This window comes from Danio aesculapii, chromosome 21 (assembly GCF_903798145.1).
Source record: "Danio aesculapii chromosome 21, fDanAes4.1, whole genome shotgun sequence".
NCBI lineage: Eukaryota > Metazoa > Chordata > Actinopteri > Cypriniformes > Danionidae > Danio > Danio aesculapii.
Window position 1 is genome coordinate 24,071,676 of NC_079455.1, and position 144,179 is coordinate 24,215,854.

Here is a 144,179-nt window from a genome sequence, read left to right on the forward strand (position 1 = left end):
GGTCGATACTCTCAATCTCTTTATGAGTGTGGTGATGTATGTATGTGCAGCTAGTGGGATTTTAATTATGAAGAATGTTTGTCTTCTTATTCTCATTTCTGCAACATATCTCTATCAGGTCTCAACTTTAAATCTGGCATTAATGTCACTGGAGAGATACGTGGCCATCTGTTTTCCTCTCAGACATGCAGAAATCACCAGTTTTGAAAGAACTCGCATGGCAATGGGTGTTGTTTGTATCTTAGGTATGATTCAGCCTCTTTCTGAGACTATTATTTTTTATTGCATTGATACTACAAACATTGCAATGAATTTGTTCTGTTCAAGAACTACTCTTTTTAGGCTGCAGATCTACAATAAACTCGATATAGCTTTCACATGTATTTTATTTGTGTTAGTATCTGTGGTTATTATCTTTACTTATGCTTCTATAGCAGCTGTGGCTAAAACAGCTGCTTGTGATAAACTGTCAGCCAAAAAAGCCAATAAGACTGTTCTTCTGCATCTAATACAGCTGGGTCTTGGTGCAATATCCATTTTATTTGGAGTTGTCCAAGAAGTCATTTATGTTAATGCTGACTTTGTGACTGCAATGAATGTAATGTATGTAGGCTTTATAGTGTTTTTGATTTTCCCCAAATGTCTAAGTCCTCTTATATATGGAATGAGAGACCAGACTTTCAGCTGTTTATTTGTATATTACTTTACATTTGGTAAAGGTGGTACAGTTAAACCAGCTATCACAGAGCAACATGCTTAGTAGCAATCATTTAAAAATGAACACTTAGTATGGCACTCAGTTTAAATATATTTGATGTTCTTATATTGGAGATAAAACTTTATGCAATCTGTCGTAAAGATTTTCTGAATTTTGATTCAGACTAAAACAACTAACCTGTTGCATATGGTTATGTGGCAAAAATTATGTAATTGCTAAATTTGGTTTATTACCTGTTTCTGGCATTGAGACATGGCCTTCTGACATTATTATTATTATTATTATTATTATTATTATTGTTATCTACAATTAATATGGTTTTCATTTAGACTGTAATAATTTTGTGCACTTTGTGTTGAAGAATAATTTTTCGCTTCATAGTGCAGTGCTCACTTGGAAGACAACAGAGTAAATTGTTTCGTAAAATTAAGTGTTTATTTACTGTGGTCAAAAAATGAAAGCATCTACTCAGCATGATACTTATACATTGACTTTCGAAAGGGCTTTTTCAGTAGATTGTGTAATACATATGCTTGCCTTAGTAATCCAAATTTATACATTTAATTCAATTGCATCTCATTTGTTAATAATAAACTTCAGTTTTCAGCATTTTTTTAAGGATAATGATTGGATTTTGACCTACAGTGTGATGGATTATTTCAACAGACATGCAGTTCTGAATTTGAATAATAACAATTTGTTTTTCCAAACAGTAACAAGTTTGCATCCTTGCAATGATAAATAGAGGATCATAAAAGATTGTGCGTCCTATTTTACTGTTTAACTTCCATGTGTTAGCATAGGCGTCTATTAAAATACACACAAATAGAAACACCTGTTTAACAAAAAGCAACCTTCTGAATGATTACAATGTTTCGGTAACAGGGATTAATTTAACTATTTGAGCAATATCAGCCATCAGGCCCAAAAGTCTTAATATGCACCCTTTCTTGTTTTTCTCCTGAGTCTTTCTAGATTTGGCTTGTTTTCATTAATCCCAAAAGCAAATTCACATATCACAGCAGAGCTCACCATACTATAAATAAATACTTTCAAAAACTGCATTCCATATTGCGCCCCTTAGTTTCAAGCATCAAAGTTTGTGTGAGGGGCATCACCAAATGTATTGTCTTTCTGGAGACAATAATAAGATAAAATAGCAATATTTTAGTTATGGATAGTCTGTTAGACAAGGTCAAATTTTGATTGGTGTTTAATCGTCTTCCCCCACCACACTGCAAAGGAATGGGTGTGATTTAAATTTTCTATTTAATTATTGTATTTTAATAGTTAGTCACTGTTGTCAGGTGTAGGGTTAAGCAGTTAGAATTAAGTTAACTTGTAGAGTTAAGCAGGTAGTGTTAAGCTAACTTCAGTATAATATCAGTCAGTATAATAGGGAAGCTTCTCAGAGAACCGGAGTAACTCAATGTTCTCTTTCAAGCAACGCTCGCTATCTCACTAGGGGAATGATATAGACCACTACTTTATCTTCCAAAGCCACAGAACAGACTTGAAAGAAAGATAACCTTTCAACTTTCCAAAGGGCACACAATAAAAACCACATGAGCCAATAAAAGCATGAGTGAGGCATAATAAAAATCATGCAACTCCAAAGCAGAACAGTTTTAAGAGGAATCATTAACCTTGGGAACGAAAGCCAGGTTTGTCAGCAGTGTAACCTCACCCAGACAACATATACCACAATCCTTTGCACTTCACAATTGATGTTCATGAACTTGATTCTGATTACACAGACACATGCAACCAATTTACAACCTCATAAAAGCAGCTCAGTCACCCTTAATCTTGTTACTGTCACATACATTTCTGATCATTTTCTATGTCCCTTGCCTTGCCTGATTTTGATTTTGGACTGCAACACTTTTAATGATTGTTTGCTGACTGCCTCAACCTATTGCCTGTACTTTAAATTTTCACTTTTGGATTACCCCTGATGCTTGTGTTTGTATCTGTTTGACTCCAAGAGTGGCCAGCGCAACCTACAGAAGCCAGAGTCATCAGCGACGTCTGACCTGCCAGATCCACCATGGTTGTCTGACCTGGTGCCTGGAGCTTTCTTAACAACCAAGGTTGTCTGACCTGCCGGTGTCTCGTGATCCACTGGCGTCATCTGATTTGCTGTGCCTCTTGATCCAGGCTCTCCTCAGTTCAACGCTCCAAGCCCACGTCCTCTCCCAAGTTCCACCTTCCTTCTATACTTTAGTTTGGATGGCCTGAAAGCTGCATCTTGTGGGGTGGGCTATGTCATGGCCCCCAGCTTTAAAATTTCCGAAATAGTATAACCATCTGATGCACTAATATTTATAAGCCTGTTATTGTGAGTTTTCTAAAATGTTTTTAAATGTTTTATTGGTATAAGTTAAGATTGTTCAGAGCTCTGTCATTTGTAAGTTGCATACTAGATACAATTTATGTTACTGTAACAAAAATATTTTTATTTTATAGCATAAGAAAAGTTAAGGTACATGCCATATTTTTAGCTGGAAGTACTACATGCATTCATGTGATCTCCCCGTCATGAACCTGGTTTGATCATTGTTAATTCTTTCCCCTCTGTGTCCTGCTCTTAGCTGTTAGTTAGCTCTTGCAATCAGAGTGAGCGCTGATCACCAGTCACCTGTTCTCGCTTTACCCTTATTAGCATTCCTATATCTTTCTCTTTTTCATTCCCTCTGTTGTCAGTTTGTGACTTCATTACCCTAAGTGTGTTACCCTAAGTGCATCTTGCACATACTGTAACTAAACTGTGTCTTTCTATCCAGCCCTGTCTTGTCTTGTTTTGCTGTTCTTTTCGTTGAGTGTATAAATTGGCTGATCTCTATTGAACCCTACTGAAAAAAACAGCTTAAACCAGCCTAGGCTGGTTGGCTGGTTTTAGCTGGTCAACCAGCCTGGTTTTAGAGGGGTTTTGGCCATTTCCAGGCTGGTTTCTAGCCATTTCCAGCCTGGTCTTAGCTGGTCAGGCTGGGTGATGACCAGCTAAAACCAGCTTGACCAGCCTAGCCAGGCTGGGAGCCCAGCCAAAACCAGCTCTGTCCAGCTTAAACCAGGCTGGTCAGGCTGGTTTTAGCTGGATTTAGCTGGTCATTTTCCAGCCTGACCAGCTAAGACCAGGCTGGAAATGGCTGGAAACCAGCCTGAAAATGGCCAAAACCTCTCAAAAACCAGGCTTGTCCACCAGCTAAAAAACCAGCCAACCAGCCTAGGCTGGTTTAAGCTGGATTTTTCAGCAGAGAAGTGAAGAGTTAACTAGAAATCATTAGAATCAACTGTCTGTGAGTAAATGGTGGTGAAATGTATTTTTGGGGGGAAACTAAGTCCACCCTTTTGCTAGGTTAGATCTGCCAGTTTCAGATCAACAAAAAAATTCCTGCATCCCTTATTGAGTGTGATCATGCATTGACAATGATATGAACCATTATATGCTCAAATTTATACCTTTATTAACTTATTATTATTATTATTATTATTATTATTATTATTATTATTATTATTATTATTATTATTATTATTATTGCTATCTGCTTTAACTATGATCTGTGTATCTGTATAGTACAGAATGTATAAAAGAAGTAAAATAATATAAACAAATGAATTTTAAGGTGTAAAACACCATAAATATCTATTTAGATATGTTTGCTAATATTGTTTTATTTTGCATGAGTCATAAGTGTCTCTTTTCAGGTCAAACTGTTTGTTTTTTAAACCAATTAATAATTTTGTTAAATGATCTTGTATTACAAAATATATAATGATGCAATATATGACATTATTACACCATCAAACAGCATAAACATGTTTTCCTTCTGTGAGATTTTAGAAAAGGAAGTCTTTTGTGACTTTGAATCCCTTGAGTATCGTGACAAACAACTCCACTGAAACTCTCCTCTGCTTTAAAGTTAATGATCACATTAATTATTTATGTTCACTTTACAGGCTGATAAATATGTTTGTCCTTTTACAGTTGTTTTGTAACAGTATTTCCATAACTCCAACAAACATGCCTGTTCCAAATTTAGATTGTAGTCCCTCAGAAAGGCCGATCACACCTGTGACAGGAATTCCCTGTGCTGTACTACTCAAGCATTCAATTTGAAATTAACTGAAAATATTTTTTATGCGGCTTCCATATCATGGGGTCATGAATTAAAATGAAATGTTAATTAATCTATTGATATAAGGCTATTGTAAATATCTTGTAAATTAAAGAGTATCCTAATTAGACCAAATAGTTTTTATTGAACTAAGCTTACCCTGTACATTGAACTAAGATACACAATTTACTTGTTTTACATTTGTCTCAGCATTAAACATTAGTGTGCTGAATGACAGGCTAGATTTTATAGCTTCTTTAGGCCTACCAGTTGGTTCGTGCATAGTATGAAGCAAATAAGCCAATGGACTAAATTGATAAAAATACAAACACAAGACTACCCTCAACCATAAAAATCATAGATCTGTTATTGAAAATTTGTTTCTACGACATTGCAGCTGAACAACAGCATAAATTACAACCCCAAATCAGAAGAAGTTAGGGCAGTATGTAAAATGCAAATGAAAAAAGAAAGCAGTAATTTCCAAATTTACTGTGACTTGTATTTCATTGCAGACAATATGAACTCAAAATATTTCATGTTTTGTCTGGTCAACTTCATTTCATGTGTAAATTTACATTTTTTCCTGTCATTCAGACCTGCAACGCATTCCAAAAAAGTTAGTACCAATTTAAGGCTAATTAATCAGGTAAATTGGTTAAATAATGATGTGGTTTGAAACGGTTGATGTCAACAGGTGATTGTAATAATGACTTGGTACAAAAGCAGCATTCAAGAAAGGTCTAGTCCTTTAGGAGCAAAGATGGGCCGAGTATCACCATTTTGCCGACAAATACGTGAGAACAGACTACAAATCTGCTATTATGGACTACAAGATCCAGTCATGCACCACACACACAGACTGGTTCCTGATCCTGACTGATTGAATACACACAGCTTGAGGATTGTCAAAGTTTGAATACATAGACCATTTATACAGCGCACACACACATATCAGTGCTGAGTCTTGTTATTTGTTTCTGTGACATTACAATCTGTTTTCCTTGCCTTGTCTTGATGGTTTGACCTTCGCTTTGTTTAGTTTTTTTGTTTAGTTTTTTTGTGCATCCCTGTCTGCTGCTTGCCTTCTGAACACTCGCCTGTCATTTTGACTATGAATCTGGATTTGCCTGTATACATCTGTTACGTGGAGGACTTTATCCAGGTAGCCCACTTCACCACTATGAGTGACTTATGCCTGGTGATATTTTTTTGTGGCGGTTTATCTGAGCCCCTTTATTCCAACATGCCAGTGCACAACCCACACTGGACTTTAAAATATAAATCATGCACTGCAATTGAGTGGGTCCCCCTTTTGTTTTTTGTTTTTTTGGGGGGGGGTGTAGGGCAGGGGCTTTCTGCTCACTCCACAGCTATGCTGGCATCACCTGTATTCCTGTCTCCAGTTCATCAGTAAACCACAGTCATGGCACAAAATTGCTGCCTCCAGTCCTCCAGCTCACAAAATGGCTGTCTCCAGTCCTCCAGCTCACAAAATGGCTGTCTCCAGTCCGCCAACTCACAAGATGGTTAGTGCCAGTCTGCCACCAGCTCATAGGATGGCTTCTTACCTCTTGGCTTGTCTTTTCCTGCCATAGTTCTTGTCGTCGTTCTTGTTCTTGAAATGCCACCTGAGCCACCAGATGGTGGGCGCCAGATACCTCTGAATCCCTCGAATGGCGGGCGCCAGATACCTCTGAATCCCTCGAACAGTGGGTGACTGAATCCTCTGAATACCTTGAATGCCAGGCTCCAGATACCTCTGAATCTCTTGAATGGCAGGCTCCAGAATCCTCTGAATCCCTCGAATGGCCATGGACGCCAGATCCCCCCACGCTCCAGGCCACCCACAGCTCCACGCTCCTGATCCTCCACAGCTTCACGCCCCAGGCCCTCCGCAGCTCCACGCCCCAGGCCCTCCGCAGCTCCACACCCCAGGCCCTCCGCAGCTCCACACTCCAAACCCTCCGCAGTTCCACGTTTACGGCCCTCTGCAGCTCCACGCTCTAGGTCCTTCACAGCTCCACACTCCAGGTACACCTCCGCTGCATGGTCCTAGCCCTCTGTCTCTCCCCCTGTTCCGCCTTCGCTCCACCTCCCTCCTGAACTGTAGTTGGAGTGTCTGGAATCCACTCCATGAGGGGGGTTCTGTTGTTATTATCAATGATCTAGCGGTTGCAGATCGCTAACAGACTACAAATCCGCTATTATGGACTACAAGATCCAGTCATGCACCACACACACTCAGATCGGTTCCTGATCCTGACTGATTGCATACACACAGCCGGAGGATTGTCAAAGACTGATTACATGGACTATTTTTTTACAGCGGGCACACACACATCAGTGCTAAGTCTTGTTATCTGTTTATGTGACATTACACCACTCGCCTGTTATTTTGACTACGAATCTGGATTTGCCTGTATACATCTGTTTGCTCTTGTGTTGACCGTTGCTTGCCTGACCATTCTCAATAAACCTGCATTTGGATCCACACTTCCCAGTCAGCGTCTCTGTCCACATTACAGATTGAAAGACATTTGGATATTTCACCTTCAACAGCAGCACTGTATCAAGAGTTGTCATTCATCTATGAGTGATATCCCCACATGGGTTCACGATTACTTTGGCAAACCTTTGTCAAGTAACACAATAAGTAGTGACATCCACAAATGCCAGTTAAAACTGTACTGTACCAAAAGAAAGCCCTATGTTAACAGTGTCTAGAAGAGCCATTGATTTCTCTGGACTTGGAGGCTTCAGGGATGGACCATCACACAGTGTAAATGTGTACTGTGGTCAGATGAATTAGTATTTCAGGTATTTTTGTGAGAAATGGACACATAGAGATTTTGGAGCACAATATGCTGAAATATATACATATTTTCCAGGGATGCCCATGCATATTTCAACAAGACAATGCAAAAACATATTCTGCACACATTACAAAGTCCTGGCTGCAGAGGAAGAGGATACAGGTACTTGACTGGCCTGCCTGCAGTCCTGACCTGTGTCCAATAGAAAATGTGTGGTGCATTTTGAAGAGCAAACTGCGACAATGAAGACTGAAACACTTCATAATTTCAGTAATGAACAGTCTACATAGTAGAGACAGGAAGAGCTGGGGCTGAGACAACTTTGAAAAAGTCTCTAGGCTAAGATGACTGAGCGAGGAATAACCTCAGAGATAAGGAGATAGAGGAAAAGCTTCTGAGGCCTTGCCAGGAAAAAAGGCCATACAGTGTAGAAAGAAGGCCTCTGTAGCCAAGACGAGGGAATCAGAAATGGCTTCTATGGGAGAGGCCTCATTGACCATGACCCGATAGAGACCTCTGTGATTGTTAGAGAGGGAGCGAGGAATGGACTACATGTCGCTATTTGAGAAGCCCCCACTAGATTATGTACTGAGGACTGAGGAGCTTCAGGACACTGGAACGTAGACAGTAAAAACCAGCATAGTGGCTACTGAAAAACCATCACTGTGATTAAATCACATTTTAAAATATATTAAAATGACTATGATTCGGAAGTTGTATTTCACAGCCATTATGCATCTTCTTAAGTGGTACAGAGTCTCCAAATCCAAAAACAATTGTTGAAGGAGCACATAAAAGTGATAGAAACAATGTTTGTTAAAGGGGTGGTCAATCAAAAAATCTGCTTTTTTGTGTTTGGATGCACGGATATGTGTTCGTATTTTTTTACACATATTTTACCGTTATTCTACACCTCTGACTTTAGATTTTCTGTATTTTTAATGAAACTTCATTCAGATGTTAATATAATAAATGCATAAATCTTGGAAAAAAGTAAAAAGTACAAAAATGTGCCTCATGAAAAAGTTTGGTAAATAACAAAATGCACATCAAGACTACAACTTGCTATTGTGGATTGTATTTGATGCACACAGACATAAACCACCCACTGGGATTCAGTCTGATAGTATTTAAAATGTGATGCTCTGGTATCTATCTTCAGAAGCACCCAGCACCTGCAGCACATACTGTAGATTTGCAGGTTCAAAGGTTTGCAGGCTCTTCTCTATTTGGTGGTCTAAAACAGCATCTGTGATTAATATGGTCTTCATGTTTTACACTTCTGAAAATGTCTAATTTGAATGGATCTACATCTAACAACACTCAGAGTCTGATGGATCAATATGCACCAATGAAGGCATTTTTGCTTGTGACACCATGTGTTATTTTCCTTTATGTCAATGGAGTCATGATCTTCACTTTGAGGAAAAAGACTGTTTTCCAGCAGACATCTCGCTATATTCTGTTCGGTCAGATGCTTTGGGTCGATACTCTAAACCTTTTTATGAGTGTGTTGTTGTATTTATGTGCTGTCAGTAGGATTTTAATTATGAAGAATGTCTGTCTTCTTCTTCTCATTGCTGCAACATCTCTCTATCAGGTCTCTACTTTAAATCTGTCATTAATGTCACTGGAGAGATATGTGGCCATCTGTTTTCCTCTCAGACATGTGGAAATCACCAGTTTTGAAAGAACTCATATAGCTATGGGTGTTATTTGTATCATAGGTATGCTTCAATCTCTATCTGAGACTATTATTTTTTATTGCATTGATACTACAAACATTGCAATGAATTTGTTCTGTTCAAGAACTACTCTTTTAAGGCTGCAGATCTACAATAAACTCGATATAGCTTTCACAAGCATGTATTTTGCTTTATCATGCTTTGTTATAATCTTTACCTATGCCTCTATAGCAGCTGTGGCTAAAACAGCTGCCTGTGATAAACTGTCAGCCAAAAAAGCTAATAAGACTGTTCTTCTGCATCTAATACAGCTGGGTCTTGGTGCATCATCCATCTTAGCTGGAGTTATCCAAGAAGTCATTTTTGTTAATACTGACTTAATGACAGCGATAAATGTGATGTATTTTTGCTTTTTAGTGTTTATAATGTTCCCCAAATGTCTAAGTCCTCTTATATATGGTATGAGAGACCAGGCTTTTAGTTGTATATTCTTATATTACTTTACATTTGGTAAAGGTGGCACAGTTAATCCAGTTATCAAAAAGCAACACGCATAGTAGCAATGACAAAAAAATAGCGTTTTCCAAGTGTAAGTATGGGTATCTTTTAAATGACACACTAAGTCTAATTTGACTTCATTTTTTGGCTGCATGTAAATACAAACACTTGTTTGAAAAGAAAAGGTGTCTTCTGAACAAGTATCAGTTCACTGACCAAATATTGTCTTGCATCCTTGCTGGGCGTGACTGACAGTGGTATAAAGCAGAGGTCTCAAACTCAAATCCTGGAGGGCCGCAGCTCTACATAGTTTGGCTCCAACTACCTCCGACTCACACTTGCTTAATAGTCTCTAGTAAACTTAAACATTATTGGATTATATGGTTATTTGGATCAGCTGTGTTTGATTAGGGTTGAAGCTAAACTGCAGCGCTACAGCGGCCCTCCAGGAACCAAATTTGAGACCTATGGTATGAAGCATTATGGTGGGATCAAATTTATATTCATATTAACTAAATATGTATTATTATTATTATTATTATTAAATAAGATACAGACAAATGCTAATTATTTTCCATTATTCATTTTTGGCTATGGTTTTTATATGCTATCAGTTATATTGCACCAAGATTTTAATTAATTCTTTACTTTTGACCCACATTTGTGGCCAATTTTTTTCTGATCATGCTTAAACCGTGCATGAACATTCATCGTTCATAGAATACTTGTATGTATGTATGTGTATATATATATATATATATATATATATATATATATATATATATATATATATATATATATATATATATATATATATATATATATATATATATATATAATAAACAAAGCAGAATATTAAGTAAAACATGCATTTATGTTCATGTTTGCCAGAATTGTTTTAATTTCATGAGTCATGATACATGTCTGTTTCAAGTCAACAGTTTTAATACATATAATAAATATTTAATAAAAACAGTTTGACTACATAATCTTGTATATCAAAAAGAAAATCAAACAAAAAGAGTCTCAAAAACAATAGGTTACTGTTCGCAACCCCAGTTCTCTGAAAAGTGTGGTGAGATCCACTGGCATCCATGCCTGACCTCTGCAGGAGCATCCAATTGCACCAAGTCTGACTTAACAGACAGAAACACGTGCCTAATGACAGGTAAGGAAATGCCTCTTTACCTCTGTGCATAAACCTTCTGCATGGACTGCTATTCCTCAGTGAGCATATTTGCTTCTCATGCAGCAATTGGGGCAAACTTGGTGGATCTCTCCTCTCAGTGCTTCAGAGAACTGTGGTTACGAACAGTAACTTATTGTTCTCTTTCATCATCTCTTGTGATAGATCCACCTATGGGAGAAATGGATAGCTCAGTTGCCAAGCACACTCATAGCAAGGCCCAGCAAACCAGAGGATGGTCTCCCGGAAGGGGGTGTTTTTACACATCAAAAAGAATGTGGTAACATGCATATGAGGGCCCCTGAACACACACAATACCCTGCAGCCTAGAGTATATACAAATATATAGTACATGTATTGGTATATATAAAATGTACATTTTTTGGTGAGAGTACAAAAGTCTAGGACCAACTACAGTCAAAAAGGTGTAAAAAGCATAAAGCACAGGGCTACTAAGAGTCTACACCTAAGACAGAGTGAAGTTTTATAAACTAATTTTGAGAGAAACAGAAGCAGATCCTTGACGAGACCATTTTATCATTGACAATCATAAAATTAGTCAATTAGAATTAAAACAAGCCCATATAAAAAATCAGGTGTGTCTTACCGTGTTATCCCTCTCAATGTGAGAAACCAGTTTAATCTCTCTCTTAAAGACAACAAATTTTCAAGCCTGGCTCCTCTTGCCTCTCTTGCCAGCGCTCCAAACACCAATGCCCTGCAGAGCTCTGCAGTTGAGCCCACAGTCGCTCCTCAAGGCCACTGCTCCTCCTGCCGAGGCTTGCCTTCCCCATCTCTGTCTGAGTTCCATCAATAGCTTGAAAACAGACATTAGAACAGGCATTCCCTGCCTTTTAAATAAATCGAAACTGCAAACACTTTACTTTTCTTTGCAACCAGGAACTGCATCTTCAACTCTGCCATCCAGAGTGGTCAACAAATTGAGTCAGTGTCAAAGCCTGACATATCCACAACCGGTTCCAAGCCCCTCTTCATGCAGGACATGCAGGGCAAGCAGCAAAAGACACACTCCAGATCCAATGACAGCCAATCCAGTTCCACTGTGATTCCAGTTCCATAGTTCCAATGATCCTTTTCACTTTCCTCTACCTACCATCATCCTCTCACCTCCGGTGCCGTATCGAGCGGGAGCATGCCACCACATATGGCCCCGGAATCTTTTCTTCCATCTCTTTCACAATCACGCACTTATACTGCTCACCAACATTTCTTCCCATCCCACCAAACACATGTGCTCTGAACCCCCACCAGTATCCAACAGCCTACAAAACCAAATTTGACCTCCACAACACTGATCTCCACAACAACGTCTTCCTTGTTTGCTGCAATATGTCCTGTGCGGTCTGTCAAAACCCATTTATTCCTCCCATCCCAGAATCATCACAGCCCAAATCTACAAGCTTTGTCCCATAACCCCCAAATACTTCCAATGTCTCCACCCTCCTCAACCTTCCCGATCAGCGCTCCTCTGCCATCCTAGTCTGCTCCAATTTTAACATCAGTGGGTTTAAAAGACAGTGCTGAAAATTCATGCATATTTGTAATTTTTGTGGTGGTTCGCATACCTGCTGTGTATGTCATGTGCGTAAAACAGCCAATAAAAATGCTAAACCATATCTATGAACAGTTTACGGCCATGTCTCTCACTTGGTTTTCACCCTGGCGTTATTAATCTCCTATCTCAAAATCTCATATGCGCCATATGCAGTCCGCTCTTTTTCCACAATTTTTTGAATTTTTTTTAATTAGCTCTATTGGAATAGCCACCAGAAACTTCTCAGGTTAAAAACGGCTCATAATCAATTTCTTGTCCCTGCACAATTCTCTGTTTTAAAGTATCAACAGTCTAATTCTGCCAAAAGAATTAACCTTAAACTACCACAACACTGACCAAGCAATTTTCTTGATCAAAATTGCAGTTGCTTGGATGGCTAAACTTGGCATTACTTCCGCCTTCCATTGGCATTACTAAGGCCCATCCACCCTGAATTTTGGCACATATTTGGCATTTGATTAAACGAAAAAGACCATTCTTCTCTATGGCTCATTTTTGGCTGCAGAAGTAGCCCAACTAATTTTGACATGCTTTCAGAAGCCATCTGCTTGATCCTCTCTAATTATTACAATATACCTCACGTAATCCATCTACTACATTCACTAGACAATTTTATGATTATCTTACCTCCCAAAAGCCATCCCAGCTGAACACCTTTTGACATATCAAAAGGTTTTTGCCAAACTCAGAATCCCTCTTGCACAAAACAAAACACCAGGTCCAAGCACGTCCACTGAATTTTTGGGTGTCAATCTATATTCGCAAAAATTCCAAGCATCTCTACCCAAAGAGAAAATCATCAGAATGGTTCTCGTGGCCTCTTTTCTCTTTGAAAATACAAACTGCTTTAAAAGGGAGCTCCTGCCATCCTCGGCCATTTGAACTTTGCAGTTTGCATTATTCCTCAAGGCTGCCCCTTGATCTCCCTGTTAAGATGTTTGATTTGGATCTCAGCTATTGATCCATTTATCTTAACCACAAAGCATATCCCTGGTTCAAAAACCAAACCGCTCACACTCTTTCTTGTCTTTCTATCCAGAAATTCAGGCAGTTGCCTCCAGAGGTGGAGCAGCACCCAACCTCAATACCTCACCTTTTAAAGCTGATATTCCACAGATCATCATCTGAATCTTCCTCTAGAAACATCCCTTGATTTTATTCAGTCCCCTAAAACCTTACAGTCTTATTTTACAGCACCTTTTATAACTTATCTTTCCCAGATGTTTCTCTACTTGACATTACTTCTTTAATCTTAACATCTTTAATTTAAGCTTACCACAAAAAAAAAAATCATGTTAGCACAATCAAAAGCTATCATTTTCTATCAAAATCAAAAACTCATTTATGGTTCCCCCACACCACAATTAACAAACTCTCAAACAGCCCTCCTCATCAAAGAAACACAAAGAACTCACTCTACACGTCAAGGTACCTGACAACCCAAAGCCCTCAAAGTCCTTACCAAGTGTATCTCTACCCTACGTGAAAGAATACCATTCAATCCACACAGATCACTCACTTGATGCCATGTTCATTTTAGCCTTCTTTGGTTTGATGAGATGCTCTGAGCTCACATTTACCTCTCGATTCAACCCAAACATCCATCCCAACATCTCAGACCTAGTAGCACTAGATTGTGAGATGATTTTCTTCTTAAAGTAAAACAGACCATAGAAAGAAAGGCCACTTTGTCTACATTTTCAATCTCTAGTCTGCAATGTTAGCCTTCCAAAAACTCCTAGCCTGCATACACCTCAAAAAAGCTCAGTCCATATTCCCATCTTATCCCCTGTTCACAGATGATTCCAGACATTCCTAAAATCTGTTGCCCTCCACAGGCTTTAAAAAGCTACTTTTGATCAACTTTTTTGGAAGGCTTGATTTGTGTTTGGGTTTTTTATACGTTTACATTTAGATTTGGCCTACAGCTATCTAGGAATTGTTGGCTTTCTGTTTTTAATTAAACTCACCATCAGGTGTTGATATAACAAACAAGAGAAGCAAGAAAATATCCCTTAAACTGTGATGAATTACCAATTCTGCTATCAGAATTAATTCACAATCAATAATTAACAATCAGTTCTGCTATGTTTGCTATTATGGCATGCTTTTTCATGTACACACATAAACCACCCACTGGGATTCAGTCTGACAGTATTTATAATGTGACGCTCTGGTATCTATCTTCAGAAGCACCCAGCATCTGCAGCACATACTGTAGATTTGCAAATTCGAAGGCTCCTATGGTTAATTTGACCTTCATGTTTTTTTAAATGTCTAATTTGAATGGATCTACATCTAACAACACTCAGAGTCTGATGGATCAATATGCACCAATGAAGGCATTTTTTCTTGTGACACCATGTGTTATTTTCCTCTATGTCAATGGGGTCATGATCTTCACTTTGAGGAAAAAGACTGTTTTCCAGCAGACATCTCGCTATATTCTGTTCGGTCAGATGCTTTGGGTCGATACTCTCAGTCTCCTTATGAGTGTGGTGTTGTATTTATGTGCTGTCAGTAAGATTTTAATTATGAAAAATGTCTGTCTTCTTCTTCTCATTGCTGCAACATATCTCTATCACATCTCTATTTTAAATCTGTCATTAATGTCACTGGAGAGATATGTGGCCATCTGTTTTCCTCTCAGACATGCAGAAATCACCAGTTCTGAAAGAACTCAAATAGCTATCGGTGTTATTTGTATCTTAGGTATGATTAAGTCTCTATCTGAGACTATTATTTTTTATTGCATTGATACTACAAACATAGCAATGAATTTGTTCTGTTCAAGAACTACTCTTTTTAGGCTGCAGATCTACAATAAACTCGATATAGCTTTCACAAGCATGTTTTTTACTTTAGTATGTTTTGTTATAATCTTTACCTATGCCTCTATAGCAGCTGTGGCTAAAACAGCTGCCTGTGATAAACTGTCAGCTAAAAAAGCTAACAAGACTGTTCTTCTGCATCTAATACAGCTGGGTCTTTGTGCATCATCCATCTTAGCTGGAGTTATCCAAGAAGCTATTTATGTTAATACTGACTTAATGACTGCAATACATGCTTTATATGTTTGCTTTTTAGTGTTTATAATGTTCCCCAAATGTCTAAGTCCTCTTATATATGGAATGAGAGACCAGACTTTCAGTTGTATATTTATACATTACTTTACATTTGGTAAAGGTGGTGCAGTTAATCCAGCTATTAAAGAGCAACATGCTTAGTAATAATAATTGAAAAAATAGCAATAAGTATGGCACTCAATTAAAATATATTGTATATGTTCTTGTACATGAGGATAATCTGAGATAAAATTGTGTAATTTGTTGTTAAGAATTTCTGAATCATGCTAAAACAACCAACCTGTTGCACATGGTCATATGACAAAACTTATGTAAATGCTAAATTACTATGTTTTCACGCTGTTTTTGAACATGAGACATTAAAATGTTTTTGTTTAGACAGTTTTTTTGTACTCTTTGTGATTTGGACAGCAGACTTGCTTCATATTGATCTGCTGCAGTGAAGAAAATAGAATGAATTGTTTTGTAAAATGAAGTGTTTATTCGCTGTGTTCCAAAATAGCTGATCTGTAGCTGAAAATAATGTTACTTGTGTGATCTGTAAATCTATAAATATATCTAATTCATTCTCACAAACAAAATGTTTGTTATTATTTTCATATGGCATCATTTATATTCCAGTCATATTAAATGAAATATGCGGCGACATAGTGGCTCAGTGGTTGGCACTGTAGCCGCACAACAAGAAGGTCGCTGGATCGAGTCCCGGTTGGGTCAGTTGACATTTCTGTGTGGAGTTTGTATGTTCTCCCTGTGTTCGCGTGGGTTTCCTCTGGGTGCTCCGGTTTCCCCCACAGTCCAAAGACATGCGCTATAGGTGAATTGAATAAACTAAATTGGCCGTAGTGTATGTGTGTGATTGTGATAGAGTATGGGTGTTTCCTAGTATTGGGTTGCAGCTGGAAGGGCATCTGCATGTGCAAAATATATGATGGATACATTGGCGGTTTATTCCGCTGTGGCGACCCCTAATGAATTTAGGGACTAAACCGAAGTAAATTGAATGAATAAATGAATTAAATGAAATATGTACTTCCACCTCACATTTGTGGCCTGATCATACCTTAACAATACATGAACATTCAGTTCATTAATCACTTGAGCAAAATGTATAATAAATGATTTAAGTAGAATTTTGATGAGCACAACCCTATGCATTTATCTATTCATAAATGTTTGCCAAAGTCATATGTGTCTGTTTCATTTTATTATTTTTTTAACTAATGAATAATTTTGTTTAAGGTTCCAGTATTACAAACTAATGATGGCATGTACAAGGTGTCATTGCACGATCAAACAACATCATTATATTTTGCTTCTGTGAGATTTAAAAAATGTTTTTGTAACTCCGAAACCCTTAAGTATCATTACAAACAACCCCACTGAAATTCCCCTCTGCTTCAAAGGTAATGATCACATTATATATTTATGTTAAATTTACAGGCGGATAAATATGTTTGTCCTTTTACAGTTGTTTTGTAATAGTAAAAACACATGCCTGTTCCAAATTGAGACTGTAATCCTTCAGAAATGCCTGTCCAACCTGTGACAGGAACTCACTGTGCTGTACTACTCAAGCACACAATTTGCAATTATCTGAAGATATTTTACATGCAGCTTTTATTTCATGGGGTCAAGAATTGAAGTCAAATATTCCTTTTGACAATATGAGGCTATTGTGAAATGGCCTTCCTCTTTAGTTCAATTGCTTTTTATTACCTCATTTTGACATATCATTGTACCGAAAGACACACTAGATCACCTTATTATACTTAATTGCCTCATCAGGCCTACCAGCTGGTTTGTGCTTATATAAAGCTAAGTAAATTCTAAGGTGTTATTCAGTCTAAACTATGGAAAAATCATGATCATTGCATTGCCTTATTTGTGATCTTTACACCATGTATGCATTTTGCATTTACATTTAGTCATTTAGCAGACGTTTTCTTTCAAAGTGATAACAAATAAGGAAGGCATTGAATGACTCAGCATAAAGAGGCACTAAAAAGCGCTACAAATGTTTTTTTTTTCTTTTTTATTGTGTATTTAAGTGTTTATGGACTAAAGGAGCCAGTAAAGGTTGTCGAAAGTGTTTGTCAAGTTTAAAAGGTGTGTTTGTGCGTGATACATGCGCGTTAGATGCCTGGATGTGTGTGAGAGACCGGGCAAAAGAGCGCTCGCTTCACTGCTCTGTCAATTCTGCTTCAATACAATACAATGTCTTTAATTTGATCAAATTAGCTCTTAACCGTGTGAAACACAGATAATGATATCACTTTCCCTCACTATTAAGATGTGAAGCACTGAAAGGTGTCTGTGTTCTCTCTGAGAGTCAGGGGAAGTGTCATCTTGGTTTCAAGTATTGAAATGTACATTATATATTGTTTATCTAATAGAAAGAAAAAAAAGATTTTACTTGATATTATTTATTGTTATTTCTACACATAATCTATCCTTAACAGGATTGTTAAACAATACTATAAAATTTGCTTTGTTCCTAAAAGTATATATATATATATAATTTGTGTTAGCAAGCAATGAATCATTAAAACAGAATGCTTTCAATGAGATACTGGAAAGAATTGTTGTTTAAAAACAGTTTTTCCCTTTTTTACCTTTTGAAATGACAAATGCTATAATAGGTCATTACTGCTTCAAATGTATGTATGTGGATGATATACAAAATATATAAAAGGTGGTAGAACACACAGACCATGTGCATGACAGACAATACATGATTGTACATTAATCATACGTTAATGTGTTTGTCAAGACACCTACTTTTCCATACATTTCACTAATTTCAGTTTTCATATTATATCAGATTAAGCTACCAAAGTTACAGTGGAGCTGCATATTTTTGTAAAACTGGCCATTTTATTCCTAAATGTGGAAGTTAATTAACAGATTTACCTAATAGTAATAGAATTTTTTGTTCTGTCCTTTCAGTGTAATATGTGCAATGCAATAATTTGAATCACTATGTCTATCTCCTAAACTCAACTATTAAAGAGAATTTACTGAACGTTTACATTTGTAAAACATTAATTTATATGTTTATTGTGAAATTTGAATTGCAGGCATCTGTATGTCTCACAATACAGTGTTAAGTACAGAAACCTGAATGATATGAGGAATGTGGTTCCACATAATGTTCAACAATCCAGTGAGCATGCACACACAAAACACCCAGTGGGATTAATTTGAAAGATATTTAATGGGTGATACTCTGACAGCACTCTAATCATTCTCTTTTCATCATGTGATGGCAAAGATTAGCAGGGAATTACAAGGAACTGTTCAGTGTTAACAGCATCTGTGTTTATATTGATATTTTTTCTAAAAATGTCTAATTTAAATGAATCTGCATCTAACCTCACTCAGAGACTGATGGATCAAGATGCACCAACTAAGGCATTTTTGTTTGTGACACCATGTGTTATTTTCCTCTATGTCAACGGGGTCATGCTCTTTACTTTGAGGAAAAAGACTGTTTTTCAGGAGACGTCCCGCTATATTCTGTTTGGTCACATGCTTTGGGTCGATACTCTCAATCTCTTTATGAGTGTGGTATTGTATATATGTGCTGTCAGTAGGATTTTAATTATGAAGAATGTCTGTCTTCTTCTTCTCATTGCTGCAACAGCTCTCTTTCAGGTCTCAACTTTAAATCTGGCATTAATGTCACTGGAGAGATATGTGGCCATCTGTTTTCCTCTCAGACATGCAGAAATCACCAGTTTTAAAAGAACTCACACAGCTATCTGTGTTGTTTGGGTCTTGGGTTTGATTCAGTGTTTGTCTGAGATGATTATCTTTTATTCTTTTGATACTACAAACATATCAATGAATTTGTTTTGCTCAAGGACTACTCTGTTCAGATTGCAGATATATAAGAAATTTGATTTAGCTTTCACATGTATATTTTTTGTGTTAGTATGTTTTGTTATAATCTTTACCTATGCTTCTATAGCAGCTGTGGCTAAAACAGCTGCCTGTGATAAACTGTCAGCCAAAAAAGCTAATAAGACTGTTCTTCTGCATCTAATACAGCTGGGTCTTGGTGCATCGTCCATCTTAGTTGGAGTTGTCCAAGAAGCTATTTATGTTTATACTGACTTCTTGACTGCACTAAATGTAATGTATTTTTGCTTCCTAGTGTTTATTATTTTCCCCAAGTGTCTAAGTCCTCTTATATATGGTATGAGAGATCAGGCCTTTTGCTGTCTGTTTAAATACTACTTTACATTTGGTAAAGGTAAAGTCAAACCAGTTGCCATAGAGTTACATGTTTAAAAGATTGTACTCCATATGTTGTAATGATATATCAAACTGCAACAAGAATACAAGCATACAGACTTATATACTTTGTTTCAAAGAGATATGATAAATGTTTCATAATTGCTGAGTTTGTAAAGATTTTTGTAAACTGTTGTTGTCACTGTAGTAATTTTATATTGTTTTGTATCGACTTTTTAAATGAAATTTGAATTGGTCAATTTATCGTCCCTCAAAAAGTGACAAAGAAAATAAACTGGTTGAGATGTCTCTCCTCTATCACTATCCTTATCCAGACTGGTTTATGCTAGTTAAGTCTGCTAAAGTGTTGATGTTCTAATACAAATATATATAAAGAGCAATATATTGTAGCTTTAAGCACTCTAATGCTAATTTCTCATGTGTATATGGCAGTGTTACCGTGTAATTTCAACAAATGATGAAAATTCAATGTAAAAAAAAAAAGACAATTCAGAGGAGCATTAATGACCATAATGATAACTTCATATACACTTAAACTTTATGTACCATTTTTAGATATGAAAAAGTAATGCTAAAAATGTATAATATAAAGATTCTGATCATGTCTTTGAAGTGTGCACCCTCTAGTAAGACATCATTGTTTTATTTAATCTGTGGGCATGTCTGTTAGTTCGTTGCAGTTGTGCGGTGTCCTCTTTTCTCTCTCTCTCTCTCTCTCTCTCTCTCTCTCTCTCTCTCTCTCTCTCTCTCTCTCTCTCTCTCTCTCTGTAATTCTTCTTGTTTACTTTCTGTGTCACTATCACTGGTCAGATAACACTTGTAGAGTAAATCTACTTTATTTCACTTACTACAACTACGCCTCGTGTTACTTTTACCTGCTTTCTTTAGATTGGGACCATATAAAACTGAGCAGAGAAAACCAACCTTCAACTTTCATAAAATAATATATTAAAATTTGTTGAGTTTTTTTCTCAATTTAACAATGAACACACTATATATGATTTATAACAGATAAATGTGAGGGTTGTTTTGGTTTTGCGGAGATTATAGAAATAAACATAACATAACATACAATGCATCTGGAAAGTAATCACAGCATTTCAATTTTTTCATATTGTGTTATGTTATTAACAGTCTTATTCCAGAATGGATTAAATTCATTACCCTCACATTTTTAAGAACAGTACCCCATAATGACAAAGTTAAATTTATATTTTTAAATCTTTACAAGTTTATTTTTAAAAATCACATGGACACAAGTATTTACAGCCTTGGCTGAATACAGGTCTTGAAGCACCTTTTGCATCTTGGGCTACAATCTTACACCAAGGAACACCTATTTTGGGGCACTTTGATTCTTTGGTCTTTTCAAGCTCCATCAGATTGGTTGGGGAGCATCAGTAGGGTTGACAAAAGTATCGAGATCTGTATTCAGTTAGTACTGAAATTAATACATTTAGAAATCCCAACTTTTTTTTTGTGCGTTTTTTTTTTATGTGCGTCCATACTGTCCCAATTTTTTTCTGATTTGGGGTTGTACAATTACATAATCGAGCTATTTTAATGACTTTCCTGTTTAATCTGTGTTATAGACATTCAGATCATATTGGGTTGTTACTACTATGTATTATTTTAAAGATGTGTCGGTGGCCATATCAATGTCGCCTGAAAAATGCTATTTTTAATGTTATCGTTATTGGGCTGATATCAAAATTAGGCCACTATCTTTAAGCCGATAAATTACGTAATTGTACAGAACTGCCAGCCTTGTATGAATGAGAGAATCTTACGTAATAAAAGTGTCAAGTGACTAACAAGTGTACATTACTGAAACCCTTTAATTCAAGAAGATTTGAGCTGGTTTCAGTTCTTAGTTCTTTCATTTTCACTTTCATTTTATTTAAAAAATATTTATTTCACTTGTTTGTTAATTAAATATAGTTTTGATATTAACCTTTTGTTTTTATGCAACAGTCAAGTTGCATGTTAATTTGCTCTGCGAACAAAAAGAAATCCTTTATTTATAGCATGCTGATTTATGTGAAATTGTGAATGGGTCTACATAATCACCTTGCAATTTTGAAATTATTGCTTTTTTATTTGAGTAGGCTTTTCTAAAATCAGTTCACATTTTATGAAGTTTTTAAAATAAAATCAGTTGTTCACTGTACAAAAATATATATATATTTTTTATATTTATATTTATTGGCTAATATATCGGTTATCTGCCTCCGAATCTGAAGATCTATTGGTTATAGGTGTCAGCCCCAAAATCCATATCGGTGCATCCCTACATTATTTTATACAAAGCTTACTATACATCAGAAAGCAATACAATATTTGTGCATTGCATTCACTAATGGATTTCATTGACCATGCAGAAATTAGGTTAACACATGTTACTGAAAACCCTTGCTTAATAAATTCTAAATAAAAACAACAGAAATTGTTTAAATTGAGTTAAAAAGATTCATTTGGTGAAATGCAAATCACATTCTTCAATAATTACAAAATAGAAATAATTTAATAACTTATGTCCTAATTAGATTACAAAATATATAACATTGGTATAACTTTTTCTGTTTTGAAGTCTTGCTTCATATTGATTTATTTCATTTTGAAGATGTTTGCATAAATGAACTGTTCTTTCATCATGGCCATATTATTTCTCATACACACACACACACACACACACACACACACACACACACACACACACACACACACACACACACAAAACTCACAGTGGGATTCAGGTTGAAGTTATTTAAAGAGTGATAATTCGACAGCATTGTACTCATTCTTTCTCTCTCTCTCTCTCTCTCTCTCTCTCTCTCTCTCTCTCTCTCTCTCTCTCTCTCTCTCTCTCTCTCTCTCTCTCTCTCTCTCTCTCTCTCTCTCTCTCTCTCTCTCTTTGTGACTATACCATGTGAGGAAGGATCATACTGTAGATTAGCAGTAATAAGGAATTTGTAGATTTCACTGTTACTCTGATCAATGTTAATATAATCTGTGTTAACAGATATTTCAGAAAATGTCTAATTTTAATGAATCTGCATCTAACCTCACTCAGAGACTGACTGATCAAAATGCACCAACGAAGGCATTTTTGATTGTGACACCAAGTATTGTTTTCCTTTATGTCAACGGGGTCATGATCTTCACTTTGAGGAAAAAGACTGTTTTTCAGGAAATGTCTCGCTATATTCTGTTTGGTCACATGCTTTGGATCGATACATTGAATATTTTTATGAGTGTAGTTTTGTTTATATGTGCTATCAGTAGGATTTTAATAATCAGAAACATCTGTCTTGCTCTTGTCATTTCTGCAAAAGCTCTCTTTCATGTCTCTATCTTAAATCTGTCATTAATGTCACTGGAGAGATATGTGGCCATCTGTTTTCCTCTCAGACATGCAGAATTTACCAGTTTTAAAATTACTCACACAGCTATTGGTGTTGTTTGGGTCTTGGGATTGATTCAGTGTTTGTCTGAAATCATTATCTTTTATTCCTTTGATCCTGCAAACACCGTTCTGAATTCATTTTGCTCAAGAATTGCTCTTTTCAAACTGCAGATCTATAAGAGCATTGATATAGCTTTCACGTGTATATTTTTTGTGTTGGTGTCTTTTGTTATAATCTTTACATATGCCTCTATAGCAGCTGTGGCTAAAACAGCTGCCTGTGATAAACTGTCAGCCAAAAAAGCTAATAAGACTGTTCTTCTGCATTTAATACAGCTGGGTCTTGGTGCAATGTCTATCTTAGTTGGAGTTGTCCAAGAAGCTATTTATATATCTATTGACTATATTACTGCAGTAAATGTGATGTATATTTGCTTTGTAGTTTTTGTAATTCTTCCTAAGTGTCTAAGTCCTCTTATATATGGCATGAGAGATCAAGTGTTTTTCTGTCTGTTCAAATATTACTTCACATTTGGTAAAGGTAAAGTCAAACCAGTTATAATAGAGCTACATGTTTAATATCAAGGGTTTAAATATTTACACTTGATTTGGTTTAATATGTTGTGATGATACATTAAAGTTGAAACAGATAGATTCAACTAACTGATGCAGATTATACAAGCTTTTAATTGTGTTAAACCTTTTTCACAATGTTTCATTTTCAAAGCACATCGTACCTTTAGAAATGGCAACTTGTTTTTAATTTTTGTAAATAAAACTTTTTTTTGCACTGATTACGTGACATGAAAATTATTACAGTTGTAAGTCTGTACACTACCTGACAAAAGTCTTGTCGCCTATCCAGGTTTTAGGAACAACAAATAATAACTTGACTTCTAGTTGATCATTTGGTATCAGAAGTGACTTATATGAAAAGCAAAAGCCTCTAGATTACACTTATTTTACCAAAATAGAATATGATGATGCCTTGTTTTTTAATTATTTAGGACTGTAAGGTCTGACTTTGCTTAGACAAAAGTCATGTCACTTAACAGAAATAATGTCCAGTATAGAATATAAAGTCAAGGTGCAGTGGAAAAAGAATCGATATTGTGTATGACTCACACACTCTCAGAAAAAATGGTACAATGTTGTACCAAAGAAGGTACAAACCCTTGTCACTGGGGTAGTACCTTTTTATGGAACAGAACTGTACCTTAAGAAAAAGAAACAAATTTGTACCATTGCAGCTTGTACCTTTAAGGACATGATTTGTACCATGGAAAACCAAAATGTACCTTTGGTTTTTAAAATCTGCAGATACAATATTGTACCTTCATCAAAGGTACAAATCTGATCCATGAAGGTACCACTACAGTGGCAAGACATTTTGTACATTAACAGTGTCAAATGTGTTTCTTTAAGAACTATTTAAAGGCATTTTGCTACTGTATATCCAAAATGTGTCAATTTATTTTCAGTAAATATAAAACATCAAATATATTTATTCAACAATGGCTTTTTTTAAGTTTCTTTTTGTGTAAATGCACTTTTTCCATTTGCAATAAAGAATAAAAATACTTTATCATAAATCAAAAGATTTATTTTTTTGCTAAATATTTCACGACACTTTTCACAAAAACGTTCCAGAAACACATTCTCCCATGTACAAAATAAAACTTTTTTTTCTCCCCAATTTTCACACAAAACCTTTGTAATCACTTAATTTAATTTACTTAATTTTAAACAGAAATAGAATCATGCAAAACTATTATAATGAGATATGCACAATGTTTGATCAGTTTTACAACACTAAAATGTCTGCATGAACACTTTGCATATGCAGGACTTATGCAAACATGCGTAGTGGAAAGCAAACGCCAAAAGGTGCAGATATCAATAATGAAAATGTATTAATCAGAAAATGCTTACTAAATGTTTATTAAAAATGGCTTAAATGTTTAGTTTGCAATACATATAGTTTTGTTTTGTATTATAGAACTTAATTATTAATGTTTATGAGTTTCTCTAATAAAGAAAGAGTTGTCCAACACTTATGTACCTTTTTTATGAGAACAATTGTGTACCTTAATTTCAGTTGTCCAATAAAAGGTACAGAACAGTAAGGAACATTATTTGTACCACCGTGTACCTTTTTTTTCTGAGAGCTTGGACGACTGCATCCATGCATCTCTGCATCTCTGCACTCTCAGAAATAAACGTACAAGAGCTGTCACCAGGGTGGTACCATTTCAAAAGAAATACAAAAATGTCCATATTAATACCTCAATGATATATATTAGTAACTAAAATGTACAAAATTGTACCTCTTAAATGTTAAAGGTACTAATATATACTTTTGTGGAACCAATATAGACCGTTTAAGTACAAATGTGTATCTTTTGAAAAGGTATCACCCCGGTGACAGCTCTCGTACCTTTATTTCTGAGAGTGTGCAATGACTCAAATAACTTCTTAATAAAGTCATCTGGAATGGCAAAGAAAACGTTCTTGCAGGACTCCCAGAGTTCATCATGATTCTATGGATTCATCTTCAATGCCTCCTTCTTAATCTTACCCCAGACATGCTCAATAATGTTCACATCTGGTGACTGGGCTGGCGAATACTGGAGCACCTTGACCTCCTTTGCTTTCAGGAACTTTAATGTGGAGGCTGAAGTATGAGAAGGAGCGATATCCTGCTGAAGAATTTGCCCTCTCCTGTGATGTGTAATGCAATGGGCAACACAAATGTCTTAATACCTCAGGCTGTTGATGTTGCCATCCACTCTGAATATCTCTTGCATGCCCCAATATTGAATGAAAACCCAAACCATGATTTTTCCTTCCCCAAACTTGACTGATTTCTGTGAGAATCTTGGGTCCATGTGGGTTCCAGTGAGTCTTCTGCAGTGTTTGTGGTGATTGGGATGCAGTTCAACAGATGATTCATCTGAAAAATCTACCTTCTGCCACTTTTTTCAAATAATCAACTAGAAGTCAAGTCATTATTTGTTGCTCTTACAACTAGAATCGATGACAAGACTTTTGTCAGGTAGTGTAGATCTAAATGAAATCTGAAGTTTGTAACTGTGCTTATTCACCAAAAAAACATTATGAGATACTTTTTATTTTATGAATGTCTTTTTGTTATTTTCAGTTCTTTGATTCTAAATTGCTGACAGATTGTCTAACACAAATTCGATTTTAGCAGCTTTTTAGCATTTATGGGGTCAAACATTAATATATTCTCTACACCTAAAACTACATTTGCATTAGGAAGTATTTTTGTGTAACTAAAGATCAGAAGAATGTGGATCCACATTGCAGATTTGATTTTAACCAGATCAGGAACAGGCAGCTTATGATCATAACACCTGCTACCTTCCAAAGTATTTAATGTAAATATCTTATTTGTCTAAAATACTGTTTAAATACTTATGTTACTTTACAATTAATAATATTAATGTATAATATTTTATGTGATGATAGTATGGGTGCAAGGGCATATTTCTAACAAATATTAGCCCTAAAGGGATTAAAAAAAAAAAAAACACAGTAGGTCTGTTACACAACTAACCTACACTTGAAGCCCTGGCTGATGGGAAATTTTGCAACATTTTGCTTCTTTTTCTTTTTAAAATGCTTTCTCTTTATCCTCCTGTGTTTGTTATTAATTGTAAAGTTACATGAGTATTTAAACAGTATTTTAGACAAATAGGATATTTACATTAAATACTTTAGAGGGTAGCAGGTGTTATAATCATCAGTGATGTAGTCTTTGCGGATCGCTGGAGAACATTCCCTGTCATTCTAACAAGCTACATTTCCCATCTTGCACCGCAGTAGCACAGCAGTTTCTGGTCATCTCTTGATTACTTACACATAGCTAAAGCTTGTCAGGACTGATTACTTGGACTATACATCACACACACACACACACACAAACATCTAGTGCTGGTCTTACAAACATTACAAAGTGTTTTCCTGTTTTGCTGTGTTTTTGATTTGTTGTTTGTTTACTGTTTTGCGTAGTTTTGCTGCCTCTCTCAACCTCTTTGCCTGTGACTATAACTACTTTTTGGATTCCCCCTATGCTTCCTTTTGCTCCTGTGATTACCTTGCCTGCCTGACAACTCTTTAAATAAATCTGCATTTGGATCCTCACCTTTGTTGTCAACCTATCATTACAGCAGGGGACTGGAGCTATAGTGCAAACAGGAATATGTTAGTAACATAAATGTAATATGATTTTAAAAAGAAAAACAGATCTCATAGTAATTAATGATGGTATGTCTGCCGGGGAGACCTGGGCTTCTCCAGTGCGCTCCCACGTCAGCTGAACTGCACCGAGGTGGAACCTCCATTATGTAAGCTTCTGTGGGAGCCATCGGCTGTACAGAAGAGCTCGCTCAGGATGTGAAAGGCACGCATCAATTTCAACCATGTGTGACAGATGGAGAGTATGCTTAGAAATGTGGCGGGAGTGCATACCATCCACATGGTTGATATACGCTACCGAAGCAACGTTGTCCTAACCAGCATGTGTTCAGCACAAAACCGACGGAGAGCAAGAAACACTACCAACAGCTCCAGGCAATTGATATATCAATACAACTGGGGTCTGGGTCTGATACTTGTTCTAAGGGCACCATGGCTCATAGAAAGGCTATGTCCATCCAGGGACTGAAGATGCAGCAACATAGCGGGCTGATGGCCACCTGGTGCATCCCTGTGAGCTATGCCCATCTGGTGGTGGAGCACCAGATCCCTGTGCATAGTCAGCTGATTCCAAGACTGTGCAAAAATAAGCCAATTTTTGCTAGGGCACCTTCCACGAGCTTTGTGAAAACCTGCAGGGACAGGTACAGCCTGAAGGGGAGGACCCTGTACTGCAGTGTCCAGCCCCCAAATGCACACAGAAGAAATGATTTGTGGAGAGGGAGACTCGAGACACAGTAGTGAGCGTCCTTCAGGTCTATACCTGCAACCAATCCCAGGGACTGACGCATTGGTAGATGCGTTTCTGAATGAGCATTTTGAATGGCATCCTGTTCAGATACGGTTTAGAATGAGCATAAAGGATTTGTTATAACCTAATGGTCTTGTGTACGATGAAGTATGGGCTGTAAAACCCACTCTTCATTTCAGATGGAGGGACTAGCTAGATTGCATTCTTCGCCAAGATGACAGCAATCTCCTCACAAAAGACATGGGCACCTGCGGCGTTGACCATTAGGAGCTCATGCATCAAGCCTGGGGAAGACCTGCTCTTGTGCAACCTGGCCAGCACTTGCACTGGTACCTTGGTGCAGGGGGAAGCGTTATGGCTCACGGCGATGTGGTCTCTGGCCATGACAGACACAGATAACCCACACACCTTAAACAGGGATCTCGGCTTTGCCCTCCAGCTGGTGGTGCCTACCACCTAGGGAATCACCTCATACCCACCCCCTGCCGTCGAGGAGGTGAGGGCGAAAACGAATGAAGATCTGGTGGAGAAAAGTGGCCCCCATACCTGCATAAGCTCACTGTGTACCCCCAGGAAGAAAGGGAAGGAGGGCTGGAAGGATTTCACCTCTCATATTAGCCGCTGTGTCACACCCTCTAGTCATTCCGGTGGCTGGAATGGGGTGATAACACCTCCGGACCCACTGCCAAAGCAGCTCGAGAAGGATAGCCATCATGTCTGACTCAAGATCCATGACCGCTCTTTGCACCTCGGAGGGTGGTAGTGGTCCCCGTCTGTCATTTGAACATGACAGACTGCCCTCCGATGCCCTAATGGGCATCTGATATTCAGTGTTATCAAGCAAAATCGTGGTTTAGTTTCAATTCAATTCATCTTTATTCCTATAGCGCTTTTACAATGTAGATTGTGTCAAAGCAGCTTAACATAGAAGTTCTAGTAAATTGAAACTGTGTCAGTCCAGTGTGGTCATCCTGGATGAACAGGGGATGAACTGCCACAAACACTGTAAGCTTGGGTGTGCTGAGGAGGAGTGAGGGGTCAGCAGGCCCAGAGGCCACGGATAAGCCCCACTGTAATCCTCAGATATGGCCGAGTGCGGGGAACAACAGTAGTGGCTCGCATTTTTGCAGGTGTAAGCCACGATCTCAGCTACGCAACAGACATGCCCTCACAGTGAGGGCATGAGCTGTTAGCGAGCTTCGCATCAACATGCTGGACCCCGATGCAGTACCTGTGCCCCTCACCCGGAGATAGAAACCACTGCATCCTGAAATGCATGGTAGAAAAATGTCTTTAAAAAATTTGGCCCCTTTTTCAAGAGTCTATGACACAACTACAGGACTAGTTATGCATGGATGATTTGTTCAGAAAAAAAAAGAAGAAGAAGAAGAAAACGTACTCTATGGAGCATAACAAAAGGGATTTTTACCTAAAGTCAAGAACGTTAATTAACTGAGCACAAAAAAAGCATATTACGAAAATTTCTGAGTGAACATATAATACTGAAGTTTAGAGTAATCATGTTGATAATTCAGATGTGGCATGACTATAATAAGTACAAGAAGATAAACATTTTAGATTGCAGTATTGCACAATATTACAGTTTTTACTAAATTTATGAACAAGTCAATTCTGTCAAATTAGCTTGTCTTCCACCATGGCCATATAATTTGTCGTACACTCATACACACACAATGTACACAAACAAAACACCCAGTGGGATTCAGGTTTAAGATATTTAAAGAGTGACACTTCGAAACCACTGGAATCATTCTTTCTCACTCTCTCTCTCTCTCTCTCTCTCTCTCTGTGGCTTTAACATCACCTCTGAGGAGCTTAATCTAGATTAGCACTAGCAAGAAATGTGTAGATTTCACTGTTGATCTGTTCAGCTTTAACAGCATCTATGTTAACTGTATGTTGATATCTAATATTTCTGAAAATGTCTAATTTTAATGAATCTGCATCTAACCTCACACAGGGACTAATTGATCAAAATTCTCCAATGAAGGCATCTTTGATTGTGACACCAAGTATTGTTTTCCTCTATGTCAACGGGGTCATGATCTTTACTTTGAGGAAAAAGGCTGTTTTTCAGGAAATGTCGCGCTATATTTTGTTTGGTCACATGCTTTGGGTCGATACATTGAGTCTCATTTTTAGTCTTACAGTGTATATATGTGCTGTCTGTAGGTTTTTAATAATCAGAAACATCTGTCTTGCTCTTGTCATTTCTGCAAAAGCTCTCTTTCATGTCTCTATCTTAAATCTGTCTTTAATGTCACTGGAGAGATATGTGGCCATCTGTTTTCCTCTCAGACATGCAGAATTTACCAGTTTTAAAATTACTCACACAGCTATTGGCGTTGTTTGGGTCTTGGGATGGATTCAGTGTTTGTCTGAAGTCATTATCTTTTATTCCTTTGATCCTGCAAACACCGTTCTGAATTCATTTTGCTCAAGAATTGCTCTTTTCAAACTGCAGATCTATAAGAGCATTGATATAGCTTTCACGTGTATATTTTTTGTGTTGGTGTCTTTTGTTATAATCTTTACATACGCCTCTATAGCAGCTGTGGCTAAAACAGCTGCCTGTGATAAACTGTCAGCCAAAAAAGCTAATAAGACTGTTCTTCTGCATCTAATACAGCTGGGTCTTGGTGCAATGTCTATCTTAGTTGGAGTTGTCCAAGAAGCTATTTATCTGTCTACTAACTATTTAACCGCAGTAAATGTAATGTATTTTTGTTTTGTGGTGTTTATAGTTTTCCCCAAGTGTCTAAGTCCTCTTATATATGGTATGAGAGATCAGGCCTTTTGTTGTCTCTTCAAATATTACTTCACATTTGGTAAAGGTAAAGTCAAACCAGTTTTAATAGAGCTACATGTTTAATAGCAATGGTTTAAACATTTGCACTTTGTATGGTGTAGTACCTTGCCACTGTAAATTAAAGTTGAATCAGACATAATCAACAAACTGATGAAAACAAATGTTTGTCTTTATTATTTTTGTTTATGTATTATATTATATTATATTATATTATATTATATTATATTATATTATATTATATTATATTATATTATATTATATTATATTATATTATATTATATTATATTTCAATAAAGAGTAACAGAGATGCCTATTTTTCTACAGAGAAAAGTCTTTAGGGTCTGAATCCTTCACAAACACAAACCTTTTTCTTGATGAGAAGTTAATCTTAGAGGTCTCTTGACTCTTATCATGGTCAATAGAAATGAGCGATGGATGTGACTCACTCATATTCAGACTTCAGTGAATGTGTCAGCTGGGAACATTTAGCAGAGACTTCATTCATACCAAGTGAATCGTCAGACATGCAAGAAAAAAACATTTAAAAAAGATTCTGAAGCTTCTGTGAGTACTTCGGTGGCACATTGGTGTCTAATTATTATTCATGAGACTGAGTTTTTTTTTAATCCTATGAGAAGATGCTGCTTCTGGATTGTTGGTCAAGCTGAGAGACTGCAGTGTTGTCAGAAGTACCAACTTTTACAAGTCTGTATTGAAATGTTGTTGTTGATGTTGTTGTATAATGTGGTGATAGCAGCCTTTGCATTTTGTACTTTTGGTCCTTTTAAAGTAGGTATGTGTCTGTGTAAATTCTAAAATAAAAATATAATATATAAAATCTTGTATTTCTGCCAAACATAGGAGCCATATTCACACAAATGACTTGTGAGTATTATGTATAATGCCCTTTAGAATCTATAAGAAAACTACATGTAGCAACCATTTTGATGCAAATCAGTAACTGGTGTATACATAGTCTCCCTCAAAAATTTTGATGAAATAGTATGTAGTGATCAATTGTTTCCAAGCACTGGAAAAAAAGAGAAAAATATTATTTGGGTCAAAGATGATAAGGCTGATAAGGTTAGAAAGCAAAACACCTGCAGCACTTGTTGAACAGTTCAAACTTGTTTTACAAACTTGACTATAAATGTCATGACATTGTGGTTGGCCTTGCCGGTAGATGTGTTTTTGTAGAGCTGATTGTGGTGGTGGTGGTTATGACAGTTCAAATATAGCACATGCTTTATAGAATATTAAACTATGCATATATCAACAATTAGGAAATTATACTTTTATTTTAAGTTCATTCAATAAATTTAATGCTTAAAATTCCTGCAGAAAATATATATAAAAACATAAATTAAAACAATTAGTTTCACAAATTATTATATTGACAATGAAGACTGGAGCAAGGATGTTGAAAATAATGTGTTTGTAATAAATACAAATAGGAAATAGAAAGCAAAACAAGTTAGTTTTGATTTATTTTGTAAAATAGCCAGCAAAATGAAAGCACATGGCCAGATTACCCAAACAAACAAAACAACTCAGTGGATTAATTTACAGGGATAATTTTTTTACTTAATGAATAATAATGTGGGCTAGCAAAATAAACATTGTAAATTTCACACAGGGGGGGGTTAATGTGTTCTTGAACCCTCCTCCAGGCCCGTAGGCAGGGGGCCCGGTGGTTCGAAAAACCAAACCCCTACTGACAAGATCTAGAATTTGGACCCATTTTTGACAGTATGCCTTCACAAATTGTGGAAATAGCTCATAGAAAAAGGCTTTGAGACAAATTCAAATTTTAACTATTTAAATGGACATATCCTGACTGAGGAAATGAGCAGGCCGGTTTGTTATTTACAGTTTTTTTGTTTTGTTTTGTTTTGTTTTACGAGTTTTATCAGATTCCTAATTAGTTTTTAATGATGTATGATAATAAATTAGTATTTTAAAAATAAGCTTTATTTCATGTAAAATTACATTCTCATAACATTATTCATAAAACTGTAATAACTTACAGTTTAAATGCACAATTGTAAATAAACACTTTGTGGTAAAAAAATATATATATATATATATGGTAAGCACTTTGACAAAATTGTCAAAAATAGTATTGTTGCATCAGAAAGTGTGGTTATGAATCAAGATGTTAAGGGTGCAATTCTCTTCAACACCGACAGGAGGAGATATTACAGTTTCATTATCTCAACAAGTATGGCGGCGTACAGAAGGAAGTTGTTCGCTGCAGGACTGAGGTTGTGTATTTATTCATCGGTGTCAAGTGTTACGTTTAACTTTATCTAACTTGTATAACGTTAGTATTTGTTGTTGTTTGTACAATCACCAATAACCGACTACGTTTAACATTAACTCACTTGTAATGCATATTCCGTTTCTGTACAATCATCAAGGACCAGTAGTTGCGTAGTCACACGTAACGTTATCGTTGACCGATCAGATGTTTTGGCAGTTGTAGAAAATAGTCGCTTACGATTCTACTCCAGTATATAGCTCATTTTCTGCTCCATTTTGGCCTAGTTTTTTGAATCCATTTTCATGAAATGCTGCTTTTGACTTGAGTAACTGTATTATTCGTCTCGAAGTGTTGTTGTTTTTTTCTTAACTTTTGCTGTTGTGCAGCTATGCAGTTTCGTTGTTGAGCAGCGGCGGCTCGTGTCAGGCTGCCCGGAGACTCGTTCTGCTGCCCGGGGTGTTCAGGAGACACTGGAGGACTTTGAGTGTCACTGGTGCTCTTTGTGCTGTTCCCTTCCTCCAGGTCTGCACAACAACACTGTCACTGCACTAAACACTGTTTGACTGATAACATTTGTAAAATTTAGACATGTAATAAGCAACAACAGAGTTTAGGAGATGTACTGGCTGTCAAAGACGTATTGAATGTTAGCTATTTTTAAACATTTTCAGATGTCATTTATTATCTAACATCCCAATGATGATTTTTTAAAAGTTTTCATAAAAAGCGATAATATTATTTAAAAAGTGTTTTGTATTTTTAATTTGTAACATTTTGTGCAAATATTTTAATCTGAAAATAATTAATATGAATTATTGGTAAAAAAAAAACTTCTAAGCATGTGTGTTCATCTCAGAAAACATCTACAAGCATGCATGTTTACTTTAAGGATGCATGTTTGACAATAAGGAACATCAGTTTATGGCATACAAATGCAAACACTTGTGACTTGGCGCGTGTATATTTTATATAATTTCTGAATGGCCTTGACAAATAAACTAGTTAATTCATATTTATGAGCTCAATTTAGACCATATAAGTGGCATTATAATTTTTTACTTTAAAATTTCTGTTATTTTCACCTAAATTCTGACCTGAAAGAAAAAAAAACACACTTTAACCACTCTCTTTTGCCTTTGTCTCATTTAGAAACCAGAAAATCTGTCCCATGAAGATCTAGTAAGGAGAGCATCATCTCTGGTCACTGACAGTGCAAACACTTTTCTCTCACAAACTACTTTAGCACTGATCGATTCCTTCACAGGGTACATTAAGGTAATCTCTAGTAGTTCAGTAATGAATCGATGGTTTCATTTTCATCATTAAACAGGTTTGCAAAAACAACATCCCACATTCTTGTCTTCTGTAGGCTGTAAATGTTCTTGTTGCGTTACACAAGCGCTATGAGGCGTCCATCAGCAAGCTTACTCCAGAGGAGGAGAATGCCATCTGGAAGGTCATTCTTGGTCAGCGTCAGGAGGTAGTGATTTTAAAATACTCATGAGCTTTTAAATTATTATTGTTATCATTATTATTATTATTATTATTTTTACTACTATTATTATTATTACTGATGCTGCTGCTACAACTACTACTACTAATAGTAGTAGTAGTATTAATAATAGTAGTAGTAATAGTTTTATTTTTGGTAACACTTTTCTTTAAGGTGTCCTTGTAACATGTTCCATATGCTTACTTTAGTAATTACAGTTAATTAAGCATAATTACATGAAACTCACCTGCATTCTAAATCTAATCTTGTAGTACATACATGTTATTTATTAATAATACTCAGTAGTTAAATTAATAGTTACACTGTAACATGGACACTTTAAACTAATTTCTTTTTTCTTCTTTGCAATATTTGCAACATCTAATGGTTGTTGAATATACCATTGTGATATGTTGAATATACCTTCTTCTCAATGTTTCATTACACCAGGTAATTGACAGAAGAAAGGATTGTAAACACTTTGAATCCTGCTGGATGACTGCCATCAATCTCTCACAACAGGCAGCAGAAGCAGCTTTTAATGCAGGTAGCTTTATTTTTGTGGATGTTCAGTGATGTTCAGCATTTTGATGTTATTTTTTAAAGGAACGTTTTAGCATTTTTGACAATTATTTAATTATAGTTGTTTATTTGACTTGAAATTATTTTTATGTCTGAGTCCAACAAGAAATTTATATGAGCAATTCCATGCAAATGTCAACCTTGCCATGAAAAAAAATACGTTTTGCCAAAATAGCTAAACTGTTTCTGCGTTTTTTGTGCAAGCAAGTATTTTACAGTGCTTTAACAGTTATATTTGATTTACCAAACTCACACAAGTGGCAATTTTACATCTGTCACATCCATAGCGAAGCTTTTTCCTCATAAATGCAAAATATGTCAAATAAAATAAAATCAATCGTTTTTGTTCTATAGAGAGCCAACTCTCATCCTTTTGATTAGCATTATTTTTTATTTATTGGGTTGTGCAGTTTGATTCATAGAATGAATACAATGTGTGTTGTATACTGTAAACCCGATAACCTTTTTCATCACATTCATAATGCATGTTTATTTTCCTCATTTAAAATACAGAATGTTTTTACAGATTGATATTTTTCTGCTCCCATGACTGTTAGTTGTTTTGGAAAATATGAACAGGGGTTTACATATAATAATAACATGTACATTCTCAGTGAATTTTTATGTTACAGCCTTATTCCAACATGGATTAAATGTATTTAATTCCTCAAATTCTACACACAATACCCCATAATGACGATGTGAAAAGATTTTTTGAAATTGTTGTAAATTTATAAAAAAATTAAAAACCTGAAAAATCACAAAAAATCATATTTTAAAATAATATTTTTTATAAACTAATTTCTTTGTTCTCTTCCATGATGACAGTACATAATATTTTACTAATTATATTGCAAGATACTTGTATTCAGCTTGAAGTGTAATTTAAAGGTTTAACTAGGTTAATTGGGTTAACTAGGCAAGGTAGGGGAATTAGGTTAGTCATTGGACAACTGTGGCTTGTTTGTGGCCAAACAAAATATAATATATACTAAAATAAAAATGCAACTGCTTTTATTCCAAACTAAAAGACCTAAGCTATTTTTCCAAAAAAAAGAAAGTTTGTCTAGGAAATATTGAGAAATTTCCCGTACTCCTTTCAAGAGTTCCCACTTAGATATGCTTGGCGTATAAGCAGGTTTGGCATGCTGTCCCGGGAGATAACCCTGAGCTCGGAGATATTTGAGCCCAGGGCTCTCGCCCGGTCGATAAGCATATCAGGAAATCCGAGATCAGGTAGGTCTCGAGAGCTCCCCCTTTAGAAAACGGAGGAAAAGGAGGAGATGGGGTGGAAAGGGGGATTCTTCCAAACGAAGATAGGGAGAAAATGATCCATTTATAGTAAACTAGGATCACTCTGATTGGATTATTACTGATTACAGATGAGTGGCCAGACATGCTCAATCATATCAAGTGCTCCTCTCGGAATTAGTTTATGAAACTTCACTTAAACCGCACTTGTTAATATTTGAAAAATAAAATTTCCCTGGTGGACTAGTAAACTTTTTCTTCAACTACATATTTATGCACAGAAATCTTTCTAATGTGTTGATATTATATATTATAGGAAAATATGCACATTTCTTGTATTTAGTCACCATTTGAATCCACCGCTTGAAATTACAAGATTACCAAATCAGTTTAAAAAAACTGCAAGTTTAATAATTCAAAAATGTAAGAATTAGCAAATAGAAGTCACCACAAGATATGTCAACCAAACATTTTCCTGTCAGCTTCTGTAGAGCTTTAATGCATATCATGGCTTTTTGGAAATAAGTTCAAATAAGTATGTTTAGTGTGGTGACCCATTTTAATTGGGCACTTACTGCCACTTGGTGTTCATTTGTTGAAGTGCACTGTTATCCACGTGCTGTATTTCTCTGTTTTCTCCAGGAGCTGATCAGGCTTCAGTGGCAGCACAGTCCAGTCTGCAGGTGGCACAGTCTCAGGTGGAGCAGGTCCGACAGCTCATGCTGGAGGCTGAGATACAACTTAAAGACTCTAAAGCTGAGGACAGTGAGAGGCTTCAGGTGGCCCTCAGCGAGGATGAGGATATCCCAGACGCATATCTACGAGAGGACTAGTTGAATCAAGACCTTTTAAACAGCCTTAAAATACACATGTACCACTACTGAAGCCTGAGTCCTGTTTGTATTGCATAAACATTACTGTATGTGCAAGTTATTTATTTTGTGTAGAAGTGGTTCAGGACGAATGCTGAGAAATGACTCAGCTGGGAAAATGGATATGAATGAGTTTAAGAGTATTTTAAATGCCAAACTATGAAGGTAAGAAGGGGGACTTTTTTTGTAATCTTGTTTTCCAGATCAGGTGCTTCACGATTGTGTGCAATTGATTTGTTTTTGTTTTTTTATGTATATGTGTGATTTATATTTACAGGATGATGCTACCTTTATAGAATAAACAAGTGAAAAGATTTATTTTGATTGTGGACATTTTTTGTTAGTTTAAAATGATATTTAAATTATCAGTTTTTTTTTTAAATGGGTTAATAAAACGCATGTGGTTTAAAATCTTAATTTTATTTCAAATATTTTCCTCTAAATCAATTGCATATTAATTGTTTTATTTATCTGGATTCATTATTTACTTTGTGTTATAGGAAAACTATTTTAGTTTTATTCTAAAGTACTGATGGCATTTCCTACAACTTAAATAAATAAATAAATGAATTACACCATATTATATACTATTGTATTTAAATGACATGTTTCATGTTTGTTAATTTGGACAACACAATACGAGTTACTTCACTTCATTAGAGTTAATGTATATTTGGCTGTCCAGTATATGTATTATTATTATGGATTTTGGCCTATTTTCATTTTCAGATAAACAAATATCAAATGACATTTTAACAAATTTGTATAAAATTTACTAAAACTATATACCTAATAAATACAGATGCATCATTTAAAATATAGAATATAAAATAAATATTAAAATACTAATATGTTAAACGGTTTTCCATATTTGTCTCTGTCTAGTTTGGGATAGGTCACACACACACACACACACACACACGATTCTGTCGTAGCCATACTTTATTATCTTTTCTCTTGTTCCAAAACAAAATAGTCTTAATAATGTTGCCTGTATCTAGTGATCTATAGTGATCAATATGTTTTATTTATTTTTTGGAAGTAGCGGCTATACCGTCAATTGTCCAGTTACCAACAGATTGTAACAACTCGAGGGTGAGTAAAAGGGAAGTACATTTTTATTTGAACTACCCCTTAAATCTTTTCTTCACCGAAAAGTAATACATTTTTCATCAGTATAGCCTAGTTTCTGAGTCTGAGTCACAAGTCTTCCGCTGCGCATCCTCAGTCACGTCGATCTGCGCTTTATCTCCAGCTGTTTTCCAGCTTATTCTTCATGACAGATTTTGTCTGCGTTTGTGAAGTTCAGAATATTTTCTTTTTACTTATTCACTATTTCTGTCAGATTTCCAGAGCCAAGGTCATATGTCTTTCCTTCAGCCTTTTCAGATCTTAATCGTGATTCCGTCAGCCGTATTGACTGATTAATGACAAACAGCTTTGTAGTTCTTCATAGAATAAGTTCTGCATGGGGAAACGTTTTATAATTGTACTTAAATGACCTTTCGATAAGATACACTAGTGAAGATTTTCAACAAAACGGCAAAAGCAACTTGTCATGCACATATTAGTTTCAGCAATTAGATTTGTAATCTGACTAAATTTTGTATTTCAGACAGTCGCTATAAAACTCGCTTAAAACAATAATGTCCTTAAGGAGTGATTGAACAGCCAGATGGCGCTATAGGACAGATAATAGTTGACATTATTTCCTCTTCCAATAGTGGAAGGCAGTGATGAAGATGTATTTACTTCATCCACCTCACATAATGCAATAAATATCTGTAGCCGACAATGTCTGAAGATTTGTTATTTTCTTAAATATTCATAATATCTCGTCAGCAACTTTTCAGTTTTTATGTTATGCCATTGCGGCATTTAACTATTTTATTATTATTTTGTTTAATAAATTTAATTGAATGGATAGACAGCAAATTAATTCCTCAATCCTTAATAGACTTCCAAGAAGTATTCAATAGTTCTCCATATATGTCAGGTTTAAAATTACCTAGGAAGCAAACTTTTTGTAATTTTATGTATCTTTTCTAAGGCCAAATGATTCTATATCAATCAATATGATTAATAGATTATAATATATTAGCAAGATGCTAAAAGACAAACAGCAAACTTTTATTTTTAAAATGAGCACATACTTATTGTGTGTTTAATTCTGAAGAATGTGGCAAAGCCTATTTCCAGCTTTAAAAACAGTGTGGTATTTATAGCGTACTGCTTACCAAACATTGGTCAAAATGACACAAAGACAATAGAAGAGTCAAAAGCGCTCTTCCTTCCAAGTCTTCAATCCAAAAACTCTGACATGTTCATGTGAAACAGCATGTTAAATAGACAAAATAAACATGGCCATAGCTTATATATCTCAGTTTGATGTTATCCTATCAATGACTACCCTGTGCAACCATTGTGATGGAAATTCTGCTCAGAATAACATGGATTTGAACACTTGATCCCACTTCAGAACGTCACCAGCATGCCATTGTTGACTGAACGCTGAAGTAATTTGGGGTTTGCTGGAATAATCAAAGGAAAAACCCTGACAGCAAACATTCGGTTTTTGATCTTGCACCGCGTATTTATATAGCAAAAGACTTGTTTATTAAATCCAAAATAAAGGAATGAAAATAAAAAGAACACTTCACGTTGAGCGATGACCTTGAATTAAAAAAAGAGACTGAAAGCACGAATCAAAACACATGCATAAACAACTCCTCGCTTCTTCAGCCCTTTATTCCCTGCAACTCTTCTGCGAATAAATGGCATGCTATATGATGAAATTAGGCATGTGATTTGTTTTCTGAGGAGGGCTGTTCTGTGTTACTTGTCTAGAAAATGTTTAAACTGCAGTTTTATGAAAAACTATGATTTATCTACTAGAATAAACTATAGTGTGCTCTGCAGTGAGTGAGTTAAGTCAGGACATGTTGGTTCAAAAGAGAGAACCAAACCTCCTCTTTTAAGGGTCCTTCAGGACTCATGCAACATTCCTGGAGCAGGCAACACCATCCTGCTTTTTACAAAATGCAACGGTGATTAATATCTTTTTAGGGGGTGAAGTATAAGAAACATTAAAGTGTTTAGATTGAGAAAACACTTTTAGGCATGTAATGCTTGATAAATGACAAAACCCTTTGCAGAGTTTTAAACGACAGGTTTGAGCAATTACATCTCAAGTGCTGTAAAGTATGTCCATTTGTTCTGGTTCCAAGACGACCTCTGCAGCGAGTTGAAGACTAGATCAACTGCATTATCTCTTGAGTTCAGGATACATTACCATTTGAATGTTGCCATGGCATCACACCATTAGACACACAAAACCTCTTTGAAGGAAGCTTGGCCAGTGACGGGCTTAAAGACTTTTGTTGCTCTCAGGAATGTCTGCTACAGAAATATCCATACATTAGGTGCTTTTTTAATTGGGCTATTATTGTGGCATTAATGTTATATTAACAAATATGGCCAAAGGTCACAACACATCATAACCCCCCCCCCCCCCCCCCCCCCCCTCTCTCTCTCTCTCTCTCTCTCTAAGGGAAAACAAAATACAAAACTTCCTAGCCCTGTGTGAAAAAGTTTTTGCCCTAAACCTAATAACTTAGCAGCAACAACTGCATTCAAACATTTTTGATAACTTGTAGTGTGTCTGTTACAGCGCTGTGGAGGAATTTGGGCCCACTCATCTTATAAGAATTTTTGCGATTTAGCCACATTGGGGGGTTTTCGAGCATGAGCTGCCTTTTTAAGGTCATGCCACAGCATCTCAATTGGATTCAGGTCAGAGCTTTGACGAGGCCACTCCAAAGTCTTCATTTTGTCTTTCTTCCGCCGTTCAGAAGTGGACTTGCTTTGAATCATTTACATTCCTCTTTAAGATATTTTGATACACAGCAGAACTCATGGTTCTGTTTATCACAACTTTTCCACATCCTGAAGTAAACAAACAGCCCGATCATCACACCACCACCACTACATTTTACTGTTGGTATGATGGTCATTTTTTTCTGAATAGTGGAAACACACCTTCCAATCAGGCCACATAGTATTTTCCCAAAAGTCTTGAGGATAATCAATATGTTTTCTGGCAAAACTGAGTCAAGCCTTTCTTTTTGATCAGTGTTTTTTTTTTATTGAAGCGCTGGAATGCAAACCACTTTGACCCAGTCTCTTTCTTATGGTAGAGTCATGAACATTCACTTTTAACGGTGGCAAGTAAGGCCTGCAGTTCATTGGATGTTGTTATTTTGTGACCTCCTGGATGAGTTGTTGCTGGGTAATATTTGGTCAGCCGGCCATTCCTGGAAAGGTTCTTCACTGTTCCATGTTTTTGCCATTTGTATGTATAAAGAAATTCTCTTTTTGTAGATTTGTCGGTATATATAGACACATCTACAAAAAAGGAATTTCTTTATATATAACATATATCAGGTGACGCAGTGGCGCAGTAGGTAGTGCTGTCGCTTCACAGCAAGAAAGTAGCAGATTCGAGCCTCGGCTGGGTCAGTTGGCATTTCTTTATGGAGTTTGCATGTTCTCCCCGCGTTCGCGTGGGTTTCTTCCGGGTGCTGTGGTTTCCCTCACAGTCCAAAGACATGCGGTACAATAGAATTGGGTTATCTAAATTTTCCGTAGTATATGTGTGTGATGTTTCCCAGAGATGGGTTGCAGCTGGAAGGGTATCCGCTGCGTAAAACATATGCTGGATAAGTTGGCGGTTCATTCCGCTGTGGCGACCCCAGATTAATAAAGGGACGCTGAAAAGAAAATGAATGAATAATATTTATAAAATTATATATAATTAATTTTTTTATACTTATAACGCGTGCACACATTGTAAGGTTGTAATTTCTCAATGGAGTTTATATCTAACTTAGGTAAAACCCAAGTAATAATACAGTTGCATTGTTAGTTAATGCATTTAGTAACAGGAACAAACAATGAACAATAAATTTATTAGAGTATATGTTTATGTTAGTTAATATATATTGAATGGAAAATAAAGTTGTTAATTTTTACTCACTGTAAATAGGCTAATGTTAACAAGCATGAATTTGGATTTTAATAATCCATTAGTAAATGTTTAACTATAATTAATAAAATGATGGCACTGTCGCCTCACAGCAAAAATTGTCGCTGGTTCGAGTCCCATGTGCGAGTGGGTTTCCTCTGGGTGCTCCGGTTTCCCCCACAGTCCAAAGACATGCGCTATAGGTGAATTGAATTAGCTGTTGTGTATGAGTGTGTATGGATGTTTCCCAGTACTGGGAGTACAGCTGGAAGGACATACGCTGCTTAAACATATGCTGGGTAAGTTGGCGGTCATTCTGACAAATAAAGAAAATGAAAATGAAAATGAATGAATGAATCTTAAATGCTGTACTTGTATTGTTCACATTAAGTTCATGTTATTAAATACATTAACTAATGAAACCTTATTTTAAAGTATGATCCAAACTGAAATCATAAAATTTAATGAAATCAAGACTTTAAATTTAACTGTAATCTAACTGTAACTCTGTATAGGTGACTGTAGTCAGCAGAACCTGCCTTTCTAATGGCATGCCACATTTTCACTTGACAGAATATAGAGACAGAATTCATTCAGACCGAGAAATAAAGTCAAACTTTATTGATCCCTTGTCACGCATTAGAAAGAACTGTGAAACATACATCAGAATTAAGTTATTCATCATCATAAAGTTGTCGGTCACCAGGTGAGTAAGTCCTTCTTGAATTGTTTAATCACTTGGAGGTGCTCATAAATAGTCTGTCTCTCACTGCCAGGTGAAAACGTGTGCCCAGTTTTTCTTCACCGCTTTTCTCCTTTTCCAGATTAACAAATGGTAAAAGAACAAGTTAGCAGAAAAACTTGCTTTTAGAATAATTCCAGTCCAAATAGGAAGGTGAAACACTGGCACACACAACAGCTGTTGAAGAAAACATTGAATAAAGATGTTCATAAATTTCCAGTGTCTCCACACAACATTATTTTCCAATAGGCATCACTCACAATGAAAAACTGAGTCCGTTTGTATCTAACTACCAAAAGAGAGAGAATTGATTGCTGAGTTCATGCACTGCGTCAGGAAAAAAGACGAGTCAACAAACAACAAAAAAGGGATTTAGGCTTTAGCTGGAGGAACGATGAGGATGGGCCAGGGTCTTTGTATAAGCCAAACCTTGTGGGAGCAGATGGACAAAACCTCTGCTGAATGGACAGAGTCTCTCAGTGAGATTGTTGACGAGGAGATGGTCAGTTCATTTGGGCCGCTGAAAGAAAGGCTTGCTGCTCTGTTCTGAAGGGCTGTGGGAGAGTCTGGGGAACTCTGCCTTTGATGGAGGAAATATCAGAAAAACAAAGAACTGACTTTGTCGATGGTGCGTTGTGATCTTGGGAAATAGTTCAGACAACTTCATAAAGAGCAAATCTACTTTAAAGACCCTTTGTTTTGTTTTTATTTTCAGTAATCAACTTATGTTTGAGTCCATTTCTGGAGGCATACTGTAATCAGCAAAGCCCTGAAGATTGAATATTATATTTTGCCCTATAAATCAAAGTAACGAGCCTTCTTTGGGGTGGTATAACTTCCTGTCTTTCATTGTGGTCCAGCTACCATTCAGATAAATGAATTAACTTATCTTTGTTAGACTGAGACAAGACAGAAAGTCAACATATTGCTGATCTGGCATTATAGGGTGGAGCAATTAGCCGTTCAGTGCATTTGTCGTTTGTTGGATTAGCTCAGTCATTTCTATATGTCCCAAATTGACTCTGACCAAGAGGTAACGGCATTGGGGTGAGGGGTTTTCTTGCAGCTTTGAGGTAAGAAAAGCACAGATGAGATGAAATCCTAAAAAGGGGGCTCTGAGTGGATTAGCGGGGGGTACAAGGGGATTAAGCCTGACGCTAACTGAAAATTAGCCCTTTTTGTGGGACATGGGTGGGACAATACATTCTCTGGGTAATAGAAATGGCAAATAAAGACCTAAGATGTATTTTTATTTTATATTCTGTATAATGTTTACATTTTTTATTCAAATTTAAGTTTTCAAAAAATTTAATTCATCAAAATTCCGTTCAAACCCCAGATTAATGAAGGGACTAAGCTGAAAAGAAAATGAATGAATGAATGTATCGGCATAAATGGTTCCTTTGACATTCAGATGACCCTTACATTCCACAAATGTACATCTAAAATGTTTCTACGTTTTCTACAAATCTACTATAGCTCTCTGAAGCTTTTTTTAAGGATGAATAATCAAAGAAATGTATACACAGCACTTTTGTTTAAATATTGATTATTGGCATTATTTAATATTTCATATATGTGTTGTAACTTGTATATATTGAACATTTATTCTGACACCATTTTGAATTCAGCCAAAGGCCTCTGGCACTATATGAAGACAAACACAAATTTATAAATTAATCCGGTTTCAGTAGTATAACAACAGAGTGTTACAATCTGTATGTTGTTCATATTCTTCATCTTCTTGTCTGTATGGAATATACATTGTGACCAGTCTGACAAATTTGGCCTTTGTATATCATTTTCCTTAATGCAATGGGTTACATTAAACATTTTCGTTCTAACAGTTTTCTATAAGAGGAAAACACTTTTGGGCGTAGAGGCGCCCAAACTCTGTCTTGGAGGGCCGCTGTCCTACAAAGTTAAGTTCCAACCCCAATCAGACACACCTGGGCTAGCTAATCAAGCTCTTACTAGGCTGTAACATCCTTGCAGGTGTGTTGAGGCAAGTTAAAGCTCATATCTGCTGGACACTGACCCTCCAGGACTGAGTTTGGGCACCCCTGACTTAAGGTAGCCTGTCATGTTCATATTTTGGGTTCCTCTTGCTTGCTTGTTTATACAATACATGTTTACATCATATGTTGTTTGTGGTCATTGTATAATCACTTTCTCATGAAGCCAAGTTAAGCATTGAATGTATAGAATGTTTCCAAAATTAATTCTAAATCCCCCTTTCAAATCCTATTTGAGCTGTATGTTGATTTAATGTAACAAATGATCAATTAAATATTGATACTGGACTGGAAATGTGGACAATGTTTTGGAAATGAAGTTAATATGAGCTCGTTATTCGTAAGTTTATTTGAAATGTATGAGTTTTTTTTATAAACAAATACATGTCTAAATAAGAGGCGTATACAAAACAGACATTTAATTTTGTTATTTGCCTACATCAAGGAATTTGCTTACATTTTCATTATTGAACAGAAGGTGGCGCTATAAAAGTGAAGAGAAGAAGTTGCAAATTGCATGCAGTGTTTTGATTCATTAAATAAATTCAATAGATAGATTGATTGATTGATTTGTAATTTGTGTTCATTCTGTACAAAACAGTTATTGTTTTAAAATGTACTTTGGGATTAAAACAATTCATGCTTACATTTTTCAAGTTTTTGTGTAAGCTATATTGGGGGGAGGGGGGTTACCTAAAGGTAAAATAAAAAAAAATGTTAAAATCAGCCAAACACATCCTGTCAACATTTAACGTTTAACATGTATTGTGTTTGCACTGAAAGGGCTTCAGGTGAGACCACACACCCCTATAACGAAGAGGCAGAGTGGTACAGTCCAGACGCAGCCTTTTCCCTATGGAGTTGTTGCTGAGGAGCTTTCAGAGTTTCGGGGAGCGAGAGAAGCGAGAGCTCGGGCGGCGATATGGCGCTGACAATGACTGCCCATTTTCTCAGGAATAACCCGAATCAACCGGGACTGAATGTGAGAGTCCTGCTCATGCTCTCGTTTGTGTCAGGTAGGTTTGATCGTGCTTTATTTGCTGTGTCGTGAGCGCGCAAGCCCTTTGCAAAGTTTGGGGGAATCCAGCGGTCTGTGGAAACTATTGAGCGCCTAAACATGATGCCGTCCAGACTCGCGGACAGTCCCTCAGAAAACGTCACCATGCAACGGCGTTTGTGCAACGAAAAGTTTCTATAACTTCAATATATAGGGTTTCGTTTAGGATAACTTAAAAATATTCTCTCTGGATGCTGAATTGTTCCACTTTAATTGTCAGATTCCGTTATTTAACCTCAAACTACGCTGATTGCGCGAGCACGAGGACTGAGATTCAGCTGCCATGGAAACATCCGAGCAGAAACTGAGAAACAAAACAGTCGCTGGTTTTAATACAAAAATAAACCTTTGTCTCTAACGTTAACTGCAAGTCTTCAAAGAATACTCGGATATTATTCAGAGTAACCCCTTGACATTTGATGTTGGTAATGGAATGTTAGTTTTCGTTTGCCACTTCGTAATTCATGCCAAATGTTGCGCTCTTTGTTTTGTTTGATTGTTTAGCATTAATTTCTGTCTGTAGCAGAAAAATCCAGCCTTGTTGTTCTAGAAAATTAATGATAAAGAAGTTAGTTCTAGCACACAAATCTGAACAGTTAGGTTTAATTTCTGGCTTCATTGCCATATCGGAGTCAAAGGTTTTAACCTAGGGGCATTTGGTTGTCTCTTTAACGTTATATCGGTTTATAGAAATATATACGTTTTAACATTTTTATAAGCAAAATGCTGTTGATCAGGATTTTTTATGGGACTAACCCTCTGTAAATAAAATAAAAAAATCTGAAATATAGATATTTAAAAAAAAAGAAGTTTGGTCTATGTAAGGGTAATTTATGTATACAACCTGTATTGTAAATTAAATCTAGACACTGATTGATACAAGTACAAAAATTGCTTTGTGGAAAGGAGTGGAACCAGAAAAGTAGGCTATATGAAAAATGTATAAGCTAAAAATCTCAAAATGTAGTTTTTTTTTTCTTCTTGTACTGCAATGTCTTGCCTTAATCATAAGGCATTTTTTGCTATTTCTGCAAAGAATTTTGGTAAATTGCTGATTTATGCTGAATTATTTTGGGAGTATCATAACTAAAACCTTGATAAGTTAAATAAAAAGTAATACCTTTTTAATTTATATTTAATCTTTACAATGCAAATCCAATTAGATCCACTTATTTGGTAAACAAAAGCAAGTCTCTCATATAATATATCTACTAAAAGACAAAAAAAAAATACTTCACAAGCTGTATTATAAATAAATCATAAATATTTTCATATTAGTCAAGAATTTTACTGAAATTAATTTAAAAACTGAATAAATAATTTTACACACATTTACACAAGTAAATGAACCGAATCAACGATGGGCTAAAAATCTGCGGAATTCTGCGCGCTCTGATTCCATGTGGGCCTAATCATAAGTAAGTTTATTATGCTTCGCTGCCTAAGGTGACGTTTGCATCGTTTGGCACATTTTTGGTTTAGCAATTATATGTGCTGGAAATGTTCATTCATCAGATTTCTAGCTGGTCTAAAATTATCTTTAAGTGCTTGTTTTGTTCCTAAAAGGGTCATTTCAATTTTCCTACAAGCACAATGTCCATTGACGGTTAAACTCATCCTGTCCCTGTCTGGTTATCTACAAGCACACCTGTCATGACCGCAGTTGCCTTCTTTTAGCAACGGACTTCAGCTGTGTTGGATCATTTTGCAGCTGTAGGGGACACATGCAGGCAGAGGTCAGACCACAACACCGCTCTCTGGCTCATGCACAGTGGGACGGTATCCATAGTGACTGGTTTGTCTGCACAAGACGTCGTCCTCGCGCCCGATCGATTGCTCGCTCATACGCTGGAAGCGAATTCCATCGTTTTCCTGTCATGTATTCCCACGCCGTTCAGCAGTGCAAATGACAACAGTAGTCTTTTTGTCTGTGGCATGCATTTAGAAAGTAAACATTTGGACAGGGCTGGGATGTTTTAAAGCCTCCAAACTTTGCTGGTCATTTGCATTTTGATTAGTGTAAACCACTGTGACTTTTAGTATTTTGTGATTTCTAAACATTTGACCTGTCCAAGGTGACATGTCAGAGTTGCAGTTTAAAACATGTCCAGCAAAGTCATCCACTGCATCTCCTGTCCTCAGGTTTGTCCAGACATGGTGTGGTTGCTAGCTGCACTGCAGTGAGTGATGGCGGCAGGGGAATGAGGAGAGAGAGGAGGAAAGAATAACAGTTAAAATACCACACAGGAGCTGGGGATTAGCCCTGGCATTCCACTCTGCATGTCCCTCCCTCACTCCCAGTCTTTCTCTAGCCCTCTCTCTCTCTCTCTCTCTCCCCAACTGCTCTTCGCTCCATCTCATTCATGTCGTCTTAATTGCTTTTCTCTCTCTCTGTCTCTGTCACTGTGTTCCATTTTTATCCCTCGATCAAATTGGTTGGTTAATAGCTTAATATTCTCTCAGGCCTTTTTCTTTGTTGAAGGCAGAGTTTCACCACATGTCTGAGTATTTCAGTTGGGTAAATCAGTATCTAGACTTTTTGTATAGAAGATATTGTAGTACTCTATGAACAGGGTGCACTTTGGTGGCCTATTACTTATTGTGAGGTACAAATTCTGAATTCTTCAATTTCCTAGTTTTATGCAGCATGAGATCAACAAGTGTGAAAGTAAGTTTTAAAATCATCAAATGTGCCTAAGAGCAAAATCTTGGCATGTTCCACATTTGAAGTTCTGACCCCGGCAGGCTTGGAGAGCGTTTGCATAACACCGTTTTTAACTAAAAGCAGCTTTTTTCTCATTTTCAAGTGCACATTTTTAAAATTTGTTTTCATAGTTTTTGAAAAGATTTCATTATTGCCGTATATACCATTATAATTTTGTAAAAGGATGACATCATGCATGCATTATGTGAGTGACTGAATGAAATTTAGGGAAACCTGGTTCAATCTAATGACTGCTGATTCGGTGCAAGCAGATCTAGTTGAGAGATTGCAAAAAATGGGGCAGTGATTTACACTGATTTATTTAAAGTTTATACAATGTACAAGAAGTATATTAAAAAAAGACGAGTTATGACAATGTATGGAGGAATTCTTCGCAATAAGATCAAATGGATGGGGTAAATTTCAGTTTCTTGCTAAAACAAACATAATAACGTTAATGCCAATGATAATTCTGCAATTGATCATATTTGTATTATTGTAAATGTAATGTCTATTTATATAGCGCATTTATCATGTATGGCCATACACCCAAAGTGCTTCACAATCATGGGAGTGGGGGGAGTCCACTTGGACGATGGATGATAGAGCCAATTTGGTAGATCGGGGTGATTGGGAGGCTATGATCAGTAAGGGCTGATAGTGGAAATTTGGTCTGGACAGCGGGTTACTTCCCTACTCTTTATGAGAAGTGCCTTGGGATTTTTAATGACCACAGAGTCAGGACCTTGGTTTTAATGTCTCAAGCTAAAGACGGTGCCCACTGAAAGTATAGTGTCACCTTCACTTTACTGGGGTGTTAGGACTCGTACAGACTGCAGGTTGAGCACCCACTGCTGGCCCTCACCAACACCACTTTCAAAAGCAACCTAGTTTTCTCATGTGGTCTCATCCAGGTACTGATCATTAAGACATGATATCAATGTAGATTGTCCTGATGTTTACCTTTTTTACCAATAATTTATTGATGGCAGATCTAAACCATTCAAATGAAAGTCAACCATGCTCAATTAACATGAGTCCTAAACCAGAAATGGCTAACATCAGAAACTAATATAAGCAATTATATAAATACACAATTTCTAATTCTTCTTTCACTGTTGTCTTGATTTGTCTTCTTGGTAATCGATAAAAGCCCTAAAACATAATGGTGGGAAGTGAAGCGTTAGTGGTGTTAAACGCAATCCTTTCAGCACTCTCTCAATCCCAGCATTTCTCTAGAGCTTAAATCACTGCTACACGGCCCCTTGAGTGCTCTTTCTTATCAAGACTCAATTGATGGGGCCAGCGGTGCGTCTGAGAGTAAGATCCGTCTGAAGCATGGTTTTATTGATAATCTTGTAATGCTTCTGACATGGAATATGTGAGGTGAAACAAAGTAGTTGGTCTGCAAGGCCATTAAAGCATCAATACACGTGGCGAAGTCTCAGCCAGGTTCTTTACTCATTGTTTATTCATGAGAAACCTATGAGAAACATGCATGTTTTGTGGTTGTAGGAGTAGAGATTTCTCCACTTTGGTGCTCTAGGTCATGCTGCTGTGGTGCGGGGTTGAATAATGAATGACCTCTTTATTTAGACCCTTTCATCTGCTCTTGTGAGAGCCTGCTGGTGCATGGTTGTATGGTGGAGTATGAGCTCACCTTCTGTACCAGTGTGATTCTGATGTCAGCCTTTCACCTCTCTCCAAGCTTAAAGTCCCCACAGAATTTGTTTATTTTTGTTATAAATATGTTAGTCTTAATTAATTTGTTCCAAAACAACGGCAGAGTTTACATTCAGGAGGCTCTTAATTTCAGTATAGTTCAGAATTTTTTTTTTCGTGACGTCACTCAACTTCATCACTTCAACTTCTTCTCATCTAATTTTCTGACCAATTGAATGCTCTCTTGTATCTGAGGTGTGTCTCCACTAGCAGAGGTTTTCTTGCATAGAAAATTGTGAGGTGGTCACATCCGTCAAATGTTGTGCCACCTTCGACTTAACAAAAATCAGGCAGACAAAAATTATGGCTACCGACGGTTTGGCGGCGGTTTCATGCCCTGGTCATGTATTTAATTACATTTAATGTAAGTCTTTTTTAGAATGAAATGTTTTACATAAGATAACAAGAATCAATCCAAATAGTGTTTGTTTCAAGTAGCAAAAAATCTGATGGTACCAACTATACTTTTAAGCGAGGAAGAACCCTATTCTGGGCTAGGCGATTTAATTGAAAAGAATTGTATATGTCATGAGCAAAGCTACAATTGTCATGCACTACTTAAGTCTGAATTATACTTCTGCGTTGAGTAATCACCGTAACCCATGGCACATGCCTTTCGCGTAGCCGTGCATTTATACTTCTGTGTTCTGTTTGTTGCTCTGCAATAACACTTCCAAATTTCTAGCTGGCCGCAGGTTTTTATGTTCCTCTGTGTCGAGTTTCTTTGTGGGTGTTTTGTTTAAACTGGAAATACCTGCAATGCTATCTTACTGTACAATAGCTCAAACTCTCTTGTTCAGAGGCATGAACTGGTGGACTACAACAACTTTAATCTAAAGTAAACCCAAAACAAAAGTATCCATCTTCTGGAGCTTCTCCATGGAACTTAACACTTGATAAACACTTCCTCCGACACCCTCACAGTTCTCAGCGCTGTCAACACAACCAAGCTGACCAATCACAGAGCTTGCACGTCAGGATCGGTCTCTCAGCCATGGTGAGGGCTATGTGACTGTGCGAAGGCTGTGCCCGACCGTCAGCGCAGAAGTATAAATCAGCCTTTATCAAGAAAGCACAGTGTGATCAACAGTAAATGTCCTTGAAAGTCCAGAGGGCACACTCACGGAAACTGAGGAAATCCCCATAGCTGTTGCTGAATAAGATGATTTAACTGCATTCATTGGTTCAGGATGACTGATAAATATACACGCAATAATATGAAAAGTAAAGATTTATTTCAAACTCTTTCATGAAGTGGGTTTGGTGTAAAGTCATGTTATTCTGTCATAATTTCACATGCTTCATTTATTACCCTCTCGTAATTCACTGCATATAGCTGTCTTTTATCCCAGACAGATTATGATCATGATGTCATTACCGACTGATTGCATTGAAATTAAAACCGATTATTAATTTTTGATTTTTTGCATGTAGGGCTGCTTCATCTGAACACACGTGCTGACAAACACATTTTACTGACAAAATGTGCAAAAAAAAGCTCCTTCAATTAATGTCCCATCGCTACTCTCATCATACACCAAGTAGACCCTAAAACTGGTCGAAATGGCTTCCTTTGACACAATTGCTATTTGTATAATGAATAGGGATTAACATTTTAGTGCTTTCCATTGGGTTAAATGTTTGCATTAGCATCATGCACACAGAAACATTCAATTTAATGATTGTTATACTAATTTATATTTTTATAAACTAATTTATTATTGTTATATTTTATTGTATTTTATTTTTATTTTTTATTTTTTTGCATTAAACATTTTGTTTTATCATATTATTTAAATTTTCTGAAAAGTTGATAGAATTTTTTTTCCATTGGAGTCTACGACAGGAAGCTCAATATTTCATATTCAACAACCCTTTAATCATGAATAAAAAGTACTCAAATCCCAATTCGTATTGTTATCCTGCATGGTAGGCAAATTCTTTTTGTCTATACTCTAACATTATAAAATGGCACAATGAGTCTGTTTATGTCTTTATGTAATTTGTGGTATTTTGGGGCTAAAGCAGAGTTGCACTATCAGATATTGAAAGCTGTCCCCAAACTGCTCTTTGCAGAAGAACAAAAATAGACTGGCTTTTCTGAAATGAAGGATCACAGGGAGATTTAATAGCAGACTGAAATCAATTTAAAATTGTGACGTTTAAAGAGAACGTTGATGGGATGTCAGTGCCGTAGAGAATTGGGAGTCATTCATCTGTCCCTCTGTTACAAAAGAGGATTAAGCCCAAGCAATAATGGAGAGGCCGGCTTAGGATGCTGTCTCTGTTTGTGTGTGTGCTGTTGTGATGGTGCGGTTGTTAACATGAGAGAGAAACAAACAGGCAGTCGCTGATCTCTGAGTGCAGTTCTCCCCAGTGTTAATCTCTGAGATGACCAGCACCAGCCCATCGTTTTTGCCGGAGCATGAAGGGCAGGCGCGTTTCAGTGACCTCTTCATCAAGCAGCTGTCTCTCTGTGGGTGGGAAGATTACTGTGTGTCTTCGATGAGCTTGTGTTCTTTGGTTAACGTTGACGTTTTCACCTCTTGTGTAGAACTTCATTCTATGGCTTGATTGCTTTGTGGAGCTGTCGATGGTGGATGATGGGGTGTATTATCTGATCATTGCAGTGCTACTGGTTATGACTTTCCTTTATATTGTTCCATATTTATGACTACTTGACATGAATAATAACGGGACTGATTTATAAGAAATAATAACATAATAGGAAGACATCATTATTTACTTAGGAGTTTTTTTTTTCCATTTTCATCTGCTTTTCTGGGGCCGGGTCGTGGGGGCAGCAGTCTCAGGAGGAAAGCCCAGACTTTCCTCTCCCCAGACACTTCCTCCAGCTCCTCCGGGGGGATCCTGAGGCTTTCCCAGGCTAGCCGAGAAACATAGTCCTTCCAGTGTGTCCTGGGTCATCCTCGAGGCCTCGTCCTGGTGAGACATACCTGGAACATCTCTATGGGTAGCCGTCCAGGGGCCTGTTTCAGTAAGGAGGTTCAACCAACTCGGAGTTTTAACTTGAAACTCTGAGTTGATTTACAGAGAGATTTCGGTTTCAGAATAGTGGATCTGAGTTAGGTCAATCAACTTTGAGGAGACTAACTCAGAGTTAAGCGCGGACACCGCAACTATAAAAAGGCATTATTAATGGAGCGCAGACATTTAAGAGTGACTATGGCAACATCTTAAAAAAAGAAATCACCGTTTCTTTCTCCAGCTGAACTTGATGTGCTCATGCCAAGTTATAGCAAATATGAGCATATATTTTAAAAAGCAACACCACTGCATCAGTGAAACAGAGACACTTAGCGTGGGAAAACAGCTGCTCAAGTTAATGCATAATTTTACATTTAAAGTATTTAAATATTTAAGTATAATTAAAAAAGTAATGTTATTTGTGACGTTTCTAAAATTTGACGTTTCTAAAACACTGAATGTGTATAACTTATTCAATCAAAATCATTCAAAACCTTCTGATTAGTCATTAAAAAACACCAGTGATTTAAATAATCATTCAGATAATCCTTAGATTTTATATTATCAGAATGATAGTTTGTTGCAGTCCTGCTGAGTCAAATATTGTTAATAATATTGCATTTAATTGTTTAATTTGGTTTGAAAAATAACTCCATCTCTACACCTAACCATAGCCCAAATTTCACTACTTTGCCTACATGGTCACAGACTTTGGTCATTGTTTTTGGTGTTACATGTGTTTTGTAACCGGCTCACGTAGATGTGGTTCGGAGGATTGAATGACTGCAGTTCTAGTTGAGGAATACCAGTTTTTTTTTTTTTAAACAAGGTCTAGATTATGTCAGTAAAGCAGTGTTTGTAGATTTTAACAACATTTTACTGTTGGGTCCTAAAACTTAATACAGTACTTATCAGATCCTGTTGGTGCAACATAATTGAGTAAGTGTTTTTACCATGTCAGTCCAGATTTGTTCATTACAGACTTTTGCATGCAAAACAATTACCCTGTTGTAGCAGTGAACATTTGCTAAGTCTTAAATGCAGCACTTAATGCAGTATTAAAATAGATTTTTTATTAAGGGCCAAACACAATATTAAAATGCCTCATTTTTAATTGATGTAAAAACCTTTCAGCATAAATGGACTTCAGAGAACATTTTTTTAAATGCCAAAGTCCAGTTCATAATCTCTAACTGTGAAGGCTGGTTTATACTTTTGCATCAAGCGATCGCTGTGACCCACGGTGCATGCCTTGCGCATATCCAAGCATTTATGCTTTTGTGTGCTGTTTGTGTTGTTCTGCAATAACACTTCTGAAACTCCAGCTGCCAGTGGGTTTATATTCCTCTGTGCCGTGTTTCTTTGCGGGTGTTGTTTTTTTTCTGAATGCTACCTTATTGTACAAGTAGCTAAAACTCACTCGTTCAGAGGCAGGAACTGGCGGACGTGCAACAACTTTAGTCATAAGGTAAACCCAAAACAAAAGTTTCCATCTGAAGCTCCTTCACAGGACTCGACACTTGTGAACACTCACTCCATTGGGCTCGCGGCTCTCAGCATTGCCCCGGAGAAAGCATCATGAAACACCTTTAAGTCATTGCTTTGCATGATGTTATGACACAGGAAAAGAAAAGGGTATAGATTTCATAAAATGTGTAATCCATCCTGACTTGTTTCTTTGCCTAAGTGTTGTTTTGTTGCCATGACTTCTCTTTCCTGCAGTTCTCCACCTTCAGTGTCTCATCTCAGAGCGGTTTGATTTCGTATCTTTAATCTCATATTCCGTAGTGTTTTCAGAATGATGTATTCTGGCCCAGTTTTTGCATATTTACTGCATTGTGTGGAGGTTTCAGATTTTTCTCAGATCGTCCCGGGACACAGAAATCCCTGGGGTCTCTCGAAGGGCCTGCAGCTCTCCTCACAAAAGGCTGTTTGTATGTGGTGTGTTGTCACTTCAACCCTCTCTTTGTATTTACCCGCAGCCCTGGAAGGTTTTAATGAGAGCCCTGTTAAGTTTATGTATGTGTGTTTGATGATTTAGTCACAGTTTAGACTTCACTTTAGTAATGGTGCGTGTTATCTTATAGCCACTGGATTGCAGTATAACGCCCACATTGTCTAAGGTACTACCTTAGTGTTATTGGTAATTTAACTGGAGGAATCTTGATTGTAACTGTGGAATGATAATGAGTCCCCCTATTATACTTTTTGGATGCCTTTTATCTATTGTGCAATAAAGCTGTTAGTAAAAAGGTCTGCTAAGTTTCAAAGATCAAATTAGATTATACTGTATATGGTAAGTTTTTATTATGTGTAGTTATTCTGGGAATCTATAAACCCTATCTGTATTACAATATGGTACTACATTTGAATAGGAACTTGCCTCATTCAATTCATCTTTATTTCTTTAGTGCTTTTACAATGTAAATTGTGTCAAAGCAGCTTAACATACAAGTTTATTTGTCAATAGAAACAGTGTCAGTCCAGTTTTAAGAGTTGAAGTTCAGTTCAGTGTGATTTTTATTTTTTTTATAAATTTTAACTGCTGAAAGTCCAAACACTGACCAGTAGAAACTCTGGTTTCATATAGTATGACTATTGCTTGTATGAATGCAACAGATTTGTTATATTTGAACGCAGCATAAATCAAAACTAAAAACAGCAATCTGCACACACATACTGGTCCTTCATGCATTTCTTGACAAATCTGATGAACTAAGCTGTAGATAATTTTAATTGCCGTGTTGTCACTGAGGGTATTCACTGATTTATCTTGGCATATGACTTCTTATTTGCATATATAATCATAATAGCAATACTGGTCTTTTCATGAGCTGCAATATAAGTTTAAACTTGGTGAATGTTAGCCTTTTTGCGATGGGGTTCGTGGTATTAAATTGTATATATAGCTAGCCTGACAGCATCTTGATGATTGAATGAAAGATTAAATAGAACCTCTCCCACGTGAAATGTATAGCCGTGGCAAACGCAGTTACCTGCAGACTCTGTCCCAGGACCCTTTTCACAAGCCTGTTTTAAATGGTCATCAGCATCTTATATCCTTAAGTTTTTTTTTTTATTATAATTTTTTTTATATTTATTTATTTATTTTATTTTTTTAAGTATGAACATTTATATGCATTTATGTATCATCTTTGCTTCAAATTACAAAAAAACAAAACAAATTACCGCTTGTGTGAGGTGTTTCTGATGCAGCGTTTATGGGACAGGACAGTAAATATAACGTTATTCTCACAATTTTTATTTTCTATTTTCTGAAAGTCTTTATAACATCATGAAGTTTTTCTTTTATAATTTGAGCAAATAAGATTGAATAAAAATTCTGGTGTATTCTCCCATTCACTGCACTCTAAGTTTTCACAACTATGATGACTTCGGCTACTGAGAAAACCTGGAAATGTGACAAGGGTCTATCAGAAGCGCTTAAAGGTGGGGCAAGCATTGCGGGCTTGTTTTATTGTAGCAAGTTGACCACTAGTGCATCATGTCTATGATGACCCAAGGTTTCACTTTCGCTTTCTGGAGCAATGCGACCACAAAACTGATCAGACACACCACATCTATATTTATCTATCTGTCCAATTGAATCAAATTTCTGGTCAGAGCTCATGCCTACACATGCCCAAATCAATCTTATTTGAATACAGAATCAATTCAGAATTTTTGAGAATTGATCCAGACTCCTTGAGATAAAGAATCATCATGCTTTTTTTTTTTTTAATACACCCTTAAAGTATTTAATTTTGAAAGAAATGATTATCTCCCAAAAAATTGAAACAGTTCTAAAAGAACTTTTATTAATGAGTTCCAGTATGCTTCCTGTGCAAAGTTATGTAGGTTTGTTACAAATTAGCATAATGCAAGGATATGGTTTTCCTTGGCTGCTTAATGTCAGCTTTAACCTTACTTGGCTGATGCCTGGAATTGTTTGCTTTGTGTTGCCTTTTTCCATAAAAATGAATGTGCCTTGCATGCTCTTCAAATTAATAAGAATTTGATGAAAAAATTGTACATTATTATTATTAGCAAAATGGTGTACAGGAGCAAAGGAAATCCCTGAAGCAGACAGTTAGATATTGTAATGCGTGTTTTATTTCTGTCATAAGCACTAAACGGTAGGGCTGCTTGATTATGGGAAAAATCATAATCATGATTTTTTTTTTGGTCATAATTGTAATCACTATTATTCAAAACGATATGCAATTGAAGTCAATTATTTGCACTCCTGTGTTTTTTTTTTTTTAATTTTTTAAATAAATATTTTCCAAATGATGTTTAACAGAACAAGGAATTTTTCACCGTATTTCTTATAATATGTTTTTTCTGTAGAAAGTCTTATTAGTTTTATTTTGGTTAGAATAAAAGCAGGTTTAAATATTTTGAAACCTATTTTAAGATCAATATTATTAGCCCCCTTAAGCAATAATTTTTTTTGATTGTCTGCAGAAGAAACTACTGTTAAACAATGACTTGCCTAATTACCCCAATTAAGTCTTTGAATTGCACTTTAAACTGAATACCTTGTAGTATCTTGAAAAATATGTAGTAAAATATTATTTACTGTCTTTAGCAAAGATAAAAGTTATTAGAAATGAGTTATTAACTTATGTTTCGAAACGGGTTGAGAAAATCTGCTTTCTATTAAACAAAAATTGGTGGGAAAATATAAAGGGCCACTAATAATTCTGACTTCAACTGTATATATTATATACAGTTATTTTCCTCCCTGTAAATAAGGAAAGGGAAATAAATACAATAGAATAAAATATGAAAGAGACTGTGCTTTTAAGCATTGTTCGTCACTGTAAGTAAAAAACGTTTAATTATCGCTACAATAATCCTTCAGTCAAAAGCAGTGAGGGATTTTTGTCCTGTCATTGTTTGATTAATGATAAATACAGTCGGCTGCAGGAATATTGTGCACTGTCCTTTTTAAGAGCAGTACCATTCTGATTTATACTGTAGTTTCACTTTCATGTCTTTTGATTCTCAACTCGTTTGCTTATTACATAAATGAGGGTTAATATGAATATTCACTAAACGCTGCGTTTTGACACATTGGCATGTATTTGACCATTAAAGCACTCTCATTAAAATGACTTTAGATACGTGTGCTCTGCTCGTCTCTGAGGCTGACCGCGCACACACAACAGTATGCAATCTCTTGTGTGCTTTTAAGAACATGAATGATTTGAATGTACATTAATGAATGATGCACATGCCTGTGCTGCAAAAGTTACAGTACACGCTTCAAGTCATTTTCATGTGAAACTGTTTTTTGCAGAGCAACAAATGTGTACAACTGGAAAGGGGGTGGTATATGATGCAGTCGTTTATCTCTGTTCATGTTTTTTCAAAATCGTTAGAAGTCGAAATCAAATCTGAATTTCGATTAATTGCACAGCCCTACTAAACCGTAAACCAATCACAACATCAGCTAAATCTGACCACTGTGAACGGACTCAGAAAGGAGGTGTTTAGACAGACTGGATCTTTAAACAAACCATTGCAGACACTGAGGGGAAGAGCTGATGAACCAATGTATATTTTAAGAATGTTAAAGGATTGTTTGACATCACATGGCTGTAAAACTATTGTAGGAGACAAAATTAGAAACCTTCAAAATACAATAGCATAATGAGAGTACTTTGATGCAATCCCCGTCACAGCAAAGTACGTATTGGCTGATACATAATTCAGCTGCTTTAAGCCAGTGCAATGTTTGGTTGAGGTGCATTGAAAGCTTTTTAAGCCTGTTTTAAAATGCCTGGAATGCAGCGGATTAGACTCCGATCTAAGAACATTCTCAGCACTAACCCGAGTCCTACTGTTGTGAACCTGATGCTAAGGTCATCGTCACTCATCAGTCCATGTTCCTAAGATTCCACTACAGGTTATTTTAGCTAAAGCCTCCTGTGTTTTGTTCATTTTGATTGGGTGAAATCCATTGCTTTGTTGCTGCCTTCTGTTCTGCTTAACTTTAAATGCAATTCCTTGCCTTTTACTTATCAGCGAACACCAGTCCTTTCTGGTTTTCAGCAAGCCTTCACAGGCACGCTGGGACTGTGAAGTGGTCACTAGTTTCCCACACAAGCATTGTTTAATATCCAGTACGCCTTATCAGTATTTTGGGGCGTGAACTAGGTTTAGATGTTGTGCGCTTTTAAAGTGACCCTCTTCACATATTCATTTGTGATATATTTGACTTCTTTAATGCGTACATTTATGCATTTGTTTGCTTAATTGAATTTAAATTTGAAAGTATTATTTCAAGATTAATTTATTAACTTTTAATGCATTGGTACACTTATGTTTAAACGTATACAAAACTGATTATTTTTGTTTCATTTTCATCCATATAGATTGCGTTTAACAGGTATATTACAAAATTTCGAGATTTTCTAGAATCACTCGGGTTATTTGAAACCTGTAAATGTATTATTCTCTGGTTTTCTGCTGGTGTGATTTGAATGACATGTCCCAGTTCAACCAGAGGATAACAGTCTAGCCACTATTTTTATTTTATTTTTTTAAGAAAAATCCTTCCGCTGTGGATGCACACGTGCTTTAATCATACATGGAAATATGCAGATTGCAGCCCAGATCCTGATCTTCGTTCAGCCTGGCTAAAGCACTCAAACTTCTCAGTATCTCAGTGAGCTGGCGTCGTGTTTTTTTTTTTTTTTTTTTTATATATATATATATATAGCGTTCCACTGATGGAGTCCTTCCTGGTTTTCTCATTTTGTCACTCTGGAATGCACACGCTCTGAAATGCAATTCTGACAGCCACGCCAGATGCGGATCACTGTAATTGTGTTCCATTTCTTTCAAACACAGGGAAACGTTATACACTGACTGTAATTATAAAGGCTGCCGAGCTCCTCGCTGCTGACATCACTCGATGACTGCAGTCTGATAGCATTTTCTGATATGATTGCCTGCAAATGTGAAGCTCTGCATGTGACTTCGCATGCTGTTGTCATCATCCTCATCGCATACCATTGTTGTCATATCATACACATAAGGATCTTTGAAGTTCTTGGAACTTATGGCTTTAACATTCCTGCAACTTTTTTTTTTTTTTTTTTTTTTTGATGTGAGTGCTTTGCTATTGACGCCTCCAGGAGGCAACCTTTTAACTTCTGATGTGTCTGCAGCACCGGAAGTCTTTTGATTTTTGTGAAGGGCTTGTGATTGAAAGACTTTCTGTATTAGCTTGAAGTGCTCATCAGTTTTATCTTCATGTGTTTCTCATCCGTAAGCATATGCAGTGAATCTGACTGCTGCATCCCACCCAAGTGCATCTGTCTCCTCTCACTCTTTAATTAGAAAGTCCCTCAGTGCTGCTAAATTGGAGCTTATGAAAGAAAGCCTTTTGGGATTAAACACAGGCATGTGTGGTGTACTCGCGTGCAAACAGACATCATATATATGTAGTTAGATGCATTCCAATATTCAATGTATTGTTGTGATTATGAACAATCCCAATATTGACATTATGGGTACTTAATAATTATTAAATAAAATATTTAATTAAACATTCAGAGTGCTTTGTCAGAATATTCATTGTATTTTCAGTGGTGTTAATAGCAGCAACAAATGATTCGAGACTTAATTGCTTAGCTTAATAGTTCAGACACAAACATTTTCATGTTAATCTGACCTACTACATGCTGAAATTAGATTTCTCCATATGCAGTGTGATCATTTATAAAGTTATTGTGCGATTTGGAATGGTTCAATAATTGACATTAATTAAAGGTGCAGTAGGTGATTGTCTTTTTTTGTTGTGCTGGTTGAAAGTCTCTTTATGCTTTATGGTCCAATAGTAAATATATTTATATGCATTTTTATATTCTGGGAAAGGCATAAAACTAAAAAATGTTCATCCAAATAAATATTGCCAGGCCAACATCTCCCGTAATTCCGATAAGTAGCCCAAACTGTCTGTCAACAGATGTAGATGTGGGCTTCCGCACATTCACATGCACACCAGACGCGTCACAGTCGCGGTAAAATGAAATGCTGAATTAAACTTTTTAAAATCCTGAATCAATATTGGAGTTACTTTTGCGCGCTGGAAGGAAGGATGACAAGATAATATGCTAAAGATGTCCAAAGATAATATGCTAACCGGTTAGCATTTTGGCAGATCAACTATTGCACCTTTAATTTAAACTCAAAATGAAAACTACAAAAACTTTCATTTATCCTAGGTAATGGTAATTTCTTAGTTAGTAAAACGTTAAAATTGTAATTGAAACTAGTAAGCAATTGAAACTACGCAAGTTCTTAACATTTTATTAATTCTTTATAATCTTTTTGGAATTTAATTGGTTTGAAATACGCCAAGTATTTATTTGTATTTCTTTTAAAGTAATTTTTTTTTTTTTTTTGGCAGCTTGGGTCAGTATAGTGATAATACTATGAAATAAGCTTCATCAATTAATCGCTACAAAACAACTTGATAGTCATAAGCCTAGGTAGATGAATCATGTGATCTTGAGTCATAATGTGGATCATTATAATGATAAAACAGCCTCTTGATTATGACTGTAAACGTTCGAAGCAGTCAACAGTGGCAAAATAAAAGCTCTGCTGCTTTTCTCATTGCGCTAGTCTCTCATCGGCAACTGCTTTTGAGGTCTTGTTTCAATTTGACTGCTTTCAAAGTCACTCTGCTTTATACCATAAGTTAACATTTTATATAGAGCCTCTTAAAAGGTTGACGACAAAGTATTATTGTCTCTCTAGATACAAAAAAGATTTTGTTGGGAAAACAGCATTTGCTACATTTTGTTGCTTCTGACTCACTGTGTGTCCTTGTAGTCAACAATCAACATTGTTTCCTATTAGCGTATTTGTTTTGCATGAGGTATGAAATGAATGCAGAGTCGCAGTTCAGTTGATAGAAATAGACCAAGCTCTGAGTCATTGCTTTTCTTTCTGTGTCTTCAACACTGAGATTCAGTGAGATCAGACTGGCTCTTTCTCTCTCTTCATCATTCAAATAAACGTATTCTATTCCAACATCCTCCACATTGGCAAAGCCAAGTTGAATTTGTGTGTCTGCCTGTGTACCCACCCTCTCTCTTGTTTTCCTATCTGGGATGTGGACTCTGAGAAGGGATTTTTTAGGATGATACGCTGGGCAAATTTCCTAGATGTCAGAAGAGCGTCCCATAGGCTCAAAGCTCTGTTTGTTTAGGAAGCCGTATTGGACCTCTGCTGCACCTACCACAGTGAGGAGTTCGCATCTCCCACGCTCAAACATGGACTCAGCCCCCAAACCGCTCATTTCTCAGTCCCTCCCTGTCGCAGGCCATCCTGAAAGATGGATCATTGAGACCAGTGTTGCCTTGTGTATTTGAATCTGTCCTCACCATGCTAATGCGTCCCACGGTGGGATTTGGGCTTGAGATTGGAACCAACCACTTGCATCAGAAATAGAGAAACAAATGACCCAAGTAGGATGATCAAAACATTCAACATTTCATTTTGGATTAAAATCACTGCTCTCTCATATCTTTTGGCATTTTTCACTTCCTCTTTTAACCATCTGTTTTGTTTCAAAAATTTAGTGGGCTGTCAACCTCAACAGTATTGTGAGGAAGCATGAGGCATGAGACTCAAAGGCTGTAGCTGAATGTATGCTGCTTATTTCAATCAAATTCAAATTGGAAAAACATTTTGAAAAGTCTCCTATGCTTATTAAGGCTGCATTTATTTGTGTATATTTTTATTCCTATAACAATCCATAATACTCTGCAATATGAATACAACTTTAAAACTGCTGTTTCAAGATTGTGATCTCGATTCGACCCTATACATGATCTCAATTCTGCTTCTTTACAATTTGGCCAATCATATTTTCAAGGTCAGGAGAGAAGCATAAAGGTGGTTGCACAATTCTTCACAGCAACATGGACACCTCCAAATGGTGTTAAGTGTCACTTACTGTATTTAAACGGTATAAATCACCCCAAAATGCCATTTCTGTCTTAATGTAATGACGCATTTGACATTTGTTTACTACCGAGAGGACGCATGCGTGCCCGCCAATGATGTCTACTTTAGTGAACAGAACCTGCATAGGTCGAGAATAACAGGTAATAAAGTTATAAATAACGTTCAGTTTATTGCACAGAGCTATCTTTGATAGTCGCGCAGGAAGTATGATTTGCATGCATGCATGCATGCATGTTGTTGTTGTTGTTGTTTTTTTTTTTTTTTTTTTTTTCTCTTAAAGTGACGGGAGCCATGGCATAAGCACACTCAGCAGTGAAAGTAAAACCGAAAGCTCACACCTCATTTAAATGATCATATCGCACAAGTTATGATTACGACAAGCATTTAATATGTTTTTTCTTTCTCAGCGAACGCAGTGTTAATGAAAATAAGGGTTTACTGGGTCAGTTTAACTACTCTAACCGATATATTAGGGGAATCTGATATCTGACAAATGTCTCCATTTTTACCAGTGGAAAATGTGGTCTAATAATGCTGTCAATGACAAATGACAAGCACATGTCTCAAACAAAATATATCAACTTTAGAATTATGAATAGTTGTATTCTGATGTCATCACTTTACTGTGAATTACCAACCAGGACACCTTTAAAGTCTGTTCAAGTCCACCATTCCAAGTCTATACAAAATTTAGCAAATTTAGCAAAATTTATTGTTGTTGTTGTTGTCACCATATGTTTGAGAAATGACAATAATAGCCTACTCGTATTAACCTTAATCTTATATCTACAGAATTGTGAAAAAAAATCTTGATTTTATGCAAAAAACTGTGATTCTCATTTTCGTGCAGCCCTACTGCTGTTTTTTTATTATAATGTTTTAATATTCTTTTGATTGACAAAGTATTGAGTTGAGTTTATTGCAGTCTTCTTGTAGTGTGATCATCTGGCCAGTGTCTTGAATGTACTTTTCTTATCATGCCGCCTTAATGCAAATTATAAGGTAGTTCTGATTGCCTTCTAATAGGCTTCATCACACATTGAAGTTTTTTTTTTTTTTTGACTTTTAAAACATGTTTTTTGTTTTGTTTAGATTTTTTACAACTAAATGCTGACTTCAGTGCCAGCCAAACCCTTTTGCTCACACACTGTTAAAACATCAATTGCGATATTGTCATAGATGATAAATATCGCATTCCCAGACTTCATTGCCTTGAGCTCAGCATAAATAAATAAATGTGGTGTATGAGCGGAAAAATGTTGACTAAGTTCAAGCATTTACTTTGTTGAGAAATTATTCAATAAAAAGCGTATTCAAATTAAAGTACTTTTAAGTGCATTTTTGTTTCACATCATTAGCATACCATCATTAAATAATTTGTTTTTGATTTTTCATTTGGACCTTTTGTTTGTGCTATTTATGTGGAGTTGTTGAGCATTCCAAATCAATCATTTATAAAGAGTCACGTGACCGTTACGGTGTTGCATGTGTAGGCAGTGAGGCAGCTCGGTGAGGTTTGGAATAAAACTCATGTATCATTGCCCAGTGTGTGTAGCTTCTGTGAGAAGTTTCAGGGAATGAGGAAACAAGTTGGCTGGACGGCGGAAACAACCGGGACTTTCCCACAAGAAAAGCATTTCTCCCTCTTTTAGCAGCACACCTTAAAGCCATGTTTCATTAATCTTTCTGCTTGCTGTATGGTGTGTTAAGAGACCAGGGAACAACATTAAGTTGGGATAGTTGATGGCGTGATTAGCAGTGTTTTGAAGTGGAAGAGGAAGGAAATCGCTGTTCGTAGACCTCCTAATGTTATCATGTGGAAAAAGGGGGTCTTGTAGGGAGCGTTGGGGTTGAGCACACATGGGGTGTTCTGTAATTAGGCCCAGGAGAAATGAAGGACTGCTGGTTTTATTCAGGCAGCCTCAGCTTTGATCCGAGTCGCGTCTAAATGTTATACAGTTAAAGGATTTGTTCATGATTTACTCAATGTCATGTTTTTCCAAACCCTTTTGCTGTTTTTTTTCCCCTCCTGTGGAATGTAAAATGCAAAAGTATTTTACGCATCTTTTCCATAAAATAATAGTTTTCTTATGTCTTAGTCAAGAGCCAACATGGAGAAAACGGTTCAATTACAAGTTCCTTCTAAAGGCATACAATAGCTTTTTGTGAATGTCACACTGATTGCCATCTTTCAAGGCTCTAGGATGCATTGAATTTTATGTACTTTTTTCTTCTTTTTTTCTTTTTAATGTTCAATTTATTATTTTATTTTGGGATTATTTTTTTTATTAATTTATCCATTTTGTGTTTTTTTTGTACAATGAGAATTTTTGTAGTAATTTAATGTACCTGTTTACTTTAAATTATTTTCTATTCATTACTTTTAAACAATCTTTAAGCAGCTTTTTTCCAAACAAACAAAATAGAATTTATTAAAGATCTAACTAAACTTGTTAACAATTATGTAAATGTTATAAAGAATAAATAGTATAAATAATAATAAAATAACTTAAGCAATAGACAAATGAATTAAATAAACAGGTAAATTTTAAGTTACTACAAAAATAGAAAACACGAATACAAAAATGTCTATTCATTGCTTAGTAATGGTTATTTTATTGCTACGTTTTTATTATACTTTGTATTTATTACATTTAAATATTTTCTTTAAAAAAAATCAGTTTTGTTTGTTTGGGGAAAAAGCTTCTTAAAGATCATTCAAAAGCAACTTTTTGTCGTCTTTTTTTTTTTTTTTTTTTAAATAAGTATGATTTAAAGTCAGTAAGACATCACATTTTAGGACACATGATAAACTTTATTGTTGATAATCTTTGCCAGCATGTGTTCACATCTCAGTAGCATTTGAAATCCATCTCCTCTTTTTTTCCCTCCTCCTAAGCCTCTTCCCTTTTTTTCAGTCTATATATTCTTTTCACTCTGGTCTCATTTAAACCAGGCGTATGGCATGATATTACCCTCAGAGGGTTGGAAAAAAGACAACCCAAAGTAAAATGAAAACATTGGTTTGTTCCGCTGGAGCTAAAAGAAGAATAAGGAGAGTGTAAAGGTTTTGACGTAGAGGATGTGAAAGGCCAATTTTTCCATCACTGTTTTGACCATTAGAAAACAGTGGCTTTCTGTAGGTTTGACTGATTAAAGTGTGAGAAACCGAGACGCTGTGACTCAGCATTAGAATATGAGCTGCACTGCTGTGCTGGACATCATTACACTGCTGCAGCCTTTGTCACGTGTCACAATTAGGGTTTATAGCAAAAAGACTGGATTTTCGCGTCGTTGCTTTTGTAATACTTTGTCATAATCTCACTTTTATTTTTACAGATCCATCAATCTTTGCACAACCATCAAACTTTCGATCATAGTTTGTTTTATCTTGGGGATTAGCATTAGTTTACAATCAATCAATTCACTTTTTCTATAGCACCTTGTTACAACCAAGGGGCTGCCCAAAGTGCTTTGCAGCAATAAAAAAATGACACGTTAAAACACAGAAGATGATTACATCTTACAAAACCAATTGTTACATTTTTTTCCCATGCTTTAGACCAGAGGTTCTCAAACTCGGTTCTGGAGGTCTGGTGTCCTTCTGATTTTAAGCTCCATCTTGCCTCAATACACCTACAAGGATGTGCTTAGAAAGCCTAGTAGCTGTGCGTTCACACTGAAAATACCAATAAAGTAGCCGGAAGTCATACATTTTCAATGGGAGCTGTTGGCGATAAGCAGCGAAGAGCGGCACGGCATGTCTTTGCTAGTGTGGGTATCGAGTAGAGTTGAAATCATGTGAACATTATGGTAATGAGCTATGATGCGGTTCACCGGCAAGCAATCGGAATGTAGAAGTCCACTGCTTGAGAAGAGTCCAGAGAACACAGTCCTGTGAACTTTGGTTGCGACCACACTTGTTCCCAAGGGTTTGATCATAGGGGCTTTGATTATTGCAGTCACTGGATTTCCAATTATTCATGATGTTTTTCTTTGAGGTACCTACATTAAAAAGTTACTGGCGAGTTACTAATGTGCGTTAATTTTATTTATTTATTTATTTATTTATTTATATATATATATATATATATATATATATATATATATATATATATATATATATATATATATATATATATATATATATATATATATATATATATATATATATATATATATATATATATATATATATTAAAAAAGTGGGAACCTCATGCTAACTGTAATGACAGCACAAAACAGTATTGCTGCTTCAGAGTATTTCAGACATATGGACACATTGGATAAGTGGAGCAATGCAACATCACGTGCAACAACTAGATCTTCCATTGTTAAATTTGATAATGTGCGCAACATTTTCACTCTAGAAAACATGTTTTTATGCAGTAAGGTAGCTGATATGCTGCAACGACTCCTGTTAAATACAAGATCAATGTAGCGAATTTTGGCACTCTTGCCGCTGGAGTTGTGAAAGCAGACGACAGTACAGTATCTGTACAGTGTTGTCACCAGGCCGGTCAGAGTGAACTTTGACGTTCTCACCGCCTTTGGTTTGAACACAGTTAGAGCTTGATTAGCTAGCCCAGGTGTGACTGATTGGGGTTGTAGCTAAAATTACCGGACCTCTAGGACAGAGATTGAGAACCCCTGCCTTAGACTTTTTGCTGAATCTCTGAGTTAAAGGTAATGATGTTTATTGCACAGACTTATCTCTGTGCTTCATATGACCTCAGCTGCATCAGAAATTGCACACTTCTGCACTATTCTACGCCACTTTGTAGTATAAATAGTGTAAGTAGTGCGTTCACACTGAAAACTCTAAAATAATAAGTACACTTTAATTACCCGGATGATGCACTCATTCAGCCGGGAAAATGAGATGTGTAATGATGGACACTTCAAGCGCTCAACGACCGCAGGTTTGCTCACGTAGAGGAAGGGGTGGAGCTATTGGACGCACATGTTGGATAACTTTATTTTGGATGGTGAAAGCAAAATTTTCCTACGAGAGTGATTATAGCGCTTCCCAATGGTGAATGCGGTTATACTCATGGCAAGTATTATTTGATAGTTTGGTTATTTATTTCACTGATTTGGCAACCGTCAAACGTCCTCAGGGAAATGGTTTGAATTTCAGCTTAGTAAAAAAACATAAGTGCTCCATTTGGGACGACACTACATACATATGCTGTTGAGTGTGTAAGTGCATAAGTACGTAGTGCATGAGTGTATAGTGTGCTATTTGAGGTGCAGCTCTCAATTTATCACCAGGAGCCACTGGTGTTCATTTTTTATATATACAAAGTCAGAATTATTAGCCCCCCTTTGTATTTTTTTTTTTTTTTTTTTTTTTTTTTATATTTCTCAATTGATGTTTAACAGAGCAATGAAATTTTCACAGTATGTCTGATAACATTTTTTTCTGGAGAGTCTTATTTGTTTTATTTCGGCTAGAATTAAAAAAGTAAAAAAAAAATTTAAAAGCCATTTTAAGGTCAAAATTATTTACCCCCGTTTAAGCTAATTTTTTTTTTTTCGATTAGTCTACAGAACAAAGCATCATTATACAGTAACCTGCCTAATTAACCTAGTTAAGCCTTTAAATGTCCCTTTTAAGCTGTATAGAAGTGTCTTGAAAAATATCTAATAAAATATTATTTACTGTCTTCATGACAAAGATGAAATAAATCAGTTATTAGAAAAGAGTTATTAAAATTATTAAGTTTAGAAATGTTCTGGAAAAAATCTTCTCTCCATTAAAAAGAATTTGGGGGAAAAAAACAAACGGGGGCTAATAATTCTTTTAGGATCTTTTGATAGCTAGTTATTATTGTAAGCTATCAGGTTGTTATTGAGAATTAGCATGTCAATGTTTTTAACATGAATTAGCATGTTGTTTCTGGCCATGCTGCTAGCATATTTTTATCTTAAAATAGAATTACTAACAAGAACATAACATTTAACATAATGGTAGCTTAATATTAAATGATTAGTAAGTCTTTTGAACGAATCTTTTTTTTTTTTCTTTTTTAAATAGATTTTTAAAATCAATGATCCAATTATTTATTTCTAAAGAGCACCACTTGCTTAATTTCTAAATGAATCGGCTGTTTTTGTTCATTTGTTAAGATGGGGGGGGCTTCCTGCCGCCCACTTGTAGCTTAAGTGTAATGTTTATTTATTCATGACAAGCATAAACTAGTCATGCACAAAGAAATATACCAGCACAAAAAAAAAAAACCCGTAAAATGTTTAATTATCATTGTTGATTTAAAAAAAAAAAATCCTGCAATTCTATTTAAAAGATTTTTTTGGATGCGCAAACTTCGTATTATTTTGTGGGGGCTTCTTGTGCAGTATTTGAGTTGGGTGCTTTAAAAGAGATTCAGTCATGCATTTTCTTAGTCCCAGAATGCTCTGGTATAAGAAAGCCGCCTGGCCCCCTTGCACTGGTATCGGTTAGGTTCTGGTATATTCTGGCAGTCTCTTCCTTGCTGTGGTTTAGACTGGAGCTCGTGTGCAGCTTTCTGAAAGAGCCCCATGAGTCACTCTTCCCAAAACCACCATCTATGTGTGCGAGCATTAGCTTCAGCACTGGCCTCCAGAACATCACTGCTCACATTGTCACAACACAGGCTTTCACACTCGCTTTTGGTCTCTTAACACTCATCCCCACTGGCCTCTGAGCCCCTGTGAGGAGACTGTTTTCTGTCACCAGTTGTTGGTCATTCTTTGAGAAACCAGCCTTCTGACAGCTGGTGAAGTGCTGATTGTGTTTGTCAAGCCATAAAATGTTGTAAAGTAGTAATGGTATGTATGCAATGCTACAAGTTACTTCTGTAGTCAGCTTTGTTTAAATTTATTTAGCTTTTTACTTTTTCTTTTCAATTATATGTGCTTATATACATTATTTTATCATTTGTTAATGTAGTATTTTTTTATTTATTACTTTATTTATTTAAATGCATTTTAATTCTTCTGATATTTTTATAAATTACTTTTGTTAAATGTAACTTTTAGTTTTAAAGGTTTTTTTAAATTGTTTTATATATTCAATGACATTTTGTTTGTCGGCCCTGTCTTTATATTTATGGAAAAAAAAGAACTTGTGTATTTTTTATTTATTCGTGTTTAAATGTGGAAAAAAAAGCATTGCAGTTGTGTATGTTCTTGTTATAAGGCGGTTTTGCTGTTTAATGTTAACCATAAAATATCTTGGGCATGATAAATTTGGCATGTTGCTTATGCTTAACAGCCAAACTGAAACGTCATCTTGGTTCAGTAGCAAATGTTTGTGATTTAAGTTAATTTAAGACCTCTGAAAATCAAGCTTCACCTTCAGACAAGTTCTTAGAAAACTTGCAAAGCGTGAAATTCGTAGGACCATGCCTTGATGTGGAGCTCGGTCAGGCTATTTGTCTTTTTCAGGGAGGAGGAGACTGTTTGAGGTCCCTAGTGCGTTCCTGCTGAGTGCTCAGGCCGCTGGAGACACACTGACCACATTTATGTGAAACCTGAAGCCACATCTACTTCAGCTGCTGCTACAAACAAAAATGGTGCAACCCTTAAAGGTCTCCTGAAGTGCCTTGAAATATGCAGCTTTGTTCGATGAGTGACAATTTCAACTAAAGCATGAAGACACAGGGCAGAACATAGACTAAGCCTCTCCCCTTTTTAAAAATAGCCAGCAGTGTTTAGTTTATACCAGAGCTCTGCCAGTCAGAATGATTGGTTGTGAATAGGCGACCGATTTCAGTCATTTTATAAAGCAGAACACTTCAGATAGTAACCATTTGATTTTTCATAAGGGCTGTTGAGACTCTGAAGTGATGTCATGGAGGAGTTGAGGAAATGCACGTTTTGAGGTATATTATGTTTCAAATGTGAATTTTGTCACTGTTTTGGTAGATATCATCAAAGGGGTTATTCAGCCAACAATGACAATTGTCATAATTTGCTCACCCTTCACACTGTTAAACACAAAAGAAGATATTTTGAAGAATGCTGGTAGCTGGTACCCTTTGGCTTCCATAGTAATTTTTTTTATACTATGTGAACCAATGGGTACCGGCTACCAGTGTTCTTCATGATGTCATCTTTTGTGTTCAATAGAAGAAACGGTAACACTTTATAATAACTACACACTATGAATCTTTTACTAAGCATTAGCATCTAGTGAATTCATTATTTGTTAAGCGTTAACTCTACATTAATAAATGTTAGTAAGCAGTTTATAACTACAGCTACAAATGCTGTATTCTTGACTTATAAGCACCTATATAATGTGCTTAATTGTATTTTCCTACTTAGTTAATTTTTCATTACTAAATTAAGTATTGCATTATTTACAAACCAGTTGTACTTAAGAGTAGTTGAGGGTTTTTAGGATAATTCAGAATGAGTTAGTAAATGATTAATAAACTATTAAAATCAATATTTACATATCTTAATATTCAGGCATATACTAATAGTTAACTAATGTTAATAAATGCTTTATTAACTTCATGCAATTTTGTGACCTGATCTAAAGTGAGGACTGTTTATGCTTTATAAATCCCTTATAAATGACAATTAAAGGCTTAGTATCAAATGAACAATAATCTTTGCAATCTTTTCTAAAAAGTAAGCATAAATGTGAAAAATGCGCATAAACATATGCACCTAACGGAGTAGGATAAACTTTTTATTTGTTAAGAAAATATGCGCATAAACTACCATCGAAACACTTTTACAGAGCAAATTCCAGTTTGCGCATTAAAGGTCATGCGATTTTGGTTTAAGAGATCATGTGGTGATAAAAATGTGTGCAAATGGACAAGTCAGCAGGCTGAGCTCATTGTAAAACGTCTGAAATGTTGTTTTGGTAATTTTAAAATGCCTTAACCGTTTTAGTGTTATTTTATTATTAATGACATCTAGAATCAAGAGCGTCTGTGCTTTGCGTCTCACGCCTTCAAACGCCATCATGCGTTCACTGCATGTCAGGACTGCCTTATGAGGCACAAATCAAGAAAAGATTCACACTGCCACTCCTGCAGCAAATTTTGCTTTTTACTGTTGATATTTGGCGCCAGTTAATCAGGAAGTGTTGTTTTTGCTAGCTTTGACTCGTTGGATGGAAACGCTGCTTTATTCGCACATTTTATGCGATAATTTAGTTTTGCGCATAAAATTAATTCACATTTTTGGATAAAAACATAGCTAGTGTGTCACTACACATTTCACATTTCTTCCAGAGTTTCATATAATTTCTGGTGTTTCATTTATAATTTGTCAACTTTAACTGTTTGGCACTTTCATTCAGGAGCATGCTCCCCCTCCCCGTGACAAATAAGATTTTGGATTAGAGTATGAACTGCTGGAAGAGTGTTTTAGTGGAATTTCGTACCGCACACTGTGTGCAAACCTCTGCATTTTTGCGATGAAGGTGTCTGTGGTCCTTCACTGACTCTGTAAGTACAGAGAATGATGTCAAACAGCCTAGTGTGTAGATTGTCGCAAAATGCAGCAAAAATCCTTCATGCTGAAGTGTTTAAATGTCTGTAATGCGACTAAAATCGGCATACTCCACATGGAAACTTGTTCGATTATGACCTTAGTCTGATTAAATTAATAAAAAAATCACTGTTTACATGGTAGACTCTTTAATCAGAGTATTGTTTTAATCGGATTATTGGTGTCCATGTAAACGTACTCTGTGTCAGAGCCCATCAGTATTTCTCTAAGTACAGATTCACACTCGACACCATTGTCATGTGACCTCCAGCCCCATCGTAGATGCCTGATGCTTTCTTTACACGGCCTTGAGCTCTATTTTTATTTAGCGCCTCTTGTCGTCTTTCATGTGTCTGTGTTTGACGTGTGTATGTAGTCATGTTTAGCTCACCATCTCTGTCCAGAACACCTGTCCTCCTGATCGACTTTATGCACTGCTGCTCTGTTGCATTTGATCGTTTAGTTTCATTCTGTAGGTTCTCCTAAAATCGCTAGAAAGAGGTCAGAATATTTTGTTTGTCAAGTGCCGTACAAGAAGTAATAAGATGTTAAATTGTTACTTGTGGGTTCTTTTTCACTTGAAGAAACTGAAGTTTTACGACCTGTGCCAATAACACTAGAAATATTGACAATTATTAAATGTACAATTTTTTTTATTAAGCATTTATGGCCTAAACAATCTGCATTGCATATTACTGTACCTTAAAGGCTGATTTATACGTCAAGCACGCGCAGCCTTCGTGCGGTTGCATAGCCCTCGCCATGGCCAATGCTGACATACACCTCTTAAAAATAATATAACTCTACATCGCAAAGATGCGTAGCGCAAGCTCTGTGATTTTTGTCTGTTTGGTAAGGCTGATGAGTGTGGGCAGGAATGGGAGCTACATTAACTCGTTGGAGCGAGTGTCGAGTCCCGTGAAGAAACACCACGTGGAAAGTGTTTACCTTATGATTAAATTTGTTGCTCGTCCAGTTGCCGCCTCTGAATGAGTGAGTTTTAGCTACTTGTGCATTTAAGGTAGCGTTAAAAAAATACAAAACACCAGCAAAGAAACAGGACACAGAGGAACATTAAAAACCTCACTACCAGCTAGCGTTTTGGAAGTGTTATTGCAGAGCAACACAAACAGCATGCAGAAGTATAAATGCACAGCAACGCGCTAGGTCACAGCGATCACATGACGCAGGAGTATAGCAAGCCTTAACTTTATATTAAATTAAGCATAACATAATTATCTGTATTAATAGTGATAATGAATAAACAAATTTATTATTACAGGGCTTGAAATTAACCTTTTTGCTTGGTAGCACTGGTGCTCCTAAAATCTAGTCACACCCACCAATTATGAGCACCGTTCTACAAATTTTATTTAAACAGATTTATTGCATTTGAAATTAACACTAATAAACCACTAACAAACTAAAATAAATATATGTTTGCGTGAGAAAATTATGTTTCATCAATCCCGTTATCACAAGAAAATACATTTTTATAACCTACTTAGTGACCAAAAGATACACGGACCGCTCACTGGCCATGCACGCACTGCTTGACATGAATAAATCTGTTAACGTTAACTGCTGTGTTCTCACGGGTGGTGTCTGATATTGCACAGTTGCTATTGACATATACCCTATTATATGCATACGTCATTTTAATAGCAATACCGGTCTTTTCATGAGCTGCAATATTAGTGTAATCTTAGTCAGGGCAAGCCCTTTTGCGATGGCTACATATAGCTGCCGCTTGCACGGCTGACAGCGTCTGATAATTAAATGAAGGATTAAACAGAACCTCTCGTGCTTAATGTGTAGATGTGGTAAACGGTTACCCGAAAATTTCGTCCCACAGACTTTACGGTGAATGCTTTAGTTATTTTCATAGCGGACTTGAACCAATGGAAGTCTTTCATCCACTCTTCGAAAAATGTAGATGGTGGATTAACATTCACCACATGATCAGTAATCAGATGTGCCATTATTTGTAGCTTTAGGTGGATTCAAAAGCCAAATCTGTCAGTGTTGTTTTCATTCTCATCTTCAGCGCTTTACATTTTCGCGGTTGTAGCTCTCCTGTCATCTAAAGGCAGAAGGCATTGAGTAATTGACAGCTGATTTTAACCAATTCATTACCATTTAGTTCTAGAGCAGGGGGCCAATAAGAAGAGCCTGAAGGCGGGGCAAGCATTGAGGGCTTTGTTTACTGCAGTAAGTTGACATGACAACAGTTTTAAACTATTCCTGAGCTCTGCATTTCAAGTGCAAAGATGCATTCTGCGTGAATGTCTCCTAAAGCCGCGCATGCGGTGAACATTTTGCTATGAAAAACGGTTACACGCAACAATTTTATGCACTCGTACAAATGCTCCCAAATATATTTTGGAAATACAGCATAAATTTCGGAACCAAAATGGTCGCAATTTCGAGCCCTTTGTTGTTGTTGTTGTTGTTGTTGTTGTTGTTAATAATAATTTGTTAACATTTTAGGTAAACTAGATATCTCTAAAACTTTCATTTGTTATTTTGCCAGTCATTCAGTTCAGACAAGGACATAATTGTGAGTGAAATCTGCTTTCAACAAGAGCATGTGAATCTGAGCGAATGTTGATCTTGTCCTAGTTGGATTGGTTTAAGGAGATCAAGTTATGTGTTGTTGTAACCCTAGAAGAGAACATTTACAAAAGGGAGGTGAAGACGTTGTTTAATGACAAAATAAGTTCTTCACATTTCTTTCTCTTCCACCTCACAGTTGAAGATTAAGCTTGTTGAAGGACACGTGGTGGTGAAGCCCATCTGCTGAGTCATGGCAGAGGTGAGCGCTCCACCACGACCTGCCATGTGCAATGAATACAAACTGTCTTTGAGAGGGGAAATTGAACCCTGTCACCTCACAGCACACAGACGGACACGCGCAGACACCCTCACATGCACCAGCACACCTTGCAGGTAGCAGCGCGTGTGCAGGAATAGCTGACCGCCGCAGAATAGAGAGCAAAGCCTTCTGGGAGCTCTGTGTCCTTGCTGTCAGGACAGTTAACTTCCTGTGCTGCTCTGACCTCTCGGATGCTTGTGTGGGTGTGTGTGTGTGTGTACAGTGACAGTGCTTGGGTTTGTGTCCACTTTTTTGATGCTTCATGTTGAGAGTATGGGAGAATTTGGTTCCAATTAATTATGGTTTTTCCATAGTCTGTATTCCAGGGTTTTTTTTTTTGGGATGTGGCCTGCCAGTGTGAGAGCAGGCCAGTAAAGTCGCTGAATATTAATGTAAACAGTCAGTGACATCTAAGAAAAGGCTATGCAGAGACATTTTTAGTATATAGGATCTTAAAGCAACAGAACGCCTCAACCACAAGCTTCTGCTGATATTTGTCTGTATGACTGACATGGATAATGTTGCTAAATTATGACACCATTGTCTCTTGCGTGTATAATTGTTGCATATATTTCATCATTGCTTGACATTGCAGCCTTCCGTTGTCAATGTTAAATCATACTTGGGTGGGCTGCCCAGGTATATTAATGGCCGCCCAAGTATATTTTATGATAATATTTTTATTATTATCATCCTTACACTTTTTTTGTATCCGCTCAATAGCCAAACATCCGCAATCAATTAAACAGTGAAAAATCTTCTCTCACCCTACAAGTTTCCTATTTCTCGTTGTTTGTGCACAAGAACTGTCAACACTCCCACAGACAATCTCACTTGCGGGATTTGGCTTTTGGTTTCGCTTTCTAGGCCATCGTTTTTATTTGAAGCCTGATTGACTTTTTCTCTTGAATTTTCTCTATTTTTTTATATATTTGTCTAAGTAACTTTTTTTAGTATAATACGAATGTGTTTTTATCATGTAATATTTTAATGTATATCAATTTGGCCACGAAATAGCCATAAGTTGCTGCTGTGGAAATCAATATGTAATAAATAAATAAATAAATAAATTTTCTCTTGGCTTCGCCGCTGACACTGTGTGCACAGCCAGAGGAGCAACTAAACAACTTGGATAAACTTTTCTGTTTACACAGAGGACGGAGTTAAATCTTAACTGGCTGCAAAATTTCTGTACAGCGTTAGATATGCTTAATTAACTCATTTGCCTATTTTAAGTCCACACTTTTTATTCTTGTATTGATTATAGAGATTTTTATTCCATAGATGTTTTCATTCCCTTGTAATTTATTTCTCACTTGCTTTGTATTTGTTTTTTTTATTTGATGTTTATATATTACATATTTTATACATGTTTAACATTCTTCATGCAATACTGTACAAAATTTCAGCAGCAGATTTTACCTGTCAGTGGGTGCACATGGCTCCTGAATAGAAAAGTATAAGTAAAACAAATAGTGGATTTCCTTTTGTATTTCAACAGTCTTCTAAAAAAAAAAAACTTCAACCCATTAAAAAGGATGTATAATAATTTTTTTTTTAAGTGTTTATTTATTTATTTTATTGTATTTTTTTTTTATTTTTTTTAACAATATATATATATTTTTTATCATATGTAGGTAACAATGTGCCGTCAGTAAAAAGGTGTGTTTCAATCCAGCCACCACAGCAAGTATATTTCAAATCTTTGGGAAGCACTATTAAATGCATTCAAATAAACATTTTTACATATGAAAAGTGACACAGCGGAGTTTAACAAATACCCAGCTGCACAGTCTCTGTACTGTAACAACATCAGACTAACGAACACAGCTCGCACATGAAGGATGATGATCTTATTCTAAACACAAGTTAACTGAAACTGGCATTAGCTGAATATAACCAAAAGAAAAAAATAATACAAATTTTTTGCATTTGTATATTTGTTATTTGTATCTATTAGACAAATTGAAGGTGCAGCTACAGTACATCCTTTAAATGCAATTTTGATTCGAGTCCAGCTTCGTATTGCTTGAGGTTGTGAAGTTTGGCAAAATGATTTGCACGCACAAGCAAGTTTTTGCTTTCTCTTTCTGGGATATTCCCTTTATACAGAAAATATCCATTTCGCTGTTGGCTCTTCTGAATCTGGGATTCTGTGTAATGACACCTGTGAGCCTCTAAAGTTACACTCAGCAAACTGCATTGCAGGATCACTTAATTGTTCAAAAGTAGAGAAAAGAAAGGCAGCATCATTAGCTGCTTTTCTTTGTTCACAAAAAAGGTAGAAGTAGGACAGAGTCCATAGTTTGCCTGGAGGCAGGCACATGTGAAGTAGCTGGTTACTTATAAACTGGCATGAAATTCAGAAAAGGTCATTTATGACACTTAAATATACTAAGATGGTTTAGAAATAAAAATGAGCGGCATATTTTTATTTATTTATTTGTTTTACTCTTCTAAGCTGGCAGAAACCTAACTAAACACAAAACCACAGTAACATGCAGAAAAAGTGGATAATGAGTGTATTACATCATTAAGAAGTTTATTTTCTCTGCTGAATTTCACTCTCAGACTCTGAAACTATTTAATTAATAAAATTCATTAGTCATTAGTGCCTTGTTGAAGCACTTAGTTTGGCTCATGATATTGGTGAATTGTCTCCTCTGTGTAGAATGTGGCTAGGCATGCTAAAACTTGTCTTAATCATGCACATTACCAGAAAGCATTATTTTTAGCCCCGTTCTCTGGAAAACAATGATAAAACAAGGGACAGAATAATTTCTTTAGGGAGTTTGTGAATGGGAAAAACAATTCAATATTATATAAACCATAAATATAAGTTAAATGAAAGATATATTAGTATAAATTATGGCTGGATGTAGGGCTGCACAATATTAGAAACTGGCAAACTGACATTACAATATTTAGTTTTCCTGGGATTTATATATTGCGATAAGAATATAATTTCACAAGATGGCTTGAGTAACACTGTTTGGAAAGAATCCCAATCAATGTAAGATGATGAATTCTGAGTTCATCTGCATAAAATATATAAAACATATTTACACATTCAAAAATATTTATATTAACAATGCACAGATGAAAACATTACAACAAAGATAAATATTAAACAGTGCTTTATGGTTTTCAGTGAAGTCTAACAGCATTGAGGTTCAAATGCAATAATGAAATGTAAATGAACACAGAATAGTCTTCATTCTATAAATAAACATGCTTAATTTTTGTTAGAGTGGCAATCTTTATAGTTTCTTGTACCTAAATGGTTTAAATTAGCTTGCAATCTTAGTCACAGGCCTTAAAACCCAATTTAAAATGAAATCATTTTAGACCGTTAAAACCAGTTAAATTAGGTCGTGTTATAGGTTGTTATATTGTGCCCAACATGACATGGCTGATGCGGTGGTGTGACTATTGCGGAATCGCACATTGCAAAATCGATGCTGAAATGATCAATTGTGCAGCCCTTGCTGGATGATTAACTGGAGTAATTAATTGTTAGTAAAGCCTGTTGAGTAATCTAATTTCAGAGGGAACCGCATTTACTGCACAGAGTCGTAGTTCACTGACAAGCTACGCAATATTGCACAATAAGCCAAAGATAGTCATTCTGTGTTTTTTAATGACTGAGGTTTGTGTAACTTCTCTGTAAACAAATCTACATTTCAAACCACTAGAAAATACAACGTTTTTACTACAAACTCACTATAATTTCAGTCGAAGGTTTGAAATGAGTCCTTCTGAGAGATGATTCCCTTGTCATGTGGATATAACTCTCATTCAAACATTTAAAGCAGTTATTACCTGTATATTTAGCATCCACTATGGAGACTTGTTGTTTCTTTGACATGTGTTTGAAGTTTCTGCTCTCTGGCCTTTTTGAAGTAGAATTATTGCTGATCACACAACCATGTGTCCCTGACAAGATGTCCTTGACAATCGCAGCTTTTGCTAAATCACGATTTTGATTTCATTTCGATTTTTAGATTTATTGCCAATCAATAATATAAATAACATGTAAATATTAGCATTTTATTTATCTTGTAATAATGGTAATAATAATAAATAATAGTAATCAATAGATTTTCTCACCAAAACAAGCTATATAGCACCTTTTAGTGCATGTCTGCATTTGTTTGTTTGTTTTTGGTGTTTTGGAATAACCCTGGTCTTTAATTACATTTAATTTTTTTCTTTCTGAATGAATCATCAGCCAAGATGATGAAGAGGTCTGCATTTTATCATTTCCCGTCCCCTCTGTGTCTCTTGGTGACCTAAAATGCCTTTGTTTAATTGTTGACTGCATAACATTAGTCAACATTTACAGCTCAAAATCCTCCAGATCATTTCCTCCCTTGCTCATCCATTCCTCTGACCTCATCTCTTGGCCTACTGGTACTTGTTCCAAACTTCTTCTATGATTCTGATTTGCCACATTTAGTCTATTTCTCATCGTCCTCCATTTACAGTGAGAATCTGCTGTCGAGACAAAAGCAGGAGGGTCGTTTCTGGCAACACAAACGCTCCGGCGGGATGTTTGGAGTCTGTTGCCAAGCAATGCGGACCGTTTTGATTTACGATTACATCTTCCGACAGGCAGCTTGTTGCAATTAGCGTTTTTCATTGGAAAGGCAGAGTGGGTGAATGAGTGAACAGTGGGTGTGTGCGTACAGTATTTCTGTTTATTTGACTGAAAACGCTCCAGCATTCTCGCAGGATCTTCACACCGCCTGTTGCGTCTCTATCTGTAGCCTCTGGTTTTAATCTTTTTCTCTCTAATGCAGATTGCATGTCTTCCTCTGAGCTGGTCACTGTGTAACATGGATGGTCTTTAAGGGACTGGCGAAGGCTGCAGATTAAATCCAGATATTTAGTTTTGTTTGAAGTGTTGCTCTGCCTGGACCAAAGCGACGCGGTTGCATGAAGGGCTGGTTTTCATTCTCAGATTCAGGTCAGCGATCGGTCAGCCGCTGTACATGAATGTGTTCGAGTAGAGAAGATCATGGTTTGAGGGTCTTCATCAACTTAGACTTGCTGGTGCTCTGATGGTTCATAGTCTATGATGGTACAGTTTTACTCACTTGACAACAACTATACTGACAGCCGTCTAGTTTGATGTGAACCTGAGATGAGCACGATTGTGCGCATGATTACAGAATTTGGAATTTAGCACTGCAGAATTCTGGATAAAATGAATCACAATTGTTGTTTTTTATTTATTTATTTATTTATTTATTTATTTATTTATTGCTTAATCAAGATCACGATTTTTCTCTCGATTCTGTAGATGTAAATAAGATTAATAAGAGTAGGCTATTATTATTGTTATTTCTCAAACAAATGGTAAAACAACAATAATGTTAGGCCTATGTGTAGGTCTACTGTTGGTTAAAATGCTGTTTTGTATAGACTTGGAATGGTGGACTTGAATAGACCTTGTTAAAATATGTCCTGTTTTTAATTTTACAGTAGAGTGATGACATCAGAATACAACTATTTATAATTCTAAAGTTGAATGATTATGTTTGAGACATGTGCTTGTCATTGACAACATTATTAGACCATTTGTTTCACTCGTAAAATGAGACATTTGTCATTATTGGATTCCCTTTTGCATTATTTTCAACATTATGAGTAGTTATACTGACATTGTTAAACATTTTTTTTCTCATGTATTAAACTTTGTTTGCTATGAAAGATAAAATCAAATGTTTGTCGTAATCATAACTTTAAAACGCAATATAATCATTTAAATGATGTGCGTGGCTCTGGTTTCAGTTTCACTGCCGAATCCACTCATGTCATGGCTGCCGTTAATTTAAGAAAAAAAAAACCATACATGCAAATCATACTTCCCACGCGGCTAGCAAACGGTCACTCTGTGCAACAAACTCAACATTATTTACGACTTTATTACCTGTTACTTACAACCTATGCAGCTTCTGTTCACTAGAGTAGACATCATTGGCGGGCACGCGTGCGTCCACTCTGTAGTAAACAAACTCATGTAGCTCATGTATGATTTCGTGGCCGCAAATACGTCATAACATTTTAATAGAGAAATGACATTTCGGAGTGAATTATACCTTATAAATACAGTATGTGAATCTTAACACCATTTGGATGTTGTTGAGAAATGTGTATAAAACAATGTGAAGACTTGTGCGATCACCTTTATGCTTCTCTCTTGACCTTGAAAAAAAGAATTGGCCGATTAATCGTGCAGCCCTACTACTAATACTAAATACTTTAGTCAAGACATTCATTGGACTGAAAAAAAAGAAACTGAGGTTGTTTGTAAATGCATCAGTGTCAGAAAACTAATTGATTGGACGACATTTGACCATTGTTTCTTTTGAAAGCTATTTACTTTTGTTTTTGCATTTTTTTTTTAAATATATTTTTATTAGTTTTTACTTTTTAAGAGTCTAATTTTTTTTTTTTTTTTTTAGGTTTATTTACATTTTAATATTTTTCTGTTTTACGCTTTTTATTTTAATTGTTTTGTTTTATTCGGATTACTTAACTTTTATTTTGATTTTATTTTTAATTTTATTTAATTTGCAAAAAAAAAAAAAAACGGGAAAAAAATTCCCTTCCCTCTGGTTATTTTTGGAAATGGTGGTCATTTAATTAAAGAAATAAAATTAAAAAAAAAATAAAAGTCAAATTTGATCAATTACACTAAAGTCTTGTTTGACCCCAAAGTAATTTTTTTTTTTTTAAATTTGTATGACTTTAATCTGTCACACAAAAGAAGATATTTTGATGAATACATCTGTTTTTGTCCATTTCAATAATTTTTTTTGATTAATTTGACCCAATTGAACAAAAGTTATTTTGAAAATATTTACTTTTGAGTTTCACTAAAGAAAACAAATCATTCGCTCATCTCATGCTAATTGACACCTGTATGATAAACAGACTGATTTGTGTGTGCGTGTGTGAACTATCCTTTAGAAAGTCAATAAATCTCTCATGTTGACTTTCTCAACTTGGCAGAATAACATCACATTCTACCAAAATTTGCAAACTGATATTGCGCTGTGGTAAATGTTTGGTACTGTAGCAACTGCGCAGTCCTGCAGATGATCAATGTGCTGTTGATGTGGGAATCCAGAGAAGATCCCACCAGATGATCTTAATTCCAGCATCTCCCCACAGCACACACTGATTCTACATCGCTGCGTGTTTGCGTGTGTGCGCCTTACGTGGATTCAGATGGTGCGGGCACAGCTGTCTGGGTGTAATAAGACACACAGGTTGTCCTCGAGTGGCCTTTGTTGTTTCTTTTGGTGTCTTTTAGCGATCGTCTCTCCTTCTGTCTCGTCTCCTCGTCTCGTCCGCGCACGCACATTTCACACACACACGCACACCCTCTTTCAAACATAATTAAGCTTTTGTTCGGCAAATGGAAAGAGGAAAAAATGATGACCGGCTTGAGCGATGGAAGGTAGGCAAGCGGGAAGGAGGCAGAGAGGAGAACAGTCCGTTTTTGTGGTAAATGCCCATGTTGTTCCTATTTTAAAGCCCTTTGGGTTTAATGTCTGCGCAGACCGGCACATTCACTGCTGCTCTGCCATTGTTCAGAGACTGACTTTAAGTTGATTTTTCTCTAGTCTGCCCTGGCTTGTATTGTTCCTGATCCATTTTGAGAATTTTTTTGATTCGTGTGAAATTTTTCTCTGAATTTAAAATGGAGAGAGAAAAGACGCTTTACGTGATCACAAATATGTAGATTATGTTGTAGTAAATGTAACACTTAAACAGTAGGGATAAAATGGCATCCACTGAAAGAAAAAAATCCCCTGCCTGGGTTATTTTGAAATTATTAACTGCTTGCTAAATATTTTACTACAGCTTTAGATGTACAACGGGGCTTAAAATTAACCTTTTTGCTTGGTAGCACCGGTGCTCCGAAGTTAAAAAATGTAGGCACACCAGACCAAATTTAGGCGCACCCGCCAAAAAATGGATGTGCACCATTAAGTTTGATATTAACAGATTTATTGCATTTGAAATCAACACTAATCAAAACTAACAAAAATCTATGCTCACCGGCCCTGCATGCACTGCTTGACGTGAATGAGATGAACTGAGTTAATAATAACTGTTATGTTCTCACAGGTGGTGTCTGATATTGAACAGATGATATTGACGTATAACTTATTATTTACATACGTCATCTTAATAGCAATAACAGTCTTTTCATGAGCTGTAATATTAGTTTAATCCCAATGAATGCATGCTCTTTTGCGATGGTGAAAACAACATCATGACTATTAAATGAAAGATTAAATAACATTAGAACATCTTGTGCTTAATGTGTTTATTCAGTGGCAAACACTGATACCTGAAAACGTCCCACCAGCTTTGCGGTGAATGGCTTTAGTCATTTTTATAGCGGACTTGATGCTATCCAGACCTTATATTTTTGCGGTTGTAGCTTCCTGTCATCTGAACTGAGTGATTGACAGGTGATATTAACCAATCCATTCGTGTTCTGTCCTAGAGCAGTGGGCCAAAAAGAAGAGTTTGAAGGCAGGGCAAGCATTGTGGGCTGTTGCAGCAAGTTCACATGTCAGCTGTTTTAAACTAGCACTGAGCACTGCATTTGGCTTTTTTTTTTTTTGTGCAAAGATGGATTCTACGTGAATGTCTCCTAAATTTCATGTACTCGCACAAATCATAACTCTCAACATTGGGATGTGAAAATAAGGGATATGCCCACCCACCCCCAACACATACACACAAAAAGGCCCCAAATAACTTAATATGGTAATTTTGATCTGTTTTATTGTAAATAAATAGTTTAACGGTCAGTAATATATTTTGTTATTATTATTATTATTTACAAAAAAAAGTACACATTAGCAGCAAATAAATTGGCAAACGGTTTAGCTTATTAAAATTAATAGCTATTATAAAGAAATAGAATCAAGGTATCAAATCTCATTAATCTTTTCTTCACTGTATAACTTACACATTCTGATTTAAAACGCAATGAATCTCTCATTTATTTAATTTTTTTGTTTGTTTACATTAAATAAGAGGTGTCACTTTTAAAAAAATGCACACATTTAACATGAAAGCATTCGATTGTTTATCAATCAAGTTTTTATGCTCATTTAGGACAAAATTATTTAAATTAGAAAAAAGCCCACCAAGAAAAAAATTCACAAAGATCGACATCGACATCTAGATGATGTTGTTGTTGTTGTTGTTGTTGTTGTTGTTGTTATTAATTATGTGAATATGTCTGTTCAAACTCGCACCCAAAAAACAGATTTTGCTCCGCTTCAAACGTGTACAGAATCCGTTTGGGAAACAGTCTATTTATTACTTTGGAGCGCATCAGCTGACATTCACCCACCACTATATGACTGTTTTGAGGATTACAAAAAGGAAGGAAGAGATTTGCGCCATTTTAAATATTTAGTTTAAAGTGTTTTCATGCCTAAAGGAAACGAAAGCACAGAATAGACTTGTATTAAGAGAAAGCGGTGTCCCCTGGTGGTTCGGCAATATGGGTTGCGCATAGGGAGGATCGGCTCTTTAATGTTTATTGCCACCCTTCATAGAAAGGGTCTATCCTTTACAGATAGTAGGATAGAACTGTAAAATATGGGAAAATCATGGGAAAAACAGGAGGGTTGACAGGTATGGCACAAATACTGTATATTTTTAGGTTACATAGATCGTCTTGGTTGCATTTGTGCCCAAAATTGTCACAATTTCGATTCCTGTACAATGTGTGTTTGTACATTTTATCACAAAACGCATCATTTATTCAAAGTAAACATCATTTCAGACTAAACATTGACCAGTAAGAATATTATTGGACCGTTTATACAGTTACAAACAAACCAAATACAATGCGTGTATTATATTACATACTAATTGGTGTTTAGGAAAACATTTTATATTTCAGATTGACTTTAGTTATTGTTTTCCTTTTCAGTCTGCCCATTTTTACACATTTTAGAAATCTGTGTTTTTACAGCGTCAAACATTAGGGCACATTTTATCCTCCCACCAGCACAATAAAGCTGATTTCATTAGCTTCTTTTACAACACAACAAATTACACTAACTAACCAGTGTGGTATCGGTGTCCTCCTCAGACGTCTAACCACATGGAATTGACTTTTTTTCACTGGAAACTCAGAGCTCTGCTAACAGACCTTGGCGTCTGATTGATCGGTGCTCCAACAGGATAAAAACCGATTTGTCAGTGGAGATGTTGTTCAAGTGCTTGTTTTCTGCAGCTGCTCAAATGTTGACATGACTAACCATGTCTCCCTTTCTGTGCCCTAGGGTTGGTATATAGCAGTAAGGTGATCGTCCCCCCTAAAGTGAACGCCGTTTTGGGTAAGAATGTCACCCTCAGCTGCAGGGTACAAGTGGACACAAACCTCAGCCTGACACAGAGTTCCTGGGAGAGGAAGCTGCCCAATGGATGGGTGACCCTGGCCGTGTACAACCCCATGTTTGGTATCTCCATCCCTCCCGATTATGAGCGACGCCTGTCCTTCCGCTCGCCCTCTGCGCACGACGCCACCATCATGCTGGAAGATGTGGGTTTCGCTGACATCGGCGTGTACACCTGCAAGGTTGCCACCTTTCCGCTGGGTAACACACAGGCCTCCACCACTGTCAGCGTACTAGGTAATAAGAGACAGTGTGTGTGTGTGTGTGTGTGTGTGTGTGTGTGTGTGTGTGTGTATAGATGCTGAATATATTAAGGCCATGATATAGTTCGAGTGAAGTCATGAGAAATACCTGATACTGTTAGCGAACATGCCATCTCCAGTCACACTTTTGTAAGCACCATTTAGTTAATCAGGATCATAAATCAGTGTTTTTCCTGGGTCAAGCAAGGTCTCCAGTAGTGGTTGAGACTTATTTGTACTTGCACACAGTAAAGTATCCTTGTATGTTACCATAAATTAAATGCATGATTTTTGCTTGAATTTCTAAATAAAGTATCTATATAAAAAGTATATAATATATAAAGTATAAAAAAGAAATATAAATGTCACCTTCAGCAAAGTATGCCGTTTTTATTTTACGAATTGAATGTGTGTTTTGAATTTACGAATTGTGTTTTGTAAATGTAAAGGGTGTTGTGGAAGTATGAATTAAATTTTGTAAAGGTGATATTTTTGACACTAATCTGGCTCCATATCTACTGGCAATTTTTATTGTGATATTTTAAATCACAGTTGATTAAAGGGATTTTCACCCAAAAACAGAAGTATCATTTGATCTTCTCGTATGGTTTTAAATCAATGTGTTTCTTTCTTCTGTTGAACACAACAATAGATACAGTGCATCTGGAAAGTATTCATAGCACGTAACTTTTACCACAATTTTTTATGTTACAGCCTTATTCCAAAATGGATTAAATAAATTTTATTTCCTCAATTCTACACACAATACCCCATAATGACAATGTAAAAAATAAAGATTTTTTTAAATTGTTGCAAATTTATTAAAAATAAAAAACCTGAAAAATCACATGTACATAAGTATTCCCAGCCTTTGCTCAATACTTCGTTGATGCACCTTTGGCAGCAATTACAGCCTCAAGTCTTTTTGAAAATGATGCCACAAGCTTGGCACACCTATCTTTGGGAATTTTTGCCTATTCCTTTTGCAGTACCTCTCAATCTCTATCAGGTTGGATGGGAAGTGACGGTATACAGTCATTTTCAGATCTCTCCAGAGATGTTCAATAGGATTTAAGTCTAGGCTCTGGCTGGGCCACTCAAGGGCATTCACAGAGTTGTTGTGAAGCCAGTCCGTTAATATTTTGGCAGTGTGCTTTGGGTCATTGTCCTGCTGGAAGGTGCACCGTTGCCCCAGTCTGAGGTCAAGAGCACTCTGAAGCAGGTTTTCATTCAGGATGTCTCTGTACATTGCTGCATTCATCTTTCCCTCTATCCTGACTAGTCTTCCAGTTCCTGCTGCTTAAAAACATCCCCACAGCATGATGCTGCAACCACCATGCTTCACAGTAGGGATGGCATTAGCCTGGTAATGAGCGGTGCCTGGTTTTCTCCAAATGTAACGTCTGGCATTCACTCCAAAGAGTTAAATTTTAGTCTCATCAGACCAGAGAATTTTGTTTCTTATGTTCTGAGAGTCCTTCAGATGCCTTTTGTCAAATTCCAGACGGGAAGTGGCTTTCGTCTGACCACTCTACCATGCAGGCCTGATTGGTGGATTGCTGCACAGATGGTTGACCTTCTGTAAGGTTGTCCTCTTTTCACAGAAAACTCTAGCTCAGAAAGTGACCATGTTATTGATCACCTCCTTGACTAAGGCTCTTCTCCCTCGATCACTCAGCTTAGATGGCCGGCCATCTCTAGGAAGAGTCACACTTCCGGATGATAGAGGCCACTGTGCTCATTTTAACTTTAAGAGCAGCAGAAATTTTTCTGTAACCTTCCCCAGCCTTGTGCCTCGACACAATCCTGTCTCGGAGGTCTACAGACAATTCCTTTGTCTTCATGCTTGGTTTGTGCTTTGACATGCACGGTCAACCCTGAGACCTTATATAAACAGGTGTATGCCTTTTCAAATCATGCCCAATCAACTGAATTGACCACAGATGAACTCCAATTAAGCTGCTGAAATATCTCAAGAATGATCAGTGGAAACAGAATCTACCTGAGCTCAATTTAGAGCTTCTTGAAAAAGGCTGTAAATACTTATGTACATGTGATTTATTTTTATTTTTTCAAGTTTTTTATTTTTAATAAATTTGCAACAGTTTCAAAAAAATCTTTTCACATTGTCATTATGGGGTATTGTGTGTAGAATTTTGAGGAAATAAATTAATTTAATCCATGGAATAATGCCATAACTTAAAAAAAAGTGGAAAAAGTAAAGCGCTTTCAATACTTTTCTGAACACACTGTAATATTTTTTATTAATTTTTTTTAAGCTGGTTTCTGAAACTCAACAACTTCCATAGTAGGAAAAAAAATACTGTGAAAGTCAATGGGTGCCAGCTACCAGACATTTTCGAAATGTCATCTTTTGTATTAAAGAGAAGAAACTCAGATGATTTTTGAACAAAAGAAGATTGAATAAATGATGACAATTTTTTGGTGAACAAGTTTTGGGTGAACTTTCTCTTAAACACTACACATATTAGAAAATACTGTAACTAAAAAATTTAACTAAGTCCATAATGAGGATCTTAAAACAATATTATCTAATTACAAGTACTCAGTGCTGTTTAATAGCTGATTACCTGTCATTTAGATCAAGTAATCAGATTCCAAAAACGGTGTATGTTTTTGCTTTCTGAATTAGTTAGATTATGCACCCATAGCGTGGTGCTTGTGTATGAATGCTACAGTGCCGTGACCAAACTTTCTCATGTGTGCGGCTGACAAACAAAGAAAGGCGTGCGAGTGGATGCACATCACAGCTGCCGAATAAAGTGCTGCTTTTTTGTGTAAGTGGGCAAGTATGCAGTGTGTGTGCGAAAGGGTGGAAAAACATTAAGAGCAACTTCAGGGCAGGAATGAAAAGCAGTGTTTTGGGAGACTCTCCAGCTCTTTCGGAGAACATGGTGATGTTTAAAGTCTCTTCTTCCACCAAACCCCCAGAGCCACAGATCTGCTCTGCTAAACACAGATACAACTGAACTCTATTGAAGTGCTTTAGTAATCTGAGTGAACAAAAGACAACAAAAGGAAGTTTACAAGCACGGTGCTTTATGTTAGGTGTATCAATTATGTATTGTGCTGTGGAGGCGTGCAGAGAGTCGCTGTTTCTTCTGTGAGTTGAATGTACAATCATTGTAGAATAATGATGATAATGTTAGGATCAGCCGGTTCAAGAACAAATTACGGCAGTGAAGTAAAAGTAAAATCCTATCCATATAAAATGATATGTGTGCGAGTTGTTTCAGAATCGGGCAGATTTAGTGATTTGGGGGCCCTAAGCAACTCTAGCCATGGGGCCCAAGTCCTAAAATGGACTCTTTCTACTTTAATGATTTATTTATTTTGCTGTTTTCTTTTGACACTCATTCTTATTTTCCATGCTTTATCTTAATGCAAGCTCTACATTTTAAATGATCAGTTTTCTTAAAATGAATTTACTACTGAAAATAATAAATACATATTGTTTATAAATTTGACTGCTGGAGTGCTCCATGTTTGGGGGTGGTGGATATTTTATTTTATAATATTATAATTACTTAACATTACATTTATTATAATAATAATAACAAAAAAATTGTTTTATTGTATATTAAATGTTATTGATGAAAAAATTGTAACTAATAACTACATACTATGAATACTCTATTAAACATTAGCAAATAGGGAATTCATTATTTGTTGCGTTAACTCTACATTAATAGACATTAGTAAGCAGTTTATAACTGCAGCTACAAATGCTTTATTTTTTGACTTACAGGCACATTTATAATGTGCTTAATGATTGTGTTTTCATACTTTGTTAAAAAAAATTCATTACTACATTAAGATTAGTAATTGCATCATTTACAAACTAGCTATTTGAGATGATGAGTACATATACATACATTATTTATATATATATATATATATATATATATATATATATATATATATATATATATATATATATATATATATATATATATATTATTTATTTGTTTGACTCACTATACAAAATATGATAAACAATGTTGTTTATAGGTATAATTTACTCTTCTAGATATTTATTGGTGGTTCTCAGATGTCTTCGGGCCCCAAGCGGCCGCCTACCTTCCTTATTGGTTAAATCCGCTCCTGTTCATAATGACACAATTTAGAAATTTAAGATGATAGATAGATAGATAGATAGATAGATAGATAGATAGATAGATAGATAGATAGATAGATAGATAGATAGATAGTCAGACAGACAAATATCTATATTTCAATAAAATTTGAAATTAAAAACCAAATTAAAAACATCTACGGTTCTGTATAATATGTTATTACTGCTATGATGCATGTAATAAATAAAATTATTCCCATGTATATAATCATAAAATATTTAATCTGGTTTTGATGTGTGCCACTCATCCAGTGGAAAAGCTGTTCAGCCATAATATGTGACATGCAGATAGACAAGTAGAGCCGAGGTTCATGAAAGCATAGAAAAGGATGAATTGAAAAAGATGATGTCATCGCTAAAATGAGCTGTGCAATTGGAAGGAACGTGAATGAGAGCAGAGACGAACAGGGACTGGAGGGCTTTAATAAAAGGAGCAATGGAGGGGGACGGGATGCAGGAGGATGGAAAGTGCTGGTGAAGTGAGGGGGGGACACACACGCGCCAGAGCTATAATTAGATCAGGAGGAATGGTGTGTGTGTGTGTGCGCGTGTAAGAGTGAGTGTGAGAAAGATACCCTCTGCTTTTGGGATCTTCTACACTGTAGGGTCAAGGATGTCATTGCTAGGTCCTGTTGAATTTATAGTTTAAAGTGACACACGAGAGTCATCACACACAGGCATAAAGCAAACACACACACAGACGCTTACGACATGTCATTCAACACACACCAGCAGATCATTGAAGGTACGACAGCCACAGCTGCTACTGTTGTCTCTGAAGGTCAGCTGCCAATGTTAATACTTCACAAGATGGGGAGAGAAAGAAACGTGTGGTGGAGACATAGAGATGGAGAAACCAAGGGTAGTCTTTGAATGCTGACATTTGCTACATGTCCCTTGACTTCTGCTAATTAATATTCATCATAAAGTGCAGTATATTGATAACTTCTAATACAATACACATTATGTTAAATAAAGCTTTAGGTTTGTGCGCGTATGTAAGAGTGAGTGTGAGAAAGATGCCCTCTGCTTTTGGGATACTCTACACTGTAGGGTCAGTAACTTTCTAATGCAATGCATATTATGTTAAATAATGCTTTGGGTTTCTCTAAACTAAAGTTGTGAATGTTTCACAACAAGCAAAACAACATGAAAGGACTTAACTTGAGGAAGAATAAGTACTTTGTTAGAAATTATTGCTTTTATTCAGCAAGCAATCAATTATTATATTAAAATCGTTTATAATGTTATAAAACATTTCAAATATTTGAAGTTTTTTTTTTTTTTATTAAAGATAATGAAATGTATCATAATTTCCACAGAAGTGTTAATCAGCATTGTTTTCTACATTGATAATGCCAGATGTTTCTTGATCGACCTATTAAAATCAGATCAGGCGACACTGAGGTACAGTACAAAGCTGAATTTTCAGCATACCTGCTCTTGTTTTCAGTCTACTGTATGACAGTGTTAGCATGGCTTTTCTTAAGTCCCATCATTAATAGTACTAAGTGGAGGAGCAGAAAGGGAAATGGCCCCACACATATTAACTTCCTGTCAGTCGCTGCAGAGGCGAACCACAGTTTTCCAGGCCTGAACACTACTGAATTCCTAACGGCTTGCACACGCCCAAACCCCGCCCCTTCTGCCATGTAAACTGGATAAGCCATTAAAACAAATAATTTCATCTTCTCTGGAAAAGCACTTAGTGCTTTCTGATGAGAAACCAAGGCCGGTAGTCACTTTTTTTTTTTTTTCATTCTGATAAGTCTTTTACTTAGAGAAAATCTAATTTTCTCTCAGTCATTCTTATCAGTTTATGAATTTATTTGCTGTGCTACTAGAGAGATTCTCAATGCTGAGGAAAATAGCCTTTATATAACTTAGTTCGCCAGTCAGAATAGATTTCCTTTAATTCTGTTTGTTGTCTTAATACAACGTTCTAATAATTAACACGTCGTCTTGCATTAAGCACAAGTGTGGTACACTTGTGTAAAACACTGCAGAAGATCTGGGTAAATAAACTAATATTTATCACCATTCATCCTCAGTTGGTTGATCACATAAAAAATTTCAAGGATTTTTATGTATTACAGATCTTCTAAAATGTCATGTTTAAATTTGCAAATGAGCCACTGTTTTTAAGGGATGGAATATGGAACCAAGCAGATCGAGATTTGTTTAGTACGGATATTCGTCATGTGTAAACAGAATAATGTAATGTGCTTATTTGCACATTTCTAGCAAAAAAGTCAGAACATTCAAATATTTTTTTTAAAAGAAAATGTTACAAAAAGCCATAGCAAAAATAGACATTTTCATTATTTTGTAGAATGATTAGAAATGATTAGGTGTAATATGTATTGACATATGCCTTTGTAAAAACCTTATGAAGATTTATTAAACCGTGAGGTGTGGTGTAAGTGCTGCTGAAGTGGAGATTTGTCAAAACAGTAAAAATATATCCCTTTTACCCTTTGAAAATATGTAGTATAATTCAAATTTGCTGACACTCATTGATTAAATGGAGTCAAAAGAAAGTGTATTTTTGGATGTTTTCTGACTGAAGGAAATGCCATTAAAACCCAAAATGTGAATGAGAAAACCCATGTTCTCACGTTAACACAGACTCTGTCTCTCTCTGTCTGTCTTAGTTGAGCCGAAGGTGTACGTCTCTGCTGGATCTTCTGCACTGATTGACGGTGGCAATGAGACCACAGTGGCCACCTGCATTGCTGAGAGGGCTCGACCCCCTGCTGACGTGTCCTGGGAGACCAATCTGTATGGGATGTCTGAGGCCCACATGCAGGATGACGCCAACGGCACCACTACAACACAGGTGCACTACATCTGGCAGCCGTCCCGTCATGCACAGGGACACACTCTAACATGTGTGGTGAAACACCCTGCTCTGCAGAGTGACTTCAGGATCCCCTACATCATTAATGTACAGTGTGAGTATCGGTTTAAGTGTTCACCTGTTTTTTGTTTTTCTTCCTTTTGTTTTTTTTTACTGTAAATTTTGCATTTACTAAAGGTCTAATTAAATATGATCAAAATAATGGTCGAATGTCGGCGCCGGTGGTGTGGTGGTTGGTGCGTCGGCGCGTGTACTCCAATGCTCACGGCGACCAGAGTTCGATTACTGCCTCGTGGTCCTGTGCCGATCCTTCCCCTCTCTCTGCTCCCCATGCTTTTCTGTCAATACTCTCTACTGTCCTGTACAATAAAGGTGAAAACCCCTAAAATTATAATAATAATTTTTTAAAAATTATTATAAAAAAGAAAATAATGTAAGGGAGTCTTTGAGCTTTTTTGCATGCATGACGGTTTCCATCATTACAGTGATCTATGTAAGACGCTCCCTAAAATGTAAAGTGTAATAATGGTCTATACAGTGGTCCCTCATTATTCGCGGGAGTTACGTTCTTAAAAAAACACAATAGGAGAAATGTTTACAATTATTATATGTTTGATGTTTTAGGGCTGTAAAACTCCTCACTATACACTTTTCTCACACAGGCATTCACATTTTTCTTTGTTTAAACACTCAAAGTTCAAACCTTCGTAGAAAAATTAGTCCAGTATTATAGAATGGAACCACTGATCAAAACCATTTGATCTTAATTTTTTTATCCCATAATGACACCCTACAGCCGCATAACTGCTACCTTCCTTTTAGCATGTTCAGAAGTTCAACTTTTTGTGTGATTAGTTTGCATCTCCCTCTGCCTATTTGGGTGCTACCGCAGGTACCTTTAATGGTGCGGAACGTTTCGTCGACATTGTGGGGAGAACTTGCAAGCATACAGTACAGCACTTCAGAGTCACACTGCTAGTAATCAACGATTTATCTAAATTTAGCAAGCTGAACGCATTCTGTACAGTATAGGAAACGGCACGGAGGAGATTGATTGACACGTTCTACAGCCAATAAGGATGCAGAACACAATGCTCTGTAAAAAAAAAATTTAAAAAGCATGTCAAATTACACATAAAAATCCATGAAGCAGCAAAAAGTAAACTGAGTTATAGCGTTGATCACTGTATACCAGAAATATGAATGCTTAAAACAATAATCATTTGATGATAAGACTCTTATTTAAGGATCACAATGTAGCCTAAAAAATACTAATTAACAATTTTAAGCCCAATCCCAATTCTACCCCTTAGCCCTTCCTCTTACCGTTTTGCATGTTCACATGAAGGGGTAGGGGTGTCCCAATTCACTTTAGCTTGAAGGCGTAGGCGTAAGGGGAATGGCTAGATAGCCCTTGAAACAGAGATATTTTTTTTTCAGGACCACACTCGAAAACAAGGGGTACGAAAACTTCCCAGAATACACCATCTACAACAACAGCATGGATGCACACTGAAGTCAGGAGATGCACAAATTAGTATTTATTTTGTCATTGTTAAATTTTTTTTTTTTTTTTTACAACAAACAAGCAATATTTTTATGCATTCAGAATTAAACCCCATTAGGCAGTGATTTTACTCTGTTCAGTTAGATTATTTGTTTGGAAAATGCATTAATCTTGTCATGAAAAGAGCCACAGACATTGATAGGTCATTAAGGAAAAAATGAAATACTAAATATTCAAATAGTAAATATTAAATGTAAACTCATTGACTTTCCCTTAAGCGTGTCTGCTTTTATTTTCAATTTGCTCACACATCAAATTAAAAAGCTGTCAGGATCAGTTTTCAGTGCTTACCATTTAAACCATGCAACCGTTCACTAGCCAATTGGCCACTAAACCTATTTACTCCCCAAAGCCAACTTTTACCCTCATTTGGTGCTCATTCCCGTGCGCACGCAAGCCTGTTTTTGTTTGCTCAACCTAGCACAACAAACCCAAAGCAGCTTCTCCATGATGATTTGAGGGTAACTGATGTTTTCAGGGTTTTTTTATATACCACGTCATAGCAAACAGATTTATGTCCAAAGCTCACATCTGTTTTCCATATCACCACAGTGTGGTAACTGCACATATGACATGATGTCTTGTGCGTGATGAAGCTAAAAGCCCTTTCGCTGGGTTGCTGTCCTCAAGGTTTCACAGACTTGTACTGAATAAGGGTATTGATGCTTCAGACAAATGATTTATCAGCGTCATTTAACGATTTCTACACAGACTTGAGCTAAGCACCAGTGAGCATTGAGAAGGGCGCGAACCCGTGTATCTGCGGTGGTGGTGAGTGCGTAAGCACAGATGTATGAAATATAGATGTAGGGAAGGAAGCAGCCGGTGTAGGGAGTATAGGAAGGGAGAGGTCACATCAGTCATGGGACGACGCTTCTGCTTCTGCACTCAATGAGGACTCCAGTCACGAAAGCTCTGTTCTTTCTTTTTTTCATCCATCTTTTTCATCTCATTTTGTCTACATGACCTCTTAATTCAGCACACTCGCTTAAAGAATTTTTAAAGAGCTTTTCTAAAGACACAGATCAATACAGAGTCCATTGTCTTTTGTAAGTGGTCTTCTACAGCGCTGGTCAGGCATATACACCAAGTCCTAATGATGAATAATGTCGCTTTATGATCAATTAGTATTCATAATGGGGCTGTGTTATAGGTTACTGCTTTGTTGTACTATTCATCATGGATAAATGGTGTACACTTTGAAAGATCGTCCTCTCATTAAAAACAAATATGATAATATTGTCCCACAAACTTACAGCTGATACTTTCTTGATGCTTTTTAACTCTAACTCTTTCCGATAGGGTTTGTATCTAGCAGATGTACATTAAATCTAACAGCATAACTTAAAATCTTCTTTAAAAAAGATATAAAGTCACAGTAACAAGAAATGATGTTGCAACTTTCTCATTTTGATTTTATTCAAAACTTAATTATCTTTGTATCTGTCTTCCTAGCATCCATGCATTCATTCTATCCATTCAGTGAATCATCATCCATCCATTCTGTCATTCATTCATCTATCCATCCATTTTGTCATTCATTCATCCTTCCATCGCTTCTATCCATTCTTTGTCATTCATATATTGTTCTCTCCATTCTATATATCTGTCTCTTTCTCTGTCTGTGACTCTAACTTTCTATACTTTAGTCTGGTGTTCTATCAAACCATCAGTTTATCTGTCGTTGTAATATTCTTGCATTTTATTAAGGGTTGCACGATATCAAAGTCCCTCTAAAAGGCAAGTCATTTCATTCGGCAGCCATCTTTGAAACACCTCTCAGGCGGTATGTTTTGGAATTCTGTTTGAATGGGGAAACATCAAATTCTCAAATTTCTTTGCCAAGCATAAGATTAAATTTCATATTATGAATCACCAATAAAATAAAAGCACAACTGTCTCTTTAGTTTAATTTCTAAACGTTCGAATCGCAAAAAATCCACGTCTGGTCCCAACCTCTCCCCCAGAGAATCGTCAGTCTATAGTGATCACTGATTGGCTTCTGTACTAGAAGGCGGGGCCTCATTCGCCATATTGACCGTTACGCTTTTCCCCATTCAAAACTTTGAGTGACACCTCATGTATTCTATAGTCATTGACTAGATTGGAAAAACTGGCATTGCAATATTTAGTTTTTCTATGATTTTTATATATTGCGATGATCATTTTTGTAAGAAATTATTTATGTAGCGATCTGACTGGGTAGGGGTGCCAACTTATAAATTTATTAGTAAAAATACATAATTATAAAGTCAGTGCTACAAAGGCTATACTTGTAGTGCAGTAACCCTTTATAGAGCTAAAGACAAAAATAAATCAAACAGGACTAAACCGGTTTAAAATGCATTCCAATATTATTCAATTTGCCCTCCTTACATCATCAAAAATAAAACTTCATACGCATTTTACAACACAACAAAACAATTCAAACCCACCCCAAACGTACATATGAATAATTCAACACAATCAAATACGCAAAACAACAACAAAAAATAGAGATACCTCTGTCTACTTGTCCCGAAGTAAGACATAATTTGCAAGGATCAAACCACTGATTCATATCCAATCATTAGAACATGATTACATGCATAATATTTGTAAGGAATTCATCATTTGCGTTGATTGGAATAATTTTTTTTACATTTTCGTACATCTGCATATGTGAATATTTAAGAATTTTTTATATACAAAAAATAAAATAAATTGTAAAGCACAGCTGAAAATAAAAGAACAAGATAAAAATGAAATAAACACTGCTTCATGGTTTTCGGAGGAGTCTTAACAGTATTGTGGTACAGAAATTCAATAATCAAAAGTAAAATGGAGCACTATAGTCTTCGTTATATTAATAATTCTATACAATTAATCTTAGTTAAAGTGGCAAACTTTATAATTTCGTGTCCAACTGGTTTAAATAAATTTGAAATTGCTTGGCATCCTGCGATGTGACTTGCACATTCGCACATTGCGATATTGATGCTAAAACGATATATTGTGCAGCCCTTAATCTGTTGTTCTCTATATTCAACAACCATTCTATCTATCGCTCTATCTTTTTACCCTTCATTCTCTCTCTGTCGATATGTCTGTCATTTTCTCTACCATATGTTCTTCGTGTGTTCTGTACAGTATGCCCAACTTACAGTTTTAACACAAATGCATTGAGTCCAGAATACTGCACCCTGTCACTTAATTAGGATCTTTAACTAGGCACAGCATTACCTTATATTTCTTACACTACTCTGAATGATGTCTTTGTGTTATGTGTGTGTGCGCACAGTTGCTCCAGACATCCTGGTGCTGGGCTATGACGGAGACTGGTATGTGGGCAGGGAGAATGTGCAACTGAAGTGTCGAGCCAAGGCCAACCCGCCTGCCCAGCACTTCAGATGGATCAGGTGTGTAGCCACTACACTCACAACAATAGCCACAGCACAACGTGTCTGGAATGGGTTCAAGGGTGTTATAGCATGTTTCATGAACTCCTCTTAGACAGGAGGTCATCTCTGATTCACAACCCAAAAGTTGATTTGAGATTGTCCGGTTTCAATGCAGATGAATTGATTACATGAGTGAATGCCTGAACATTGTGTACGTTAAAAGAAAATTAGATGGCTGCCTCTAATGTTCATCAGTATTGTTTACTCCATATTTAATATTACACGTCAATCATGTTTGAGTACAAGTCATTAAATGGACTTATTTCATGACTTCCTCAGCCATTCTTTTTTGTTTATATATGCTGATTACTAATGCACTGTGGCTATATCTACATTAAGCCTCAACGTTCTCGCTGTGAATTATCATTTTTATTTATTTTATTTTAAATGTTGTTGTTTTTATTATTATTATTATTATTATTATTATTATTATTATTATTATTAATTGTTATTATGATTATTATTAATAATAATAATAATAATAATTATTATTATTATTATTATTATATTTTTATATATTATTATTATCATCATCATCATCATCATCATCATCATCATCATTATTATTATAATTTTAACAATCCTAAAAATGATCCACGTGCACATGTAACTGAAACTGGCTTAAAATGGTGTTGTACACATTGCCGGACCAGTATGTGGAACCGTAATCTCCCATCTCCCACAGAGCACATGTTTGGAGTTTGATTGTTGTTGTTGCTATTATGTGATGTAGCTGTGTCTGACTAGGGTCAAGACTTGGGATGATGACATCATCACTTTACAAAATAAACAGATTGTGTGTTCACAAGATCTAACACAGGGACATTATTTTCAGGTTTATCCTCTCTGCCACCTAATTAAAAAAAAAAATGTAAGCGTGTCAACATATAAAACAAAGATCTTGTGCGAGAAAAAGCAAAGTTACATGATCGGTCCCTAGAGCTACAGCTATAGGTTTGTCAGTGGCAGCCTCAGAAGTGCAACAATTTCTATCCAATAAATGGCTGAATTTGGCACTTGTGGAGTTTTGTTTACAATTCCTGGTTCACTTGTTTAAAAAAAAAAAGTGTTAAAGTGAACTGCACCAAAAAAATAAAAAAAAATTAATTAATAAGTGTTTGATCCGGACCAATGCAAGTGACAAACCTTGGACCGATCAGGTAACTTCTCTTTTTCTCGCATAAGTTCTTTGTTTTATATTTTGACACGCTTAACTTGTAGCAGAGCTGGAGCAGGACTGGTATGGATGCACCCTATATTAAATGGTCTTTAAGATAACAAGAAATTACTTTTCGGTAAAACCTTCAAATGATTTTGTGGATTTGTAATGCTCCTGCCTTTTGTCTGCAGTGCCTAGACAAACCTAAGTTTTTGATGTTTGGAAACCTTGTGATAAAGGTTTGTATGCGTGTTTTAGGCTGGATGGAGAGATGCCGAATGGAGCAGAGATGGTGAATAACACTTTGGCATTCACAAGACCCCTGCAGAAGAATGACTCTGGGGTTTACAGGTGTGAGGTGGCAAATGACATCGGACTGCACAGTCGAGATATAAGAATACGCATTCAGGGTGAGTGATATGACATCTTACCAGTGTTTACCAGTATGTAATTGGAGAAACAATGGTAAGACAAACAATTATTTTAAGCACTTAAAGCTTTATCAACACACCGAAGGTTTTTTAGTCTGTATGTCTGCATGAACTCCTGACTTCTTAAATGAAGCAATGAAAACGCAGTACCTGAACTTGTAAAAGGAAAAGAATCCCCTGAGAATGTTTAATTTTTATTTGCTCATTTAAAATCTGTATGCTTTTATATGAAGGTGAGAGTGAGCAAATAAACTTTTGGGTGAACCTTTACTTCAAGCCTCACAGATGTTTGATGTTTTCTTTTCTATACCCCCTCATCTCATCACTCGCATGGATCTGATCCGTTTTTTGAGGCACATAATCTCGTAATCATTTTTCTAAACCTGAAGCATTTGCCTGAGAGGCATTGGCTCTTCGTTTAACTCTATTTTAAGCCCAGCTTTAAACTTTTTGAAGCATTATTATGGAGTTTGAGTCCATCATTATTTAATTGACCTATGAGACGAGTGTCTGCTGTAAGACACCAAGATATTTGTCTTACAAAATATTTGTGACCATTAAACATTTGAATCCTGCTGTTTAATTAGTTAATGTGATAGTCACTCATTGCTTCCTCTCTCGCTCACTTATTCTCCCTTTATCTCCTCTCTCTGCTGCTCTTTCTTCCTCCCTTGTGCACACTTACATCTTTGAGACTGTCACGCAGATACAAGGCTAGAATAGAGCGGAAGCAACCTTGAATGAAAGATGTCCTAGATTCATGAAACATTCACTAGCTTTTCAACATCATTAATTATGTATATATTTTTTTACGTTTTTTTTTTTATTCTCTCCCCTTGAGAAAGATTCAGAGTATGCGTGCATGAAGTTTCTGCATTGTGTGTGTTATATGAAAGTTGTCTGCCTTTGTCTTCTACGACTCTCTTTGTGCCATTTTGTTTGAGTCGTGATGTTTCTTCTGGAATGCCTACTGCTACTGTTTCCTTATTGACAGAGTGGGTGTGAAAGTGTGTGCGTCTGCTGTTAGTCGCTGATCTCTGTGCATGAGTACGGGTGGCCAGTACCTGTCCTGCATGTTAAACACCCTGCCGCTACCTGTGTGGTCACCAATCACCCATCAAATACACACCATCTCACACCTTCCAAACAGACCGATCACACTCCGGTTTAAATGGTTCTTAAGATGTATGGACAGTCATAAGGCACTACATGCTCTGCATGAATTGTGATAAATCTGAAATTTATGGTTTGAAAGAGAAGGAGAGTTTGAGAAGGCGAGGGATTTCCATGACCTCTCTTTATGTCCTGTTCTCCTCCCATCTGTACATTGACATGCTGAGGCAAGACGCTGTACTGTTTATTGATTGAAATAAATTATTCTTTAACTCGCTGGGTGAAATGGAATAAATTAAAACAAATTGACATTATCCATGTCCTTGTAGGCTAAGGGCATAGTTCAAAGAGAAATTACATTCCTGACAGGGTTTACTTATTGTTACTTTGTTGCAAACTTGCATTCCTTTGTGTCTCAAAGATATCCATGCTGGTCTTTTTTATATAACTGTGGTTCATGGAGGTTATGTCCAAAAATGCACTAAATATGAATTGTGCAATATTAGAGCCACTAGTATTAAGAGCAGTATAAGTAGGGATGTCCAGGTCAGGTTTTTTGCTCTCGATTTAGTCATTTGATTTTGAGTATCTGCCGATTTTCCCATCTGATACTTCTATAATACATTAATAAAATAAAGAGTGAAGCAACAGATCCAGGATGTTCCTTATTTTTAATTTAATTCAACAACCCTAACAGAGCACTTCTGTGAGATAGCTTGAACAATAAAGTAATAAATCATATACATTCTTCACTTTTTGACTTTACTGCAACAGCAAATATAATAAAAATCTACCAAAAACTTTAAAATACCCAGCAGGCAACCCCAAGTTTACATATCTGACAGTTTGCTATGGCAATGTTGTCGTCATCAACTTTATAATACCTCCAGATCGCAGACATACTCGCGCTTTCTGCTTAAAGCTGCTTCCGAGTTCTACTTTGCCGGCATTTAAAAAAATAGCATCTCTGCAACAAGGTGATGTCAAGCCGCACGCTTTTGTTTCTGTGTGAAGTCAAGAAAGAGATCTAACTCTGTGCCACCGCATATCTATAGACGTGTTAAAATAATGACAATATATTAGAAGTGTGAGCCTACACTGGTCTCACGGTTCAGTTACGATTATCATGTCTTCGATTCAAAATGTATTATAAAATACATTTTATATGCATGTATATGTAATACAGTATTGGCCTTTAATACAAGCAGTCAGATATATGAACTGTACCTTTAATTTTACCTGCTCGAAACCCTTTTTTTAATGTATTAAACAACTCACAGTACATGCACAGAACAACATGAGCAATTAAAGCAAATAAAAGTAAAAATTATCCCACTTGCTTTTTGGGCATTGTCAAGCGAGTTGTTAAATGCCTATGATTGGTCACGCGCTCGACAGAAAGTGCTGCGATTGGCTCTTACACAGTGGCGCTGGTCACCGATAAATGGCAGTGGTGATCACGGCTGATCCATGATAGACGCGGTGGTGAAAACTCACTATGCACACATGCGCTTGTGTCTCGATCCACAAGTATCGCTGTAACAGCCGAGAGGAAAGGAAACGTCACACCAGCAGGTCAAAGGGGCCACAGTGAGAGAGAGAAATGGAGTCTACTATCATTTTCTCCATGGGAGTGAAATAGGGGCTTCTGCTGTAACTTCAGTGTCAGTGAATGACTGTCCAGCTATTTTAATTACTCTGTCTGCTCCTTTGCCATAGTATTCTACTGCATATGAGAAAAATGACGTCAGTACATAACCGATTAGGATCTATTACTGAACCTATACCAAACTGTCCACATCTGCATACATGTATTTGAGTCCTGATCGGGAGGTAACGTCCGATTTCTGAAAAAAAAAAAAGTCTGAAACCGCGTGATCGGGTCCGGTGATCACCTGATCGGTGCTGGACATCCCCAGGTATAAGGTTGTTGGCTAAAATATGTAAATCATTATCCATATGTCTTGTTTCCCCTCATTCAAAATCCTGAATGAATCATTCAAAACTATTGTACTAAAACCTAATTATTCAAAACCGTTATTTCTACGCAATGAATTATTTGCAGTGAGTATTGCATCAAAATAGAAAAGAGCTGTTTAAGTACATTTAATATTTGCTTACTGTGCTCCACTCAAATAACTAATCATGTTTAGGTTTAGAAAAGGGCCTTTAGAGTGGCCTTATGTTCTCTAAATTGCAGTGGGCCCCACCCAGGCTGTAGTGACAACTGATTTTTGGGTGACCTATTCCAGGGTTTTAAACAATACAACAAAAGTTTGGGCTTGGAATACCATGGGAGTGTCAAGTTTTTCCAGAAGCTTTTTTTTTCTTTCTTTTTTAATCCCATTTCAAAAACAATGAAAGGCAAGTTTTCTCTCTTTTGCCCTTTCATACATGCATACATATACTGTACATACATTCACTCTTCAGACCCACAGTTGCATCCAAATGAACTTTGACTTTGCAGGAAACAATATGGTATAAGAATGCTTTGTGTATGCTATGTTTATTGTTTATTCAAGAAAGAATAAGCACATTATTTCCTGTTTTTACTGGAACATTAGAACCACATAACCATGAGAAGCTTGCAGCCCTGACTCCTGCGAGTGAACTCATGTTCTGCACTCAGTGCATGCACACAATTCACAGCCAGCGAAATAGCTCCCATTGCACCGGGAACAGGACACTCTGTAATGGGATAGTTTGACTTTCAGCTCCCTGTCTCTGAGAACTCTGCTTGCATAGTCCAGATGCATGGCCCAGAATGCGATGAAACGCTACACGCTGCACCCTAACACAATCAAGCGATCAATGCATGGTAATGGTGTTAAAGCAATCTCCTATCCTAGCACCAGTCAAGCCATGTTAGCAGTTAGGCTTAGCAGCCACCCTGTCCTTGGGTATTCTCGGTGTCCCACCCTTCCCCCAGTAGCATGCACCCTTTCCCTGACCCCTTCCTTCCATTTCGTTTGTTCTCATCACTCAGCTATTTGGTCATCTGTACTCCCTCTCTCGGCTAAAACAAATGTTGCTCATTAGGTTTCATTGTTGCAGACAACTGTACCTGGGTGTTAGCTGGAGACGTTAGTATGTAGCTTCTCACAAATCCCCTTATCATGACAGTCCCAACTTTCCTTTCTCTTCCATGTTTTAGTTGTCTTTGCTCTGGACGACGGTTTCATGTTTTGAAGCTTTTGGAAGATGCTTTGAATAAAAGATCTCCTTCAAAACCTGGTACTGTCTCATCCACAGCAACAGAAGATAGTCCTGTTATTCATGCTTGATGTCATGCTAGATGTTACAATCTTTACAGATTCATATGACTGTTAATGAAAATACTGATGTAGTTGGCATTGACATTATCTACTTTTCTTTGTCTGTCCATCCCTTACTCCCGAACCCCCAACCCCCCCTCCCCCTCTATGCCTCTCCTTCCTTCCCTCCATTAGATCCTCCCTCAACCACCACCATGCCCCCCACCACCCCAGTGCGCCTCCTAACTGCTGACATCTCTGCCACCGCACCTGGCAATAAGCAGAGAGCCCTCATCACCTCTCCGACCCTGGCGCCTCTGCACGAGGGGAGCCTAGGCACAATTGTGGGCGGGGCAGTGGGTGGAGCCCTCTTCCTGCTGTTGCTGCTCATTCTGGCTGGGGTTTATTACCAGCGTCAGCGTCGGACTTTCCGCGGAGACTACTATACAAAGCAGTATCACGGCCCATCAGACATGCAGAAGGCTCCTCAGCCCCATGAGCTGCAGCAAGTCTACAGCAAGGGAAGTCCTGACACCAAACTCAAATCCAACCAGGATAACGGCACCATCTACCCAGATAAGGATAGGGAAGAATGGGGAGATTTTGACCGAGAGCGATCACCAAATGGTCGCAGCAGAGCTCTGAGAGAAGCAGGTCAACTCAATCACCATAACCATCAGAACCATGAGCATGGCTTCCACAGCAATCATCATACTGGTCATCCACAGAGCTACAGTCCGGCCCATCACATCCAGAGGAGCTCGCTACAGCCGCAGCCTCGCAGGTACCCTGCTCCGCAAGTCATGAGCAATGGCTCCCCCTACCTGCCGGAGGACTGCTACGACAATGAGTACGTGTCTCACACGGATGGCTCAATGATCTCCCGGAGGGAGTGGTATGTCTGAGAAGAACAAGCAGGAAGAGACTGCGTAGATACTTATGAAATGCTTCAGGCTGCAAAATGAAACAAGGATGAACGGAGTTATCTAAAGAAAATTTGTAGGAAACGCACCTTTTCTAGTAGTTTACACCTACCAGTTTCTTTGTTTTTGTACATTAGCTTAATTGTTCGTTTGCTGTTCATAGCTATGTGGTTTAAAGGATGGTTTGGGACCAAAAGTGGGTATAATTTTAATCTTCATTTGTTAGGTTAGGTCATCTGCTGTGGTTCTCCTGTAGACCACTTTATGGGTGATTTTACATGTTGGGTTTGTCTTGCCAAATCAATAGCCCGTTTTCTTTGCGCAGTGAGACATGCTGTGCGATTTTTATATATCTATAAAAAAAGAAAAGAAAAATTGTAAAGTTGTACAAAAGATAAGAGCCATTAGAAGAAATGACATTTGTATTCAGACAACCTATCAATAAGTGTTTTTGTGTGAGTTTTGATGAGTCACATCAACTTTCGGTGCTGTCATTCTGATGGAGGCAGAAATTAGCTCCTGTCAACAGCCTGGCGGTTGCCATGGCAACATTTATTTTTTCTCTCCTGGCATTCAGAGTTGGAGTGCTGTAGGGAGGAGCGAGACGGGGAGGACCGTGCCTGATTTGATGAAGCCCAATGGGGGAAAGCCAGACAGAATGATTGGCAAAATGGGGCGGCTGTAATTGTATCAATTCGGCTTGCATTTGCATACTGTGCCGCTGTATTAGCTCTGCTTTTCTTTTGTTTGTGCCATCAAAAACTGTTTTGCCACTGTGTGAATCTCTCTGCATTAGATGATGTTTGGACAGTGGCATACATCGGAAACTACTGCCATTGTTCAACATGAAAGCTTGTCCCGTATTAATGTAGCTGTCTGGCTTGACTTGTCAGACTATCACTGCCCAGTGTTAACCTCCAACTGCATTCAACAGCTGTCACAAATCAAGTCCTGTGCCTGTCCTTTGCGTTTCTGTGTATGTGCGTTTTTGTGTGTCCTTTATATATAAATCCAATCAGCTGGTGTTAACTGACAGTGTTTTGATGAATCGGCTCATTGCCTGTGCAATAGTGTTCAGATTTCTGGCCTCAGATCTCACACATTCTTACACATAATTTAACGCAGAAGACGATAGCCTAACACACGTTATTGCTCATTACATTTTCGTGTTGGCTGGATTTAATAAGCTAGCAGATGCATATGGTTGAGTTCAGAGATATTGGAGATGATATTGTAGTGCCTTAAACTGAAGACTTGCTCTGCAAGCATTCCTGTGCATGCAGAAGCTATGAAGAAGCGACTATCATTTTCAAAAGAGGTATGCAAGTCGTTTTGAAGCATAAAATGGTCAAGTCCTGAGAACATAATTTTGTACTGTCCCTTGTTTTTGTGTGCCATTTTGTATGATTTGCTTTTTGCAGATTTTCAGACAATAACTAATTGTTTTGCTCATTAAATGACGTGTGACGATTGAGTCACGGTGCACCTCAAAGAGCTATAATGTAAAATATCTGTGTACAGGTTTAAACAATGCAGATAAAAACAAAGTTGTTATGTATATATGTTGGCAGAACCTTTGTTTATTAGTTTGTTTAAATCTGCAATTTCGATAGGAAGTCAGAGATCCATCAATGGAATGCACTAGAATGTGATGAATCACACGTACACTTCTCCAGATCATCATTTCCACTTGTTTTACATATGAGCTACTGTAACAAAACAAAAAATAGCAAAGATTAAATGTATTTGCAATGTATAGATTTTGTAAAAAAAAAAAAAAAATCCACCTTTGGGATACATTTGTTTTGAAATAAAGCACCTTTTTTTCTGTGACGTGTTTCTTTGTTTTATGAGTTGGCCTCAGATCTGTTTGGTGTTGGTTGGAGGGGTGATTGTTGAGGTTTTGGGCGTGACTGGTTGCTTCAGCTGCAGAAATGTTCCCCGTGGGGGTCTTTTCTACACTCCTGGAGGCCTCGCGGGACGTTTTCTTCACGCCCACCTTTCCTTTGCTGTGGTTAACCTACTTCATCTCCAAAGATCCCGTCGTGCTCTGAGCCTTATGCATATTTTGTGGGAAAGCCTGTGGCTTAAAGCTTCCTGTGAATAGGGGCTAAACTTCCTCTCAGACTTACCTAGCATAGCCCTAAAGTGGGGGGATTATAGACTTGTTGATTCTTGTGTTTGCACTGCTGTTCTCTGGATCAGTGTGAGAGGAGATTGAGTGAACTAGGACTCTGTTTTTGAGCGGTTTTCAATTCATGAGTCTATCATCCTGTCCAGTCAGCTGGTGGTGGGACAAGCTAGTAATTACAGTTGTCAAAAGTTCCACAATGACTCAATGTCAGAATTCAACTCATTTAATCCAATACTGAGAAAAACCAAGTAAAAGCAGTGGATCTCAAACTTTTTATTATTTTTTTTAGGCCATGGACAATCTTCCATATGTGGCAGAAAGATTCAGAGTGCCAATTGACATGCTATTTTATGTGTGGTGTACAAATTACTCTTGGTCTGTAACTTTATCTTGAAATAGCTTTCGTTGTATGGAGTATGCTTATTTCTGATGTTCTGGCTGATCTAATTATTTGCACTACTTTATGACGACTTTACTACGGTGTGGTTTTTAAAGTTCTAAGGAATGATCATTGGAGTATGTTTTACAAGAAAAGACCCATTTCAGTTTCATAATGAATTCACTGTGATTTGACATCATTTGGTGGATGAAGTGCAAGTTAAATTTGCAATATACCATTCAAAGGTTTGGTGTCAGATTCAGTTTTTGTTTTTATTTATTTTTAATTTTTTTTATTATATATGTGTTTTAAATGTGCTTTAAACAGACCAAAATTGGCAGTGAATGCTGTTGGCCTATTAAAAAAATTACAAAGAATCCTGATTTAAAATCTTTTTTGAGGACCAAATCATTTGTATATAACTTTTTTTTTATTGTGTTTCCTATCAAATAAGAGTACCCTGCAAGAACATAAGATGCCGCTTTCAGAAATACAAAAATGTTTGAATGGTAGAAAATGTGCTGGTTAGCTTCCACTCAAATTTGGAAAACTATCTAACCTAATGGTTGAGTTTGTCCATATTTTACCCAATTTGGGTTGAAATGACTTTAATATTTGAGAATATAATGCAAGTTAAAAAAAATTAGTTGTTGTTCGGTGAATCAATGAATTCAATGTTTATATGTATTTGTACGGTGACCAGTAATCCTGTTTTTCCCCATACATGAGTTCTATTCTTAGTGTTCATGTTTTGTGCCTTATCTTCCTTCTCATAAAAAATATCAATTGCTGAGTGCTTGTAGTGTTCGTCGTGTCACACAGAAATCATTGATAACCATAATTAATGATAAGCCAAGTCACTACATAAATTGAAGAGCAATATTACTATTCAATTACATTTCATATTGAACAAGTTTCTATTAAAGGCAGGGAGCTATGACATCCAATGTCAGTAAAGGAGAGCGCAGAGATGAAGTTGGACACTAAAAAAAGTTTATATTAGCATGATTTAAAAAAAAGAAAATCATCTAGAAACCAAAAAAAACAAAAACAAACCTTTACAAGGTTTAAGACCCAATACAATTTAATTTACACTCCATGTACTCTCTCAAAGAATTGCTGAGTCTTGAGCTCAGACTAACTTTAGTAATATGTCATGAAAACTTTGTGTGTCATGTAACTATGTTTACCAGAGGAAAGCCGTTCAGTATTCACAAACCCTACCGAGTGGGACAAAATGGACAGCAACTTCTGCAGAGTGTATTTCATAAATATATCCATCCTGACTGCCTGTTCCGGAGTCCACTCAGAGAAATCTGATCACACTTATGTATTTGTCAATTTTTATATCAGGAAATCACAGTGTGAACAATTCAGATTCCTTCACAGACCATCAGTTTGAGAGCCGCTCCTGGAACCAAAGCCTCTTCTTATGAACAAAAGTATTTTTAATCTCACCTATCAGAATTAACACCAAAATCCTTTCCTTAGTTAATAGACAGAATATAGACACGTTCATTCCTTCAGGTATGTTAAATCCAGGTTACGGTGTAATTTTGTAGAAAGGGATGTTGACCCACTGATGATAATAATGTCACTCATTAAACGAGCAGTCACCTTATCACAGGTGAGGAGGTCGCTGAATACGTCTTCAGAGGGACAGTGTCACCTACCGGCCCCCCTCCCGACTCCTATCAGGGCTTCTGATTGGTTGCATTAGTCTGGTAGAACGGTTTTGTTTGCCACAGCCCCCATTCCAGGCCGTTGGCACCGTCCCCATGGCAACAGACTCTTCCTGGGCTCCTTATAAAGCTTGTTCTCCTGAGGGAAACCTGTATCTCACTCTGTCACTGAGGGGGGGAAAAAGAGACCACAGAGTGGATAAAAGGGACAATTCCTTTTTTTTATAATTATAAAAAAAAAAAAAAACATGAATGGAGAAACTGTACGTAATATTTCTTTAAAATAAGTAAAAATGTAAATGTGTTTTATCAACAACTTAATCTGGTCAAACGTTAGAATAAGGTTTCATTAGTTAATGCATTTACTAACATGAACTAATAATGAACAATACTTGTACAGCATTTATTAATCATAGTTTAGCATTTACTAATGCATGCTTGTTAACATTAGTTAATGCACCTAGAGTTAACGAACTAACAACGGTGTTTTCATTATCTAATGTAATGTAAACAAATACTGTAATAATTTTATTGTTCATTGTTAGTTCATGTTAGTAAATGCAGTATCTAACATTAACTTATACAACCATATTGTAAAGTGTTACCCTTAACTTTATAGTGGTTCTAAAAAAATTGAGACAAAATATTAACAGATGCACTTCACAATGTTCAATCAGTCAATCAATCATTCATTTTCTTTTCAGCTTAGTCCCTTTATTAATCTGGGGTCGCCACAGAGGAATGAACCGCCAACTTAACCAGAATATGTTTTATGCAGCGGATGCCCGTCCAGCTGCAACCCATCACTGGTAAACATCCATACAAACTCATTCACAAACATACACTACGGTCAATTTCAGATTCTTACCGTGAGGCAATAGCGCTACCCACTGCGCCACCTCAGTCAATCAATTAAACTTTTTAATATAGCACCTTATTACAACGAGGAGGCTGCCCGAAGTGCTTTACAGTATTAAAAACAAAATTAAACATTAAAACACATAAGATAGTAAAAACACAAGTGTCAATAAAACAGCATTTTGTACCACGGAATATCAAAAGCAAGTCTAAATAAATAGGTTTTAGGTTTAGCTTTAAACAGTGCCACATTTGTGATGATGCGAAGTATGGCCACGGTCATATCATTCTCCAGCCCAAGACTGGTTATTCACTGAAGCTGAGCAGGGCTGAGCCTGGTCAGTACCTGGATGGGAGACCACATGGGAAAACTGGGTTCCTGTTGGAAGTGGTGTTAGTGAGACCAGCAGGGGGCGCTCAAACTGCAGTCTGTGTGAGTCCTAATGCCCCAGTAATGTGAAGGGAATACTAGACTGTCAGTGAGCGCTGTCTTTCATTAAATGGAGGTCCTAACTTTCTGTGGACATTAAAAATCCCATGGCACTTCTCATAAAGTTTAGGGGTGTAACCCTGGTGCCCTCACCAAATTCCCTCCATCGGCCCATACCGATAATGGCCTCTCAGTCATCCCCTGGTGCCGTTGTCCTGTGGCTGCCGTCACATCATCCAAGTGGATGCTGCACACTGGTGGTGGTGTGGAGAGTGCATACACAATAAATGTGCTATATAAATACACTTGCATAATATTTACTTCTAAAGGGAGGGTATTCTACAGTTTTGGACCTGCCACTGAAAATGAATGAGCACCTCATTGTTTATATCTGGATCTGGGGACCTCCAGCAAAAACTGGCCTGCTGATCGTAGGACCCGATTCGGTTTGTGAACCGTTAAAATACATACATATGAAGGTGCAAGACCATTAAGTGCATTAAAAACAAACAACAGTATAAAATCAATTCTGAATATAACAGGGAGCCAGTGAAGAGAGTAAAGGACGGGATGATGTGCTTACGTTTGCGACTATTCGTTAGCATGCGAGCAGCAGCATTTTGCGCCAGTTGTAACCGATGAAGGTTAATTCTGACATAAAGTGCATTGCAATAGTCCAGACGAGAGCTGATAAAAGCATGAATGGCTTTCTCTAGATCACACTGGATCGACTTTGAAATGGCTTGACTTTGGCAAGAAGGTGAAGCTGGAAAAAGCTTGCCTTGATCACTGAATTAACCTGTTTATCAAATTTTAAACTACTGTCCCAATTTCCTCCCAAATTTTTAACTACATGGCTAAACTATGGGGAAAAGCTAAGATAATTTGAGGGGAACTCATTAGGCAGGTTTGAGATGCCAAATACAATACATTCTGTTTTGTCTTTAAGAGAAAGTTCTGTGACAGCCAAAGCTTAATAAAGTTTAATATTTGCTAAAATAGCCACTTGTTAAATTAGGCCTGAGGTATTTATTAACATTTTTCATTTAGAAGACTTGTAATTTCCTGAACTATGCTTGAGACAGTCATACCAGATTCGAGATGTGACTCAAAAATGTAACAAGACAGCATACGTTTTATTATGAGGTCCATGGAAGACAAAGATATGTTTAACCATTTACTGATTTTTAAATTATGATAATACTAATTATATACATTTTTGTCATGTGTGATGATGCATAAGCAACATCACATCATCATCCCATATAAATGCATAATTTTATATACATGTATGATATAAATTCAGTTTTCTTCCAATAGCCATAAGGCTGTAAAAATGAAAACTTGCTAAAATGTTAGGTTATAAAGTACTTTTTAATTTTATTTAGTATTATTACATTTTGAGGTGGCGCAGTGGTACAGAGGATAGCGCTGTCGCCACTTAGCAAGAAGGTCGCTGATTCGAGCCTTGGTTGGCTTAGTTAGTATTTCTGTGTGGAGTTTGTATGTTCTCCCTGTGTTTGCGTACATTTCCTCCACTGGCGGGATTTTAAAAAATCTTAAACTTATTACTGCATGATTAAATATGCTTATTTTACGCGGCCGCCATTTTAAAGAATTAAAGCAAGGCTGTGGTGGGAAGAAACCCAGAAATATAGGATCAGCACTGTAAACATTGCAACAAGATGATGTGTACTACAAACCTCCAGCTATTGCTGAGATTTCAAAATGCAGATATGGTGTAAACATCACTTTAATATCATTCAGTTAAGTTTATTTTAAACAATTAAAAGCATATTAGGTATCAAGCACGCTTAAGTGTCCTCGTAGACTTCAGTTCATGGCACCGCATGACACCGCTAGGACGCTTTCCTGCTTCAGCCGATGTAACCCAGTGAGCGATAAAACAACGCAGTCCTCTGTAGCACATCCTCATGTTTTTTTTTTTTAGCCGTTTTCACCTTTATTGTATAGGAAAGTAGAGAGTATTGACAGGAAAGCATGGGAGCAGAGAGAGTAGAAGGATCGGCATAGGACCGCGAGGCGGGAATCGAACTCGGGTCGCCGTGAGCACCGGAGTGCATGTGTCGACGCACTAACCACTACACCACTGGCGCCGACTGCACATCCTCATGTTTTAAAAACGTCCATTTCCCCCTAACATTTAAGTGCCACTGAGCGATCTTAAACAGCACTGATTTGCCATAGTATCCACCAGTGCTCAACAAAAATGACTGTGATTGGCCATGAAGGTCTTCAGTTCACTGCTCTTCACAGATTGCAAAAACAGGGACACTGGAGCATTTTAAAGCCGTGAAGATCAGTCAATTCATCAAGTGGATCGCTCGTCTGTGTTTGCTCTCGGTAAACATCGGTGAAGTGCGGTGAACTGATGACCTTCATGTCCAATCACAGTCATTTTTGTTGAGCACTGGTGAACACAATGGAAAATCAGCGCTGTTTAAGAATGCCATCAACAATGCCTTAAATGTTAACGGGAAATGGACATTTTTAAAACTTCAGTACTGAAATTTTGTATCGTGAGAAGTCTAATATAGTGAAATAATCAGTTCATTAACTTGAGTTTGATAAATGGCATCTAAAATGTGTGTTTGGGACAGAAAACATTAGCTAACTAGTGCCATTTCCCTTACACTTAACTGAAAATGAGGTCCCATATCTCTTTTTATTTTCACCATTCATTCAGAACAGACCTTCGGGTCACTCAGAAGGCTGTGAAAGTATAAATTTGTGTCACAACATTCCTGTGTATCTCAGGCTATACTTTCAGGTTTCTTCCTACCACAGCCTCAATTTCGCTGTTTAAAATGGCGGCCGCGTAAAATCAGTCTATTGGCTAATGATAGGAAAGGCCTGAATACTGAACAAGGAAAAAACTGAAAGTGAACTGAAAACAGACATCCGAACTGAAGAGAGAACAGGGTGAATTCTGAGAACAAGAGAGGGATGTTGAGCTAAAAAGGTGAAGCCAAAGATGAACCAAGGTTAAGCAGAAAAAACAATGAAAATCTATGCCTTAAAGGTGAACTATGCCTTTATAAAATCTATGAAAGTCTATTAAAGATGGTCAAAATGATAGATCACCGCTTTTTCTTTCTTTCTTTTTTCTCCCCCTCTTCCGGAGAGAATATTTCCTTTGGAAAATTTGTCATTTGCAACATTCTCCCTCTCGGATATCCATCTTTTATGACATATTTTTCCAGTAATACATCACAGTGGTCGTGAAATCGTTCCCTCAGTGGTAGGCTGTTATTAAATGTTCACTGCTCCATTTTACAGACTCTCACATTTATCAGAACTAGAACACTGGAAAGTGTTACTGTACTTTTATTATTTCGCAGTCACAGATGTACTAGCTTGCTATATTAACTGGCCTTCTGTTGGTTCTTTAGATGTCGTGTTAACCTCACTAAAAGGAAAGGATATTTAAACAGAAGTATGTGAGCTTTTCTTTTTACTTCATGGTAAATTGTTATTCTAGGGTTTTAAAGATAAACTTTTCAGCTAAATGTGTTCATTAGCCATTCTTCTCGACAAACCCAAGGGGAAATTTATTAGCATGGCAGCAGTATTGGCATTAATCTTATAAGAATTGAAAGTGAGACATTTAATTTATTTTCTTTTTTTCCACAGTGGTTTGATGGTTTTGTAATCTATCTGTTTAGATTAGAATGCGAATCAATAATGGCAAATACTGGTGGGCAGTTTTTGGGGGTTTAGCGCAATTATTATTTATGAAAAAATATTCAGTGTGTATATATAAATGGATGCATGACTGCTAAATGTGCATCACATCACCTTTGTTATTGTATATTAAAACTGTAATGTCAATAAATGGATATTTTATGTTTCAAATCTAAGAAACAAATCACAACGGGCCAGTTAATAATCTGCCCAAATATGCTATTCACTTTCTTAACCTCATTCCATCCATGATCTAATCATTTTTTGTGTAGAATATTAATGAAGATGTTTTTCCTGAAACTGTGGTCCTTGGTGATTTTAAAACGTGAAAAAAACATACACCCAAAACAAAGTTAATACCCGTAGCTCCTGATAATACATTAATGTCTTATAAACTGAAACTAAAGTATTATTTACATTAGTTTCACAATTATGATCTTTAATCCACAACCTCTTCAGTTTGTCATTTAGAACTAAATGTACAATGGATTTACAATGGATGTACAATTCACTGGTAAATGACTTTATTTAGTGGGTTGTCTAGTTGGTTGTCAGGTCAGGAAGTGTGGCTTTAGATGGCAGGCGAGGGACTGTGTTTTCAAAGCTATTATGCTAATGGATAGCATTTTGTCAGATCACTTACTGCACCTTTAATGCTGTATGCAATACAGAGTTTTTACAGATATAAGCATGTAATAGAAATGCCAATTGACGTTAACGTTTGGATGGGAGGATAGATGCCGGGAAGATCAGACAGATGAACAGAGTGGAGAAACTATGATGTCAATTTGTATGCAAAAACCCAGAAGTGAGTTAGCATATTAGCAGTTCCGGTTTTATTGAGATTTCAGTTAAATCGATTAAAATAGGGTTTGTGGCTAACACAAACTCAAAATACTTTCATGTTTTATTCTACGACATAAAACACATCAGTTAAATCACACTCTTGATTTATTAAATCTGTTACGCTTCTTTAAAAAGACAGTTGCTATCAAGTTGCTAAATGGGACTACAGGCGATGTCAGAGACGTTACTGTCAGAGACAACACAATCTCACGGCAATTCGTAACTTTTTGATTTTTTGGCTAATTCATACGATTTCGTACGATCTAGTTCATACAATGTAGTATGATTTGCTCATCCCCCAATGACGGTTGGGTTTAGGGGTGGGGTTAGGTGCCACGCCTCCTTTTTAAAATCGCACAATTTCATACGACTGAACTCGTACGAATTAGCCACTAAACTGACAAAACGTAACAAACTTACGTTTTCTCGTGAGATCAGGCTGTCAGAGACGTCATTGGGCTGAGCTGGTTTGGAACTCAGCTCACTTGCATTAGGCAATTTGGATTTGTCTGTGATTTTAGTATTTTCATCAATATTAATTTATAGTTTGTAGTATTTTTCTAGTTGGGAATTCATATTGTGTGTAGATAATGCCTTCACAGGTATAGATTTTAAGACAGATTAATTTTTTGATCATTTATTTTAATTAAACAGTATTATTGGGATACAGCTTACCAGTGCAACTTGTCTCTTTCCTGCCCTCAGTAATGCAAACGTGTGAATAAATGTGTGAAAGTACACACATATTAACTGTCATTTTAACGTGATCAATTGATTGATCAATTTTAATCATTTTTTTCTTCATCTGAACACATTTAACTCTGTCATAACTGCAGTATTTACACTCCCTAAAATGTATAGCATATGTGACTGTATGGGCTGCTTTTTGCTGTACTTCGTGGCAAAAAAATTATATTGAATGTTGTTCTGTGTCCATGATGAAACTTGCAGGTGTTTGATAGACTTGTCCTGTCCCTCAAGCCTCATTTCTGTCATCTGTTACTAAGGCAAGCGGGTTGTATGCACGAGAGCGAAACACTGATTTAAATATGTCTTATGATAATACTATGTAGGCACATTTATACATACAGTTTTAAAACTTTTACCGTAAAGCAAAACAAAATGTATTTCCCACGTAAAAAAACTATCCAAAAGGCACGTAGGTGTTTTTGCGTATTTATTTGTTTATAATATATATCGTGGATTATAATATAATAAGCCGAGAGAGTGAATCTTTGTCATGGAGCATATTTCTAAAAAATAAGCTTGAAGAGTAGTCTGTAGCAGGGTGGTGCTGACATTACAGGCGAGCGCCCTGGAGGCAGTGTAGTCCATTTATAGCCTAATGTTAGCTTTTCAATTGTTGTGTTTGCATTTCAGATCCAAAAGTGCTAAAAGTTGTATTTTCATGTGAGGATTATCCGGTTGGACAAACCGTGTAAGTGTGATGAACAGTGTTTGAACACAGAGCTTATTATTTGCAATCTCAAAAAGCCTATGGGAAAATCCTATAGGGATTTTATCGAGAAAACCAGTTTTTATGCTAGCAGCCGATTGGCCTACAAGCTGATGTCATAGTTCCTCCGCTCTATAGTCAAGCACTTAGTGATTTGAGAGACCACCCAGAATCAGCTGCTCTTCTCGACACTTGTGTAAACTACAGCCCTTCATAAAAACCTGTCCGTTTAAACAATGGCAGCCTCAACAGAAGACGACCTCCGACTCTTGACCTCTCTGTCTCTCTTCAATCACAACAGCAAAACCTCTCGATGTGACTCAAGCACTGCTCTTCCTCCTGTCTTCTGACCTCTTTTAGAAGAGACGTGTTATATTTAACGGCCATTGAGCTCTTCTGGTCAGCAGCATCATAAACCTTTGCCCTTTTCAAGGACGTTTCTCCAGCTCGTTCCATTGACTTGCAAACTGCACTTTAGCTTCGCAGTAATTAAAACTCATGGCTCGCAAACACAAAACGGAAACCCTTTCCGGTCCAGCACAGACAAACTCCCTACCTGCACTCCAATATGGCTATCAGGTGTCGGGCAGCAGGGAGGGCCAGCTTTCCCCATGTAACATTTACCAGAATGCATTGTGATGATTCTCCCCCACCCAGCTCCTGTTATCCAAACCCGCTGAGAGTGTTGAATGAGTTACGGGCTGTCTGTGTCTGATACCACAATCTGAGACCCATAACAGACCGTCTAAGAGAAACACCTGATCCCTTTAATCAGGTTTAAAAATGCCTGCCACCCCTGAACCGACTCTAAGCGAGTGTGAACTCATTTAATCCTCCTTTGCTCTGGGATCACCTCTGCTCTGAGCCGTGAATTTCTCTGTCAGTTTCCAGAAAGCGTAAATCTGCTTGGTAAACATCTCTAAGAAGGGGATGAGAGCTGCTTTAAAGGATACGGTTCAGGTCTGGGCTCACCTGTGAAAGGTCTTAAGTCCAGTGGGGTTAAAACGAGATGCTAAAAGGCCACTGAATTATGTTCAGGGCACTTTAGCAGCACCTAAAACAGAGATGAGGGGGTAAAACTGACTTCTGAAGATGCTTGTTGATGATTGAGTAAAAAAGCCCTAAGCAAGATTGAAAAAAAAGATTGTGCGCTTGTATTCCATTTACAATCCCTTCATTTCTCTAAGATTATTTATTTGAAACAGCCTTAAAAGACAGACAAACAAAACTGTAAGGCTTGCATCTTTCTAGTGTGATTTCGCTCTTTGCTAATGCTAACGTGTGTTTATAGGATCAATACTGAGCAAGTAAACCAAGTCATCTAGAGCTTTATTATTTGTGTTTTGTGGGGTGGATGTAGTGCGGTTGAGGGACAGCTTTAACCCATGGTGATGTGAACTGTACAGGGGTCTTGTGACTCGCTGTGGGGGGCCCATCTGTGGTATTACCCGCCAGACGGTAGAATGATGGCCTCTCCCTGCCCCCCGTCCCAGCCCTGCCATCATCCCTGACCATTGTTCCTGTACACTCAACCACATATAATCCCAAATGAAGTTAAACCTCCCGAAAACATCTACAGGGCAATAAATAGCTATGTGCTAATTGGTAATAAAAGAGTGTGGGGGCTAGTAAGGGGATATTAGTCAAGAAATATGGCATTAGCTGTGGTCAGATTAGCACAAGTTTAAAGAAATCTATACATTAGTCTAGGTAGTGATCCATAAAGCACCATTTACTGAGAAGCTGCTTTCAATCCAAGTGCCTTTTTTTGGCAAATTTATTACAGGACTGATTAAAGGAGCCAGCTAAAGGTGATTGAGTCACTTTTGTTACCTAGTATAAGGAAATGTTTCACCTTTATGCAGATTTTCAGGTTGAGCAGGTTTCTATTGAAATGGCTGGATTTCTCTTACCAATTGTCACAGAGCAATACTACTACTACTACTACAGTAGGTGACACTTCAAAAGCACCATTACCGCCGAGTTTGGCGCCGCCACGGCACTAATGCCGAGTTCAGACTGCATGATTTTCAAAGAGGCGTGTCACAGATGTTTTCACACTGCATGACTTTCTGGGCTAGCGTTTTGTCGCTGCTTTGTTTACACTGCAAGATGGATCGGCGATAGGGTGTTTTACACTGCATGACTTTACAATAGGAAGAATCGCCAACAACTTTGTCTAAACTATGTCTCACAAAGAAAAACATGTAGTATATAATTTATTATTAACTACATAATGAGAAAAAAACTTTAATGGGGTAAAAATTTACATGTTTGCTCACCTGGGTTTGAAGGGAATTAGCAATTTCTCCTCAACTTTTTTCTTTTTTGACCCGGTTGTGATTTTGCTCGCATGACACGTCTTATTTATTTATTATTATGTCTTAATTATTGTACATCAATAATAAATGAATAATAAAATAGGCCTAAATAATTATTTGTTTATAGACTGAGACACGATCCAGCACATGATCTAAAGGGCTCTTAAGTTGAATGCTACTTCATAAAAAGCATTCAACTAAATTGGCCTACCTCAAGCAGATCACTAAAATGATTAAAAAAATAATAATAATAAATATGCTGCAGGACGTCAGTTCAGTTTTCCAAACGTCAATGTTCTCCTTCAAATTATAATTGTTTTTTTTAAAATGCGCTTTCCTTTAATGCATTTAAAAAGATTTGCGGTTTCAACAAAAAACAAGAGGTTTCAACAAAAGTACCACCTATCAACAAACGTACTGTACTGTACAGTTTATTGTATGTATTTCTGTGTATAATGTGTATAAAGTCTTATCTTAGCTTAAAAGCATATGTGAATAAGCAGGTAATTAACAAAATTTCTCCCTGACAAATTTTTTTTATAATATAATGTGAAGATATAATGATATAAACATGTATTGTATGCCTTTTTATGTTTTTAATAAAGAAAATTAATTAGAGATTTAATAAAATTGGCAAAAAATAGGGACTAAAAAATGAATTGTTAAACTAATCATAAAACCCTGAATTTGTGAAAAGATTGTTTGAGGAATAAATATTTGGTACATTCCCTTTCCCTTTATTAACATGAAATGCATATCACGGTAAACATCAATTTTCATAATAATTGAATTATTTGTTAAAATTTAGTGTGATATACTTTGTATATATTCTTTTGTCTATTGGATGAGACCTTAAACTGAGGTCCTGACTATCTGTGGTCAGTAAAAATCATATGGCACTTCTCGTAAAGAGTAGGGGTGTAAACCCAGTGTCCTGGCCAAATTCCCGCTATATATATATATATATATATATATATATATATATATATATATATATATATATATATATATATATATATGCATACATACACCCTTACAGATCATAACCTCCCGATCATCCCCATCCATCGAATTGGCTCTATCACTATCTCTTTACACTGGTGCTGTTGTCCTGTGGTTGCCGTCGCATCATCCAAGTGGATGCTGCACACAGGTGGTCGTGTGGAGAGAGACCCCAACCCCCCCTCCCTCATGATTGTGAAGCGCTTTGGGTGTATGGCCATACACTAAATGCACTAGATAAATATACATTACATTACATTAGAGTGATGAGAGTAGAACAGATCTTGCACACTTTTAACTCTTCAAAAGCTGCACCAATCATATTCCTAGTATTCTGCCTTCTGATATTGCCATATGGACTTGCTGAGCAAAAATCTGTTCAATCAACACTTTGCCAAACCTCAAATTCAGTGCCAAACTTTTCACCAACGCTTTCCATCCCAGCTCGGTTTCCCTCCCCGATTTTATAACACCTTCTGCCCTTGACCTCCTGCTCTCACTGTCTTTACTCGTCCAGCACCAGCCCCTCTCAGCCCTCGTGAGCCGGACGTGGGCTCAGCAGGCCAAATATTTACCGCCTGCTACACTTAAACGATCACTATTGAATGACTTGTGACTGAACATCCTGTTCTGTTCTCCAAGGAGAGCAGAGGTGAACTAACAGTACAAGAGCTGCGGTAATTATTGGCTTGTCAACCATAAAACCTTAAGGGAAAACACTCAATAATATGTTCAATTGATTTTTCTTGAAGGGGGGAGAGGGGGACGTAAAGAAGGCAAAAAATGCAAATGCTGAATCCTCAACTGCTGTTTTTTTTTTTTTTGTGGAGTTTATTAGTCTTAAAGTCACCGTTGACGTTGTTGCGGTGACGATGTTGGGTAAAACTGGCTTATTATTTCCCCCTCATGTCCAAGAAGTCTTCTAATTGTCTCTCTTTGATTTTAATTGCTCTTAATTAATGGATGTAATCCTTTTACAGGAGTCCCGTTGTGGAGGTAACAAGCTTGCGATCTCAACAACCTCATTGATTCTGGTGAACTTGCTAAATGAAGTTGCGCAAGAGTGTGAAACTCGGCATAAAAGAGAAGGAGAGTGCAGGTAGTAATGACCTCAAACGAGAGAGGAAGGAGTGCAGCAAAGCATAAGAGCTCTGCGGGGTGGGAGAGACAGTAACAGCAGGCTTTAAAGAAGGGCAGCATGAGGTCCTAATTACTGAGGCTCAAAGTGGCTGAATACAGCTTGCCCCTGCCAACCGCTGCATAACCAACCCACCCATCCACCTGACCCGCCACCACAACAATCATCCATTGCCCATTCTGTCTGACTCTTGATTAATCAACGCTTCAACATTCACTCTACTCCAAACTACACTCAGTCATTGACATCAGGAGAAAGATTTGATAAAACTTTGCTTTGATGGTACCCTTTAGACGTTCTGTTGACTGTAGTTGTGTTTCCACTTAGTATTAACATGCAGTCAGTCTTTGTCTGGACTGCTTGTATAAGAGATTTCATCATGCTTTACATCACTTTCCTGGGATCACTTACAGTTGGGCCATCAACAACTATTACTGAACTGAAATCACATTATGAACAAGTAGGGATGCATGTGAATTAGGCATGGGATGATAACTGTTTTCAAGGTATACCGCGGTTTGGAAAAATCAAGGTTTTAAAACCAAAATTTTAGTAATACCGTTCCTAAGGTATGTGGATGGTTTTTTATTTACATTATTTATTTAAATTTATTTTTTTTAAAGGACAACAATATCTAAAAAATATCCCAAAATGCCATTTTAAATTGTAAAGAAATCAGTGTTTTTAAAACTAATGAAGACAGCAGAAGTCAATGATTCATTTGAATTATTTCGCCTGATGTTTACTGCTCCAAAATATTATAAATCTTTCAAAAAATAAAATATATTGTTTTCAAAGGGGGAAAAAAAATTTAAGACAATTAAAAAGAACATATTTTAAAGTTATAATCACAATACCATGATCCGGTGAAACCGTGATATTTTTATCCAAGGTTATCATACCGTCAGAATCTTATACCGGCCCATGCCTAATGGGAATGAAAGTGTGCTGGTGGCACCATGAGTTCTTGTGCAACACAGCAAAATATGAATGCCTTGTTATTGCTTTCTGATCACGCGTTCCATAAAAATCATGAGTTTGTTCAGTTGGCACAAAGTAGATGGTTGTCATTGGAGTATCTGCAAATGCAATTGACCACAAGGACATTTACACTATGAAAGCAATCCCATCAAATGTATTTTTGGCTGTTTACTCATGATTCTAGATTGGAGTAGACAAGCGAGACACATTGACACCTGCTTTTTAATCCATTTTTTGTCCACTTTATACCACTTTTCTGATGAGGAAATAAAATATGGTGTGCTTCACTTACACATCCTGTAATGTTTAAGAATGAGATCAGAAGGCAGAGGTGGACAGTTTTTTTGTGGCTGTTAGAACACATTTGTCAACATGAGTGTTTACACTAAAACAGCAATCTGATTAAATGGGTTTTTACCTCTGGAACTAGTCAAAGGTGAACCCACACAAAATGTTTTAAACCCCATTTACAGTGCACCTGCATTTAGCATTGTCCACGTGTGATCAGACTGAAATAATGCATTTCAATACCAGTTGTTAACAGGACCTATGTATAGGTGGTTGGCAGTGGACAGGCAGTGTACTCTGTTAATATTACATTGGCATATGTTGTTGACAGTGTTGGGCACGTTCCTTCAAAAGAGTAATTAGTTACAGTTGCTCGTTACCTTTCACAAATAGTAAGTGAGTTACATAATTATAAAAGTAACTAAGTACCAGGGAAAGTAACTATTGCGTTACTTTAAAAAAAATCTCATTTGTCAAATGAAAATAAAAGAAATATAAAACATTACATCTACACTATTTTAATGTTGTTGTGGGACAATGTGTGAGACAACCATCAAATTCAACATATCATTATACATATTATCATTACTGTAGTTGCACAATAAAACACAATAGATGGTTTCAAATTTTGGTATTTATTGCACAGACCACAACTCACGAAGCTTGAGCTGCTTCATTAGATTAGAATTACTTGTCACCGACGCAGAGAGACTCTTTTTTTTCCCTGGGCATAAGTTGAATAAGATACATAAACGTTCTTACCTTTCACCTCAATAAGGGAAAAGTAGTGCCTATATTTTCGGTTTGCAAACGCTACCTTTGAACTTGTTGGATTTGCCATCTTCTGACTCCTGGTCGTTGTTGTGCGCGTGCTTGTGTGTGAACACCTGCACTACACTGCCTCTGATTGGCAAACAATGAAAATTGACTCTGTCTAAGCCAATCATCACAATCTCAGTTACACCACATTTACAGACACACCAATCATCATCACTGGTTGGTTATGTCCCGCCCCAGCCCCAAACACACACACCTACCCCAGAGAAAGAGAAGTCCTATGGCTGAGAGAGACTCTGCTCGCATGAAAACCGCTTCAGTGTTCTTAATTATAGTGACGTGAATTTTATTGTGTCAGTAATGGTAACGTGTTGTAACAGGGGAAACAGTAATTCATTTTATTACTCGTTACTAAAAAAAAGTTTAAAAAAAAAATATTTATAGTGCCGTAATTTCCATCACTGGTAATTGAACATCAGAATGCTAATCAGGGTCTGAAATTGTCCATTCTGACTATGTCTAATATAATGTGGAAACAGTGCTGAGGTAAAAATAAATAAATAAGTAAAACAATAGACTGGTTACTAATTTTATTCATTGTGACTCATGACTGGATCTTCAAAAGTGGGTGTTTAAGGGATAGTTCACCCAAAAATTACATTTCGTTTGAGTTTGTTTGTATGTTTCATAAAAACACAGCCATTGACTTCCAAACATTTTTTTTGTTCTTACTATGAATGTCTGTGCCTTTTTGTTTTTCAAACATTCTTCAGAATACCTTGATTTGTTAAGTCTACAACCGCATGAGTGTGAGTAAATGGTGAAGAAATATTATTGTTTGTGGTGAACTATCACTTTAATACAAGAACAAAACTGAAAAGATGTAAATCAATGCCCAAATATCTAGTGTTTAACATCAGATAACCACTGTAAATAAATATTTTCCATTATTTCACAGAATATTACAAATAAATCATATATTATATAATCAATGACAAGAAATGAATGTGCATTTCAATTTCACACAGACTTTAAAAAATACACTATAAAAAAATCCTGGTTGCCTTACATTTTTGAGCTGATTCCAATTGACCTTATGAGTCCATTGAACTTATATTATGTTAAACTGACTTAAAACAGCCTGCATAACTGATACAATTAAGTTAGAACATGAATAACAGTTTATTGACTTAAAAACACAGTTGAAGTCAGAATTATTAGAATGCAAACCTCGAAAGCAAAGCTGTTTTCTAGATTGAATATCTGTCAAAATGGATTTATGTTTATTTCAATAGATGGGGAGATGTATATTAATATTATATATTATCACTTAAATGGAGTCTTTTTGTCTTCTAAAATGCATACTCTCTTGAGGAGACGCTCCTTTTGATTTCATATTTACTATTTGACATTTAAAAAAAAAATCTTTATAGATGACTGAAATTTGCACATACTACATTCACCATCATGTGACCTGTCTCTTCACTGCCATTCACAGCACCTCCCCTGTGGCCTCATGGGATACTAAAGTGGCCACTTAAGAATCTTGCTAGAAGTAGTAGGTCATCCGGCTAGTTTTGGCCTACAGTTTTATGACTCAATTTTACATTTATGAATTCAATTAGGATTTCACATGCTGATTTTACTTACCATAGCGGGAAGTGTTCATATTCAGATGAAGCCATTGTTCTTCACAATTTAGCTCCTCGAATAAAGTAATCTTGTTTAAAATTTGTCATTATTTATTTATGTGCTCAGTTGTTCTGGCTGCATGAGCTCAGTGTTTTTGCTGACTCTGTCCTCGCTGTTATTCCTGTCACATCTTAATTCACATCTTTATTTATTTGAACAGTCTTGAGTCTTGCTGTTCTGTTCTTTGTCTCTTTCAATTTACACCAAACCCATGCTGAGCTATAGTGTGTTACATACCATTATTAGCTGCTTTAACAGGCTTTGCTTTGCTGTTTTGTCATTATTTGTGGCATTTAGTTATTCTGTGCCAAGATCAGCAGTGGTTTTTGTCTTGGATTGAAACACACTGAAGATAATTTTGGAACTTGATGTACCTCCAACATTGTTGGCCTTGTCTGTTTATTCATTGTGTTTTTTTAATTGCGTTGTTTTCAGACATGTCTCAGAAGCAGATGACATCCTCCATGGCTATAGCTGGGGCCGTGATGGGGGCTGTTCTGGCTCTCTTCCTCATCACCGTCTTCACCATCATCCTCCTCACAGCACGCAAGGCTCCCTCACCCACATACACAGACAAAGTGTGAGTACATGCTGTATTTTTATCTGTAAATTATATCTTTATTATTTTCAAATACATTACAGGATGTTTCACAGAAAGCATTCTTGCAGCATTCTGTAAAGCTTATTGCAATATATATGAATATTTTTCATTGGTAAACGTAAAACTTACCACAAAAAAAACATTATCGGTATTACTTTGGACCATTTTGCTATAAATTTGAAATAATAAATCAACTGTTTTGAAAATATCAAGCTAATCAAATATTTTTGTACCTTTACTGACATCTACTTTATAAAGTTCAACACAGCTCAACTATAAACTACACTCAATTTTTTGCTCATTCAAAATATTATTTAAAATAAGCTGAAACAACTCTTGGCATTTCATTGGGACAACTTAATTATTTTATGTTCAATCCACATAAATTTGTTAAAAGTGTTAAGTTAACTTAATCAATTTGTGTTGGGACAACATGAATAAATTGTGTGGAACCCTGCATTTTTTACAGTGTAGGGATGTCCAGATCCAATCATGTGATCAGAAATCAGACCGGATCACACGGTTTTAGACTCGATTGGAATCGGACGTTACCTCCCGATCAGGACTCGAATATATGTATGGAGACGCGGACAATTCGGTATCGGTTCAGTAATAGATCATAATCGGTTATTATGTACTAACGTCATTTTTCTCATATGTGCTATGTCGCGGTAGAATCCTATGGAGAGGAAGGAGATTGTGAGTAATTTAAATGCATAAACTCTGCACAATTCACTGCTTGTGTTTGCTGGACAGTCATTCACTGATACTGAAGTACAACAGAACCAGGAGACACTATTTTGCTGCTAGGGAGAAAATGAAAGCTATTTACCATACCGGAAGGTAAACTCCAATATCGATCGAGTCTGAAACGCGTGATTGGGACCGATTTCCAATCACGTTATAGGTTGTGGACATCCCTAGTTATAAACATTTGCCATAGCAAACTGTGAGATATTAAAACTTTGGATTACCTGCTGGGTATTTTAAGTTAAGGTGCTATTTGTTTTTATATATATTTTTTCTATATTTACTGTTACACTAAACTCCAAAAGTGAAGAATTGATGTTATTTATTAATTGATTGTTCAAGCTACTTACAGAAGTACTCTTTTTGTTAACAGAGATGTTTAATGTTAAAATAAAGTTAATTAAATAAAAGATAAGGAACATCCTGGATCTGTTTCTTCACTCTTCTTTATTCTTTTTTGTTATAAAAAATGTATTATAAAAGTATCGGATCGGGTACCGGTATCGGCAGATACTCAAAATCAAATGACTCGGACTCAGACTCGAGGGCAAAAAAACCTGATCAGGACATCCCTACTATAAACCAAGAAAAATGTTAAAGTCAATGTCGGTGTAAGAGATGGGTAGTATTATACACTAATACAAAATATTCTCATGATTACAAACTAAATGAACCAAATACACATTCATGTAAAAAAAACTGAAGATATATCATTTAACCCTAATATACACCACAGATAACAAAATAACTTGGAAGACACATAATATTAACATAAAAATTCTGGGAATGTGTGTGTATATATATATATATATATGTATATATATATATATATATATATATATATATATATATATATATGTATATATATAACACAGTTTTCTCTGTAAAATCGATAAATCTAAGTGTTTTAATGTCATTTTAATGTCACACAGTGGTACAGAACTGTAATTCACTTGAAATTACATTCAAGTAATTAATAATTTTAACATTTATTAAACATATTCATAATCACATAAATAGGTAAATTAATCATTATAATATTAATTTAATAATAATAATAATAAAAATAATATTGATTATTATCAACAATATATATATATATATATATATATATATATATATATATATATATATATATATATATATATATATATATATATATATATATATATATATATATATAATAGTATATAATATATATATATAATATAATATATAATAGTGGTGACGCAGTGGGTAGTGCCGTCACCTCACAGCAAGAAGTTCGCTGGTTTGAGCCTTGGCTGGGTCAGTTCTGTGCATTTCTGTGTGGAGTGTGCATGTTCTTCCCATATTGGCGTGGGTTTCCACCAGGTGCTCCGGTTTCCCCCACAAGTCCAAAGACATGCGCTATAGCTGAATTGGGTAAGCTAAATTGTTCGTAGTGAATGTGTGTGAATGAGGGTGTTTGGGTGTTTCCCAGTGATGGGTTGCAGCTGGAAGTAGTTCATTCCGCTGTGGCGACCCCAGATTAATAAAGGGACTAAGCCAAAAAGAAAATGAATGAATGAATAATAATAATAATACTCTATACTAAATATAATGTACTTTAATAAAACCTAAAGGATTAAATTGTTAGCTGATATTTTTCTTTTATCTCCCAGTCACTTGCTTTACCACACATGCAGTAGACTTTCAGTGTGTTGAAATCAGGCCAGTACATGGGCACTTACCTGGTGAATTATTCAATCATTACCACGCATCATCAGCATCTTCCTGACCGGCCTTTGAACCTGGACTGACAGTATAAAACCCAACCATTACCACCCCTTAAGCAAGTGACCATACAGTCTTCAATGTGGCTGGAAAATATCTTAGTAGCTATTTATGCTCATGTGCTACAGTTTTGCCAAAGTGATTTATTCAGTCATGTAAGTCTAAAATACGTTTACTGAAGTGAATAGTTCATTGAATACTCTTGTTTGTCTAGTCAGTCTATCATTAAGCACATTGCGCTCTGCTTCAGCTCTGTCCAGCTCACCTGTTGGCCTGTCAGAACGAGGCGTTTCACGCTACAGCACCTCTTTATGGCTTAACCTTTGATTAGCCGCCTTGGCAGTAATGGATTTTGTCTGGTCAATTATTACTGAGCCCATGAATCAAGTCAAAACTAAATGTTCTGTGCTAGCAGGAGGATTAGATATGTTTTTTTTGTTTCCTGGAACTGCTTGTCATCAGTGAGAGAGAGAAAAAGACTAGCCACAACTACGGTTTAGTATTTGCCTTTACAGTATACAGAAACTACCACACACTATACATCATTTAAGAACTTGTGTGGGCCAAAGAGCTTCAGCTTGCTGTTTTCTTTAGTTTTTTTTTTGACAAAGCATGTCGATTTTTCAGTTGTTTTTATTTGGTTCTTGCAGAAAGAGTCGCTTTATTGTTCTGTCACCAAGAGTGTCTCTAGACATGAGCCCACAGACGTCTCATTTCAGCCAGCCTAGAGGTCTCCGTTTTCCCACAGCCTTCAAAATATAGCTCTAAACTGAGCTTCAGCTCCCCTTTTTCCTCCACGGGGCTTTTCACCTCACTTAACCCTGGGTTATCTTCTATTTAATCTTGGTTTAAGGTCACTAATTAATCCCTGTTAAAGTGGCGTTTCACAATTGTAATTTTCAAGTCTGTTAACATTGCTTTTTTAACCCTAAATTAGCACCACAATTACATGCCAAAAGCAGAACGCTTTGCAGTGCTCTGGTGCATTGTTAAAAAGAGTTGTTTAACAGTAGACAGTAGCTAATATTTTAATAGTATTCAGCAGCAAAATAAAAGAGGGAAAAAAAGGATCAGACTTTATTTTGAGGTGTCCTTGTAAGTATTACATGTGAGTAAGTATTACATGTGCTTGCTATATGATTAGGGTTTAAAATGAAGATTAGGTTTAGGGTTAGTTGCATGTAATTATGCATAATTGATTTGAATTATTACTATAATAAGTACACTACCTGACAAAAGGCCTATCGTCGATCCAAGTTGTAAGAGCAACATAATAACTTGACTTCTATCGACGATAGATCATTGATCATTTGGAAAACTGGCAAAAGGTAGATTTTTTTCAATGAATCATCTGTTGAACTGCATCCCAATCATTATAAATACTGCAGAAGACCTATTGGAACTCACATGAACCCAAGATTCTCATAGAAATCAGTTAAGTTTGGTCAGGAAAAATCATGGTTTGGGGTTACATTCAGTATGGGGGAGTGCGAGAGATCTGCAGAGTGGATGGCAACATTAACAGCTTGAGGTATCAAGACATTTGTGCTGCCCATTAGATTACAAACCACAGGAGAGGGCAAATTCTTCAGCAGGTTAGCGCTCCTTCTCATACTTCAGCCTCCACATCAAAGTTCCTGAAAGCAAAGAAGGTCAAGGTGATCCAGGAACACGAACATTATTGAGCATGTAAGATGGAGGAGGAGACAATGAAGATGAATCAAAAGAATCTTGATGATCTCTGGGAGTCCTGCAAGAACGCTTTCTTTGCCATTCCAGATGACTTTATTAATAAGTTATTTGAGTCATTGCAGAGATATATGGATGCAGTCGTCCAAGCTCACGGGAGTCATAAACAATATTAATTTATTTCCCACTGCACCATGACTTTATTATATATTCTATACTGTACATTATTTTTGTTAAGTGACAAGACTTTTGCCTAAGCAAAGTCAGACCTTACTGTCCTAATTAAATAATTAAAAATCAAGACATGATCATATTTTATTTTGGTAAAATAAGCGTAATCTAGAGGCTTTTGCTTTTCATATAAGCCACTTCTGATACCAAATGATCAACTAGAAGTCAAGTTATTATTTGTTGTTGGCTTGGATAGGCGACAAGACTTTTGTCAGGTAGTGTACACACAACATGTGTAACAAGGACTTTTTAAAATAAAGTGTTTCCCAAAATACGATGTGCTTTCTTTTATAAAATAAATGCTTTCTCTTAAGAAATGATTTATTCGTTAACTGTTCATAAACTATTGGGATGAACAAATAACACAAAGTTTATGGGGAAATTAACATTTTTGAGAGCAAATGTGAAATTTCTTACTGAAAAGCAACGATTTAGTGTGAACAAATGTCTTGCTGATACAAAGTTTCATCAGGGAACGCAATACTTTTTTAGCAGAATGCAAAAGATATTGTAATGTGAGTATTGTCATAATTTTTAATATACAATTTGAATCATTCAACATTGCTGTGTACAGTTGCAGAAACATTCACACGCTTTGTTTTAGAAAAATTACTGTTGACTGTCAAATAAACGGTCAAGCAGTGATGGCGAACGTGTTAACGGCAAGAGAAAAAAAAAACACTAATTTTGCTTTGGTTTGTTTGATGTGGCTAAAACAGCTAGAAAACCTTGTCAGGATTGTCCAATCCATATTACGGGCCATATAAATATGCAAATTACAAAGTCAAATGCATTTTACCCTCAGAAGACCACATAGATCGGTTGTAGATGTTTTTATTCAGTCAAAGACCCATTGTTAGTTTGCCACAGGTTGTTAGTGTTTGTGTCAGCAGAAATAACACTGAATATGGGATGTTCCTCTTGCTCCTACAAAACAAAGAGCTAGTGTAAATACATGAATATAAATAGTTAAGCAAACATAGCTAAAATCATGTTTCTTGGTGATGGATGCAGTTCTCATGAGGATGAGGTCACAGTGGAGGCTCTTGCGTGATACAGCTGTTCACAGACAAAATTGTATCAGGGAGCAGGAGAAATGCACAACGTCTGGACTTAATATGATTTGTGGACCCTGACGTTTGTCTCAGATTTTTTTTTTCAAACCTTCTATTGTATTTACAACATGACCTGAGCTTGTTATCCAGTCGTGAGGGCTAAGGGGATGTTCACACAGGATGAGCTCTGCGCTTCCCTGTTCTTTGATGGTATCGTGTAATCTTAGGCCTTTTTCTCTTTTGGTCTGCTAAAAGTTATCAGTTTATTGAACAAGGATGCTCTGAGTTGATCAAGAAGCAGGGATAGTAAAGATAGTAAAAATGTTCAAATAAGTTGTTCTTTTCTTTTTTTGAATAGAGGATATTGAAAACAGAGCTATTTCAAGCTTATTTAACTGATCAAATGATTTCTTTTTTGCTATATATTGTATTTACGCTAGTGCAGCAATAAATAAAACCAGCAAACGTGTATGTTACAACTGTTTACTCCAAAATATTAAGTTTATAAGGATGAAAAGATATTGTAGCTCTGAAGACCGGATGACCACTGGAAATTCAACATTGCTACTGCAGAAATAAAGGAAAAATGTTAATAAATTTGAATGGTAAACACTTAAAAAAAAAAAACATTATGGTATACCACAACATATGAGAGTATATGATGCATTTTTGCTTGTTTTTTGGAAGAAACACGTTTTAAATAAGTGGAAAGAAGTGTTGAATACAAATAAAAAATGGACAAATAAAAAATATATCTATCAAACTCATCCTGTAATTTCAAACTGAATTTTAAAATCTTTTAAAACCAGATTTGATAAGTGATTTTATACCAGATTAATCAAATAAGATATGGCATATGCATTTTTACTAAAAGGTGAAGACTCAGTGTTTCACAAGATTCTTCTCTCTCTCTCTATTAAACATATTTTATTAGACTGTCCTGATTTCTATATTTGTAGAAGATTTTTTATGAAGTGAACTCTCTTAAAGAATTATTTAGTAAAGTTCTGCCAGAAAACGTTTAAGAATGTTGCTCATATTAATGTAAAAAGTAATATAATGTTTGTCTGTTTGAATGGTTTTATTGTATTTATTATATTTGTATTATTCTGAATAGTTTTTTTCTATAAATAGGAAATTGATAAATGTTAAATAAAAGATACAGTCGATTTACAGAAGACGCACAATATATTAAATTAGGGCTGCACAATATATCATTTTAGCATCGATATCGCAATGTGATCATTCGTATGAGGATTTTAAAAGCATTCAAACAAAAGAAATTGTTAATTAATTTACTGTACTTGAATACTGCTAGACTCTGAAAACGATAAAACACTGCTTTATTTCAATTGTAACTTTTCTTTATTGTATTTATCTATGCTTTTAATTTTGATTTATTATATTTTATGCAGATCCACATGGTTACGGAATCATCCCAAACAATCTAAAATCAGCAATTGTTTCCAAATTGAGATATTCGAGTCATCTGGTGAAATTGTTTTTGTATCGCTATATATATATATATATATATATATATATAGATTTTTCCAATATTGTGCAGCCCTATATTAAATGGTCACTAATTCATACTAATGAATTAACGATCGTTTTAAATCTTTATACTATGTAATTATACACTATACTTTTAATATATCTGATCCATTGAATGACAGTGCAACATTCTTTTTACAATTTATCATTTAATTTCTACAAGAGCTTTTTGAAACATTGAAACACACTCACTTTAATTTTTCTATATGTATTTATTCTTAACGCAGTGGTGTAAAGTAATACATTACAAATACTCCAACTACTGTAATTGAGTAGTTTTTCTTAGAAATTGTAATTCATAAAGTAGTATTAAAATTGTGTACTTTTACTTTTCTATGGGTACATTTTTAGTGCTGTATTGGTACTTTTACTCCACTACTTTCCTTCAAACTGCAGTCACTACTTTTAGAAAAGGATTAGAAAAATCAGCCCTGTGATTCCTGTCCAATCAAATGACACATATAAGGTAAATCACATTATAATGAAATACCTCAAGACATGGACGATTTTTAATTGACAGTGTTCAAAAGATGTCCACAATCTTTATACGCACTGACCCAGAGACTTTTTATATGCATGTCACTGATGGGAAGATGTCGGATGTTTACTGTGTGACTGAAATGGCCTTAAACACCCAGCAGACACAAGACGTCAACATGACGTCAGATTGACGTTGTACGCCAACGTTGTGGGGACATTGCATTTGTTTGAAAATTAAAATCAGAACCCAACATCAGGCCAACGTCCAACCTAAAATCAACGTCTAATGATGTTACAGCTTGACGTTGTGTGGATGTTACCACTATGACATCTATCAGATTTTAGTTGCCATACCTGAATAAACATCAGTATTTGAAATCAATATGAGGTTGGATTAGGATGTTGGCTCGACATTGGATTTTGGTCGCTTTCTAACACAACCTAAAATCAGCCAAATATCAACGTCCTTTGACATCGTTTGGTCACTTGATGTCACAACCTAAATCTTACCTAATATTAAGGTCTTATAACCTTGTGTGCCTGCTGGGCAATAACTAAATGCACTACAGAATGTTACGTTTACACACATCCACAAATACCATGTAAATGCATCAGCTTTTTACAGCGTAATACTCACTAGTCACTACTTTTGAAAGGTCTTTTTACTCATACATTGAGTAATATTTACAACAGATACTTTTACTGTACTTGCACTACATTTTTAGGCAAGTAATGGTACTTTTACTTGAGTATGATTTTTCAGGACTCCTTCCACCACTGACTACCTGTGTATACTGCATCATTTTTTAGAAATTTAATGCAGACAGCAAATTGTCCCAAACCCATGCATGTCCAAATATATCAAGTAAAATGAAAGCTCACTGACTAAATTAATTGGCTGTTTTAATAAAAACAATATAAAATCACATGCTGAGCAGACGCCCAAGGTTTTTAAATTTGCTGAATTGTTGACTGTTAGTTTATATTTATTACTTTATTTATTTATTTTTTACTGTGCTATCTTTATCAACATCATCTATCTCCAAGTGAAGCCTCTCTGAAAGTTCTCAGCGGTGCTGTCAGAAGCGTCACTCTCAGAAGAGACATTCTTATCTGTTTGAGCTGATCCCTGTTCAGCCTCTGCGTGTCTTGGCTCAGCTTTACTTTGGCTGCAGGCTGCATGCAGATCAGTAGCGGGACAGCTGGGTTTGCGCTGATGGATGACGCTGCTGCTGCGCTGGAGACAGCAGGGACTCTGCGAGAGATAAGCAGCGCTGGGACTTTGACACATGGCGCTTATGCCGGAATGAAAGCAAGAGAGAAAAAAAAAGTCCATATAACTCTTGACATTTAGATCTGATTACACCCAGAAGCTGAGATTGAGAAAATGCTTTTTCTTCAAGAACTATTAAAAAAAAAAAAAGATTTGACCATTTTCATCAGATTTTACTGAGCCTTCCACGTTTATTTCCATTTTGTGTTGTGATTTGGTTTTGACGGCTCACAATTCACCCAAAGCGACCTTGGATTCATCCTTGGTTTGATGATGTGGCAGCATTTAAAGTATTAAAGCGGTTTATATGTCAAGGTCTTGGCTTAAAATCAAGACGATTGGAAAATGTTCCATGAAAACAAACGAATCTGACCTTCAACTGTGCATTCAATACGTGAGAGGATAGAAAACTGCATGAGAACAATACAATCTTGCTCGCTCTCTGATGAAAAGTCCAAAATGTTGGCCCTTGTTTGGTCTCTTTGGACATCCAGGTGGATTGTGTGAGAGTTTCCAGGCCCGTCTGCATCTCTTCCTGCTCTCCACAAATGTACTCGCCATATCCTCTCTCTAGATTACGTCTCCTGCTTTTAATCCTCTATATCAGTCATAACTTTTAATGGGAAATACTAATGTGAGTCCGTATGGACTTAATGAGTCATAAAACACTGTTGTAGACTGTTCAATCTCCTTCCGATTGTTTTTTTTTTTTTACATGGGAAGGGCCGGGGACACATTAGAAAGACTGATAGTCCATTGAAAATCTATTATACAAAACAATGTACTAATGGTTGGAGATTAATGTCCATAGGAAGTGGAAAAACAAAGGCAAAGTCGATCCCTTGAGGAATGGGGAGCTTATGGACGCATATATGAGGAAAGGTCACAGTTCAGGCGTTTTCCCTGAAGGGCTTTTAACTAAGAGGTGTGAAGGAACTCTGTATTTCAAAAGCTCGTTCTCAATTGTTGTCAATGCAGAGGTTTTAAAACTTGCAGCAAGGGTTTGAGATTCCTTGTTTGTTCTCTAACGGCTATCTTTATGCCCTGGGTTGATGACCTTTGGGATCTCACATGCCAGTATCTAAATCCAGGGAGCGAGGAAAGGTGTCTCACTATTTATTAGGCATTTTGGGAATTCAAGGTCAGGGTAGGGTGACCCTCGGGACCTCCCAATGCTCGGGGCTACAAAGAAGAAGCTTAATAGACTTTAGTCCATCAGGGTACAGGCTATTAGTCAAGTCATCTTTATTTTTCTGAAGTGCTTTTACAATGTAGATTCTGTCAAATCACCTAAATGTAGATAAAGAATAAAAAAACATAACAATATTTCAGATTTTGGATTATATTCGGCTTATATTATATTCGAGTAGTAGAATGTTGATGGAGTTCTAGTTCAGTTAAAACTGATTCGGTTTAGTTTAATACAAATGATACTGTTGAAGGACTATTAAATGATGAGCAGCTCTACCTGCTCCAATGAAGCATGCTAGAGACAACAGTGGCAATGGAACCAAAACTCCACCAACTGACAGAAGTGGAGAATAAACTTTGAGAGAAACCAGGCTCCGTTTGAGAAACCAAAAGAGGCAGAGTTGCAGACTAAATTATTATAGATATCTCAATTAGACCACGTCAAATCTCATCAACATCGAAGAAGAAATTGAAGAGGTTCAGTGGGAGAATAAACCACTTTAGATTGAACCAAGAGATGATGGATGAGGAAGAAGTAGGAACCAGGAAGCCATCTCTAATCATGCCAATGGAACTTTAGAAGAAATATGAGTCTATCAGGTCCAAAGTAATATTATAAGAACATTTCAGATGAAATGGTGTCTCAAAATGCAAACATTTACAGATTTTTATAGTTGCTTTAGGGAATATCTGATATATTATTCAACACATTTTGTATTTTTTTTGTAAAATATATGCAATAAAATAATTTGATTGAATAATTTGGGCTGGGTGATTAATCAAAAGTAATCAAAATCAACATTAAGAACCCATAATTGATCCAATTTTTCCTGGTCAATTTTTTCAGTTACTTTCCCTGCCACATATGGAGTCACGTGACCCGCTCTGTTAAGGCTGAATTTTACTTCTGCGTCGAGCGCACGGGTATGGTCCGGCGCAGCCTTCGCGCGGTCTCATACCCACGCACCTCTCCAAAAATGTAACTACACGTCGCACGTTTGCATTACATTCATGATGACTGGCAGCTGCACCAGATATGTCTTCAGACGGCATATTTTCTTTTACAATAATGTTATTTACATTGAAAATTATTATTAATTTTTTAATTCATTTTGTTTCCAAAAGTTCAAGTTATTTGTTGGTTTTAGGCAACGTGTGTTTTAATTTCAGTTCTTTAACGTTGGTGTTCAATAAACAATCATAGATAGCAGATAGTGTGTGTTTTTCTTCAATTACTTTAAAATCAAGTAATGCACCCTTCATCCAAAAATCTCTCCCTTGTAATATTCGAGCATATTTACTGTCCAAAACCTGTCATTGAACTATGGGGGCAAAAAAATTAAATAAACAAACAAAATAATCATTCATTAATCGTAATCGAGTTAAATTGTTTAATTAATCAAGATTTAAATTTAGACCAAATCACCCAGCCCTAATTTGAATTAAACTTCATTCTCAGGTGCATAAGCTGTCACTGAGATGGTTCATTTATTTATTTATTTTTAGTTACTATTATGTAACTTTAAGGTATGATATGAACCCTTTAGGTACTAATATATGACTTTAAGCTAGTAATATGAGGGACGTTCTACCAGAAACGTATATTATCTGTCCCTGAAATAAAAACATAAATACAGTGAATAAAAAATATGTCTAAAATGGACTGGTGTTTGATTTCTGTGAGTTGTTCTGTAAAGGAATATGTCATTCATTTGGTTCTATGATTTTTGTTATTTATTAAAAATACTTTCCACTGTACAAACCCTGTCATTGTCCTTGTCCTCAGCCCAACTGAACCTACAGCTTTAATAGTTCTGTAATGCTAAAAACTGTAATTTAGAGAAAACATAATCTTCAGCAAGTTTAATTTGTTATTATTCACAACAATTGATTAAAAAACATGAAATCATAAATAAATTCTACAAATAAATACTGCTGATATATAATACAAATAAATTTACAATTGCAATACACCTTTAATGACAACATTTGATAGAAAAGCTGACGGTGATCAAGGATGTGTTCTGTCATTGAATTGTATGATTTAATGCTTGTTTTCAGATGATTTTTTTTGAGGAAGACAAGCTTAAAGGTCAGACCCGTCACATTTTTTATAAGTAGAAATGTATGTTTCTGGTAGAATGTCTCATGAATCCTTTAGGTACTGACATATACAAATAAATTACAGTGTATCTTTCGAAAAAATGCCATCCCAGTGACAGCTTTATTTTTCAGTGTATGAGGAAATTATTTTAAAGTGTTTAACTCCAAGGCTTTAGGCTACTCTAGTAGTGGGTACATTAAAAAATAAAAATGTGATTTAGGCTTGTGAACTTTAGCCATTCATGTGACAATAACATGAAACCAAGCTTGCTTTAGCCCAATGGAAAGCCTATTTGCACACTGAATTGTTCATGTAAAGGCTAACGTATTCATTATGAAAAAGAGACACAATTAAAATGTGATATTAATGTATCACTGTTTACTACACTGAGGTGATGTTGAGGCAAACTTTTACATTAGAACTAGACAGCGATGTATGTATGAGGATTTGTTTTCAGAAGCTGAAGTATAGCTGTATATTTGATAGGGCTGGTGGAAATAAGTTCATAAGCAGGTCAAGCATGAGCTTAGCCCATCAAATCTGTGCACAGGACATATATTTAATTCATCTGTATAATGCTGGTTTACTTGTGGTCAGTGTCAGATCATAAATAATTATGCAAGCTTATTTTAACAGTAGATGCGCTGGAGACCAGCAGTATGTAGTTATATATCAAATTAAATAAATCTTATAGAAGTTTAGCACATCAAGGGCATTGACTGTACATGCATGTTATTTTGATCATATAGAGTCACAGCGGTGATTCAAAACAGAGTCGTTTGTTTCCATTTTTCTCAGTATTGTTTGAAGTTTTAAAATGAGCTCCAGTTGTATTTATGTATCTCACTAATATACACCTCCACCCACATGTATATCCACACAAAGTTCCTGTAGTCAGGCTCCACTCTGGCCTGCTGGTGTTTGGTTTAGAGGTCCAGAGAGCATGAGAAACTATGTCTCAGTGTGACGGGAAGGGCTTGAGGACACGGCAGCCATTTTGAGTGGCTGCTGATTGAGTCAGAAGTGACACCTTGCATGGGAAGATTGGGAGACTCTCAGATTTATTTTTTGTACGTTCAGTATGAAAAATATGGATGTGAAACAGACTGCTGGGTTCCCAGAGCTAAAAGAAGGTGTGGTTGTTATTGTGCCTCAGACTAAACACATTTCATGCTTTAGACTAGTCTTGACCAGCGTTTCCTCCAGTGACTGACAAGAAGACAAACAGAGACTCCAAAAAGTATTACACTGTTTTACCATCAAACAGACTTCTTGTGAAATGTTTAGCCTGAAAATAGAGCCTGAATAGTATATTTCTACAAAACAAATGCCGTTTGGTTTTGTAATTTTTGTAATGCAGTCACATTTATGGGTCAAAAGGTGATACGTCCATTTTTAACTCAACAACATGATTTTACATAGAAGTCACATGCTAAATAACGTCAATAGCTGTTTCTCAATTTTAAGAACGCAGAGAACAGACTTGTGCTCTTGTGGAATCTGTTCTTGCCAGGTCACCTCGGAAGAATGAACTCGAGAGACCACGTGAACACAGACTGTGTTCTGTGAGAAATGCGATGCTGTGTTCTTCATGATGGTCACATGACCTTCATGTGTTTTTAATGGAAAATTATTCAAACATTACGCATTCATACAATTTATTGTTTTCCCCTTTTCAATGTATATAAAATGCACAAAAACTTTACAAATATATTGCACAATACAAATAAAACAGATTTAACACAGCAAATAAACACCCTTAATGTCTTTACGCCTTTATTAAAGATTCTCATGTTAATGTTTACTTTCACAGTCTCATTTAGGGAAACTCCTGTAATAAATAAGTTAAACCTCTAAACTTTAATAATAGCTCTACATAAAATGGTGCCTCTCCCCCCCCTCCTTTATTTAGCCGCAATGACTTCTGGTACGTCTCGAGCGGGTTTTGCACTCAAGTCTGCATCGGTGCATCCTCGAAATAAAGAACACTTCCGGGAACTTTCAAGCATCCCCGTTCTTGCGGTCTTGAGTTTTGGAACTGAACTTTGACAGTTGATGATGACGTTACGCGTGGCATTGAAGAATGCATATTGAGAAACAGCCTATATATGGGTGAAATATCATTCCACTGTAATATAAATATAAAACAGGCATATTTATGTAAAAATAAATCAGCATTTATTCTGAACATTTAATCACAATTAAAATTAAAATTATTATTAATATAATCAAAATTATTTTTTTTTTAAATTTACTTTTAATTAAAAACATCTTGCTGCATATAGGTAAAATCTGGTGTTTTAAGTGATAGCTGCAAAGTATTTTGGTGGTGAACTGTGATATTTAAATAGAGTTTTTAAATATTTTATTTAACAATTAGAAACAGTGTTGGGGAAAGTTACTTTTGAAAGTAGTGCATTACAATATTGAGTTACTCCCCCCAAAAAGTAACTAATTGTGTTACTTAACAAGAAATAATTTATATTAAAGCAAGAACAGATTTTAAACCTTTAACATTATTAATAATGAAATGAACAGTAAGACGATCAAAAACATCTCCAAAACAAAATAAATCTTTGAGCTTTACACATTGAAAATCGTACTATTTTACTGAATGTAGTCGCTTCTACAGTAGACAGTCGCTGCATCTGCTCAAAAATAAAAGCAATGACCTTTTTTTTTGTTAAAAGTAACTCAAAAATGATATATTGTTATATGTTATATTACTCTTTACTTTGGAAAAGTAATATTATTATGTAACATGCATTACTTATAATGCGTTACCCCCAACACTGATTATTACCCATATTTATAATATAATAACACAATTTAGGTATTTAAAAACTGCAAGAAAAAAGTATATAGTTTTTAAGTATACGTTTTAGATGGATGGATGGATGGATGGATGGATGGATGGATGGATGGATGTTTGAGGCTTTTTGAGCTAATACTTTGACAGTATAGATACTGTATTTTAAAAAATCCTAGTGGTTGAATAAATAAAAAATAAAATAATAATCAATTAGTATATTGGTGCTGCACTGGGATTAAAAAAAAATTGATGTTGTTAATTAAACTGATGTTACACATACTAAGAGAGTGTCTTCTGTAAATCCTACAGTCATATACAGTAAATACATATAATTTAATATTTAATAATATAAATTATATTTGAGCTCACTGTGTAAAAACATCATGCAACGTGTACTCAATAATATAATACAACCAGTTGTTGTTGGTGTTTGTTCTTCTACAGAATTGACCTTCCTCCAACACACAAGCCACCTCCTCCATACACAGAGAGAGGAACTGCTGGCATCCCGCTGGCCTCTCAGGCCCCTCAGGTGGCCTCATTCTCTCAGGTAAAGCCCTGTTTATTCACTGGACGTCCCACCGCTCATCTGATTTATGTGGTACTTTATAATGGAGTTGCATTTGAAGAATGACTACTGGCATGTTCCTTATTATTTAAGGAGTGATTATATGCTCTCTTTTAGCTCACTTTTTCCAGGTATTTTTTTCTTTTTCTACTTTTTGTCTTTCCTGGCGTTACGCTGATATTGAAATATACACTAGGAGTCTCAGGAGTTTTGCTGGTTTTAGGTGGTCTAAACTGGTTTAGATGGTTTCCCAGAAAGGACAAGCTGCTGTGTAGCTGGTCAGATGGCTGCTTCTACACTGGAAAGAACATCTTTTCAACAATCTTGTGAACATTTATTTAATATGATTGTTATTTCACTATAGACTTTTTTGTATGATTTTATTATGTAGCCTTTTCAGTTAAGTTTTTTTATTTTCATATTTACTGTATTTATAATTTACTTTAAGGTATTTGTGGGTTTTTTTGGAGATTTTCTTTGCTCATTTTTAAATGTTTTTATTGTTTTTATTTCCGTTTTTTAAGCATAGTTGTTTTAAACTTAACAATTTTTAGAAAAGAAATTCAAATGAAAACAGAAACTAAAAAACATGTCTAATATAAAATAATAATAATAAAAAAACATCTAATTATTAATCAGATAATATAACTATATACTGTAAAAATGTACAGTATTATACATCAATAAGTCATGTTTAGTGTTCAACAAACATCTTTTTTTAACATTTTTATGTTATACAAGATTTACCTTGATGTTTTAAGTTTTATGTAATGACAGTTAAAATAGTGTGTATTGTAAATTTGTTCAACTAAGATCTCCTTGGTTGGTTGTTTGGTTGGTTGGTTAGTTGTCTGTCTGTCTGTCTGTCTGTCTGTCTGTCTGTCTGTCTGTCTGTCTGTCTGACTAACTGACTGACTGACTGACTGACTGACTGACTGACTGGTTGGTTGTTGGCTGACTGACTGAGTGGTTGGTTGTTGGCTGACTGACTGAGTGGTTGGTTGTTGGCTGACTAACTGGTTGGTTGGTTGGTTGGTTGGTTGGTTGGTTGGTTTGCTTGGCTGGCTGACTGACTGGCTGACTGACTGACTGACTGCTTGGTTGGTTGGTTGGTTGGTTGGTTGGCTGACTGATTGATTGGTTGGTTTGTTGGTTGGTTGGTGGGCTGGCTGCCTGGCTGACTAATTGGTTGGTTGGCTGATTAGTTGGTTGGTTGGCTGATTAGTTGGTTGGTTGATTGGCTGGTTTGTTGGCTGGCTGGCTGGCTGACTGACTGACCGACTGGTTGGTTGGTTGGTTAGTTGGTTGGTTGATTGGTTGGCTGACTGATTGGTTGGTTGGTTGGCTGATTAGTTGGTTGGCTGGTATGTTGGCTGGCTGGCTGGCTGGCTGGCTGGCTGACTGATTGACTGACTGACTGACCGACTGGTTGGTTGGTTGGTTGGCTGACTGATTGATTGGTTTGTTGGTTGGCGGGCTGACGGGCTGACTGACTGGCTGACTGACTGACTGGTTGGTTGGTTGGTTGGCTAGCTGGCTGACTGATTGATTGGTTTGTTCGTTGGTTGGCGGGCTGGCTGGCTGACTGATTGGTTGGTTGGTTGGTTAGTTGATTGGCTGGCAGACTGATTGGTTGGTTGGCTGATTAGTTGATTGGTTGGCTGGTTGATTGGTGACTGAAAGACTGACTGACTGACTGACTGACTGGTTGGGTGGTTGGTTGGTTGGTTGGTTGGTTGGTTGATTGGTTGGTTGGTTGGTTGGTTGGTTGACTGATTGATTGTTTTTTTGGCAGGCTGGCTGGCTGGCTGGCTGACTGACTGACTGACTGACTGGTTGGTTGGTTGGTTGGCTGGTTGGTTGGCTGGTTGACTGACTGATTGATTGGCTGGTTGGTTGGCTGGCTGACTGATTGATTAGTTGATTGGTTGGTTGGCTGGCTGACTTATTGATTGGTTAGTTTGTTGGCTTGCTGGCTGACTGACTGACTGACTGACTGACTGACTGACTGACTGACTGACTGACTGACTGACTGACTGACTGACTGGTTGGTTGGTTGGTTGGTTGGCTGGCTGGCTGGATGGTTGGTTGGATGACTGACTGATTTATTGGTTGGTCGATTGGATTATTGATTGATTGAGTGATTGATTGATGCTTGTAGTTTTTCTTAAGCAAGTCAACTGGCATCCCTGATATGTAGAATCATGCATTTCTTTCATGTAATCACATAAAACAGCAAATTTAATTGTCTCCCTTCACCAGCACCCATGAGAGCTCCTAATAATAGTGTGGCACATGAATACTAATACACTTTCTATCCATCTTGTCATTGCACAGGCTCGTCGTATGGAGCGACGCTATGAACTGTCGGAGCGCGTGCCCAGCAGGACAGGGCACAGGAACCAGCACAGCCCCACACACCACTCACTGTCCTATCAGGAGTGGATCTGCCATCAGAACGGAGCCGACCGCGTCTACATCAACCATAGAGAACACTACGTCTAACAGTTTCCTCATGTCCACTGCAGCACTGCCAGACCCAAAGTCAACACGGTTTATGAGCAGAACAATATCACCGCTATCCACCTTTTTCACATGTGACTCCT

General features: G+C 36.5%; 8 protein-coding genes across 8 annotated transcripts in view; all 8 read left to right on the top strand.

Moving 5' to 3' along the window:
- The window catches only part of LOC130214782 (odorant receptor 131-2-like), a 954-nt gene extending 194 nt beyond the window's left edge, over positions 1–760 (top strand). The window contains exon 1 of the mRNA XM_056446603.1: positions 1–760. This exon is cut by the window's left edge and continues 194 nt beyond it. Within this exon, the coding sequence (XP_056302578.1) occupies positions 1–760 (760 nt within the window).
- Positions 761–8,940: 8,180 nt separating this feature from the next.
- LOC130214140 (odorant receptor 131-2-like) lies at positions 8,941–9,894 on the top strand. The gene has a single exon (XM_056445683.1). The coding sequence runs from the start codon at positions 8,941–8,943 to the stop codon at positions 9,892–9,894; it is 954 nt and encodes a 317-aa protein (XP_056301658.1).
- A 4,976-nt stretch (positions 9,895–14,870) lies between these two features.
- LOC130215293 (odorant receptor 131-2-like) lies at positions 14,871–15,824 on the top strand. Its single transcript, XM_056447218.1, has one exon. The coding sequence runs from the start codon at positions 14,871–14,873 to the stop codon at positions 15,822–15,824; it is 954 nt and encodes a 317-aa protein (XP_056303193.1).
- Positions 15,825–19,028: 3,204 nt separating this feature from the next.
- On the top strand, positions 19,029–19,979 carry LOC130215287 (odorant receptor 131-2-like). Its single transcript, XM_056447211.1, has one exon. It carries the CDS (start codon positions 19,029–19,031, stop codon positions 19,977–19,979), a length of 951 nt encoding a protein of 316 aa, XP_056303186.1.
- Positions 19,980–22,977: 2,998 nt separating this feature from the next.
- On the top strand, positions 22,978–23,928 carry LOC130214187 (odorant receptor 131-2-like). Its single transcript, XM_056445736.1, has one exon. It carries the CDS (start codon positions 22,978–22,980, stop codon positions 23,926–23,928), a length of 951 nt encoding a protein of 316 aa, XP_056301711.1.
- Positions 23,929–30,263: 6,335 nt separating this feature from the next.
- On the top strand, positions 30,264–31,214 carry LOC130215285 (odorant receptor 131-2-like). The gene has a single exon (XM_056447207.1). It carries the CDS (start codon positions 30,264–30,266, stop codon positions 31,212–31,214), a length of 951 nt encoding a protein of 316 aa, XP_056303182.1.
- A 2,134-nt stretch (positions 31,215–33,348) lies between these two features.
- On the top strand, positions 33,349–37,925 carry diablob (diablo, IAP-binding mitochondrial protein b). Its single transcript, XM_056447043.1, has 6 exons — positions 33,349–33,415; positions 33,801–33,936; positions 34,564–34,689; positions 34,784–34,894; positions 35,357–35,453; positions 37,382–37,925. Exons 1-6 carry the CDS (start codon positions 33,375–33,377, stop codon positions 37,570–37,572), a joined length of 702 nt encoding a protein of 233 aa, XP_056303018.1. The 5' UTR covers positions 33,349–33,374; the 3' UTR covers positions 37,573–37,925.
- An 8,331-nt stretch (positions 37,926–46,256) lies between these two features.
- nectin3b (nectin cell adhesion molecule 3b) lies at positions 46,257–107,654 on the top strand. The gene is made up of 6 exons (XM_056446622.1): positions 46,257–46,407; positions 86,563–86,913; positions 93,729–94,028; positions 98,782–98,899; positions 100,359–100,510; positions 105,094–107,654. Exons 1-6 carry the CDS (start codon positions 46,314–46,316, stop codon positions 105,801–105,803), a joined length of 1,725 nt encoding a protein of 574 aa, XP_056302597.1. The 5' UTR covers positions 46,257–46,313; the 3' UTR covers positions 105,804–107,654.
- Positions 107,655–144,179: the final 36,525 nt, after the last annotated feature.

Coding starts and splice junctions, on each gene's coding strand:
- LOC130214140 (XM_056445683.1), top strand. CDS start 8,941: ATGTCTAATTTGAATGGATCTACATCTAACAACACTCAGAGTCTGATG.
- LOC130215293 (XM_056447218.1), top strand. CDS start 14,871: ATGTCTAATTTGAATGGATCTACATCTAACAACACTCAGAGTCTGATG.
- LOC130215287 (XM_056447211.1), top strand. CDS start 19,029: ATGTCTAATTTAAATGAATCTGCATCTAACCTCACTCAGAGACTGATG.
- LOC130214187 (XM_056445736.1), top strand. CDS start 22,978: ATGTCTAATTTTAATGAATCTGCATCTAACCTCACTCAGAGACTGACT.
- LOC130215285 (XM_056447207.1), top strand. CDS start 30,264: ATGTCTAATTTTAATGAATCTGCATCTAACCTCACACAGGGACTAATT.
- diablob (XM_056447043.1), top strand. CDS start 33,375: ATGGCGGCGTACAGAAGGAAGTTGTTCGCTGCAGGACTGAG. Junction 34,895..35,356: donor TTCTTGGTCAGCGTCAGGAG/GTAGTGATTTTA, acceptor TCATTACACCAG/GTAATTGACAGAAGAAAGGA. Junction 35,454..37,381: donor AGAAGCAGCTTTTAATGCAG/GTAGCTTTATTT, acceptor TGTTTTCTCCAG/GAGCTGATCAGGCTTCAGTG.
- nectin3b (XM_056446622.1), top strand. CDS start 46,314: ATGGCGCTGACAATGACTGCCCATTTTCTCAGGAATAACCCGAATCAA. Junction 46,408..86,562: donor CATGCTCTCGTTTGTGTCAG/GTAGGTTTGATC, acceptor TCTGTGCCCTAG/GGTTGGTATATAGCAGTAAG. Junction 86,914..93,728: donor CACCACTGTCAGCGTACTAG/GTAATAAGAGAC, acceptor TGTCTGTCTTAG/TTGAGCCGAAGGTGTACGTC.